The sequence below is a fragment of the Astatotilapia calliptera genome, chromosome 17 (assembly GCF_900246225.1).
Source record: "Astatotilapia calliptera chromosome 17, fAstCal1.2, whole genome shotgun sequence".
Taxonomy (NCBI): Eukaryota; Metazoa; Chordata; class Actinopteri; order Cichliformes; family Cichlidae; genus Astatotilapia; species Astatotilapia calliptera.
Genome location: NC_039318.1, coordinates 14,302,346 through 14,446,524, shown reverse-complemented (window position 1 = coordinate 14,446,524; position 144,179 = coordinate 14,302,346). Strand labels below are relative to the sequence as shown.

General features: G+C 40.4%; 4 protein-coding genes and 1 long non-coding RNA gene across 14 annotated transcripts; 2 read left to right on the top strand and 3 right to left on the bottom strand.

The window, feature by feature from the left end:
- Positions 1-2,715: 2,715 nt before the first annotated feature.
- On the top strand, positions 2,716-13,916 carry LOC113009178 (beta-mannosyltransferase 2). Of its 3 annotated transcripts, XR_003270124.1 has the most exons (7): positions 2,716-3,025; positions 3,169-3,224; positions 4,532-4,642; positions 4,766-4,834; positions 12,596-12,691; positions 12,914-13,015; positions 13,243-13,308. XR_003270124.1 is itself a non-coding variant. In XM_026147353.1 (6 exons), exons 2-6 carry the CDS (start codon positions 3,183-3,185, stop codon positions 13,330-13,332), a joined length of 408 nt encoding a protein of 135 aa, XP_026003138.1. In that variant the 5' UTR covers positions 2,718-3,025; positions 3,169-3,182; the 3' UTR covers positions 13,333-13,916. The 3 variants fall into 3 exon arrangements, 2 of the variants coding, with proteins under 2 accessions (XP_026003138.1, XP_026003139.1); XM_026147353.1 differs by lacking the exon at positions 12,914-13,015 and having other exon boundaries at positions 2,718-3,025; positions 13,243-13,916; XM_026147354.1 differs by lacking the exon at positions 12,914-13,015 and having other exon boundaries at positions 2,718-3,025; positions 3,163-3,224; positions 13,243-13,916.
- A 17,093-nt stretch (positions 13,917-31,009) lies between these two features.
- On the bottom strand, positions 31,010-103,043 carry ano2b (anoctamin 2b). 7 transcript variants are annotated; one of them, XM_026146593.1, is made up of 27 exons: positions 102,899-103,043; positions 92,170-92,366; positions 90,550-90,591; positions 86,627-87,028; positions 75,607-75,705; positions 75,106-75,257; positions 74,671-74,725; positions 74,526-74,577; positions 71,064-71,119; positions 68,952-68,999; positions 68,130-68,194; positions 66,445-66,579; positions 65,638-65,798; positions 63,176-63,258; positions 62,783-62,872; positions 61,365-61,448; positions 56,000-56,074; positions 55,300-55,501; positions 53,950-54,061; positions 53,761-53,818; positions 53,539-53,639; positions 51,902-52,044; positions 45,070-45,222; positions 44,437-44,489; positions 42,508-42,686; positions 34,655-34,760; positions 31,010-32,020 (listed from the first exon to the last, which is right to left on the bottom strand). In XM_026146593.1, exons 1-27 carry the CDS (start codon positions 102,933-102,935, stop codon positions 31,640-31,642), a joined length of 3,321 nt encoding a protein of 1,106 aa, XP_026002378.1. In that variant the 5' UTR covers positions 102,936-103,043; the 3' UTR covers positions 31,010-31,639. The 7 variants fall into 7 exon arrangements, with proteins under 7 accessions (XP_026002378.1, XP_026002380.1, XP_026002379.1 ...); XM_026146595.1 differs by lacking the exon at positions 61,365-61,448; XM_026146594.1 differs by lacking the exon at positions 90,550-90,591.
- On the bottom strand, positions 56,081-59,745 carry LOC113008806 (uncharacterized). The gene is made up of 3 exons (XR_003270066.1): positions 58,471-59,745; positions 57,988-58,099; positions 56,081-57,656 (listed from the first exon to the last, which is right to left on the bottom strand). It is a non-coding gene; the product is annotated as an uncharacterized LOC113008806 (long non-coding RNA).
- Positions 103,044-112,492: 9,449 nt separating the features above from the next.
- pik3cg (phosphatidylinositol-4,5-bisphosphate 3-kinase, catalytic subunit gamma) lies at positions 112,493-133,529 on the bottom strand. Its single transcript, XM_026147351.1, has 24 exons — positions 133,362-133,529; positions 132,044-132,263; positions 131,787-131,958; positions 131,405-131,667; positions 128,081-128,167; positions 127,888-127,988; positions 127,590-127,759; positions 127,317-127,504; positions 125,237-125,344; positions 125,032-125,116; positions 124,518-124,947; positions 124,311-124,409; positions 124,094-124,229; positions 121,462-121,527; positions 121,188-121,331; positions 120,310-120,391; positions 116,197-116,300; positions 115,899-116,045; positions 115,725-115,815; positions 115,460-115,590; positions 113,446-113,557; positions 113,154-113,311; positions 112,947-113,028; positions 112,493-112,728 (listed from the first exon to the last, which is right to left on the bottom strand). Exons 2-24 carry the CDS (start codon positions 132,254-132,256, stop codon positions 112,529-112,531), a joined length of 3,369 nt encoding a protein of 1,122 aa, XP_026003136.1. The 5' UTR covers positions 132,257-132,263; positions 133,362-133,529; the 3' UTR covers positions 112,493-112,528.
- A 1,428-nt stretch (positions 133,530-134,957) lies between these two features.
- LOC113009474 (HMG box-containing protein 1-like) lies at positions 134,958-142,361 on the top strand. 2 transcript variants are annotated; one of them, XM_026147785.1, is made up of 13 exons: positions 134,958-135,075; positions 135,996-136,097; positions 136,437-136,526; positions 136,615-136,819; positions 138,827-138,953; positions 139,140-139,251; positions 139,339-139,448; positions 139,560-139,716; positions 139,797-139,941; positions 140,155-140,273; positions 140,387-140,570; positions 140,657-140,798; positions 140,876-142,361. In XM_026147785.1, the coding sequence occupies exons 1-13, from the start codon at positions 134,958-134,960 to the stop codon at positions 140,891-140,893; spliced, it is 1,629 nt and encodes a 542-aa protein (XP_026003570.1). In that variant the 3' UTR covers positions 140,894-142,361. The 2 variants fall into 2 exon arrangements, with proteins under 2 accessions (XP_026003570.1, XP_026003571.1); XM_026147786.1 differs by lacking the exon at positions 134,958-135,075 and adding an exon at positions 135,083-135,201.
- The last annotated feature ends 1,818 nt before the right edge of the window (positions 142,362-144,179 follow it).

Sequence of the window (144,179 nt, the reverse complement as noted above, 5' to 3'; positions counted from 1 at the left end):
CAGGCCATTTACCAAATATAAAAATAATTTCATGAAAGCGAGTATACATTTTGAACATATTTCATTTCATTAAGAACATTGTCTGTGTTCACATTAGCGAACTCATCGGTTGGAATTAAAAACATGCCCTCGTCAGGCATTTGCCAGACAACTGCCTCATTTTTCTTGAAACGACATTCTCAGACATTTTGGGAGCCTCCAGGGAGAAGCTGTAGGATGTGACAGAGTAGAAAGACATCTGGGCTACCTTGGTTAGCCTGATGCCACTGGTCAAAAAAGGATGGGAACTAGAATCAGAGGCCCAGTGGGAGTTTAGCATTCTTCCTTAAATGATATACACACCCAGCCTGTGCAAATGGTAAGTAAGTACACTTTGTAACCCACTCTGTTCTGTAACCTATAGTTATTAAGTGAGGAAAATCCTAAAACAGAAGTTTGGTTCTGTGTGTTTTTCCCCACATGCCCATAAAAGACAACGTGAAGACTTGTTCTAATAAAAATGGATTACAGTGGCATGAAAGAGTCCAAGAGGGCAATAATGACACTGACTGAATCCATGTATGGAGAAGCATCTGTTGTGAGTCTGGGATGAGATGGAGCACAAACAAAATACTCAAAAATCATTGCAAATAGTGATTGTGTGAAAGACATTTGCATAACCACCTCTGATACTTTAAGTTGGATCACATTTCCTTATGCTGTATTTCAGTGGAGAAAGTTGATGAATATCCAGAGGTTTTGTATTCTTACGTGATTGGTGTTTGATTTCAAGATGTTTCTTGTTTCTAAGCCGTACCATGATATTATTGTCATTATAGTTATTTCTTACTCATTCCATCCAATATTATGATCAGGACTAATGCAGTTAGCATGTAACTGTTAGGCTGTTACAGTGCTGAAGGATCATCGCCTTTCAATTATCGTTGATTATAACCAAATGTTTTAAACAGGACAAAGCATGCATGGCTTTCATTTAGACTGTGCGGGTTTCAGACTCGCATGCAGGCATACTACAATAAAAAGAGGTCTTTTACTATGTGATTTTTCTCTGTGACTTTGTTCCTGGGGTCACCAACTTGTTTAAAGCTTTTTTTTATAGCTACAGTTATATTTGTAAAACAGCAATTAGGGGGAGGACAGAGGACATAAACTATGGCAGAACGAGCATTAGAGAGAATGACCATCAGCCTTACCAGTGGAGGTAAAGAGAAAGCTCAAAGACGAGCAGTGAAAAAGCAACAAGCAAAAGGAGCATGAGAAAGAGTCTGTTCATGTGGTCCACAGAAATAAATTTTTGTTTTTAAACCTATAGTCCATTGGTGTGAGTTACATAGTAACCCCCCAATTTGGTGGTCAATTTATCCTGCACTTACCAATATCTACCTCTGACATGTCAGTTCCACCGTCGCCTTGCATCGTTACCTGCAATTCCAACCCCTCCGCCACCTCGTCATCCACCTTTGGCTGGATTTTATTCAGCAACCCCCAATTCCATACCATATACCAAAGAGTGATGAACTCTGATGCATAGACACCAGACTATAACTGTATTCTGCTGCTGTACAAATAATTTCAAAGTTGAGTTGTCTGAGGGAAATTCAAATATTTGACATTATTAAAGAAAACTAAAAAGAGGTTTAATGAACTATTACCAGGAAGTTTTTGTAGTTCTTTATTATTCGTATATCACTGTTTTGTTATCTGTGGAAAGTTCCTGGCAAATAAAGTTCAAAGTTCATATAGCAGTACAGACTGTACATAAAAGACGGTTTCTGGACTTTATAGTTTTAAGCATTAACACCATGTTTATTTTTGTTGTTGTTATTGCGTTTGATTTTATTAAGTAACAGAATAATAAAATATCAGAACTTTACTTGTTAAAACTGAAGCACAAACTTGTTGAATGATTTGTGTCAGATTTTTCATGAGAACATTTTAATGCCAGAATGACTTTGGAGGTAGCCTCAAGTGGTCGTTTTAGGAGATGCAGTTTTTGGTGCATCAGTATCGGCTTCATTCTTCAGTCCAGGAAACTACTGCGATCTGTTTCATGCAAAATATCTGCACTGAAATTCATGCCTTTATCGTGTTTTATAGACAGAATCCAATGTCTCATTGAATCTGAATGAGAAATTGGAAAGGAAGTGATCCCTGCTGTGAAAAGTTTCACTCAGCTTTGACTTCTCTTGGTCACATCTCCTGATCTGAATTGATACAGCAACAATGTAACAACACTGTGGTAGAACGTGTTCAGTGGAAACACTCAGAGCCTCAGTGCTGCATATCCATCACAGGAGCAGCTAATGTGGCTGTCAGGCTCCTTTTTAGCAGCCTGCTGAAAATACTAGTAATTAAAATAACAGAGTATCATGAACTTTACTCATCCCAGATGGGGGAGGGTAACACAGCAGCAGAATGCCAACTGCAAAGACAAATGAAGCTGTATATTTACAATGCTGACAATTATTTTTGACCCATGTGGGCATATTAAAATGGTACTTTTCTATACCTGAGGATACAAAGATTCATATTTTTTATTAAATAGTTAAATTAAATGATGTAAGCTGTTGGTTTGTTTCGATTAGCATACAGACTAAAATGTGCCTGTACCTTTTTAAAAAAAAACAAAAAAACAAGGGTAATTTTTTTTTTTACTTAATTCTTACTGTGTGTCATCGTGGTTAAGATACAGTGACCCACGAACTTTAATTTTTAAAAAGCGTCACCTATTTATTATGCTCTTCTTGGCTTCCTGACTTTTTATTAGCAGGATAGTGGCAATTCTATCACTGCACTGTGGAAATGACCAGCATTTAAGTGTTGCACTGTTACTGTACAAAAACGTCCATGACTCCGATCGTCAGCTTTCTGTTGGGACTCTGAGCTGAGTAAGGACACATCTGTGGGTATTCTAAAAGATTGAGCAGAAGAGGAGGCAATTAGAGCGGGGTGAGAAAGATCTCAAAACACACTGAACCCGAAAGAGTGTGTAAAAAGAGAGGACACAGTTCTTCTTGACCTACAGGTGAGTTGAGCTAATTTCTGATTAGCTATTTAACTCTAAATGCTACAAAGTTTTCACAGATTTTGAAAGAAAATTAAATGTGTGACATAAAAGCATCACTGAGACTTAATAAAATGTGAACATCTGTGTGTCATGAGCCGCAGATCTGTTGTTTAAGATGACGCACGAGAAGAGGTTTCAAGGCATTCCCATGTCAAAGGTAAGTTACATGCTGCTGGGATTGAAGACTCATGGGTGTAGGGTTGAAAGTTTCTTCATATATTTATTCTTCACCAACTAGATAGATAATTATCCTCAGATAACATAAAGTAGAACAATTCTGAGAAAAGCCAAGAAAAGAAACACAGTAAATCAAATAAACAGTTTCCATTTCCTCGGTGCATTTGTTCCACATGTGTATTTGTCATTTGGGTTGAGATCTTGTGAGGCAGCTGAGGTCATAGCAGATGTCATTTAGTGTCATTTTTATATTCATGAGACCTTTTGGTGATCCCAGTAAAAGGGTGACCTAGTTATGAAGCAGCACTTATCTCTTGTCCCGCTGTCCTACATATTGACAATGTCCTACATTTGACTGTTTCAAGTTTATATAAGTGAACATTTGTAAAACCTGGATTCAACCCAGTGAATATGAAGGAAGCAGGGAAGGCAGGCATCATGGTAAAGTGCAGGTTTATATGTCTTTTGCTGTCAATAAGCCCAAGGGGGAAACAGTCACCAGTCACGACAAAGTTACAAGCTATTCAGACCTTCCAGAAAATGTAGTGGTGTAAAAAAGTTAAAGTAAAAAAATAATCTCAGACAAGAAAAACAACATGTCATAATTAACATGTTAGAAAAACCAATGAATGGCTGCATCCCGACTCAGGCAGCAGGCTAGCAAAGTGAGGCAGTGGTTAACGCTGTGGCATTACAGCAAGAAGGTTCCTGGATTGAAACACTGATGGCAATTCTGTGTGTGTAGTTTGCATGTTCTCCCTGTGCCTAAATTTCCTCTGAATGCTATGGCTTCTTCCCAAAGGCAAGTAAGTTAACCCTTATGTACTGAAATCTGATGACTTCTTAAAGTGAATTAAAATACACAAAAATAAATGAATTTTAAAACTTTTCTAAAAATTTTATACATTTATTTTTGTATTTGGTAATTTTACCCAAATCAAATACCTACTTGCCAGTTCTCTAGACAAAAAACATTTAGCATTGTTAGCGTGCATCACTGGACATTAGCATCTAGTCATGGGTGTTGCACTTACAGTAACATATGTGGCATAAAACTATGAACAGAAGCTTTATGTGAATCATAAAGTGTGGTGTGTGTAAGAATGAATGCCACATAGAAATGTAACTTCAATGAGTCTCTAGTAAGAAATAAATACTGAATACTGAAATACTGAAAATATCCAGACACCACCAAGGGACTACTTTTTCACCACTTCACCATATTGCCTGTGTTCCAGCATTGACGCTGTTTCATGACACTCACAAAAGCCACTTTTCTGGTTCTAGTCAATGAGAGGTTTGTGTAAAGAGGAGGACTATGCATTTCTGAGAACATCGGAAAGGACAGAAGGAGCGGCGGCTTTAGGGAACGACTGGAGAGACAGGAAAGAAGAGAGGGTATGGCAAGTGCGACCGAATCAAATATCACACCCCAAATGTGCACAAATTTCATGTATATCCATGTGTTTGTGTGTGTGTGTGCTGTGTGTGTGTGCATGTATGTGTGTCTGTGTGATTTAGGTCCGCAGGCGATTAGAGCAGGAGCAGCAGGAAAAAAAACGACTCAGAGAAATAGAGGAGAGCAAGAAGGTGAGCAGACGCGTGCACACACATACACACATGACTGGATGGTTCACACTCTACAAGTCCATACATCTGCAAAACAAACATAGTCTTCACTTCCAACCTTTGGCACAGCATGAAGGGTTGCGCTAACTGACAGCAGCTTAGGCTCAACAGCTTGTACTTGTTTCTTCTTAGAAACCACATGCCTGTTACACACACATACACACACACACAGGTTGGACACAGGAGCCAAGCAATAGTAACTGAATGTGACCGGTGCTGTGATAGATCAAGCTGGCCATCAGCGCTATTTATTGGAAACCAGGCACTGTTTTAGCCTTTCAGAGTTTAATAATTGAATGTTCTTGACTGGGAGGATGCTTTCCATATCACTTTTTAAACAGCTTTTTCAAGGGTTTTGTGTGAAAATGATCTTCCTTATTAAGTTATTAGCAAATACCAAATGTGAAGTCAGTGTTTTTTGTTTGTTTTTTTATTTCCTTCACTTGTGAGGCACACACACTGTGAAGGTGACTCATTTATTCACATTTTAAGACGGCAAGCTTAGGTTTTCGTGAGACCAGGTTGTAGTAATCAGTCTGATGGAAACAGAGAGCTGAACTATCAAGTAGACGGGCCGTGGTGTGACGCCAAATCAATGAGCATTAATCTACCGTTGAGGTTCACTTTGTTGCTCAGGGCAAAATCAGATCGACTTCCTGGAATTAACAGTCTAGGCAACACAATTCTGGCCCTCTGTCAAGACTGCCAGGGTTTATCAGTCGCTTTGGGAGAGCATGTAGACACACACGCAGTAGAAGAATGAAATAGACATTTGGCAGTATGAAACAAAAGAAAGTGGTTTTGCATTGATAGTACGGATTTATTCAAAACACAACACAACACATAAACAGTTGCCAAAACAGATGGACACTCTCATGGACTTGGAATGCAGCATACACTAAACAGCTGTGGACGCTTTGAGCAGTTGCCCAATTTTTGACAAGAGCGTGTTAAGGTCAACAGGGGACGAGGGCTTGCTGTTGCTGTCAGTGTTTCTGCTTCTCTGCAGAAAAAATAAAAAGACAGGAAGCTGATGACAACATTTACCCTGATAGAGTAGACAGTCACTCTCACAGCAGTATGGAATGTACTTTCTGCTGAACCCTAACTTAACCCAGAGCCACACATCAAAAGTACACACAAATGTGCATGGACTCAGTGACTTATGTCCTCTGACATGTGCACAGAGAACACAGAGAAACATACAGCCAATGCAGAAAAGCAACCTGAACCCAAACAGACCTCCAGTCTTCATTAAACAAGGGTTAATCTGTATAAAATGTCACACGTGCTCACCACTGGAATGTGTCAGTCGAGCCATATGAATACCAGAAAACCGTTGTAATGTTGACAAGTCAACATGGAGATTTAAGTGAGTGCATTACAATGAATTCAACCAAAATAACCAAACGAAAAACTTAATAGATGGGTGTCTTTTGTGGAAAAAATGGGGCACGCTCAGGAGCTCAGTGAATTCCGAATGAATTGGTACTGTGATAGGATGCCACCTGTGCAAAAAGTCCAGTTGTATATTCCTCACAATTGCACTTGTCGTGAGGAATTAATTCAGCTGCATCCAGGACTTACTGATTTTTATAGCCTGGTCTCGGACAACTGAAAGTCCTTGAAAAAGGACTTGAATCACCAAGCAAAATGCAAAGTGTCAGATGTAGTGGTGTAAAGCATTTCTCTGGAGTGATGAATCATGCTTTCCTGGGAATCCAAAGAACGAGTCTGGGTTTGGTGCTTGTAGGGAAAACGGTACTTTTACTGACTGCATTGTGCCAAGTGTAATGTTTAGTGAAGGAGGGATTATGATGTAAGGTTATCTTCAGGAGCTGGGCTCTGCCCCTTAGTTCTTTAGCATACCAAGACATTTTAGACAGTTCCAGACTCACAACTTTGTGGAAGCAGTTTTGTTGATGGCCCCTTACTGTTCCAACATGACTGTGCACTGGTGCACAAAGCAAACTCCATGGATGATTATACCTTTGGTGAAGAAGAACTTGACTGGCCTGCACAAAGTCCTGACCTCAACCAGACAGAAGACCTTTGGGATGAAATAGAGCAGAGACTGCAGACCAGGTCTGACCTCTGAAATGGGATTCTGGAAGAGTGGTCAAAAATTCCCATAAACACAGTCCTAAACCTTGTGGAAAGCCTTTCCAGAAGAGTTGAAGCTGTTATAGCTGCAAAGTGTGGGCCAACATGGTATTAAACCCTATGCATTAAAAATGGGATGACACTCAAGTTCAAATTCAATTCAATAAACTTTATTGATCCTGAAGGTTGGCCCCAAAGGAAATTGGTGAATGCGTGTGAAGGCAGACAAGTGCATACTTGTCTGCCTTCAATATTGTGCATTTCCAAATTAGTTCTCTGAAGTTGGGGCAAAAAGTTCTTGGTTTAGAGCCTGTTTTTGCTAAATTATGTACTATTATAGGCAAACTCACTGAATAGTGATTGCAAGAACAAGCAACATTTTTTAAGTCTTACATAAGCATCTGACATCACCTAAATCAAAGGCCTTTGGTTCAGAGACATGGAGGCAGTTACAGTGGTAGTACTGTACTACTGGCTACATTAGATTCTTTTGTGCTGCTCAACTTTGGCGCTGCATTAAAAGTCCTTAAAAAACACCACACACATACAAATTATGAATCTGTAGTGAAAATTCTGAAAACCTTAGCATAGTTCATTGCTGCATGCATATTGTTCATGTTACAGATCATACCGTACATTAACCAGACCTAGGAAAGCTGCTGTTTTCTTTGATGAGATGGGGCAAAATGGAGATCATCTACATCTTGTCCTTCACATTAAATAGGACAGGTACCATCCTGATTGCTACCAGGTGACACTTCATAAGCCAGAATCCTTAATGGTTAGGAGGCATTCTGCTGTCCGACAAACCGAACAAGCAACTGAAATCTCACAGAAAAAACATTTCGTTTTATAAACTACAACAGGCTAACTTACTTATTTTATAGTTCTATATAACATTATTATCACATTGACCTTCAGAACCATCTATTGAGGAATGTGCATTTTTCCTCTTCCCCCATTCCTTTGACAACCTGAAAAAAGTCATAGGGTGCAGCATAAAAACAGGTCAGCTACAGCATCCTTTTATATCTCTAATTCTAACGCACGACGCAGAGCTGATCTTCAAAGACATGGCAACATGTGTCTGGCATCTTTCCTTCTTGAAGCAAACTGGATAGACAGACTTCTGACTTCTTCAGAGTTTCCTAGTTTTTAGATTGAAAAGCTAAAATATTAATTAGCAATAGGACGCATTGAAAACTCCTGGAACCAATGGAATTTGCTGAGAGCCTTTGTCAAAAGTGATGTTTTGTTCATTGCCAAAGTTGTCAACCTGAAGTTTATCTGAACACAAAGCTTACCCCTTACAATATAAAGTGCCTTGAGGCGACTGTTGTGATTTTGCGCTGTATAAATAAAACTGAATTCAATTGAAAAGAGGAGATTTTCGTGTGGTGAGGGTCTCACTCTCAGTACTTAGTAATTAACTAATGATAGCTGTATGCAGTCTATTAGCTCATATTTACTGTTAACTCCCCCTATATGTGTTGAAAGCTATTCCTTTGGGTTTTTTATACAAATAATGTCTGCATGTTAGTTCTGTTAGTGATGGAGTTCACCTTTCTTCACCTTTCAGTTCCCGCAGCATCCTGTGGGAGTACGTTTTTATTTAGTTTCTTTAATGGCTTATAGCATCTCCAGTCTTCTGCGAGATGACAGACCAACGTTAACCAAGTGTGACCTTCCTCCAAATATTTGTTCTTTTATAGTTGACGTCCAAACTTTGGCGTGTTTCACACATGTAGTGCAGATTAAAATGCTTATATAACTTTCCTGTGAAATACAATAATTATGACCTTCTGTCATCTAGTGTCATCTGCACAAGGGGGGTGGGGGGGGCATGTAAACTGCTAAAAACAGAAAGAGAGAGAACGCACATTTGTTTACATATTTCTGTAACTTTTTCCAAATTATTAGTGATTACTAACAAAAGCTGCTGTGACTCAGTCTTGAGTGAACATTACACAGAAAACAGACAGGACTGTGCAGCGATCAAAACTTGATTCCAGCCTTTGAATTGCAGTTAGCAACTTTAAATTTCATACTATGTACATCTTTGTACTATGTGTTCATTAGCTGCACTTTGACTGCTTTCAGGACACATTTAACTAGAGCCAAGATGAAGGTTAATTAGGAACTGCGACCTCAATTGACAAAATGTCAAATTTAGTTACATTTTGTAAAACAAAATGTAACTAAATTTAAAAACAATTTTTTTTAAAAAGAATGAAATGATTTGAAAATCTAGATCCATTTCTTTATTCTCAGTACAAAAGAAAAAATATTACATGTTTAAACTAAGAAAATATTAAATTTTTGAATAAAAATATTAGCAAATTTTGAATCTGATCGCAATAATACATATCAAAAAAGCTGGGGGAAATAAAAGTTAATTGGCAACAGGTCAGTAACATGACTCAGTATAAAAAAAGAGTCTTTTTGAGAGGCAGGGTTTCTCAGAGGTAAAGATGGGCGATTTTGAGAATAATGTTCCCCAAAATAAAATTTTCATCATCTCCAGTACTTGATGTCATTAAAAGATTTGGAGAATCTGGATAGCTATGACAGAAGGAGCAAGAGTAAATGGGCAAATTTAGAAGATGGTGGACCTGCTGTGATGGGGTTTGGAGACAGTGGCAGTGACAGTTGATTTTGGATGCTTGTGGTCTTCAAGCTCTCAGGCAGGACTGCATTTTTTCTGTCTTGGAAATCGCAGCATGGGCCCAGGATCACTTCCAGAAATCATTGTTTGTGAACACAGTTCTCTGCACCATCCACAAATGCAGGTTAAAGCTCATTTAAAATGGACAGAGGCAAAGTGGGAAAACTGTTCTGTAGTTAGATGGTTTGAAATTTGAAAGGAGTTTCATTTTAAAAAGCCTTCATCTCTGATTGTATGTGGGTATATTAGTACATACAGATCTGTCAGCTTGCACATTTGGAACAGCAACAGCAATATACAGTTTTTAGAACACATGCTCCCATCCTGTTGATGTTTTTTTTCTTTTCAGGGAAGGCCTTTCACATTTCAGCAAGAGAACACTAAACCACACACTGCAGCTATTAACACAGCACGGCTTTGAGGTAGAGTCCAGGCGCTGAACTGGCTTGTCTGCAGTCCGGACCTTTCACCAGCTTAAAACATCTGACTCATCATGGAGTAGAAAACACAGCAATGATGCACGGGGACCATTGAGCAACTATAGAATCCTACATCAGACAATAGTGGGACAACACTGTGCTCTCAAAAATACAGCAACTGGTCTCTGTAGTTTCCAAATGTTTTACAGCAGCGATCCCCAACCTTTTTTGCGCCACGGACCAGTTTATGCCCGACAATATTTTCACGGACCGGCCTTTAAGGTGTCGCGGATAAATACAACAAAATAAAACTAGTACCGGTACCGAAAAAAAGAAGATTTATTCATAACACACGTGAAAAGACCCAGGAAAACCGAGTAAACGATAAAAACGATAACAAAATAACGCTGAAAACCGATAAAAACCCTGAAAACCATACATTTCATACCTGAGCCTCAACTCTCGCGGCCCGGTACCAAACGACTCACGGACCAATACCGGTCTGAGGCCCGGGGGTTGGGGACCGCTGTTTTACAGACTGTTGTAAAAAGAAGAGGGATGCTGCATAATGATAAACATGACCTCGTCTAAGCTGTTCCAAACTGTGTTGTTGCCATCTAATTCAAAATGAGCTAATATTTTTCTTAAAATGGTACATTTTCTCACTCTCACGTTTAAACTTATATATGCAAATTCGTTTTAATTAAAGAAATTATCAGAAAGTTTACCAAACACTCCTTTTTCCCAAAATCTAAATTTTCTGGCAATTATTTCATAGTTCAGACTTTAAAAGGTTAATTCAACTAAAAACTAGTACTACTACTACTACTAGTACTAGTACTAAAAGTCACAGCCGGCAATTTATTGCTTAAACATGTATATTGTAATTTATTTCATTTTTTCAGGGTGAATGTATTTAGTAGAGGTCTGAAAAACTGTGTTTTTCCTGTTTTGTTATGTATGTATCAAATGCAATGTAGTTGTTGTTACAGGGTTAAACATCCAAAATCTAGACCTGCCTTTACATTTTCCAAAACCATCCATCCAGTGGAACAAATTGGAGTGTTTGCCAGGCTGATTCTGGCCCTTATGTTTAACACCCCTGCTCTGTTATAAAGTTTCACTTTAATTGGAATGAGACTTTAAAAGTTATTGAGACCATAAACTCAAAGTATGTAAGAGGTTGTAAAGCCTGTGAGCAGCAGGGCCATGGAAGTTTTACTTCACAGACCTGGAGGTTACATCCACGTGTCCGCCTGTAATTCTTCATATAAGCAAGTACATCCAGAGAGGAAATAAATCTAAGAAAAAACAGTTCAGAAGACAGAAAAACAGAAAAGATACACAATCATTCTCACTTAATCCTCCATAATATTTTGAGGCTCTGTAGGATTATTTTGATGGCTAAAGTTCCCCTGGTACAGTGATATAACAGGACATACATTCTGCTGGGCTTGCACCGCAGAGCCTTAAGTAGGCGTGCTTGTGTGTGTGTGATGAAAAGTTCTGGGTCTGCTGGCGGGTGTGTTCCTGACCTCGAATTTGAATCTCTTGTTGAATCTCTTGGATCCAATTTCCTGCAGTGTGTTTGTGTGTATTTTTAAGTAGAATTTACACACATGTGTGTGAGAGAGAAGGCCGATGCGAGTTGCGCTCAATGAACAGCGTCTGTCATTAATTAACGTTCCCGTCATGCTGTGTGTGGGTCTGGGGAGCCGTAATGTTTAGAGGAAGTTGATGTGAGCGAGGGAGCCATTTGCTCTAATGTCAGTCAGTTTCAAGAGGAAGACTCGCTGACACATATGGAGTGAAGGTGAAAGCAGTTACACAGTCAATGCGAACACACACACACACACACACACACACACACACACTTCCAGACAAACAACCAAGACATTCTTTCTTTAAAGGCCTTTGAATGATTATGGAGAGGGATATGGGGTAGCACTCTTGGTGCAAATTTGCTCAGACGGGCGATCACTGACAAGTTGACAAATTGAGTTGATTATTTTCCGTCTCAACTCCACTGACAAGTTTGTGGGAGCAATTTGCCAAGTTTTGATGATTGTGGAGTGTCATTGTGAGGATCAGTCAGAGGGGCTTTGGGTTGGGTTTGGGTTAACCGTCAGCAGACGTGTTACTGTTGTAATTATGAAAACTACGGATGTAGTTAAACTCATTTTTCATGGCTGATTAAGACAAATGGAGTATAAAAAGGCAGTGCCAGCTGCTGGACTACTCTACATGGAATATTGCTTGTAAGCAGGGTACAGTTCAGATTCTTTACACTGACAGAATGGAGAGTTACACTTAAGATCAAAGCAGCCTGTATGTGGCCCACAGTGTAAAATGAGTTTGACAATTTGTTACCATGCAGTATTATTCCATGTACTTGGTTTCCCCAGTAAGAACCACTTCCTGTTCTTAACATCTGATTTCAAAAGGAATGAAGGGATTTCACAAAACCAGCAGCTAAGACAAATGTGTCCATCTTTTATATATAGTCTATCTTAAAACTGCATTTTGGTCTTTCAGGAGAAAGAGCAGCTGTGGCGCACTCATGTAGCAGAGCTGACCTCCAGCCAGGAGAAGACTCTGCAAGACAGACTGGCAAGGCTGCGCAGATTCAGGGTGAGGATGACAGGCAAACACATCCAGATCTCATTACCAACTGTTGATGTGAAAATCATGCACCTGCTGTTGTTTGATGTGGTTGCTGTGCTGAAATTCACATTAACCATACGAGATTCAACACCACAAAGCGACAGCCTAAGCAGCCGCAAAGCTTCTAGAGTTTCACTGCTCCAGCAACACAGAAAAGCTTTTTTTTTTCTTTCTTTTTTTTTTATAAAGGACATGGAGTTTATGAGACACTGAGCGGTCATGGACGAAGTCATCAAGTTACAGAGCAGTTACAATTTAGGGTCATTGATCAGGTGCTGGATAAAGAGACTAGTGAGTAGCTTTGAAGCGATATTCATGACTTTGTCATTATGTCATTCATTCTGGTGCCAAAAGATCATTGATCTGTCTTTCAGTCAAATATCACTATCAGGGGGTTTTTTTTCCTATGCTGGTCAGGTTTATGCCATTGCTGTCTACACACATATTGTGCACCTAGCAATCATCAAATGTGTAAGTGTTTAATGTTCAAACACTCTGAGTCTTTTTTTTTCATGCAGGAGTTCCAGAAGAAGGTGATGGAAGAGGAGTCTGGAGAGGAGGGTGCACCAAGCAGCCAGGCAGTCAATCAACTCCTCACAAGGATGTAGATGCATTAAAGGATAATCAAGAAGAAGGCTGACCGCTGCTTTAGTGGCCAGAACATAGCATTCTAATGCAAATATAAATTTAACAGTCACATACTGAATGAACTACTTTAATCTTTTAAAGTTAGTTATTGTATCTGACAGTGCTTCTTGGGGATTATACCAGAGATTGCTGTTCTTTTCCTCAAGTGTTTCAAAAATCTTGATACACTGTAACAAAGAACTGGTTACATTGTGATCTTGCCTAAATGAAGCATGCATTCTCCTTGCTGTTGCAAATCAGCTGGCTGTTTGTCTGGTGTGACTTTTTTGGGGGGGGGAGGGGGGCGGACTAACAGTCAAAATGTCTCTAGAATTCGTCACAGTGCAGCTCCCTCCAGGATATCCAAGAAATAGATTGTCAGCATCGAGTTTTGTTTCTCTTTAGAAAGTTCAAACCAGCCATCAGGCAACCAGACATGATGGAAATGTTAAACGTCTTATTTTAATACAGTAGACACGACCGAAGGCTGATTAAGGAAGGGCGAGTTTGGGAGCCTGTGCAGCAACTTGTGCTCACATAATATTTGACTGTTCCCAATACATTTTCATCCCACTGTATCGCTTCTGTTTCTTTTCTTTTCTTTTGTTAAATTCTTATATTAAACCGCAGTTGTCCAAAGGACTACTGAGGCTGCCTCATGTGTTATCAGGAGAACATAGCCTAGTTTGAATTAAAGGGAAGGAAAAAGCCCAAAAGAACATTCAGAAAGACAGGCCCCTGAAAACTACTGTGAACCTGAAAGTAAATTCATTTTTTCGTATGTCTTCTGGTCCACAGGTCAGCTTCTTAAGTGAGGTATTATACCCATACTTAAATCTTCAGCATGTTAAAATGCACACTTTGGTGCATTTTTCAAAATGTTTCAGTGTATGTTGGCTCTGATAGTGGTCTCTGGATTTATGCTTCCAGCAATACAATGTAACTAATATGGTGTGTGCATTCAGGACAGTCAAGAAAGCCTGGCTAAATAGAGGGATTAAATGGAAAAGATAGAAAATAGTCCTTTATATATATTCAAAGTCTACTGCAGTTTTAGGGTCACCGAGGAAACAAATAACAGGGCTAGCATAGTCAGAGTTGTTATCCCCAAGTATGTATATCAGTCTGTACTGCTAAGCACATTACTTAGAACTTTGACAGTGGAGGCAGGTGCTCGCACGCCATGTCCCAGTGGTGGTTAGCGTTAGGCTAAAATTTGTGTGAGCAATTTGTTACTGTGGGAAATATTTTAATTGCATTCTTGCTTCATCTGCAGTGTTAATTTTGACTGAAATTTTAATTTAGTTTTAATAATAGGCTTTTGACTAAAAAGAAAATTCTAGGGAGAGGAGCTACGCTAAGAGAGCACTTAACCAACCAGTGTTAAGTGTAAAGAGGGCATAGCCATCAATTGAGTACACTGTCATGAAATGTTCACTGTAAACATCCATTTTGCATGTCTTTGCTTTAATGTCCCAGCAAAGGCCAAACAAGATTAAGGTAATATGAGTTGGATTGCTGTAAGCACTCGTCATTTCCAAATGTCTTTTCTGGAGTTTTTTGGGGGGGTTTTGGAAGTAAAAAGAAACGATGAAGAAAAAACTCAGGAAAGACTTGCAACAACTTACACACACACACACCTTCCTGTCACACTTCAAAGTTTATGTATTGACACAGATGGAAAGACAATTTGGTGAGTCTCAGCTGTGATCCCTCTAAATATAAATGTGTGTGGGAGTTAAAAGTTCCTGCTTTGTGCATTCACATCCTCACATGCAAGCATGTGCATTTTGCACATGCGCGATAAAGTACTTTTACTTATTTGTCTGCACATGTGTGTGGACATTTTATATAGTGCATTAACCCACCACCATTGTGTGTGTGTGAATTTAAGGTGTGGCCTGGGTCCTATAGGACCCTTTCATCAGTGCACCGAAGGGGGAAAAAAGGACAAAACATGTCGAAAGAGATGAAGTGAGCAAAGGTGAGATGAGGAGGAACAGGAGTTTCCAGTGTGTAAGAGCAGATCAGGAGAAGAAAAGAGGAGAATATGTCCTACAATGCAAAGTATAGTATTGCCTGAGGACACAGACATACAGGAACATGAACCGTTTCCCTCCCTCCCACAGTGTCTCTTCAATAGTATACCACAGTGTGAGCCTTTTCTGTGTTTATAATTATTTATTATATTTTATATGATATATTTATTTATTAAAACTGTGGACAGGTTTCCCACATTAAAGAGGCTTTATTATTCTAATTGCTTGTTTTATTGTCCAATTAAAACACACAATGTTCTAACGAACAAAAAGCCCCCACTATATGCAGAGCAAATGCTCTGTGGAGTTAACTATTCATTTTTGCATTTTCAACTGTTACACCCAAAGCAACATAGAGTGCACAAGAGAGGTGTAGAAAAGAGTGCAGACAGGTTGGAGTGGATGGAGATTACAGAAGGATAGCAGCAAAACTGAAAGGGAAGGTTTACGAGACTGTAGTGCTGTGAGATGATGGACGATGTGGTAGAGCTTGATGTTGAACAGTTGGAGATGATAAGATTTTTGTTATTTTAAAGGAAGAGCTCTGGTTTAGCAGTTTGGAGACAAAGTGGGAGAGACAAGGGATGGTGTGGACATGTGCAGAGGAGGGATAGTGGATATACTGTACAGAGGATGTTGAATAAAGAACAGGCAGGCAGGAGGAAAGAGGAAGACCTCAGAGGATGTTCAGGGATATAACAAAGGAGGACATGCAGAGGGTTGGTGTGACAGAGGAGGATGGTAAGGCCAGGATGAGATAAAGGCATTTGATTTGCTGTGATGAACAATAAAGGGAGCAGAAGAAGTCTGTGATACAGCACAATCAGAATCTGCTCCCTTGAAAAATTATGGGAGTTTTAGTATTAGCTGATTTATCAGCATGTGTCAGTTTTCCAGATAATTTGAAATCTACTAGCTGCTACATATAAAATCAGAACAGAAAAACAGTAAATTTTTTAGTGTATTTTGGGAGGGCTTTTATTGTTTATTGATAGTGAAGAGAAGACTGGAAAGCCAAGGAGAGAAAACAGGTTAAGAGACAGTGTCTCAAATGTTTCTGCAAACCAGTGAAACAGTCTTCTGTAACCCAAGAAGCGACCTGCAGGGCTGAAAAATGAAGCCAACATGCAAAGGCCAAAAACTGCAGTTCCCAGCGTGGCCACTTGAGGCTGATTTCAAAAGTGAATTGCAAAATTTCGTTATAAAACCCCACATGTTAAAATTCAACCTAAAAGGATGTTCACAGCCAGCTCAAAAAAAACAAACCAACATCCATCCTCTTCCACTTATCCTTATCAGATCACCAGCCTGCTACAGGGCTAACACTGAGGGACGACCATTCACACCCAGTAGCGGTTTTTGATAAGGGCGACACGGGCGGTTGCCCGGGGCGGCATCGTGGTGGGGGGCGGCATCATGGGCATCTGCAAAAAAAAAAAAAAAAAAAATTGCTCGTATTCATGCTGCCCTGACGTCATGCCAGCGCATACTGGGAATGGCATAGGCACCGATCGGTTTTCTATCGCCCATTTGCTGGGAGTAAGGGTGACCTCCGTTTGCGAGGTTCGCCTGCTGCTTGCGGCACAGGAAGGAGAGGGCGGGGCGGCGGGGGAGTCTCTGGCTGGCTGGAGCGGCATCTAATCCGGTCGTTAGGTCTGACGTCACTAGCCATGTCTGGGCCTAAACTCCGCTGCAGGTCCATATATCAAACGATCACTATGGCATTACTGAGAGTTGAAAAACTGTCTAAAGTCTTTCATCTTTAATAAAATGATCAGCGTTCTGCTCTACCAGGTGTAACAATTGAGTTTAACATCCAGTATATAGCATGTCCTGACTGCGGGGTTTTGGAAACAAATTAAAACGTACAGCTCTGTTATCATTTCCATGAATAATAATAATAATAATGGATTTATATAGCGCTTTTCAAGGCACCCAAAGCGCTTTACAATACCACTATTCATTCACTCTCACATTCATACACTGGTGGAGGCAGCTACAGTTGTAGCCACAGCTGCCCTGGGGCAGACTGACAGAAGCGAGGCTGCCATATCGCGCCATCGGCCCCTCTGGCCAACACCGGTAAGCAAGTAGGGTAAAGTGTCTTGCCCAAGGAAACAACGACCAGGACAGAGAGCCCAGGGATCGAACCGGCGACCTTCCGGTTACAGATGCGATTCCCAACCCCCTGAGCCATGGTCGTAAATGAAGACAGAAAACTAAACAGCAGTGACGTTTGTAGGGTTACTGAAGTTTGGCTAACTGGTATATAATGATGTGCTACGTGACTGCTAGCGACACAGCTATGTTAGCATAATAAAAACAAGCTAACTTTTTTTCCACTCGATAAAAGTTAACATGAGTGTTCTCGGTGGTCAGGAACAAATGCAATCGCATGGCAGGATGCTGTAAAAGGACCAAACTTCAGCCAGGAGAGCAACTGAGATAATCCATCCACAATACGAGGTTAGTCATTCATATACTGCTGCATGGGCTGGGCTGTAGTTAAATCCTAAGGTTTTAAAAACTGAGCTTAAATAAATGATTAGCGGTAATAAAAGCAGAGGGAGGTCAACAGTGATCACTGACTGTTTTCACTGAGCTTTTTGAGATTAAATAGAAGAAAATACAAAACATTAAACATGTTAACAACACAAAAGCCATATTAAACGCAGACTACTTTAGGCCCGAAAGTAGGATTCGTCACGTCATCACTTAACGACCGGATAACCAACTCACAAAATAAAAACAAAACAACAAACACGAAAACACCAGACATTATAATACAGACTTATAATTTGCACCGATGTTTTTTCAAAATTCAATACGCGAAAAGTGAGCGCGAGAGCCCTCGGTGCGCCTGCTTGCTGCCGAAGTCAAAGTAAAACTTTATTGTCATCTCTGCTACATACAGTCCAGTATATAGAGAGAGGAGACGACGAGGCTCCAGTTACAGCAGTGCAGTTAAACAAACAAACAATAAATATAAGAAGAGTAAGAAAATAAACATACACTTTAGGACCAGGGGTAAAGGGATCAATAACAATTTAAAATTTATAATTTACAGTTTGATGATTTAAAGTCTCACACACAACCCGTCGAAAGGTGAGGGGGGCCGGCTGCTGCCAAATAGCACATTTCATTCATAATGATGTAAATCCAAGCCCATTATTTATTCATGATCTGAATCCTGGGTTACGTGTAATCCCAGAAATAAACCCTAGACAAAGTGAATCTGTGAACTAAGGTGTAGGTCTTTTAGGTTATGTTGTGGTGATTCTCGGGTTGGGGGATGGGTGTTCATACTGGAGTGCAAAATTATAACCACTGGAAGATGGACAAGAAAAGTTCAAATCCATCAGGTGCTCAGTTTAGAAGAAGAAGAGAAGAGAGGAGAAACGAGCAAAAGATGCAGGTAAGCAGATGTGTCATTGGATAATGGCAGGTCATCCTGAAACAATCAGAATCAGAATACTTTATTAATCCCTAAGGAAATTATGTGGGTTACAGTTGCTCCAAGAAGAAATGGTAAAAATAGTAACAGTAACAGGCTAAACTCCGAACAATACATTATTTTACAGATTTTAATATTAATTAGTCATTGTCAGTTGTTGATTTGTCCTGTTCTCATACTATGCATACTCTCTCTCTTCGTGTGTGTGTGTGTGTGTGTGTGTATGTTTCTGTGGTGAAGTTCAGTGTGGTTCCGACAACAGTTTTATGTTAATGTACAATCCTTAATATGTTTTGTGGACAATTCAGAAACGGCAAGTAACTTAACCCACTAACTCCATAGCTCTGGGCCGTGTAAGGAAGCTGGGCTACCTGGAGAGTAACACGTGCAGGACCTTCTTACTGTAAGGCAACAGTGCTAACCACCACACCACCATACTGGCGTGAAAAAAAAAAGTTTTTGTTACCATTCAGGTTTCCCTTTTCATTTCATTTCACTGGATGAATTAAAAAAACAAACAAACATACATTTGGATCCTATTAAGGCATAAATTTAGGATGATGCCACTTTAATTGACCAGTGTTCTAAAACAGCTCAACAACAACAACTCCTACCCTGAGGCTAAGTTGAAAAATGAGAAAATTCCTTGTCTTAGGAATCGAAATTCTTTTTGGAAAACATGGACCCCACATCCTTTGAACTAAAGACAGGTTAAGAGGTTATCAGCTCTCACTTCAAAAGCCTGCATCTCTGATTGTATAGAGGTGCATGAGTCCACAAGAATACAACATTCCTCTCCCAAATATCCAGCAAAATGGACTTCTCAGTTCTCAAATATCCTTCTGGAGAATTGCAAAATCACATTAGCATGTAGGACCTTTTTTATTGTCTGTGTAGGGTCAGTTATCCAGGTCACGGTAGTCTTGAGTGCTTAAGAAAAGAAAGCAATTGGACTTCTTTAAATTTTCTGAAGACATTTTTACCTTTCATCCAAGAGGCCTCTTTGGTTCTAAAAGCAAATGGTGGAGAGTCCCAGGTATTTAACCCCTAGTGGGGGTTGTCTTGATGCATACTCAATCATCCAGGTAGGAAATTCCCAGAAAGTTTATTCTGTTCTCTTAGTGGGTGTTGTCCCCTTTAGACGTGGTCCTCGGGGTAGTTGGACTAGCATTGATCATGTCGTCACATAGGCCAAGGTGCACTTTAGACTCAGCAACACTCTTAAACAAAAACTGGTTCAACTCAAGGACAAGCTCCCAAACACAAGTTACACAGCACAGTGTTTGATATGTTCAGACCTCGAACCTTGTAGAACATAAACCTTCACTTGAAGAAGAAAAGCACACTCTTTCAATGATTCCAATGTTCACATTCTAGACTGAGGTGGTTTAAAGGGGAGGTAAAAGAGGACATCGTTCACTGTGAACGACCATGGCAACACCAGCTGTCCACCACCTACAGTGGAGTCTTGAGATGCATTACCAGGTGCTTCAACCCCCACTCACTGCCTCGGGTGCCTTCCACCGGTCACATGATGGGGTGGGACAAGGTCTCACAGTGGTTTCACCCTTAACCCCAATGGTGATTCTAACAATCCCCCCAGCCCACCCAATGTTTTCACACTTTGGCTCAATAGTAGGTCAATGACCCTCAGGGGGAAAACACACACACAGGGATAAAACTGTGAGTCTCCACCTTTTGTATTTAGAGCTCAAGAAGCCTCTCAGATGACAGGTGAAACATCTTCACATGCCTAAAAAAAAAATCTAGCTGCCTTCTTTACAAGCTCTTAAGACAGCCTTTCCCGTTACGCTAATATTAATGCAGAGAACAGTAGTGGTTGAAAACTAACCTGTAGTGTTGTGTTGTCTTGCACTTCTTTTGCATAGTCCACAAAAAAGTTTGTAAAACTCCTTGGAAATATTGATTTCTATCACTAAAAGTGTGTGCGACACAGCATTGTCCACGACAGCTGGAACAGGCTCCAGAGGCCTGTTTAAATGAACCTTTTTTTTTTAAAGGATTGGCTATAAGTCTTGCAATTATTCAGTGTAAGATTTGTGTGACCAACATAAGTCTGACAGCGAAACTCTGTTACATGCCACAGTTTGCAGAACATGTTATTACACCCAAAACAAGACAAGTTAACTGCACCTAGCTGATGCATCATGGGAGGAAATACAGTTTTGTCATCTAAAGAGACACACCTAGAGACAAAAGGAGCACTTTTCAGAAAAGTAAACGGTATTATGACTATGAAGGTTTTTTTTTTCCTCCTACAAATAGAATTCATGATAGAAATGTAATAAAGGAGGATGAGCTAGTTAAACATTTAGTTCTCAAACTGTGTGTGCAGAGAACCATAAGCAGAAGCGTGAACACTATTGGAGACTTGAGACAAATCTGGGCAGGTCAGGAATTAGCCTGAGGCAGGTGACTGACACACACACACACACACACACTTTTATGAAACACAATTGATGAAACGCACACCATGTGCATGTCATCTAGAGTCATCTACTTTTAGTGCCTGGTGGATCACTTTTAATCAGAATCAGAATACTTTATTGATCCCTAGGGGAAATTCTTTTTCGTTACAGTGCTCCGTTATAAATAACCATTAACAAAGACAGAAGAAAACAGAGCTAAACTAAGAGAAAAAGCAGGAGCAACTGTAACAGGCTGCACGCTGGTTGGCGCATGCGCACAAAAAAAGCTTTAGGTGAGAACTGTCTAATTTCACATGTTTCACATTGCGAAGGTCTGATATGCATCATTAATTTATGGTGTTTGCAGACTAACGACGCAATCGCCACAAGAGCAACTAAATGTCACATGCTTAGAATATAAATCAATTTGTAGTATGAATTAAATATTATCGCAGCAAATGCTTAGCAGACAAGCCAGACATCCTTTATTAAACAAAGGAGGATTTACGTTTTTATTTCTCTCTGACTCTTTGTCTGCTGATCTTTCTTTTCTTTGTAGAGCTTAACAGACCAAAACATTTGGTAACCTTCTCTTATATTTACACTTTCACTTTAAGGTTTTCATTATGTTCATGCAATATTCTGCAATCAAATAGCCTCAAACCAGACTTGCATTTATTCAGCTCTGTGTCTTTGCATATCCTTACCTCATTTACACCCTTCGATCATGAAGACAGAGAGAGTGCAACAGGTTCGTATGATTTTGTGGTCAGCTATCAGCTTATGCTCAGACTGTGTGTCATGCTATAACTAAGTCAATAAATCCAAATATTTATGTGCCTCTGGTCCCCAAGAGCAGGGTTTTTTCGTTTGTTTTGGGTTTTTTTTTTCTTTTTTTCAAATGACCCAGCTACAGGCTTTAATATACGTTGCCTGTTAAGCCTGTGGCCAATGTAATCCTCCCTGAAAGCACACATATACTCAGGAGATCAGACCGTCAAACCAGACTGACAAATACATAAGGTTAAAAATCCGTTGCATATCCGGCTTTAGCTGAGTTAACAGGAAATTTGAACATTTCCGGTGTCATTACATCATCATTAGCCTGCAACTGTGATTTTCTCTCTTTTAGAGAGCAGATAACCAAATTTTGGATCGCTCAGCCCACTTACAAAAGTCAGGCAAAAGTTTGCTTGACAGACCAGAAAACACATTTTTAGCAACAACTAAACCTTACCCTAGCCCATGTGAGGAATGTGAATCCCATAATGCCACACTCAGGATGTCGGTTTGTAGGAATGTGTTTGCCACCACCCACAACTCGGCAGCTGGTGTTGATTTTAATCTCAGTGTCACGATCATGTAAGCGGATTGTGATTAGACACAGTTGTGACCGATTCTATAGATTTTGGCCATGACTACAGAAGTGTGCGCACGTCCTTCAGCCTAGTTTTACACAAATATTTGAACAACCACCTGTTTTTGCTACATTCTGCGTCTGGCCCACAGAAAGCCACAAGGTTATTTGCTATCTCCTTTTTCTCTCTCTCTAAATTAACTTAAGCTACTTTCACAGATGAATAAGCAACCCACTGCACTCAGCAGGAGATAGTCCACACTAGATTCTGTTCTCACCATTGGAAATACCGTCTTTGGCTTAGGCAAAGAGAGCTGTCTGGGTAGAGCGGGAAGCCAACAGGACAGCCATTGCCTCAGTGAATTCATGGACAATCACCCAGTGGTGTTTTGTCAGGACAAGGCCTTGTCAAATCTAAAAATAGATATAAATGAACATACCAAAGTAAAACAATGTCTCTCAACTTTCATCTTGGACGTTGCTGTCATAAAGCTTCTCACCTTTTTCCATCAATCCATATGTTACTGCCATCTTGTGAGACAGTCAGCTACTGCCACTGAAAGTTGGGCTTGTTAGGTGCTCATAGGAAACTGTAGCTGTCTGTCTCTTTCCTTGTATGGGTGTGGCCATCCCTTGTTGAAATGAGTGGAACTGGGCAAGCTGACCATATCTAGTCTAATGAAACAGGCAAGATGAAGGCTCACAGCACTTTCAGGTTAGCATCTACGCGATTGTCTCAATCTAATATGTTTAACCAGCTACTTTGCCAGCACTCTACATTCATTTTTCATTGGTATGGACCAATAACCATATTACACCCTGCTCGAGCTTTTTAATTCAGCTGATTTTCTTTTTGATAACAAATTTTAATATTACTTTATTTTCAAATAAAGAAGCAGACCTGTGTTTGAGCTTTTAGTTTTTTGGCTTGAGCATGAATTGAGGCTGCTGTTCGGGGAATGCCTCAGGGGACTGGCTGCAGCTCTCGAGCCAGGCAGATCCCCATGTAGTAATGCAAAGTAAATGAATTGGAAATTGCAGGGAGGGTGGGGCATGTAAACAAGAACGTAAACAAGAACACCAGACTGGAACAGGTGTCTATGGAGATGTGGTCCTACTCCTGAAATTCAAATACATCATCTATAATTCAAATTCAACCTTAAATATTGGCAGCAGTAATATAAATCCTCCACTTGTTGTTGTCAACTAATAGTAAATAATATTTGGAGTATAGTAGCTATTTATTTAAATATAGCAGTAATAAAATTTTCCAATTGTTCAACCAGGAGGGAGTGCAGAAACACGTCCATGTAGATTGCAGACAGCAAGTCTGTTTTTAACTGATCCAGTTTATCTTCAATTCCTAAATAGTGGAAGCAGATGTTTTTGTTTGTGTGTGCATCACCCGGTGTACGTCCTTACCTTTCTGTAAAATTGACCACATACCGTTACTTCCCTCTGGCTTTGTACTAGGGAGGTCACAGACTGAAGATTTTTTAAATCAGACATTTGTATTAATACCTGCTGATGTTCAAAGCATCCCAGAAAGGAGTGGAGTCTCTCACAACAACCCAGTATTTAAGCAGACACCGATTTCTGTGTCTAACTGCCTTTTTCCTCTTTCCTGTACAGCATAATGTAGTTCCCATAAAAATAGACCTATTTTGAACAACATGGAGTGGAAAGCCAATGCTGGGACTGAACACACTGGAAGACATCCAAGCACTGTCTTAATTGGGAGCAATCACAGTCATGTCCAGTGTATTTCTGGGGTAAGTCCATACATGGAGAATACTGAATCTGGAAACTAAATGTGAACAGGAAAAAAACACGTACACAATGAATCCAATAAAGAAACAAAGAAATGTCATTTCTTTGTGCTCATGAAGCACAAAGACAACCTGGGAACTTGCAGGAGATGCTGACTGCCTATACTAAGCTGAAATGGCTAATTAGAAACATTTGGTAATCAAATGGGAAGAGGAAGTAAAACTGAAAAAAAAAACAAAAAAAACCAGAAAGATTCTTTAACCTAAACATAACCAAAACTGTGCTAGTTAGCGTTGCTAATTGTCTTTCTGCTTAGCAAGCAAAGCAAAATTAACTGCACGCTTACACAAGAAGATATGGCCGTTTTTGCTTGTAGATTTATAAAACAGAATGCCGCTGGAAGCCAGCATTTTAGGTGTACACCTAACCACACAATAGCTGAAAATAAACATAAAAACCTCGTGTTTTAAAGTAATGGTCCAACGAGGGAGTTGAACCCGGCTCCAAAGTAAGAGTCTTATATTCAATAAGTAACTACCGCTTTAAGCCAGACTGTTTTTGTCAGTTTCTAAGCACAAGGGAAACTATGTTCCCACAAGAACACAGCTACCAATTAACCATCCAGTGGCATTGTTTCTTTGTTGTAGCTATGTAATTTTAACACATCACTTACCACCACATGATTAATTATTAAGAGGTCATGAATAATTCACATATTTCTGTGAGTTGTTGCTCCCTTCTGTTTCAACCAGCTGACAAATGGTGAACGAAGGTTGACTTAGTTTAGCTCTTGTGTGTCCTGTGGACTGGTCGCACAGCACATGGTAGGGCACACATTTTGGCTTTAGGGACAAGTTGGCAGAGAAAAGAGGTTGCTAGACTTGTGCTCATGCATGTTCATTTCCAGCATCAGTCATCTGATGTAACGACAAGCTCATTTTCTGTGGTGAAGTTTAGCTTTCCTTAGGCATCCAACAACAACATAGCTATTTGGCCTCACACTATAAAAAAAGGAAAACTATGTTTTCATAGTGTTTCATTGCAACACACTTGAAAGCGCAATGCCACAAACAGTAGTACATATTACTTGGTGTTGATGTCTGATTTCTGTGCCTTGTGTTGCAATCATGTTTGCAGGGTTGGGCCAGATTATTATATAGTCAGTTACTCAATGCAAATAACAACATATTGTAATTAATAAGTCAGTTAAACATGTGTATTATTGTATCTGATCAGTATTCTGACAACACTTAAAATATCTTACACAAAAGAGACAACTTTTTTTTCAAAGCTTCTTCAGTAAACAAATTGATTTTCCAAATTAAGCATTAGCTGATGGTCAAATTTAACATTGCTTGCAAAAACAGTACTGTAGTACATTACTACTTTACTGTAGTACATTCTGTGTGCTCTTACCTTGCACTAGCATCAGACTGAAAATTTTTATTTTAAAGAAGTATTCAAATCATAATCCTTATTGATGAGGCCATAATCTAACATATTTACACATTTTGTTAAATATCATCTACAGGTGTAGTTTCTTATTTTTAGAGTGACTACTACGAATGTTGTTGGCGACTAATTTGTAGTTGATTAATCATGAGAAAAATTAAATCCAGTTAATGATATTTGTAATAAACATTGGCAATACAAATACTAGGGGTGTATATACAAGATATATGGGACTGTCAAAGTCTTGGTTAATAAGCTTTAAATGACACTGAAATGCATGGAACCTTGCACCGTATACATGTGTGGCTAACATTAGTAGTGCTAGCACCAGTAGCCTTCCATCTCTGCAGGCTGGCATCTACACACCTGAGAACAGCCTGCATATAACCTTTCATTTTCTGCATCCGAGTACTGTCTGTCAACATTGGTTCACACAGCTGTCATCTGATTACTTTCCACTTTGTTTGTTGTGACAACAGCCCATCACACAGGGAGAGGCAAAACCCATTAGCCTCGGATAGTGTCACTCTAACATTGCGAACCATCTTTGTACATAAATTCTTAAAAATATAAGAACAATATATTTACCTTGCATTGCAATACCATTTGCATTTCACCTAACCAATGGAGTAGAGCTGTTGTATGATACAGTATCATGCACTGCTTGTTGTGACTATGGTAAGAGTCTGTGCACCGTCAGCTGCAGCTGCGCGGTTAGGCACCCGTTCGTGTCACACCATTTAGAAAGAAAAACAGAGATTGACTGCCTCTCCCAAAGAGCACTGCCAAGACAAATCTATGACTAAAATTTCAGACTTTGGATGACACAACTAGCAATGATTGTTTTTTGTTTGCTATGATTAGGATTTTTTGATTTAAATGGATGAAACTGTGTGGACATGGAATGACTGTTGTGATGGCTGTTGAAGACAACGCATCTTTCACAGATGCATCACAAGTTGAAATGACTCACTATGCAACAGCGCTATAGAATGAGCAGCTGTTGCAGATAAAGTATGAACAGTAACCTCATGTCCAGTGATAGAAGGAAGAGCAGCAGCAACTTGCTCACACTTGCAGCTGGATACTGTCAGGGAGTAAAAATATTACAAAGTGTCACATCATCTCTTTTCTCTTACAGTTATGTTGTAGAAAGTATCTTGGCTGTCCATTCAGATATTCAATTATCAGTTAGCAACATAAACTTTAAGTCACACAAACTAATACGAATCCACATCTTCATGAGGACATCTTATATCAACTTAAGTTGATATCAACTGCTATCAACTAAAGCTGGCAAAAAAGTTGTCAAAATTCCCTTGTAAAAAATATTTGAATGTAGAAAAACATGTGGGTAGAAATCAGTACTAATTTCATGCATGATGTAAATTTTTTAGATATACCTATGAGGTTTATTTCACCTCTTTTTGGATATAATGTATGAATTTTGATCGCAAAGACTGTGTTTTACAGGTTTTGGTTGGCTGCTATATTAAACTGAATTACAAAACAGTACTGTTTAGTAGCATCTGAGCTTTAACCAGATAAACAGTACTGTTTATCTGGTTAAAGCTCAGATGCTACTAATGTGCAGTATTTATTTTTGCATCTACTCAACCATTAATTCATATTTTGATTCAGCAAAGCAGTGACTTCACTCAGTAAGATTTAACGTATTACATCACTGGAAAATTCTCTGCAGCAATTTGCATTTGCAGAAAATCACCATAAACCAATGGTCAAAATACAAGATAGACTTTTAAAGCTGTATCGGGGCCTCTTTTGTCCACCAGGTGGCAGGAATAATCAGAAACAACCCTAAAACAACAGTTGCTACAACTTTTGTATCAAGGTGTTCATGGACATATACAGGGTAGTATAAGCAATCCAAAAAAGGTGTGTTTCATAAATTTAATGTAGAAATACAACCTTTGCTGGAGTCCAAAGAGACGTCAGATTTTATGACAGTGTTTGGCAGGATGAGACGTACTTTGAAGCAAACCATCTTTTATTTCACTGGACATAGGCACGAAGAGACTCCCTTATGAGGATTATTCTCTTCATCGGTTGCAGTTTTGATGCATCAGATTTTTACTGGTCAATAAAATCCAGTGTCTGTTCATGTGGATTTACCAGCAGACATTACTGATAATGCCATGCTCTAACAGCCTCATATATTCGTCATGTTGTATTTTTCTTTTGACCAAGTAATCCCACTAAGACTACCTGGTCCAAAAAAAGACCAATAAATAAACAGAACTATGGGATAAAAGTACACATCACACAATGTGAAGAACCAATCCATCTAACAATTCTGTATTTAGGATTTTGTACACCATCTTAAACTAGGACCAACATTTTTTGAACAACAGAAAGTCGTTTAACAAATAGATCTTAATTACAACTTCCTAAAGTCGATACAAATAAAGTTAACAGTCTGTCACTGAGTATTAGATGGGCAGATGATGTGACAAATGCAAAGTAAAGAGCAGTTACAAGGCCTCTGAAACAGCACTGAAGGTTTACAGCATGTCGGCATATTAACATTATTACAAGAACTAGATATTGAGTGTCAAGAAAGTACCCTTTCATTCCAGTGAAGATTCACTGTCCCATCACACATCCTTGAAAAGTATACAATATGCAGTTGGCCAGCAATACACATTAGCAGCAGGAGTGATTCTTCCACACTGTTAAATCTGTGAAGATTAAAATTAACAACACTTTCCCTCCGTATTTTTTTCCAAGAGGGCATGAATTGAAGCAGTTTTGGTTAATTGAGCAGTCTAATATCTTGTGACACCTACAAATAGTTTATAGTAGCTTGCGGGTCTACTCCTACTGCAAATACCATGTCTATTTCATGTTATGAAACACAGACTGATCACAATTACTGTGACAAAATAGATATTTAACATACCTCATGACAGACCTTCTGTAATGTAGGATGAACACAGCACCAAGTGTACAGGAGCTGAATTTCATAGGTGTTGAAATAAGTTACCAAGCTAAGCTAATAAGCTTCATCAATTCAAGAATTTAAAAAGAAGATGCAGTCTTGCGGGGATTCATCAATACTGAAAGTATTCAGACTACAGTACATGATGCATTCACCCTTTAAAAAAAGAAAATTAAAAAAAACAAACAAACAAAAAACCCCACTAACCATAGCCTTTACATTTTTCATCTATAGAGCACATGACTTTTGTAGGTCTGTCACGTAACCAGTCTCTCTCACTGACACTTGCTTTTATTGGATAACAGCTGGCTTCTCATCCATTAGGGTCCTAAAAGCTAAACATGAAGAAACCAAATAAAAACTAATCTCAGCTGCATTCTTTGCACATTCAAATTGTTTGCTGACAACAGTATTAACTGTTGGAATATCAGATAGCAATAATGCTGATATGGATGTGTGATGTTTAAAAATGTTGTGTTCAGTGTAGCTTTGTCCTTTTATTTTTAACACCTCTTTGCAAATTCAACCTTCTCAGATTTGGTTATGAGTGAGCGCTACTTCATGATGGGAACTTATTTACTCCAGTATGATATGCACATCACATTAACATTGTCTGAATAAAAGAAAGTAGCTTAATAGCTTAAGGTCTTGCAAGACACTGGATGTTATAAAGGGACAAATTTTCTAAAATCACAAATTCTACACCATCAACAAGCGGGCTTGTTTGGAGACCATCTGTTAAATTAACATTTGTAGGCTACATAGCTATGGACTGTTTCAGTAGGTACATCGATGAACATTGACTTCCAAGAGACGATCAATGACTGCAAAGGAACTGCCTACTGAGAAGCTGTTTTATGCCATTGCATGTACATTAGCTACAATATGATCACAGCTTATATTTCTTAGAATTTAATTTTTGAATAACATGCAAAAGCTCTTTTAATCTGTATGTCATTTAACTATACACCAACAGACCTGGGGTCTTTACTACAAAGCAAGTTTGATGTACCTAGGATGTCAGGATATTTTAACCCAGGGTTCATCAATCTGGCTAAGAGCACATTCACATGAAAGGGTTTGTGCTGGCATCATCTGACCAATCACAAACATGGAAAATTCTACTGCAGTAGAGCATCTGGAAGACATAACTATCATATTAGAATAATACAATAGTGAGAGGATGACTGTGAGAGGGGGAAAGCGCTGTATAAATGTGTCTCTTCTTGAATTGCTTTGGTCAGTAAAATCTGTGAATACCTTTCATGTTAATCAAATTGGGCATATTTAAAGTCAATAAGGAAAGCTAGCAGAAATGCTGATTGTATGGGCTAAGTTAACAAGCTTACCAATATCACCGCTCTATTGGTCTGAAAGTAAAATTTCAGTTTTCATTATTTCAGTTGCAGTCATGTTGCTATTTGAATGAGTAAATAGAATAAATATAAAAACAGAATTCAAGGGTACGCGCCAATTTGATATTAGGTCTACAAAGACAAATGGGCGCCCCGTTTTCAAAGGAGTAACTTTTGTAAAACAGTTCCCTGCCAAAGTCAGGTATTATTTTCCAGAGAACTGATTTGTCAGCAGGCAGTGATTTCTTACGTGTTCATATTTAATATAGAGTATAATCTGCGCCGCAGCAAATTAGGTCTGCTGCATAAATTACAAAATAAGTTCCCATTGCATGTAACTCATTGAGAATGGAACTGCCTTCATAATACGGGAACCTTAGGGTTAACATTTTACATATTGGCTAGCTAACAAGCTAATAAAAAAAACAAAACGTGATTTAACCGCAATCAAAGAAATCTGTGTGTGTGTGAAGATGCAGATTTCCACTAAATGGGCATGTTGAGTCCATGTTAAGGTCTTCTGTTTAAGCAGAACGGGCTCAGATTGATTACTTACCTGAAGGAATGTCAAGGTACACTGTCAGGTGTTTCATAATAAAGGACAGCTAATGCCTTTTGTTTCGCTGTCAATAAGACACAGTGTGATCATTTTCACCTGACTCAGTCTATAAAAGAGATGGCTTTTCCTTTGCATTCACAAGTTATTAAAGTCATTCAACAGTCAGCTGAAAGTTGTCACGACAGCTTCAACTGAAATGAGTGCCATAAACATGGTTTGTCACATTAGCATTTTTCCATCATTTCAAACTCAGGGTAAGGTAAAGAGAAACAATGACCAGCAGCTCAATCTTTAGTGGCAATTTTAGTGAATTCTGAAAAAAGGGGTTCAAAGTGTATTCCTGAATTCTAAAGAGAAGAGTACAGAAAATGTGGTATTTTTCAACTGCTACAAATTCTGTAAACAAAAATACATGAATAGCATAAGCACATAAAGCAGGAAACTATTGACAGCCCTAATGAGGAGCCACAATGTCTGTCAGTTTAATCATGTTGGTTAAATGCTTATTAAGACTACCCATTAGTTCATAGTCCTCTCTTCATCTCCAGTCTCTTCCAGGTTCCTGCAACATTTAGTTGTTTAACCTAACATGATGATTATTGCTTCTCTACGCTATGAAGCTAGTATGCCTCACTATTTTGACCAAAAAGTAAAAACGACAACTCTGTCAGGTAAACAGTCAGTGAGAGTAGGAACAACACATACATACACACACACGCTCACACCCATTTAGTCAATCAATGTGAACATTGCAGAGTCAACCACTCACATATCAGTGAATTTAAAATTTATGTTCAAAAGGTAAGCCACACATACCGGGACACAAAAGACACAGAAAAGACATACATGGACCGAGTCACCCAAGTGACAATCCATAGAACCAGCTGAAGCACCCCCGTAACGTGTGTTTCATCTCACACCGCTGTGTGTTTTGAATTCTCGTTTTCCTTCATGGGCGAAGAGGCAATATTCCTGTTGAACTGGCTGAAACTGGCTGCCCTGCATCTTGCCCTTGGCCCTCCTCCTCCTCGGTCCTCTCCAGCTGTGGGCCCCGATGGCAAAGTACTGTAGCGACCCGGGATCGGCAGATCCTGCCCTGGGGGGAGCGTGTTGCCGCTGGGGTGGAGGGTGGCATCCTTGGCAAACAGCCGCTGGATGAGTTGTAATTTCTCCTTCTCCTCCTGTAAAAAGACATCGACCAGGAGCTTCTTTTCCCTTTTGAGCTGCTCCACGATGGTTTTGGGAACATCAGGAATCACCCAGGCAACCACGAGGCTGAGGAACATCACCAGGTTCTTGAAGAATAGGAGAAAAGTGGGAATATAAGTGATAGAAAGACTGATGCATGTGGAAACAAGTGCAATTGATGATAACTGTGACAGTGACATACTGTATATCAACCATATCAATGTCACTGAGCCATTATGTCAAAAATATATACGCGGCTAGCGTAACACGCCAAAGTTGAAATAATGGATCCTGGCACTATTACAATTGTCCACTGGGTTATACCTGAGAACCAGCTGATCAGTGATGATCCCTGATAGCAATTTGGACCAGTTTAATGCAGAAGCTGATGTTTGCCTTTGTGCAACTTTGAGGTCTTTGCTCAAATCAAAGACAAACCAGTTCAAGTGATGAGAACGAGAAGGTACAGTCTGTAAATTTTTCACCGCAACACGTCAGTAGATTGAAGATTGCATTCATCTGTAGTGAGCAGAGATGGGCAGTAATGCATTACTGTAATCCGATTACTTTTTTCAAGTAACGAGTAAAGTAAGGGATTACTATTGCAAAAAAAGGTAATTAGATTACCGTTACTTTCCGGTAAGCACACTGCGTTACTAAAACTGTAATTTTTTTTGTGAGTGTCTCATGACAATGATGTAAGCGAGTGCGACGTTCGTGGCATATATCGAGTGCGGGAGAGAGTATGCCCGTGCAGCTTTTAAAGTGTGGAAGTACTGACCTTACTTTGAGCTTAAAAACTTAAGCTCAAAGTAAAAATGTGACAAAAAAGTGACAAAAACATTAGCGTCCACTGTTCACTGCGTGGGAAGAAAACTTCTTTTTACAGCAAAAAACCCCCTAAACTTCCAAGCAAGTACCGAGTACGCACCGAGTATGCTACGACGTAATGGGAAATTCACAGACAAACTTCCACTGACCGCTGCGGCACACCTGCACCAGGGCAAACCTCTGCCTGCCCCACTCCTGCTATACAGGTGAAAATAGAGCAACAGGACCGCTGAGTCTTTGATTTTATTTATTTTCTGCTGTGTTTTACTTGCATCTATTGAAAAACTGAGTGTAAACACAAAAAAATATTTTATTTTATGTGCAGGAATGTGCAGAAAATAGGTTTAGATGTTAAACAAATTTCTTCCAGTCAGAGAATGTTGCATATAATTTAATGTTTTCTTGATGCATAAAGTCAAGTCATAAAGATTAAAACTAATAAAAACAAATTTTAAAAAGAGACTTTTTCCATTTGATTACATTTTATATGATGGATTAGGCAGAAAGTAGAGCTGGGCTGAAAGATCTATTGCTTTATCACCTATTCAGGTTGTAAATCATGTTTTTAAAAGTAACTAAGTAACTAATTACTTTTGAAAATAAGTAATCAGTAAAGTAATGGGATTACTTTTGGGGAAGTAATTAGTAATTAGTTACTGATTAACTTGACCAACACTGGTAGTGTGTGTACTCTGCGTATCTGTAACCGGAAGGTCGCCGGTTCGATCCCCGGGCTCTCTGTCCTGGTCGTTGTGTCCTTGGGCAAGACACTTTACCCTACCGCCTCCTGGTGTTGGCCAGAGGGGCCGATGGCGCGATATGGCAGCCTCGCTTCTGTCAGTCTGCCCCAGGGCAGCTGTGGCTACAACCGTAGCTTGCCTCCACCAGTGTGTGAATGTGAGAGTGAATGAATAGTGGCATTGTAAAGCGCTTTGGGTGCCTTGAAAAGCGCTATATAAATGCAATCCATTATTATTATTATTATTATTACTACTCAGATACCAAAGTGACTCCGGACTTTTTCCCCTATCTGCGCAGGCCGTCACTCTATTGTTAACCGGAGCTGTCAGTGCTGGGTGAAACATTCTGAAGAGTCCAACATGGACCAATGAGTGAGAGAAGCTCACTTCTGACCGATGACAGCAATACTGAAGTGAGTTGTTGAGGATTTCCCAAACTTTTCAGTCTGTGAGCACTGCTGTTTTTTCTGTTGTTATGCTCAAGGGTCGTAAAAATTACAATTTCCCTCTGACAAACAGTTTGATTACATTCTGATGCCGTATGAGAGTTTATTCAGGACAACAATTTTACATCTATTTCAGATAGTTTTACTAATGCAACTATTTATGGGAGTAGGATTTTTAGTGGAAATTGCAGCAATCACAGATAAAGGACATAAGTGGGTAAAACTAAAAATGATTTCTCACTGTTCCATTCACATCACAAAAAAACTATTGAACCAAAAGTTTAAGAGCAACTGTATAGTACCTGAATTCTGGTCATGATTATTTCTTAACAGAAATAAAGAATGAAACTTTAACAACTTGTCCAAGGACATTTGAGAAACATGAAGCATCTGGTTGTTTTCCTGACCATAATGAGAGCAGAGTGTGATCCACTCAGTTTGGAATGACTGGCCAAAAAATCCCACCCACCCCACCCACACACCCACACACACACACACACACACACACACACACACACACACACACACACACACACACACACACACACACACACACACACACACACACACACACACACACACACACACACACACACACACACACACACACACACACACACACACACACACACACACACGTTTCTTTTATATGCATCACTGCAAATGCAGACAGGATTTAAAAAAAAGAAAAAAACAGAAACTGAGTAATACACTGAAATTGCACCTGGAACAGAATGACGAAGGCGAGCCTTGCAGCCAGGACACACCAGTACTGTTTAGAGAACTGGTACGCGTCTGGAGACCATGGGGGTTCCCTGTAGTCTTTATACCTAGAACAAAAAAAAATAAAATAAAATAAAACACCCATGGAGACAAGAATATCTACGAGTCCAGAGTTTGAGAATATGAGGCAAACATAAGATTAAACTGATTTACAGCATCTTTATCTAGCTGAGACCTTGCCTAATCAAAACATATAGCTCCTTGGCTCAGTCGAGAAACTTAAAGTGCAATAAACTTTATCAGGATTCCTTTCATTTGTTGTCCTTGTAGTAAACACTCTTTATTGTACCTTCAAAATAAACATGGGGAAACTCAAACCACATGTTGTACAAACTGTCTACATGCTCCAAATAAGGACAGAGGCAGAATAAGATAACAAGGACTAAGAATAACAGCCAAGTGCACAACAAAAAGGTAGACAGAGTAGAGCCATTTTACCACCACTTCACACTTTGACATTATACCTGGAAACTTCACTTAACCATAACTACTACTATCCTCACCCAAACCCTTACCAATCATACTAAAAAGCACAAACTGAGATTATGGGGATTTGTCGTTCCCCAAATCTTGAGTAATTAGATTGCGGTCCCCACAGGATCAGCAATACCAGATGTGATACAGAAATTGTGTCAGTCTGTTTTAATCATCACAGAAAGATGTCGTCCAAATTCAGTTCAAGGGTAAAAGGAGGTGAGGAGTGAACACGTGAAATTAAAATAAATAAATAAATAAATAAATAAAGCACAGTTGGTTCATTATTCATTATTCATTCATTATATCTTTAACTTTAAAAAAAAAAAAAAAAAAAAAAAAAGCGGTTTGTTAACACTGGAGAAAAAATGTGAGTTATTTGCTGCTGGAAGAAAGACATGAATAATATAGTTGGTACAGCTGGTGCATTCAGGTACCAGAGCTGCTGCTGCTTCTGTATCTGTTGGCTAAAATGCAACCAGAGAGGATTAGAATACAAATGTCAAGTTGCAACTGGACTGTTTGAGATTCAGCAGTATTATGAAATCAAAGAGACCCTGCTGAGTGAGTGTTGGAGAAAACCTCAGTGGTTTGTTGGCAATTTTCCACCCACTCTCTCTTAAAATAAAATAAGTGAAACGGACAAAAAAAAAAAATTCCCAAGAAAATAAAAGCATTTGTGGACAGGCATCTGATTTGAGCTACTGCATACATAAACTAACAGTCTAGATGATCCAACTTCAGCACAGCCAAGATTATTTAGATTTCCAAGTTCCTTAAATTCACTCGCTCCTTAATGAAGGTTGCACCCTCTTTACATCCTACTTTAGGATTTAAAAAAAAAGCATTTTCAAAAGAAAGGCAATGAGCAATAACTGTGGGTTAAAATACCTCCATCTAAACACATTTAGTAAAATTGTGGGTATTGAAACTCCAAATAACAATACTACTATGCATGTTATGGAACTGGCTGAGAGACATTTGCAACCTGCAGCATTATGAGATGTTATGAAATATCACTAAAATGCCAGTAAAAGCATTGAACAGCCTTAACCTGTAAACATCTGAAACGTTGAAGCTCACCAGAGTTCAGCAGCAGGTTACTAATCTGACCATCAACCAACCTTCTACAAATATGTAGAGAATGACACTTGGCTTTATGTTACACTGCTTTTGGCCTCCGTTTTCACAGCTATTGTAAAAGAGGCTGCATTTTCCTGTGGGATGCAAAGTACAACATAGAGCATTCCTTTGAAGCCAAGAACTAGGAGACAGTCCCTCTTATTGTTAACCTCAAGCACATCTTTAGGCAGAAAACGCGTCGTCTGAAACCACTAAATGTACAGAAGAGTGTGGAGACAAAGACTGGCTTTATGTGGAGCTGTAGCTATAGACAGTAGACATCTATTCAACATTAGGTTGAATCAGTGCACATTTAAGACATGGAGACACTCAAAATCAGGTTAAAAAGCAACATTTACTCCGTACTTAAAAATGTACTTTAGTGGAGACTTAAAATGTTATGAAAAGCACAACCAAAGAACAATTTTCAATCAAGTACTCAAACTTTAACTGCTTGCACTATGCTTGGATCAAGTGTGGTGCAAAGGTCCTCTCTCACTTCTGCAGCAATTTATGGAAACATGATTACAGAGATTCTGGGACTCTCCACCATTTGACCCTTAGAACTGAAGAAGCTTCTCGGATGAGAGGTGAAACGTCTTCAAGCAACTTAAAGAAGTCCAGACGCTTTTCTTTCCAAGCTCTTTAGACTACAATGACCTGGATGACTGAGAGCCTTCACAGAAATTACAGAGATTGTAATATTCTTTTGAGCATGAAAGTCAGAAAGTCAGTCATTTCTTTCCTGCATTTATAACTCGATCAGTTCTGGAAGATCCCCAACAACACTGGCTCAAATAAACCCGCAAATCATGACAGAGCTTGAACCTGAAAACTATATTCCTTATATTTTACATAGATGTATTTAAAACTGCACACCCCAAGAAGCAAAACAAAAGCATAACAGAAAAGAAATGCAGGAAGCTCGAATTGCAGGGCAGTTTAACACGTCACGCAAACAGGATGTCTCACATCAAAGTTTTACATTAAAATGACTGCACAACAAAAGTCAATTCCACACACTGTCATGAAAAAATTCCTCTGAAGTCAAAATAAATTAAAGGGACTGAATGAGCTGCCTCACTAAGCACTTGACTAACAGTATAGAAATAACAGAGAGGGAGGGGAGGGCCAGTGTGTGTGTGTTAGCATGGTCTTATGATGCCTGACTCCTTCTCCTTATACAGTCATGAGTGAGGAATGCTGTCCGTGAGAGTCAGTCTTCTTTCCCTTTCTTTTTCCTTTGATCTAGTCATCTGTCTCTCAGTCTCTCAGTAATATTTTTGCAACATTTTGTTTTAGGTCATCTTGAAATATAAAAAAAAAATGAAATAAAAATAAAATAAGACCAGTCTCTGTCAGTTTAATTCACTTAACACTTCTTAGGTGGAATCACAAATACAGTTGTGCTATCAAAGATGATTTTTCTCTCTGTTCTTGTGTGTGTGCACGCATGTGTTTTCTCAAAGCTCCATGTTTGGTTAAAATAGTGGAGCTCTGCAGCACTGAAGCATTTAACTCAATATTCTTTCAGAAGACCTCTCAATAAGATTAGGGTTACTATGTGAGACGAGCGTGTTCGTCTGGGTCATTCCCATCTATAAATAAATAAATAAATAAATAAATAAATAAATACATACATACATACATACACAGTAAACCTGTGTTACGCAACATGGTAGCTGTTAGCTATCATCCTGTTTGTTGTACGAACATATGAGCTTCATATTGGATCCATTTGGTAGGTTTGGCATCACCCCACATTTGCCCCAAACCTCTTTAACCCTTGTGCAGTCTCTAGATCGCTCTAGGCAGGAAAATGGAGCCGGATGCAATCTTTTGGAGGGCAGACTTTGGGGGCACAAAATTTTATGTTGTTTTTCCAATGAGGTCACGTTTCATTTCAAACTAAAAACATGGAGGATTATTTAATGCTGGCAAATGGCAGTATATACTGTATTAAACTTTACACTATATGTGGATCAATGCAATCAGCGTACAGTAATATAAGTCAGTCCCCATCTCTTTATATTTCACTAGGAAAATGTGATTCAGTTAAATGTGCAAACATACATGGAAATACAAAACATAAGGCAAAACCACAGTTGTACAATTCAAAAAAAAAATAATAATAAAAAATGTAAAGTCAATATTTTATATGACCACTTTCGGTGTTGCCGTGATGTAGCCAAATCAGTCTGGTATTACGTCACAAAGAACATAATAAACTGACAGAAAACCAAATCAAATGTTCTTCAACACAGCCTGAACTCTTTAAGAAACTTTTCATGTCATTCTTTTCCTGTAATTTCTTCAAGTAGTCTTCAGGAAGGGCATCTGGCAAAATAAAACTCCCAAATCATACATAGAGCTGTAGTAACTCCTTATACATAAGGGAGTAGCTAAAAGTAGCAGTCTGTTGGTAGCGGTCTTTAAGAGGCTTCTTGAATGACATTCCAAAGCTTTTTGGATTTCGACTGACTTTTGTTCTGTTCTGTCAAAATTATCCCACACTGCTTCAGTAATGTTGTAGGTCTGGGCTCTGGGGAGGCCAATCCATGACAGTGTTCCACTATGTTTTACAGATTACTGTACACACTCACTACTGTACCTTTCTCCTGACCTGTTCCCTATAAGTTTCAAGGTTTTTTTTTTTACTGTGCTATGTTTGTCACAACCCTATTACCCATACTCTCCAACCTGAAAAAGTAAGTTTTTAAATTATTGTTTCATAAATTCTTGACTTAACAGACATTAGTTTAAGCAGCTTTAGAATTCTTGTTCAACATTTCACTTGTGACATTTTTGTTTTTGCTGTAATTCCAGTTTATTTTCAAATATTTGCTCAAATACAGTATTAATATACTGTAATGGCAAACTAATACAGAGGCAATATATTAAAGTTTCAGTCAGGTTTCAGAGCTCATCAGAGCACAGAAACAGCTTTAGTGAAGGTTACAAATGATCTTCTTATGGCCTCTGACAGTGGACTCGTCTCTGTGCTTGTCCTGCTAGACCTCAGTGCAGCGTTCGATACAGTTGACCATAATATTCTATTAGAGCGATTAAAGCATGCTGTAGGTATTACAGGTAATGCGCTGCAGTGGTTTGTATCATATCTATCTAAAATTAGAAATATCCTGTCTCAGAGTGACGCTGAAAAACTAGTTCATGCATTTATTACTTCCAGGCTGGACCACTGCAATTCATTATTATCACGATGTCCTAATAACTCCTTAAAACTCCCATGATGCATTGAGTTTTTCCTTTCCAGTCACCTTTCTCACTCACTATGTGTTAATAGACCTCTCTGCATTGAATCATATCTGTTATTAATCTCTGTCTCTCTTCCACAGCATTTCTTTTATCCTGTCTTCCTTCTCTCACCCCAACCGGTCGCAGCAGATGGCCCCGCCCCTCCCTGAGCCTGGTTCTGCCGGAGGTTTCTTCCTGTTAAAAGGGAGTTTTTCCTTCCCACTGTCGCCAAAGTGCTTGCTCATAGGGGGTCATATGATTGTTGGGATTTCTCTGTATCTATTATTGTACGATCTACTGTACAATATAAAGCATCTTGAGGCGACTGCTGTTGTGATTTGGCGCTATATAAATAAAATTGAATTGAATTGAATTACTAAACCAAGCACTGAAAATAAAGAATATTTTCTCCTAATGCTGAGAGGAAACCTCTCCTTACAAATTATTTGATAATCCATTGCATAACCGCTTAACCCTCAATTGACTTCCTGCTGATAAGCCTGTTAGCAAAGCCAACTTCCTGTCAGCTCAGGAGTGAGTACTGTCTTGATATAAAGCAGGTATATACCTAAGTGGCAATTTTAACAGTTTTCCTCTAAGATTATGATTTTCAATACATTTCCATCTATAATGGTAGGTTCCTTGTTTTCTGTAAATCACTCGAAATCTACACTTTCAAGCTAAATATAATTTTATTATAACCAACTTATATCAGTAGATGTCAGACACATGGAGGTCAAAGGTCAAAGATGTGATATAAGAGGAGGTACAGCCACTCCAAATCTGTTTTAAAACTGATTTTTTTGTTTTGTTTTAAAAGTGAGCTTTTACTCTACACCAGGGGCTACTCAACATCCCACACTTCAAATTTCATCTCCTTAAATAAACAGTTTTGAAATAGCTACACACTAAAAAGATATAATAATATAAAAATTATTTGTTTAAAGTTTTAACCAGATACACTGTTACTGCTATTTTCATATAAATTTACACAAAACAGCTAACATCAGCATCACAACATCATCAAAAATGGAAAATAGAAAAGGAAAATGTCCTTTTCTTGACATAGTCTTAAAATGTTTAACTCTTTGTTTCACATTCAGAATTTTGATGACACCGACAACACTGTAGGACAAAAAGGACTGCGGAGATGTACAGTCATGCTCTGCTCACTGATGCAGAATCTTCAACTTCCTCACACTGCTGTTTTTAAAATTTTATTAAAAATGTAAAACCTTGGTGGGTAGCTTCTGTCACACCATCCATCTATTTATCCACCCATCCATATGCAGCACCACCCCCCTGCCTTCATTCATTCATTTCCTCACTGGTATTTCTATATCTTTCCATTTCAACAGTTTCCTTACTGTCTTAAAAAGCATTCCTTTGTATTGTTATCTGATCATCAGTTCAATGATATCTCCCCTCATCTCTGCATCCTCTGAATGGATGGATAGTTATTATCCATCCATTCATCTTGACTATTGCATGCATTCATCCATATGTCCAGAACCCCAAATTAACTGGGCCAGAAAGAAGAAGGAGAAAAAAAAAAAGGCAACCATTGTCTGGAGAATCTGAAATTCAGAGCTGAATCATTTGCCCTGAGCCCAGAGGCACTGCCCACATCAGCAGCACTGTCTAGATACAGTCTATACATGACTACACAGCTCTGCTCACTGCAGACACACAAAATCTTCCTGGAACATCCTGCAGCCAATTTCACGCCTATGAAACGTTCAAGGCGAACACTATCTGGTCATTCTTGCGATGTGACATATCAGCCTACAGTGGTACAAAGACTGCATTCTCGCATAGTAATTCTTTGCCATCTTATGTAACAGCAGGTCGGCCTCAGTTGTCTGTGGGCGCTGGCATCCATGACCTTTTCCTCTGCAAAGCTTTATATTGATATTATGAAAGAGATGCTTACCAGTGGAATGAGTGAAAATGCATAAAAGATACAATTGTGCATTTTGCAATAATGCCTTTCCAATCCATTCTTGTTGTTTCCACATTCAAAGTGGCATTACAGTTTGCATGAGGGTGCGATGGTGCGTCTTAATCAAGAACTTAGTTCCTCGCCGTTTAATTGAGTGTTTCACATTTGTAGCTAGCACAAAATATTAATACATCAATATTTGGTATGATAGTGATGACTACAAAAGGTTTTTGGTTCATTCAACTGCAGCCCTTAGCCCTGTAGCACAACCCAACTCAAGAAAAATCAAGTGGAAAAAAAAAAATCAATAAATCAGCTGTCCCTCCCTCAGATTGGAGTTTAATATTAGATGCAGAACAGGCCTTCAGGTTGAGCATTAAAAAGTGTTTGTTGTACCCAAAACAAAACACTCTTAAGCAATCCAAACTTGTAATGATTTTCAAAATTAGCAACGTTTAACTAAATTTATCACAGAAACATTTTTGAGACCAGTGATAAACGTTCAAAGCACTAAATAAAGTTCCTAAACTCAAATACAAGTTCAGATATAAAGAGAAGATTTCAACTCCATGAAACAAACATTCTTTAGTCAAGATTAAAGGGCCATTAACCTTAATTTATACATAATAATCTGAGTGAATCCTTGTTAATAGAGACACTGTTTGCATGTTTCTGCAAAGGCCAAAATTATAAGTTATGACAAAACACAGAAATGCTGTTTTATCCTTCCCCAAATTAAATTCCTCAGATGTAAAAATAGATGAATTGGCCTGAATGTTTTCTTGAATGCTCACCAAATACTTCACTGGCAGTTGAGGGAACAAAAGCAATAAGGCCAAACGCACAGCGTTTGTCCATGTATGACAAGTGAATAAACAAGTTGAATAGGTATTCCCATGTTGACTGGCTATTTGCTGAATACAGAAGTGCTCGTCCCACAGAAATGTGAGCAAAACGTAATTGCTACAAATATACTTCGTGAGCATGGGTGTGTGTTTTACCGGCATAAAGTTATGTTTCCAAGCTCAGAGTTCTGTGGTGCTGTGCCAGGTTTTAAATCGGACACGTTGAAGTAGGACAGCGTGTGGTCAATGAAGCCGTGCATGGTGCCCGTCGGACTGTACATGTACTCGTAAACGAGCCTAGGGATGAAGTCGGACGTAAAGGAGATCACAAAGGCCTATAGACAGAAAGACAAAGAGATCAAAACAGAAAGAGTGAAACAGTCTGTCAGGACCAGTGATATAGAAAAGTATAAAAACTGAATCATGTTTTATGCTGTTCACATTTCTTCCTTCACTTTTTATATATGCAAACAATTTGATTTTTAAGGAAACATTCTCACAGTTAAGAATGTAGCTTATTAAGCTACTGTAAGACCAGAATCAAATCAGAATACGATCAGCTATTACTCAAAGCCAAACTATCTGTAGCTGTAAAGGACAGAAAACCTCAGACTGATGCTTGTTCTTTTCAGTGAGAGGAGGGACAGGGGTTACAAAGAGCAAAAATCTGGTAAACTGTGCATTTGTTTAATATACATTTGAGTTTAAGGAACATTAAAGTCAGTAGAACTGATAGATACACATCTGTTATTGTTGTGAAGCTCCTGGTCAATCAATCAATCTTTATTTATAAAGCACTTTTCATACAGCAATGTAGCACAAAGTGCTTTACATGGTTAAAAGCAGCCCACCCCACCCTGCCCTCCAACTCACTCCCCACACGCTCATTAATATAAACAATCATGGATACATACCCCCCCCCCCACACACACACACACACACACACACACACACTTAAAAAGTAAAATTGGGCTGGACAGACATGAGCCAGGTGAGGAAACGCTATCACAGGGAGCCGTCTGCACCGGGAGCCGGTCACGGACTGCAGCCTCCAGGCTGGGCACACAGCAGGAGAGAGGCAAAGAAGCCCCCCAGCCAGGCTGAGAAGACCCACAGAGCCCCAGCAGCCACGGTCCACAGTGTGTGTCCAATCCCTCAGATCTAGATTACATTAAAAACTCCTGCTGCTTGTTTTTGGATCTGCCACAAATCTGTTTAGTATTAAAAGTAAACTAGATGGGCTTTAGCTCACTGGCCAGAGACAAATGCAAAGCAGAACCTTCCTGACCCCCCTTCCCCCTCCCCTCCACAAACATTGCATATTTATGTATTTCAGATACAACTCTGGGATCTCATGAGGTTATGAAATTGACAAAAGGTCTAATCAGCAGATCCAAAAGAGTATTTCACACATTATCCATGCCTGCGTGTAAAATTTGCCCCAAAATTGCAAATATCTTTTTTTATTAAAAATCTATAATAAACAATTATTTAACTACTTATTAACTAATCAGTCAAGAAATATGGCCGCCCATCCAGAGACTAGTTCTGTTGAAGGTTTCTTCCTTTTAAAAGGAGGATTTCCTCACCAGGTGCTGCTCAAAGGAGATCTGTTTGGACCCGTTTGCACTTTACACTTGTTCTCTGTTCTTTCATTTGATAATTTCTAAGGCACTTTGAATTTCACCTATCTTATAGCAGCACAGAGATCTGTGTTAGAGAAGTCTGGAAATGCACCATTATGCCAACTTTGTTAGTGCATTCCTGTCTCCGGTCTCTAAAAACAGGTAACATTTAATCTTATAAAGACATGAAGAAGTGGAAGATCCATGCAGTATATGCAACATATATACTATACAACCATTTTCCCCAAGATAAACTGAGCTGTAGAGGACTTTAAATTGATTACCAATTGCACCAACAGTGATAAATGTTTAAGTGTTCGGGTGTTTTGTGAAGTAATTAAAACACATATATTACTACAATATTTGTAGAATAATTATCTTCAGGTTTTTATTTTGCATGCATCTGCCTCATTTACTAATTTAGAAACCTGGAAGAGTGGAACACTGTGTTTATACTTACATTTATAATGACTGAGAACTTGCCCATTCCACTTAGTACATTGTACCAAATGCCTGTAAGGTGAGAAGCAAAAAAGACAGAAGGATAAGTTGAAGGGAATAAACAGGAAAAACAGGAAAGTCTGTATTAAGTACAGTAATAAAACTGTATAGGGACTGAGACAGTCAGTTAAACTTTACCTATAAAGTATTTAAAGGATATATTTATAACTGAGTGTGATGCAAATGTTAGCTAATTTTTAAGTGATCTGCATATAGACCAGAGCTTAGCTACACATAGACAAATAATCCATCTGATGATTATGAATTTACTTATTTTAATAATCCAAAGTGAATTATTTCGCTGGCAAACCATCATTCTGGTGATATCAGTTACCTAGAAAAATGTTATTGAATCGGTTGCCTTACAGTGTGGCTTTTGGGCTTATTAAACCTCTTTAAAAGTATCTGGGTACAGTGAAAAATGCTTGGAAATCAAGCTGAGAGGTTTCAGTCTGTGTATTAGTGAGATTAGCCAAACTGCCTGAAGCCACTGCTAACTCAAAGAATCAAATCAGACTGGTTTAAGATGAGTTGTAGTATCTTGTTGATGCTTAGAATGGCGATTCATAAACTGAGTGTCAGATTAGCTTACCAATGTCTTTAGCTCGTGCAGCGACTGGCCTACGCAGCTCTGTAACAAACTTCTTGGCATCCAATCTGATCTCAATGATATTGTTCAGCAGGGCAAAGAGAGGAGCCAGCGGGAAAGAAGCCACGAACAGAGAGACGAAACCAAACTGGATGACTGCAGAAAGAGAAACAGTTATTACATCTATCGGATGTATAATATAGGACATTAAAAAGTTTTTTGGTAATTTGTCTACATGTATTCAGATAAATAAGTTCTATATTTAAACCAATATTTACAATTACCAATTAAAAAAAAAACACTGCTTACATGTTAATTGTTGATATATCCCATACTTCCTACTGTAATTTTGCTGATGATATTAATGGCCATTCTACATGTAGATGATGTGATGATCTAAGTATAAAGATGAACAATACATCTGCTCCCAAAGCCTCATGCAAAACAAAAACGGGACTCATGAAAGTTTCATTTCATGAATTTACATTACTTAATTTATGATGTCTCAAGGGCACAAAGAACATTGAACCATTGAAAAGTAAAACAAATCAGATGTTTACAACGTTCAAGTTTATGTCACATGCTAACATAAGCCCCAGTGTTTGGCACATTTTGCTTTGGAGAGAAAAGTTGTTTAACTGAAAATCTCTGGATCTGCCTCAAAACTGTTTTCAAGTTAACCCTTGTGAAGCTGCAGTTACGTCGACAGGTTTTTGGACGATGATGCTTGTTTTTGGCAGTTTTGTCCCTGTACACCACCACAGAGTTTTAAATCAAATGATCAGGATGTAATTCAAGTGCAGACTTTCAGCTTTAATTCAAAGGGTTCAACAAAAGCATTAGACTAACTGTTTACGTCAGCTTTTATGCAAAGTCTCCCATTTTCATAGGCTTAAAAGAAATCACACAATTGACAGACAAGGAGTTTTTATCTTTCAATCAAGTTTCCACAATCTGGTAGCTTCATAAAAAGAATGAATGCACTGGGGCAGCTCAGCAAGCCACAGAAGATGACTGCAGTGCAAAATGACAGAATTATTTCCTTGATTAGGAAAAAACACTTCACAACATCAACAAACCAACATTTTCAAAGAAGTGACAATGGCAAAGTCTACAATTGCCAGTATGAATGAAAATACAGAACAATGTGACCAGTGGTTTGCGCCACTGATGATGTTAAGAGAAGAGCACAAAGAAGCAGAGAATCGGCTCTGAAGTGCATAACATCATCTGTCAAACATGGAGGAGGCAGTGTTATGGGATGGGCACGTATGGCAACCACTGGAACCACATCAATAGTGTTAAATAATGATGTGACTGCTGATAGAAGTAACAGGATAAATTATGAAGAGCACAGAGTTGCACTCTCTGCTTAGATTCACAAAAATGCTGCAAAACGGATCAGATAGTGCTTCCCAGTGCACATGGATAATGATCCAAAGCATACTGCAAAAGAAACCCAGGAGTTTGTCAAGGCAAAGACACGGGATATTCTTCAATGGTCAAGTCAGTCACCTGATCTCAACCCAAGACAGCAATCTTCGGTGACTGAAGGTAAAACTGAAGGCGGAGAGACCCACAAACAAGCAGCAACTGAAAGCAGCTGCAGTAAAGGCCTGAAAGAGCATCTCAAATTTAAACTATTACATTTGGTGATGCTGATGGCTTCAGGCGGTAACTACCTTCAAAAAATTTGCATCTAAGTATTCAATCACATATTGATTGTTTAAAATCCACTATAGGCAAGCTACCAAAGAAGCGCCACTGCTCAAATACTTTGGGTTCCAATTGTATTTCTGCTCTTCCACATCTCACGCAATATGAGAAGGAAATCAAACCCACAACACAGGAAGCACATTTTTTCAGTAGCCACTAATACACCCTCGGATTGACATTTGTGAACAGTCATTTGTCTGGTCAAGAGTCACACTGTCTGTCTGGGCTTTTTGGTGGTTCAGAAGATGCCTTTTATGGTTAAACCCTCTGCTGCAGCAGCCAAGCTGAGACATTTTTATGATTAAGCAGTGTTTAATGGGGGTGTGCATCTACACTGTGTGCTGTGTGACTGAGATATTTAATCAGGTGGATTTAATCTGAATTTGTCAAACATCATAATCAATATATCCGTGTAGGTTTTGTATAACCATAGATGTTAGTTAAAAACAATAGGTTTAGATGGATGAATACATTCTTTTTAACCACACAGAGTGGAAGCAGTAATCTAGAAAGTAGTATAAAGTCTGGATTTTTGGCTGAGGACCATAAAGGCAGTTAGGCAGTCTATTTGGACACTGGGTAGAACTGGACTAGTATTTGTTAGAGCAAATGTGCTGTGACATCAACTGAAATCTTGCTGTGATACAAATTTTTCTCCACTTAGTATTGTAAAAGCTTTCATATGATATTAGCATCAATAACCTCAAGGTGGGCTTACAGTCTGATTGGTTTGACAAAGCAAAATGGGGCTGGGTTTGGAGAAATAAATTGTCTAACAAGTCGTCTCATGATCAGTTCACCCGCTTGTGAAGAATGCTGAAAGGAAACCTGAGAAACACAAGGCAGTATTCCTGACTGCGGCCAGTGCAGGACTTCTGTCAGAGCATTGGAACTTTAGCAGTGTGGGAACGGGGATTTCCAGCGAGCGGAAGACTGACGGCTTCACCTCAAGACACTACACTGAGACAATGAGTGGAAAGGAAGAAAATACGGCCGAGGCACAGCGAGCGCTAAAGGGCAAGCTTAGAATAACCCAACATCTACCTGAGCCGAGGTTAACGAGTTCGACCCAGTCACACAAAGAAAGACGCGCATACATTAAATTAAAAAATGAGTTAACACAAATCCAGACTATCCATTCACACACACTCGCTACAGTGCGTGTGTCAGACATTTCTGACATTCCTCTGTGTGCCCTACAGCTACAGCCCAGTCTTCTTGTTCCGCCCGTCCTCACTCTATTCATGTCACATGAAATAACTAAAACACAGCAGAAACATAAAAATCACCAGGTTTTCATCCAGTTTGACCTGGATTACTTTACAGCAGTATAAAACTACCATCATTTTGATGTTCTTAATAGAAACCAAGTGTAAGGTTCCCACAAACATCAAATTCTGCCAAGAAAACTTCACTTTGAAAACACTGTTACACAAGTTCTATATGGCACTGATATCCAAGGAAAACACGGCCCATTTTATGGGTTCACGAAGATCAACACCAATTTTTTTTTACAGGTCAAGCTTGTTGATGCATGTTTGTGAAACTGCTGCAGCGCTTAGACTTCTATCAGCAGTGGGGAAATGATCAGACACCTCAAGCCGTGCAGCATGGAGGCCAGCGCTGCATGTCTCCTTCAAACAGTGCACGTCTTTCATTTGTTTGTTGATTGTATCTCAGTTTCTTGTTTTCTTTTATTCTCTGTACAAAATTAGGGTTCAAATGTATGTTCATTTATCTATTCAGTAAAACCTTTTGAAAGAGGCAGTTTCACAAGCTCACTCTGAATTAGATTGACTCAAAAAAATGTAATCAACCAATCAAAGAAAAATGTTGGGGCTTAAATGAAATTTAGTCAAAATATCACTAGCTTCATTGTTTGCAAAACAGGCATGATGCATGGAATTTACTCTCCCCTGTCATAGGTTATCCTCACTGTATTGGCTGTTGTGTTTTAGCTGTGCCTTTTGATGAGAGATACAAAATGCTTTGTTTTGTTTCTAATGAGCTTCAAAAATTTTTTAAATCTGCTTCTTAAGTTTGAAGTAAGTAACAGTTTCTGGGTCCAAATGCTCCTCTATCCATCCATCCATCTTCTTCCTCTCATCCAACTCGCCCTATAGCAGGCTGGGTATTGAAGATATGCGTAGCTTATTTGAGAGTTTAGAAATGTGTTAGGTAGGATGTAGAATTATTGTAGAGACACTGACACTGCCCTGGATGCAATAAAGGCCTGAGTGTGTCATGAATTTAGGAGTAGATTTCTAGGAGGCCCACCCACTTTGAACTGTGAAAGTAAGACAAAGAGAAGTTAATGTTGAGTGGAAATTGCCCAGGGGAGACCTGGGTGGGGGTCTCAGTGTTTGTAATATGTTAACTCTGTTTTCTCTGTTGTGTAGAGGAATTTGGTGTAGCTCAGGTGAGGAGATTACTTTTATGACCGGCAGGAAGTCACAAACAGAGACACACACACAGTGCTTTGACTGTTATGATGCACCCACACCTACATGCACACTCACTCACGTGCACTCACATAGACATACGAGTACGCGCACGCACACACAGGCACTCACGCGCTCGTGCATACACACACAGACAGAGTTTGCAGTACACCATGGGGGTATTATGATAGGGTCGCTTCTATAAAGCTGACTGTAACAAACAAAGGAGTGGAAGATCTGCAGAGGGACACCGGCCTTGCACGTCTTCCCTTCTAGAAGATGCATGCTTAAATGAAGATGAATAAAGATGAATAAAGGTTTTGTGAAAATGACTACTGAGTTCCGGTGCAGTCTCTGGATGCCCGAGGAATAAAAAGAACCGGGGTGAAACTGATTTCGTAACAGTATGCTAGACAAATTGTCAGCCTGTTGCAGGGCTAACACAGAGAGACACACAACCATTCACACTCACATTCACGCCTATGAACAATTTAGAATCACCAGTTAACCTATCCCTAATAACCGCATGTCTTTGGGCTGCAGGAGGAAGCCGGAGTACCCGAAAAGAAGCCACGCTGACACGGATTGAACAAGAAAACCCCACACAGAAAGGCCCTAATCACAGCGCCACCAGGTACCAAAAACCTGTCAGTACCACAGAGTGAAAAACATGGTCAAAATGATTTAAAATCCAATAAAACAAGAAGTCTGTTCTCTCAGGGTTCACAGTAAAGCATAGCATTCAGCCGTATTGTGAAAAACAACATTTACAAGGTTTCACTGAGTTCAAAGCTGCCAGTCAGCAACCTCACTGATATCTAACATGTCACCCAGTGCGAGCTGGAGGCCATCACCTGATGAAGCCAGCAGAACTACATCATCTGCAAAAAGACAGGGATGAGATTCTGAGATCATCTAAGTGGAAGCCTTTTGCCACTTGGCTACGCCTAAAAATTATGAACAGAATCGGTGACAAAGGGCAGCTCTGGCAGAGCCCATCACCCACCGGAAACGAGTCCGACTTATTGCCAGCGGACTAAACTCCTGCAACAGCTGTATCACGCTTCCCGAAGCACCTCCCACAGGACACCCCAGGGACAAGGTCGAATGCCATGTCCAAGTCCAGAAAACACATAAACTTGTTGGCCAAACTCTCATGCGCCCTCAAGTATCCTCGATACTGTATCTGAGGAGTATGGCATCTTACCTGTCTAAGATGCCATACAAAGAACTGAGAAGTTGTTGCTTATCCAAGGTGATTTTAAACACTCAACACTGATGGCAAGCCTATACATTTAAAATGGCGTAAATAGCATGGAGTGGTGTCAGGCAATGATAAGTTGGGCAGCTCCAGCTTACAGTGGTTTATTGGAATCCTTGCCATCCATCCATCCATCCATCCATCCATCCATCCATCTTCATCCGCTTTATCCGGGGCCGGGTCGCGGGGGCAGCAGCCTAAGCAAAGAGGCCCAGACCTCCCTCTCCCCAGCCACCTCCTCCAGCTTATCCGGGGGAACACCAAGGCGTTCCCAGGCCAGCCGAGAGATATAATCTCTCCAGCGTGTCCTGGGTCTGCCCCGGGGCCTCCTCCCGGTGGGACATGCCTGGAACACCTCACCCAGGAGGCGCCCAGGGGGCATCCTTGTCAGATGCCCGAACCACCTCAGCTGGCTCCTTTCGATGTGGAGCAGCAGCTGCTCTACTCTGAGCCCCTCTCGGATGGCCGAACTTCTCACCCGATCTCTAAGGGAGAGGCCAGCCACCCTTCGGAGGAAGCTCATTTCTGCCGCTTGTATCCGCGATCTCGTTCTTTCGGTCACTACCCACAGCTCGTGGCCATAGGTGAGGGTAGGGACGTAGATCGACCGGTAAATTGAGAGCTTCGCTTTTACACTCAGCTCCCTCTTCACCACGACGGACTGGTGCAGCGTCCGCATTACTGCAGCTGCAGCCCCAATCAGTCTGTCGATCTCCGGCTCCCTTCTCCCATCACTCGCGAACAAGACCCCGAGATACTTGAACTCCTCCACTTGGGGCAGGAACTCATCCCCGACCCGGAGTGGGCACTCCACCCTTTTCCGGCTGAGAACCATGGCCTCAGATTTGGAGGTGCTGATCCTCATTCCCGCTGCTTCACACTCGGCTGCGAACCGTTCCAGTGCGAGCTGGAGGCCCTCACCCGATGAAGCCAACAGAACCACATCATCTGCAAAAATCAGAGATGAGATTCTGAGGCCACCAAAGCGAAAGCCCTCCGTCACTTGGCTGCGCCTAGAAATCCTGTCCATAAAAATTATGAACAGAACCGGAGACAAAGGGCAGCCCTGGCGGAGCCCATCACCCACCAGGAACGAGTCCAGGAATTCCCACCAGGAGTTCCTGGTGGGTGGGAATCCTTGCCATTATTATAAATAAATATTCTAAATACTATTGTTCTTATTTTAAAAACTAATGCCTCCTGTTTTTAATATTTTCTGTCTTTCGTCTCTGCTTGCCTTCCTGTAAATGTCCCTGCATTCCACTGTAGTAAACAGAGTTCATCAACTCACAGCACTGCACAGTTTTGCAGTGACATCTGTTGGAAAGCAGCATAATGTAAACGTCTTATGTGTCTTATATAAGTTTTCAGGCTACAGACTGTGAGGCCATTTTTCTCTGTGTGTATGCATACTCACTCATCTCCATGTATTCTGGAGTGAGGCCTTCAAAGGGAGCCAGGGCATAGTCCAGGTTCCACTGCTGAGGTGGCTTCTCTTCCTCCCTCGCCTTTGGTGTCGTTTCTTTTTCCTTTAATGTACGGACCAATTTCTTCAATTTCCTGTTAAAATGAAGGAAGATGAAAGTGCAAAGACAATAAAAGACTTTACCTTTACTGCAACTGTACTATGTGTAAGGCTCCAACTGACTGCTGGGTTATAGCTGTGATTAATCCCTACTGCAAAAATCCATTCTAAAGTTGTCAGAGGCAGGGCATGAATACCTTCCACTCACAATTCCTGCTTTCTTGTTTACTTTAAGTAAAAGATATCAAAGCTGGAAACTAAAATAGGTGGCACCGATGCAGTTGAATGAGTGCAATGACTCCAACAAAACGATCGCATTTGGAGTTTCTAGCACAGCACAGAGTCGTTAAAACTCTCTAGACCTTAGCTGGAACAATAAAAGATTTGCAGACTGCTTGTGAAACATAATAGCAAAATAAGTATTTACAGAGGTGCTGAAATGCTGATGTTTGTTGAAAACCCAGTGAACTGACAGCCAGGGGCTGAATGTTTTAGGGTTTTTATGTAAGCGAAAAAGGGAACAGCCAACAGAGAACTGAAGAGACAGTGAAGGAAAGTGAGAGCATGGGTGTTTCTCTAAGAATGCACTCTTACATGAGTAATACAACCATAAATATGCATGTGTGTTTGCAGTTTGGTGAAGGGATATACAATACAACCTAAATATTTTTTATGTTTTGTTTGCATAAACACACATGGAGCAACAGGGCACATGTGATGAGTTACACACCTGCACACAACAATTCTACCAGGTGTGAAACTTTTAAGGAGATGAATGTGTAACAGTGGAAAGGATGGCATGCAGATATGATTGCATGTGCTGCAACTTGCAGGTCCATCAAGATGACTAACAGAGCTTTTGATGAAGCTCACCTAATGAGTGAGTAAAGCAACAATAAAAGTGTAGCCTGAAGCTAGAAAGGGTGTCTGGTTGACATCTGTTATAAACGTAGATGACCTTTGAGCTTTCAGATTTGCATGTTAATGCTAAGCTATTGCACAAAACCACTGTCCAGACACGGAAGGAATGTTACTAGAACAAGAAAGGGCAGAGCAGATGCTGCAAGAAATTGTCAGCAAGTGTGTGTGTGTGTGTGTGTGTGTGTGTGTGTGTGTGTGTGTGTGTGTGTGTGTGTGTGTACACACGTTTAGACATCTTTGTGGGAATAGAAAATTGGCATGCTACTATACTTGTGGGGACCAACAGTCACAAAACACTCGTCCCCATGTGTTTGAAGGCATTGTTGAGGCTCAAAATGTGGTGTTGGTGTCAGGTTTATAATTGGGTTACGGTTAAGTATAAAGAGCATGGTTTTTCTGTAGCCATTAATTATAGGTTCAGTGCACTGGCATAGGTTTAGGGTAAGGTATTCATTTTTGATTTTCAGGGTTAGAGTAAGCGGCTGGGGAAAGCATTATGTCAATGTCCAAATGATATCAAACACTAGCAATCAAACACATACAAGGGACAATCTTATTGCCTGACTGCTTCTTTTCATTTTTATCTTCATACAAATCGATGGACTTACGGGATGCCAATCTCAAAGATGTTGTTCTGGATTAGTTGCTTCCCCAACATGATGATGCTGAGCTGAATACACAACTCAATGAGGCACCCTCCTGGAGCACACTGGGGGATACATATCATTTTTTTTTTTTTTTTTTTTTACACATTACACTGTAACTTTTGAATCCAATTTCGCTAATCCAAATGAAAAACAAACTTATGTTTAAAGGTAAAAATCACACACCTCCTCCATCCGAAAATCATTAAACACATACACATAATTTCCCGGGCGTCCAGCAAACCTGCAAAAACGTACAAAAAAAAACATTAGGTCCCAGTAGTGACACTAAAAAGAAGTGGGTGTCATTTTATAGGTGACATTTCAGATGTGGTGTTCATGGTACAATGGTGAACACAAACACAGAGGGCTTACCGTCCCTTGAAGAAAGCCACGTAAAAGATGGGAGCATATGCGTTCATAAACTTGAGTAAGAAGGCTTTCAGGATGAGCCGTTCTTCAAAGTTGGTTTCTGTTTTAGGAATCTCTGAAAAATAGTTGATGTGAAACAGTGAGAAAGAGTTAGCACGGTATTTCATGAGTGCTACAGAAAAAGAGACATGCTAATAGAAATGAAATGGGGCCTATGTAAAAGAAACATCAAGCAAACACATGCACAGCTCTATTAGGCTTGTATTTCTAAGGTGTCCACATTATTTTTTCTACAGTGTGACTCTAGACTGTTATGACTGCACAAGAATGGCGTCTGTTCAGCAGAAAGTGACAACTCTGCAAGTGAAGAGAGTTTAACATGATCACTGTGCTGGAAGTAGGTTAAAATACTGGAACTTTTCACATTGCACATCATCTCTCTCACACACACTCACAAGCGCACAACACACACACACACACTCTCTCTCTCTTCCCTCACATTTTTCCATCTAATTTTTTTCTATTTCAGAGGTTTTGAATATGAATATAAATGTAGGAAAACCCTCCTGGGATGACTGATGGGATGGCTGGAGCATGAAAACATCAAAGTTTTATCAAGCTGTCCACCATGAGGCAGAAGGACTCTTTCTCAGATACAGAAGATGAAGATGATTACATGTTTTATCAAGAGACCTAGGCATTATTTTACTCCTAGCATTTGTAAATGTGTCATTCTGGATATTTGAAACAACTCCCTGATTTCCAGAAATCAGGGTTAGATTAGATTCAAGGAGTAAATTACTAGCAGGATATAATTACCTTAGCTTAGAAACAAAACCAGGGCAATCTACTGGCCTAGCCTTAACGTAGGAAATATCAGTCTGTTGCAACTGTCATGCCAGTACATGTTCCCAAATAGACTGTAGTTAACAGGATGTATGAAGAGCTTGTATAATAAATAAATCGATCGATCGATCGATCGATCGATCGATCTATCGATAGATAGATATTTTTTTTAAACTATAAAAAAAAAAAACCATACTTATAGCAATTCAAAAAATACATTTCTAAAGTTAATCAGACTTTGATGACTTTGAGACTTGATATCATGCATGGTGACCAGCATGGTGACTGTTAAGCTAAGCTAACATCTTGTGCAGTTACAGCTTCATTATTAAAGATATTCAAATGTTAATGATCTTTTTACTTAACTCTTGGCAGGAAAGAAAACCAATCAAGGTTTTTAGCAGTGTTCACCAGTGGATCCAGTTTTCCCCCCATTCTCTCTGGTACTTGAAACCAAAGTTACTTTACTAGAATAGAGTAAAAGGACATCTGTGTGTGTGTCTGTACCTAGCTCAGTTAACCACACTGCCACAGCACCGTAGATTTCATCCAGAATCAAGATAACCACGAGGTTGATGATGACCGCAGTGGCAGTGACTGTCACCCGAACATTGTGCCTGATCTCCGGGTCAGGGCTCATCGCCATGATCGCAGAGATTGTGATGCGGTAAATGATGACGCCGAAAACTGCAGAAAATGTCAGCGCAAACTGGAAGCAAAAACACAAGCAAAGGAAGGGTAGTTATTACTCAAATCGTTATAGAGCAATGGCTAGACTTATTATGCTCTCACACTTCAATTCTGAGAAAATGACACGGCTAGGCTAGATCAGATGTAACCAAACCTTATTTTAAAATCATACATATCTCAGAGAGGGGGATAGTAATGTTGAGAAACTCGTGCTTAAAGTGGTAACTTTCGGGATGAATAAAGTATTCTGATTCTGATTCTGATTTAGAAGGAAAAAATGTGCGCTTTGGTAAGTTTGAGCTAAAAGTATTTCTTTACTGCTAAATCCAACTGGAAAGAAAGATCTAATTGTATTCTGTTATCCGCTGTTGCTTGATGAGGTCAATCCAACCTTATAAAGTCAAATGGATCTTAAGAAAAAAAAAAAAAAGGAAAAAGGAATCCCTTTTATTCCCAGCTCTGCACATACATTTTTCTCATCCTACACTGGCCCTAAAACACATTTTTAAATACTCACCATGAAGAGGATAGAGGACACGTTTATCAAGTATCCGGGAAGGCGATCTTTCCAGGTCAGCTTCTCTATAGGAGACTGACAGAAAAAACAGAGGAGGAGAAAAGAGGGAAAATTCCAAATCAGTCATACAGGAATCTGTGGATCTTTAAGTTTGTTTTTAAATCTGTTATCCAGAACAGAGAGCCTACAGAGACGTCTTAAAAAGAGAGAAAAACAAAGCCCCTTCCTCCTTTCAAATGGTTTGTAAAAACTGAGTTTAGAGCGAAACAAGCAGCCAGTGAATTTCACACGACCACGGGGAACATTACCACATCTCAGCACAGACATAAGGGAGCATAAAAATGTGTTTTACTGTACGCAGCCTAAATTCAAACACTTGCTTGAGGACATCGTTTTATTCCAGAGAATCTCTAACATCCAGATGACTCCCAGCTGATTCATCCATTCTCCCAGGCATTAACCACATTAACTGGCTTCTACTTTGGAGCGATTTCAGGTCTAAGAAAACACAAGTATCTGCTTTCTTGCCAAGATTCAGATAGGAAGATTGATTTCTACAACCTCGAAAACCAGGTTACAGCCAGGAGACAGTAGCAATGCATAATTTAAAATGCTAGGAGATGACAGAAGGATCTGGTTTTGCCCAGCTACTAAACCCTGTGCAAACAAAAGTCTCGCCCAGAATGTCAGAAATTTTAATAATGGAATGTAACCTGTACAGTTACAGTTTACAGTGGAACAAAACCGCTGTCAAACTGTTTCAAATCTTCCACCCCCAGGTGGTGCTTATAGGCATATGGAAATAATGCATACATGAACATCTTCACACAGTGATAGGAAGTCAGTTTGCACACACAGACCTGAGTGGATCAAAACCCTGTATACTCTGAAGAGGGATTATGCAGCCTGGCAGTGCAATGGCACCATCTAGTGAATATGATGGCATTGTACACCCTGCAATACAAGCTTTTTAAAAACAGAAACAGGCAAATATACATATGAACCGTCACGAATAAGCTTATACAGTGGGTTGAAAGGGGAGTGTTAGACATTTAATCTGAGATTTAGAGTAAGACACCACGTCTAGGAGTAGCATCAGTTTAAAATATGGGGACGCAATAGAATTGTAGAATTAAAATGACGTACACATTTCTGCATGCAAGGACACATTTTGACATTTTGACATTTATTAGAACTACATTAATACTGGTCTAATTGCTTCAACCACTCAAGAGTTCTGCCCTTTAGTCATCTGAGGACCTCTTGGTTTTTCACTAAATAGTAAATGCACATTTAGACAGCCTTAACCATTAAAGCATGTTTCTTGCATACATCATTAGGTAGTCCTTTGGTTGCTCCAACATTTGCACTGCAGATCTGAGGTGTGTATGCTACATTCAAGTTGTGTTTTTATAAAATTAATAATGTGTTTTTCAAGCCCACTACAAACTTTAAGAGACAAATTAATTATGAGGTGTTAGCCAAGTAAATTATTGGATTACAAACAAATCTCTTAAATGTGAAGTTTTTTATTGTCACTTCAGTTCTACAACATTGTTCACTTTGCAGCTTTTGGCAAGTATTCCCAGAGAGACAGTGAGTCCAGAAGCCTTTCACTTGGGGTCAGGTTGTAGGTTGTTCGCTGATGATTGAAGACCTATAACAAAAAAAAAAAAAAAAGACAAGTCATTTTAAAAACCCAATTCTAATAAAGTTTTAGTTAAAATTGAGAATTTGCTAAGTAATAAGTAAGATTAAAAGTTAAAACAGAGACTGTGACTTTTTATAGCTCTCTGGCATTCTGGATTAGACTCCACCTGACTGGTTCTCCATTGCTGTGTTTCAAAAGTTCAGCTAGTAATTTGTTTTAAAAAATGACCAACAAAAGGACAATTCATGGCAGAAATCCAAGAAACCATTAACACCAAAAATATTTAAAAGAAACAATCTTTCAGCAAAAACCAAAAATAATCAAAATAAAGCCATACCATCTTCTCTTAAGGTTCTCACTTCTCCACCCCCTTTTCCAGACTCTTAGCCTGGTTCAAGTGCTGAAGGAAAATTTGATCACACCAGGACTCGTGACAAATTTCCAATCTGCTAGAGACAGAAGAGCAAAACAAGATTTAAATGAAATGTAAAATAAGGCTGCATTAAACTGCAACAAGTTATCATCAGTAGTTTCTACTTTTCACAGACACTACCACTTCTATTATTAAATAGTACTATGTATGCAAAACTATTACTGCTACCAAGTATAAATTCTTCATATTAACCTTTTTTAAAAGACTATTACTAGAATAATAAAACGTGTTAGCACTTGAATGTGACGTGGGCACTATGTGCATACTTGTCAGTTTAGATCAGATTAGATTAAGTGTGTAAATCAACTTGTGCGTTCTACTTTGGTAACCAGCAGCAGATGTCTACACTGTGTTCAGACAACAAACCAACTCATTTAATTAACTTACCGGATGGTTTTGGCAAGCTTCTTGAAAACGACCTCGTTGAGTCTTCTAAACTTGGGAACGCTGGAAAGTGTGTTTGTTTGCACTCAGAGTGCGGTGTTGAGAAATGACAAACAGGTTTCATCCTGATTACAACTGACGAAATACATTTGATTTAAAAATACACAATTTCGCTAACATTTTTCTTTCTCATTATTCTGTTGGAACAAAGTCGTTAGCCTTTCAAACGGAGGGCCTTTTGTCTTAACTGAACATGCACATATTAAATATAAAAACTTTAATGGAAATGAAAGTGTTACATGGAACACAATGTGCTTTTCTGCTCAAGTCCATTATTCAGATTTATGCAGTCTCTCACTTATAACGTCTATGCAGTGAGCAGTGTATAAAAGAACCAGAAACGAAATCAGCAACTTGTTTTTAATCTGTACATTTATCATCATTTTGAGAATCGCGCCTTTTGGACATGAGCCTTCATTTCAAACATAAATGCTTTTCTTTGCTTTGCTTTGCTTAAATGTTAAGAATGATGTTATACATATAGTACCATTTCACCATTTTCAGGCACATCTAATGCAATGTAAGTGTCTAAGACAGAGCTGGCTTCCCTTTAGGATTCTGGGCTTTAAAACATGTGACCCTCTCTCTTTTTTTAGTTTGTCTTGTATTATTAGCACTAACATGCCCTGTAGTTCAAAAACTGATTTGAAACATTGTGACAGTGATTTGTCCGTCACTGAAGATTAGCCACTGATGTAGTTACGGCACTTTTACTGTCAGTTTGCAAATGTAAGCATGCAGCCTGAGCTCTGTACTTAAAGTAGCCAAAATGAATGCTCAACTTGATTTACCCAACATTTATAAGTGCTTAGTATGCCGAAGGCATATTGCTTTAAAATAACAGGACCAACGTAGAAGACTCAAAAACCAAAGACCCATTTTACTCACGTATATGTTCATATAATCTTTTGATTTGATCCTACAGCACATTCAGGTAACAATGGTTCAAGTGTGTGAGAGGGAGTTGTGTGTCGCCATAGTGACGGTCACTAATCTTACCCCTGGCTTCCTGCCCAGCATGCATCACTCCCACTCAGCCCGCCCTCCCTCAGTTTCTTTCCATCCCTCTACTTCTCCAAGTCGGCTTATTTGTGTTGTGCATCTTTTTGTCATATAAATTTGTGTTTTAAGTCTCACACTCTGTCATTTCTGCATTCACAGAATTCCATCCGCGTCTTGATGTCAGTGGCTTCCATCTCCTCCTTCAGCCAGCTTATTATCCCAGCAGGGTACCTGATCAGAGCTAGGTGTTGATAGCCTAGACTTTGTTTTTGCCATTCAGCTGACTCCCCAGGACTTGCCTGAACCTCTGCAGGTACTTGGTGTTTGCAGCTTTCATAGTGGCCTCTTCATGGTTCCCATTTGCCTGTGGGATCCCCAGGTACTTGTAGCTGTTTGTTTGTTTGTTTTTTTGACAGTAGACCTAACCACAATTAACTTGTCATACAAGAAAAGGTGTAACAAACAGTATGTCTCCGTTGAGTCCATTAATGTCATGTGGTACACCTGCGATGAGGAAAAAGCCCACAGAGATAAAGGTTGCAAAGAAGGATTAGCAGCTCACCCAATTCATAAGGGGGTCCTGTTAACTGTCTAGCAACAAGGTTTGTAGAAAAGAAATCCTTTAGATCCAACAAATCATTTTACCTTTGCTGTGTTATAAAGAATGTTCCTTTTTTAAAGACTATATTGGAAGGATTTCTTAACATTAATTAGCTTAACTACCTGGGAAAACAGTACTACAGTGCTTTGGTTGAGAACTATTTTCAGACCTGGATTAATACTTCTTTGATTAGTGTGTAAAGTGTGTGTTTAGCCTGTTTAATGACAAGGCAGTTTGAGAAAGGAAAGACATGCACGAACTCATCCAGGGTGGAATAGAACCAGGCCGCACATGGGTCACCTACCAGCACCCAAGTTGAGCCAGATTTCATTCCATTCTGAGAAAAAAGCAAAAATCATACACTACTATCTGAATTTTTCCCAGAGCACATGTTCTACAGGGTGACGTGGGCAGTGGAATGCAGGGTAATTTTGTGTGTCATGCCCTTCACTTGTACCATCATTCCCACCAAGCTGCAAAGCGCAATTTTTTCCCTCCCTACTTTCTGTGTTTCTGTTTTCTGCCTGCTTGATTGCAGGATGTGATGAGCGGGGGAAGTCAGACTGCCAGCTGCTTGTCATCATCCTGCTCTGCAATAAATACCTAGATCCAACACTTTGACTGTGAAAACATTGTATACACAACTGCCAGATCATGCAGTCTCTGTTAGTTTATTGCCCACTCATGTATTCGCATTTACCAACACCTGTTCTTCTCTGTCTGCAGCATTCATCTGCCTAAGCCCCTTCTTATCTTTCTCAGTTCTGAGCTCTCTGTTCTCTGAACTTCTCATACAGCAGTCCTTAGCTGCATTGGTGCCCTGGCCCTGCCTATTGCTTCAACCTCATCGTGACCTCCATTCAAACCCAACTCTCTCCCACCAACAATGAATATTTTTTTTTTTTTTTTTTTAAATACGCAATCTTCCTGTTCCTGCTCATATCTGTGCTCTGCTTTCGGGTTCATCAACTAGCCCAACTATATGGGCAATTTTAACTCCTGCTGTGGTCATCACATACCTGGATTGATATATTTAAAAGGGGTATGCTAGAAAACATACAAAGAAATACCTGTGAAGTGGAAACGGTAGCACCCTGAGGATGGGACAGGAAGAGAAGAACAGACAGCAGCCTGCAGGAGGGGAAAGAAAGGATAGGGAAAGCAAGGTGGGAGCAGGAGGGAAAAGAAAAGGACAGGTGGTAGAAGAGGACAGGGGAAGGAGAGGAGGGGTTACCGGTATTCCTGCAGACATGGCTGACAGTAGTTTTTGTCTCCATCTGTCCTTCCCTGTCACTGTCCCGTCCTCCTGCTTTGCTGGCTGAAAGACAGGGGGGACAAGTTACAGACACACAGACAGACAGACAAATACACAGACAGACACAGACAGACAGACACACCCACTATCACTCAAAAGCTTGGAGGATGTTTTTCTCTTTGCACATAAAGCATATTTGTTTATATAAAATATAACATATTTATTTAAGTCACATCGATTTACAACAATTCTATTAATTATGAATCACACCTCCTTTTTAATGGACCATCTGTGTGGCACACTTTCAGCAACAAGCATTCCTGTACTCCACATTATATTACCTAATACAAGTTTGTTAAAAGTCAAAAAATAAAAAATAAAAAAACAAAAAAAACATGAAGGACCGAAAGACTCTGATAAAGTCAGGGTTGGGTACCAAACTCTGTACTTTTTAGGGTACTGACTGAATTATCTACTGAAAACCAACTCACACTAAATCATTCGGTGCCAAATTTTAGGTAAGCGTAAGAAAGAGCATGACTATTACTAACTATCACTCAAGTTAACCAAAAGATCTCTCAGGTGTGGTTACGCTTTCAAAAAATAAAAATAAAAATTGCGCAACGATTGCTCTCTGTAACATTTGCAGAGGAAAATGAAGGGGAAAAAAAATGGCAACACATCAAATCTGAGGAAACACCTGGTCAAACACAAAGTGCATTGGCTCTGAAGAGTGTCCCATATTTGATTGGCTGAAAGCCACCGAAGGACCTGCAGCTAACTTTCGCAAGTCTTTCGCCAACGTATAAGAAGTTGAACCCATTGATGGTGAGGAATCTTTAAGTGGCACACTAACAGCTCTATCAATTTCTTCATTGTGGTTATGGGTCAGGAGATAGAGTGGTTCATCCACTAATCAGAAGGTTGGGTGGGTTCCTGGCTGCTCCAGCCTGCATGCCAAAGTATCTGTGGGCAAGATACTAAATCCTGAGTTGCAACTACAGTATATATGATCAGCTCCCAGGAAGATCTTTTAAATTTTTCTATTTTTCTTCCCTAATCAATTTTGGGATGGTGTAATGATGATCCTGTGTCATGTGAACCAGTTCCCTGCTTCCCTCTGGCAGCAGCAGGCAGCCATCTGTTACCACTGCAAAAGTATGTGGGCCAACAGGACTCAGTGTGATTGACCTGGTTTACACAGAGAATCTAGATCACTCCCAGTCATGAGATAATCTTGGACATGTTGAAAACCAGCTGGGTGAAAGGAAATATATTTCCTTCATATTTGTATTATGTATACAGATCACTGAATTTAAAAAACATGACTTGTTACCATAACACGTTCCTATAGTAAGCACTTTAATAGTATAGCTTTGTTTTCTTTGCCTTCCTACCTCATTCTTTTTCTTCTTCTTTTTCTTATTGTTCTGCTTCTTCTGTCTTTTCTGCAGGAGGACGGTCTCATATCTTGGCCTGGGGTGTTCCTGAAAGAAAACAGGAGTGAGAAGGAGTTAGGTTCTGGACATTCTATCTGACTCTCATGTGGGCATCTATGTGTATGCCACATGTACATTCCAGGCTAGTGTGGGATTAGCATTAGATGATAATGCATTTAGTGCCAATGTTAAGTGTCACTGCAGGAGGAGGTAGTGTGGCCACACACAGATTGTAGGAGTGAAACTGGTTAAGAAAAAAGAAAAAACCTCTGCCAATCTGAATGTTCAGAAATTTTTCTGCTAATTTTGTAGGTTTGATGCGTTTATGTTTGCACTTTAAAAAGCATTTACCTCATCCTCCTCAATGCCTGTCAAGTCCCAGCTGAAGCTCAGACTGATCTGACGTCGCTTCCACTGTTCCAGAAATAGCACCGCTGCACAATCACACAAACGAGGAACTTTAATAAAGGTTACAGTTTCGTAAATCTCCAATTGCAAGTTTCCAACTGCATCATATGACTTAAAAGTTGACCCTAAGTTTTTATTTTAGAGTTGACTAAACTACTTCTTTTTCAATTGATTCAACGACATAGAGGGCAAGCAAGAAAGCAAGAGAGAAATAATGCATTTGTCCCCTAATTGCTCTTTGACAGTGACTTGGTGTAATTTAAATTTACAGCTGCCCAACCTGAGCTGTTCCTGTGACTTATTTGTAACATATATACTCATTTCTAATCGTGTCCATTCTGGTCATTGCCAATGAAGGATTTAACATCTTCCACCTCCCATCTTGCCTTTGTACCAGTCTCCAAACCAGACATCATAGTAACTCTCACTACTGTCCTGCAAACCTTTGCTTTCACACTTGCTGCTATCAACAAAATCACCTATTCACCTCTCTCATGTGCTGTATGTTGCTTTGGATAGCTGCCAACAGATGTTTAACTCATCTATCTTCAAAACATCTGCTGAGTGCAGCTTCACTCTTACACCCGTCACCCTCTCTTTCACACAAACTTATTCTGTCTTGTTTCCAGGGACTTGTCCTTTTCTCTCCACTGTATACCTCCACCTCTCCTGGCTCTCTTCCACCTGCTTCCTACTCTCACTACAGATCTTAATGTCATCTGTGAAAATGATACCCCACAGAGACTCCTGCCTGACCTCATTAATCAGCCTGTCCATTACTAGTGCAAACAAGAAGCCGATCCCTGATTAATCCCACTCAAAGCTCAGACATATGTCAATCCTACCACATACCTCACAGCTGTCTTACCATCTTCATACATGTCATCTACCAGCACTCTCACTCTATCACTCCTTCCTCATACAGTACAACAGTTCCGCACTTGGCACCCTCTCATATGCTTTATCTAGACCATCAAAGACACAGTGCAGCTCCTTCTGACAGTCTATACTTTTCCATCAACACCCAAACATCATGCTGAGAAAGAACTACAGATGTGAAGCCACACTGCTGCTCATTGATTGTCACCTCTCTTCTTAACCTAGCTTCAGCAACTCTTTCCCACAGCTTCATGGTGTGGCTCGTTAACTTTATCCCTCTGTATCTACTATGGCAGCGGTCCCCAACCCCCGGGCCACGGACCAGTACTGGTCCGTGAGTCGTTTGGTATCTGGCTGCGAGAGTTGAGGCTCGGGTGTGAAATTTATGGTTCTCAGGGTTTTTATCGTTTTTTTTTTATTGTTTTTATCGTTAACTCAGTTTCCCTGGGTCTTTTCCCATGTGTTATGCATAAATCTTTTTTTTGGTACAGTTACCGGTTTTATTTTGTTGTATTTATCTGCAACACCTTAGAGGCCAGTCTGTGAAAATATTGTTGGGCATTAAACCAGTGCATGGCGCAAGAAACGTTGGGGATTGCTGTACTATAGCTCTGCACATCAGCCATTTCTTCTCCATTCCTCAGTCATGCTCTCACTCTCCAAGATTGTGTCTGGTTAAAAATCCCACTGCCCTCTCTCCTACACATCTTTATACCACCACAGGTATGCCACCTGAACCATCCACCTTTCTAATCTTCATCCTCTTCATAGCCGTCCTCACTTCCTCCTTACTAATCTTCTGCACTTCTTAATACACCATTTATCCTCCTCTGTCATGTTCTTTACATTCATGAGCTCCCCAAAGTACTCCTTCCATCTTCTCAGCATACTCTATTCAGTCATTAGTAGAATTCCATCTCTATCCTTAACCACTCTAACCTGCTGCTCCTTCCTTAGTGTTCAGTCTCATGTAATTTTATACAGATTCTCTCAGGACATAAAATTCAGGTCATAAGATACAGTCCCAATCAAAAGTTTAGGACCACATGCCTTTAAAAGGCCAAATCTGTGCAAAAATGTGGATTGTGCGCTGCTAGAGACCCTGCTTATGCAGTTCAGCAACCCGACCCCGTTCAAAAAGGGAACATTTTGCCTTTGCCATCAGAACACCATGACAGTATGACTACCGGACAGAAAATGACAATGAATCCACATTTTGCACAGATTTGGCCTTTTAAAGGCATGTGGTCCTAAACCTTTGATCAGCTGTAAAACAGTCTGTTTCAGTTTAAGCATTGTTTTCAATAAATTTCATGCTCAAAAAAAATGTTTTGTCTCACTCCCATTTCTTCTTGTTGCATGTTGAAGCTCTACTTAGAACCTTGTTAAGATCCAACCATGCCAAATATGTTATTTGCCATTTTTCAAGTGGTCTTAAACTTTTGATCAGGACTGTATCTCTGAGCATTTTCATAACCAGCCCACCTGTCATCTCGGTATGCATATGCAAAAACACATAACCTTACCCCATAGAGACATGAAGATGGCAAAGAAGACAGTGGCAGGGTTATCAAAGAGGTGTGAAGCTTTGGCGGTTCCACAGGCAGTGCTGAGATGCCAGAAGTCACATGCTCGGTCACACAGAGGACACATGGTGAAATTGAGACGCTGGTCACACATCTCCAGACTGAAGAAGAGGGGGAAAAAATATCAAATCTAGAGTGCCCACCATTATATAACATGTGGTGTAGTGTTAATGTTTATGACTATAAGATTAACTGAGGCTCTATATTTCTGTCTGTGGATTCACTCTCAGCTAAAAAGGCGCATGGATCTTTGGGTCTGTTACATTTAACCACAATAAATGAATGGAACTTTTAACACATAACCACAACACAAGCTTTTCTACTTTGACCCTATTCATACTTGGTGTAGGCTGAATTATCAGCCTTCCACTTCATCACACACACACACACACACACACACACACACACACACACACACACACCACACCACACGCACACGCACACACGCACACGCACACACGCACACAGAGCCAGCTGAGCCTTTTGTGCGCCACCCACACAACCCTGACTAAAGCCAGATACAGCAGGTATCTGGGCAATCCCTGTCTAGTAAATGTGTGTATGGGCATATGTGCATGCAATGGCAGGAACAAATCCTTATTTTCTGCATTATGCTAGAATCCGTATTTTAGGGAACATCTCATTCCATAACCACTTTTTACAGTGTGGGATTGTACAATGATTTTCTCTCTCAAATGAAACTGCAACAGTAAAACTAGAGATTTTTGCAGTGGATTTCTAATGTACCTTGGTATATTAGTGTCCATTGTCGCCACTCCATAGCCAAACACAATGATACCCACTATGGAAGCTGGTACAAGCAGCTGGGTGTACACGCCGAGCCATGCAAAGTAAAGGCCGATCTTCTCACCAAAGTACTTCCTGTGGGTAAGGAATAATGCAGTTCATGGTTAGGGCACAGCAGACGGAATTAGTATGTAAAACAGGTGTAAGGATCCTGATGCTGTGTTTGACCCCAAAATAGATTAAGAGGGCTAATGCTCTTATTATTTAGGGTGTTTCCTACCTCTGCAAAGCCTTTAATAGTTGCTTCTTAAAGACTGGTGTACAAATTCTGCCTGAGCAAGATCTAAAGACTCCAACATGGACTTAATTAACCTTAACAATGGATAAATCTGTGCTACTTACTGCAGAGTAATCAAAATAGTATAATTAGTTACACTATTTAGTTATACTATTTAGAAGTACAAATCAACAGAATATATAGTAAATAGCAGCATCAAGTTTTTATGATTGTCAGAGGTTTATTACCACAAAGCAAATGTGTCCACATGTAATGAGATAAGCAACATTCTTCATTCTGTGTAATTTTGCTGAGTCAATAATTGTGTCAGTACATAGTATTTTAGCCCTCAGCCTACTCTATTGGGTGTTCTATTGGATTTAGGTCAGGCGAGTACGGGGGTCATTGAATGGTATCAGTTTCTTCATATTCAAGCAACTGCCTGCATTCTCTCACCATATGAAGCCGAGCACTAGGTGAAACCCGTCAGTGTAGGGTCTGACGGCAGGCCGAAGGATTTCATCCCCATATCTACTGGCAGTCAGGGTGCCAACACCCAGCATGTCGAGGTCTGTGGATATTCCTCCATGGATATATGCCTCCCCAGACCATCACCGACCCACCACCAAACAGGGCATACTAAATGAGCTTGCATGCAGCATTACATTCTCCACAGCTTCTACAAACCCACGACTGTCACAGGTGCTCGGGGTGAACCTGCTCTCATTTATGAAAAGCACAGGGTGCAAGTAGTGGACCTGCTATGACTGGTGTTCTATGGTAAATGTCAAATGGGCTCCACAGTGCCAGGTAGTGAGCACAAGGGACATCGGGCCTTCAGGCCACCTGTATGAAGTCTGCTGGAGGTCATTTTGTAGCTCTGGTAGTGCTCATCCTGTTCCTCCTTGAGCACATACCAGTCCTGCTAATGGGTACAGCCCTGTCCAGCTCTCCTAGAGTAACTTCTGTGCTCCTAAAATCTCCTCTATGTTCCTGAGTCTGTCAATATTGGGTCAGGCTGAGATATAAAATTTGCAGTTGAAACAAATATAAATTCTTGATTTGTCAGTCTTACAAGGTGGTTTGGCTAGTAAGGAATCATTCATGACCAGTATACACATGGTGACTAGTAACACCAAAGAACAAATGGGCATGTGAATATCTTAAGAACCATTTCACTAGCTGGCCGACATTCTTATTTTAGGTTTGACAGCATTTTTTAGTGGATAAAGGTGAATGGCATAAACATGAATTGAGCTGCTGTTTGGGGAAGGGCTCTGAGGGGACTGGCGGCGGCTCCCGTGCCTGGCAGGTCCCCATGTACATCTTTCACTAATCATGTATGGCAGAGTCATATTAAATTAAAAGAAAAACGGAGGTCTTCGTGTTGATGCTGTGGTTACTTTACCTGACTAGATCAATGGGTTGGTACTTGTAAAAGGCTGAGTATCTAGCCCACTCTTCATGCAGAACCTGACAGACAAGACAAAGCAATAGAGAGAAAGGGAGAGGGAGAGAGAGAGGGGGAGAGAGAGAGAGAGAGAGAGAGAGAGAGAGAGAGAGAGAGAGAGAGAGAGAGAGAGAGAGAGAGAGAGAGAGAGAGAGAGAGAGAGAGAGAGAGTCAGAGTCTCAGTGTGGGCGTATTTTGTCATGTTGTAAGTTGAAAATGATTCTCAGAGGTAGAGCTCATCTGTAGGCAGTAACATTCTGATTGGCCGAATTAAACCTCAGTGGATGAAGCCAACAAGCTGCAGTATAAGTAACATTATCCTGCAGCCAAGTGAAATGCAGTAAGAGAGGAGGAAAACCGCATTATGAAGCCTGGTGCTCCTCGTGCTTAAAAGATAAAAATCTAACAAGGTATGTGGTTGAACTAGAACATGTTACAAAAACTGGAGTAAACACAAGGATAAAGACTAATCCTCTCAATTTTCACATTTCAATTTTCTATTAATATTTTGCTTTGAAATTTGAGTCGGATCCTGTTTTTTTGCACTTTGAGAGTTTTGTAAACACGTTAGACAGATGTTGGAAGAAAATCAAATTAAATATGAGATGAGGATGGCAAACTAAAGCTCAGTTGTTCAGAAAAGTGGAGGTCCCTTTTTGAGTTGCTGGGAGTTAACATGTTTTGGACAGCTGACTTGACTGAGACTGAGTTTTCATAGCTGTACCACATCACTTAAAGGAACAAAGGGGGTGACAGGAATGAAAGGCTGAGTCAACGCACCTGTCTGTCGTTCCTCTCCTCCAGGTGTCCGATGACCTTGTAGTCACCCTGAGCAGTGAGAAGAGAGGATGAAAAGCATGAGTGCACACAGGCGCACGACAACAGGCAGCACAGTGCACTTGTGGAAAACATGTAGAAATACAGTATTTGAAGTTGTTAAGAGCAGATAATGTGGTAAGAGGAGGTTGTCTGAAGTGTTAATATCAATCAAGTTAGATGTCAGAGTTATTGTCAGTTTTATAGCTGGTTAAACCACGGGGCCATGCCAGTGTACATCTTTAATTTAGAGCCAAAGACTTTTCAGAAACTGAAATTATCATTTTAGGTCAGAGAAGGCATGATAGACTCCAATTTGTTCATTTAAATGGATTTTTCTACACACTAAGGTTAAATATGGAGATCCACAGGGTTCTATGCTGGACCAATTCTATTACACATGCTTCCCTTAGGCAGCATAATTAGACATACATTTTCATTTCTATGCAGATGAAACTCAGGGGATCTATGAAAGTAAATGATACACACCAATTAGCTAAGCTGCAGGAATGTCTTAAAGAAAAAGACTGGATAACCTCTAATTTACTGCTTCTAAAATCAGATCAAACTGGGGTTATTCGACTCACTCCTAAGGATCTTAGAAATCTGATGGCTGCTTGGCCTCATTACCTTGGCTTCCAGTATCACCGTAAGGAATCTATTATATTAAACAAATATTTAGGACTTCTTTCTTCTATCTGTGCAATCTCTTAAAAAATAGAAATATCCTGTCTAAGAGTGATGCTGAAAAACTATTCCATGCATTTATTTGTTCTAGGAAAAATGATCCAAAGTGCTGCAGCAAGAGTACTGACAGGGACTACAAACAGCTTTTTTCCACCATACTGGTTCCTCTTCAATCACTGTTAAAGCTGGGATTATATTTAAAATCCTTGTCCTCACAAACAAGGTCTTAAATAATCAGGCCCCAGTAGAGCACTTAGCTCTCAGATTTCCTTCTGGTTCCTAAGATATTTAAAAAGTGGAATGACAGGCAGAGTCTTCAGCATTCAGGCCCCTCTTCTGTGGAACCAGCTCCCAGCTTGAACTTAAAAGCAGAGAGAGTGTCTTCTAAGTTCAGGCTTAAAACTTTCCCTCTTGTTAAAGCTTAGCTGGGGCTGGATCAGGTGATCCTGAATTTAGTGTAACTAAACACTACAATAGACACGGCTTGCTGGGGCTTTCCATGATTCACTTAGCATTTCTTTCTCACTCACTTGTTTTTGCCTCAGCATTTAATTATCAGATATTCGATTCTGGCTCTCTTCCTCAGTACATGTTTTGTCCAATTTCCTTCCACTCACCCTCAACCTGTCACAGCAGATAGCTGCCCCTCCCTTAGCCTGGTTCTGCTGAAGGTTTCTTCCTGTTAAAGGGGAGTTCTTCCTTCCCACTTCTTGATGCATGTTCAATCATCCAGGTAAGTAAATCTCCAAAAGTTGATTCTGTTCATCCGGACGTAGCGTTTTGTGGAAGAAACGTTTCGTGACTCATCCAAGTGACTTCTTCAGTCTGCAGTCAGCTGACTGCAGACTGAAGAAGTCACTTGGATGAGTCACGAAACGTTTCTTCCACAAAACGCTACGTCCAGATGAACAGAATCAACTTTTGGAGACTTCCTTCCCACCGTCGCAAAGTGCTAGCTTAAAGGGGGTCATATGTTTTTGGGCTTTTTTCTCTGTCATTGTAGGGTCTTTACAATACAAAGTGCTTTGAAGCGACTGTTGTTGTCATTTGGTGCTGTATAAATAAAACTGAATTGAATTATCACTCACAAAATATAATTAGATAATCAAAAATTAACACAGAACAGTAATTCTTCCTTATATTTCAATTTTCAATTTCAATTTTATTTATATAGCGCCAAATCACAACATAAGTCGCCTCAAGGCCCAATTATGTATTATATGTACCCGTTAATTTCAAAACTTGAGAAATTCCTGCACTAGTCAGTATTTTGCTACGTCATTTGTCAGAGTGTAAGATTTCTACTCCAAGAATGTTTCCACTCACTGAAAATTGAAATCTAGTAAAACACATTAAAACCATCAGCGTCTCAGGGGACTTTGCACTTACATCGTGAAGAGGGAAGGCAGCGTCATACACGCCTTTAGCTATCAATGTGCTGATGCCTGAAAGAGAGAGAGCAGAGACGTGAGACAACCCCAAGAGAGTTTGAGTGTCATTTATGAGGGGTTTCCTTTTCCTGCTAAGCATCGTGAACTGCATCCTCTGAAAAGACGGCAGTTTTTACTTGCATTGAAAGGCAAGTGAGGTTTCAACCAGAAACTCAAACAGCTGGCTGGGCTTTTAAAAAAATAAGTGTTTGAGGCACTTACAAAGAGGTGTGTAAGCACATTTTTTACTGAAAAAGAATTAAGGATTGAGGTTAAAATAACTGTTCCAGGCTAAGAGGAAATTCATTTTTAGACAATGAAAAAGAGCACCACCTTTTATTTATCCAATATCCAGCACTACTTACTTGTGATTCGATTTTTTTAAGGATGTGATTTGTTGTCCCAAAAGGATAATAATAAAAAAGAAAAATGGTTCTTTCCCCACACGTATTGTATAGCCTGTACCATTTTAAAAAGTCTGGTTTTCAGTGTCAGACAGACTGGTTCTGTCTTTTGCCCTTGAAAGTTTTCACACGTTAAATCGTGGCCTGCCCGTTACCTGTCAATGTCAGGGGTGGACGCTGATGCATGACATGACGCGGCATACACAACTACCTCTTCCATCAAACTAACTAATCAATTATCAGTGCCTCAAAGGGGACACGGACCTATGCAGCGATTAGCTGTGCTATTAATGAACATCACGACCAACACACATACACCTACGCATGAATGCTCACTCAACCAGCCAGAAACAACCACAACTCCCAGTGGCCCCTGCTTCAATCTCAGCCTGACCCGGGAAGTATGACCCACTTGTAGAAGAGATGGAGTAAAGCAACAGAGACAGAGAGGGAGAGTGTGTGTGTGGGGATTGTGTGAGCCTGGGTGGGCGGGGGGGAGGGGAAGAGAGAAAATAGAGATTAAAAAGATGCAACTCTATTTTTCTCGTCCCTTCTTGCCCTACAGCTTCATTAGTACCCGCTGGCTGAGACCTTCTGCTGTGATAGGCAAGCCAACCAGACATATGGTGGACATTAGAAATGAAACTGGGATCAGCATATCTATATGGGACCGATGGGCATTATAAGTGTGACAGGCAGATGCAACCATAATCTGCGTCTAATTAAATGCTACAGTTATATAAACAGGAAAGAGCTGCACTAACAAAGAATCAGGGGATACCTGATACCATGCAGTTCTTTCATGTCTCATACGGACAAACAGTGGTGGATATATTTTAATGGAAATTCCAATGAAAGTACAATGAAGCCTTTAAGACAGCCGTCATCTGCGTGCCTTGCATGTTTATTTTCTAGATTACCTCAACAAATTATGGGTCACGCACAATTGCACAAACAAAGAGTGCGGCTGAACATATTGACTTAGCTGCTGAATGTCCCTATGGGTGTCTATGGTTAAAGGAATTGTTATTGAGCAGCCTTTCTAGGAACGGCCTGGTGGGAATAGGTTGTTGGGAAAATGATCTCTGTGTCATCCAACTATGCAGCACAGCACTCATTGTTTAGACAACCACTTGAACGTCACTTTATCTCTCTAGTGCACAAACAGCTTGCATGGCTCTGCGACCTTCTAGTACCTTCTTCTTCCTAAACTAAGAATTATTGCTGTATAACATTTAACTACAAATCTATAGTTTTACCTTTCACAACAGAGAACAAGACAATATGAGATGCTCGGGTGTTATTTAGTTTATCATCATTGACTCAAATAAATGTTGCCTGATTGCTACACCCTGTTTGAAGGGTGCTATAAAACGGGTGTAGTCAATGTGCTGTTATACCAAAGGTGTAACCAAAATGCTCAGTATTGTATACGTATTGTATACAGATCTAAGTAGCTTGGAAAGAAAAGCCAGTGGATTTCTTTAGGTTTCTTGAAGATGTTTCACCTTCATCAGAGAAGCTTCTTCATTTCTAAAACCAAATGGTGGAGTATTTAATCCCTAGTGGGATTAACCCTTAAGAGGGCCGTTGACCCGCTATTGATTATGTGCCTCATCACATGAGCCAAGGTGTGAAAAGGGTGTGGGTCATTATCAGCAGAGTTTTCAGGTGAAACTATTGTGAGACCTTGGCTCACCCGATCATGTGACCTATTGAGATCAAGTCACAGAAGATGTGAGTGGGCGTTGAGGTGTCTGGGGAGGGATCTCAAAACTGGCTTGTAAGTTGGTGTTGTAAGCCACCCCAAAGTGGACAATGACAAGACAATGTTGTTTCATTTGTCATTCTGCTTCTTCCTAGTTGGTGTCTGACCTTTATCCTGTGCATCTTTACAGATTCGATGAATTGGGATAACCACCTGTTTAAAGAGCTTTCTTTACATGTGTGCGTTCCTTTTCTTTCCTTTCTGGCTTACAGGGAATGTTTTCAGCCCGGTGTTCTAGGGTTCTGATTACTCCAATGTTGTGTTCCAGAGGGTGGCGGTGGAGTCAAAGAGTGGGTACTGGTCTGTGTGTGGGCTTCTGGTAAACTTCCAATGTTGAGGTTTCCATTCTCTTCAATGTGCACAGCACAGTCCAGAAATGGCAAACTATTATCCTTCTTGTCTTCCCTGGTGAACTTTATGTTTCTGTTTCTATCCACTGAATTGAGGTGAACAGTGTAGGCTTCTACTTCTTGGGTTTTGATTTTGACCCAGGTGTCATCCACATATCTGCAGCAGTAGAAGCCTATAGAAAGTCCAGTCACGTTTCTTCCGAGTGCCTCGATTCGATTACCATGAGATTGAGATTACCATGATCTGGATGACTGAGAACCTACACATCCATATTGAATGCAAACATATTTTGAAGCAGGGTTTTATTGTCATAGGCTCTGGTGTAGACCAGTGGTTTAGAGGTTTTTATGGCACACTAAAGAGCAAAGCAAAATTTCCAGCAACACCTGTTTTTATATCTGCAGAAGAGAGTGTTTATGTCATCTGGAACACCAGATCCTTTTGCACTTAAAAATAAATAAATAAATAAATAAATAAATAAATAAATAAATAAATAATGCTTGACACTATGCTAGCAAATGATAAATTCACATAAACTTTCCTCAAGACATACCAGTGTGTCTCTGTTAAGAAGCACTGGTGTAGAAATAATCTAAAATGAGTTAGTTCTGGGAGTAACCAATGGCGGACCAAATTTCAGGAGGCTGGGAAGGATATGATTGGAGGAGTGTTGCTGCTTTCCAGCACAGGTGAATGAGATCAATTATACTGAAAACTATTTTAGACTAGCAACATGACACTTAAAAAAAATGAGTGAATAACTTAGTGACTTCTATTAGACACTGATGCCTTCAGCAAACCACTTGAGATCTGCTATTGGAGTCTATTGGAATACACATTTAAACACTGATAAAGCAGAGGCACAGCAAACTTCTAATGAAATGCTTTGTACCCTCACCTATGGTTTGACAGGTTCGTGCACACACCGTCCGTCTCAGGATCTCATAAACCTGTGGAACATTTCAGCTTGTTAGACTGGAAAAATTGACTAATCTTGAAAAAAATATGATACAGGAGGTAGTGATGTAAACATAGAGACTTACTATTCTGCCCCTTGTAGAATTGTCAAAGAAAGTGTCTTTAGATGTGATGTTGTACCTGAAGGAAACACAACCAATGAACACTATGGTACACTATGGCAGGGCTGCTAAGGTTTTTGCAAAACATAGTCTTTTCAACTTTAAACACAAAATGCACCTGCAACAACACCAAACAGGTGGCTGTGTGTTACAAGTTTGTGGTTTAAAAAAACAAAACAAAAAAACAAGTGTAGTGACTTTTCGACAATAAATGATTTGACATCATTTGTTGTTTAGGTTAATAGAAGGTTGTGACTATAGCATCCATAGTCAGATCCAACTAAGGACCAGCCCTAGTACCAGACAGTTGGTTTTCTTATCATTACTTAGTCTTATTTTATACTGAAACCATAAAATAAGGCTCTATAGAAAATAAATCTGTGTTCATATTTATCTCACAAGTGTAGCTTGTCCCTGGAGAAGCAGTGTGAAAGAAATTTGGTGCGTCCATGATCTTGATGTGGTACTTTAGGCTGGAAAGGCTTGGTCAGCGTTCTCCACACTGTGCTCATACTGGAGCCGAAACCAGTTTCCTCTTTGATTTCATAACTCTGGGGTAACCAAAACATACAGAGTTAACCATGTTACTACCTGTAAGATACACACATCCAAAGAACTTAACACTGTCTGAGAATTAAAGACCTAACACTGAGTGGTACTGCAGTAATAACCCCACGTGTAAATATAATTATGGGTATGACTGTCTCTGTACTTTTAACTGAATTTTAAAAAAACTGGCATACCAAAGTCTTAGACTTAATTTCTTAAAATGTTACAACCCTTAAGTTTATTGTAATAGCCATTATATAGAAAAAAAAAATAACTACAGAGACACAATATCAACTTCAGCTGTTTGCTAACCCAACAAGAAACTGCTGCAGTGAGGTACTCTGATCTTACCGTCTTGGTGGGGACTCTAATCTTGAGAAACTCGGCCTCTCGACATAATACTGGCCATGGTGCGTGGACTCTGGTAAAGCTGGGGCCATGGCTCTTTAACTGAAAAAAACAAAAACATTCAGTTGTGTTTATGTAAGCAATTTGGGAAATTAAACATGCTAATCAGATCCAAACACAGTTTTGATTAGCCATGATTCAGTGTTTACAAGCACTTACCATGACTGAGCTTGTTTTCTACCAATAATGCTTTATTGCCCTCAACTTTTTATGCTCGGGGAAATGTATCAGCAGACTGCTTGGCTGACAGTACCTGCTGTTTAAAAATGGCTTACCAGACCATCTGCCAATACTGCTTTGCAATCCAATACAGCAGACTTTGTTTTAGCAGGAGAGACCTAAATACATTCTGCTCCTCACTTGATATTTTCGCTTCTCAGTGCTTTTTCCCTTCAGGCCTTACAGTTGACATCTGCAAGGGCCAACTCAACATTTTGCATTCAACACGGAGTTTTCTTTGAAATCCAAGCCAGATGCAACCAATCCTTGCCATCATTCTGACCTACGGAAAAGCTTTGGCTAGCCTGTTTAGCCAGCAGCATTCCTCTGATATCTATTAAAGATAGATGTGTCCTGTGCTCCTACAGCAAAGCCTGGAGCCGTTTGCAGTTTGGTGCAGAATGTTCCTAACACATTGGAGGTTTGTTTTTTGTGATTTTACCTCCAACTTCAAATGTAACATATTAATTGTATGTAAGATGAAATTCTGACTCATCTAGCTGCTAATGAATCATGTTCCAGTGCCCACACGGTAATTAGTATATTAATATTAATATGCATTAGCAAAATTTGATAATTGGTTGCTTCAAATAGCACCAAGAGATACATGATTGAATTCCTGAATACGAGCGCGATGACAAAACTTCTTCTGGATTCCTGTGGCTGAATATAAATAGAAAGTATAAGTGAAGCAACACATTTCCAAGAAATTTGTTCCAAAAGTAAATTTAAAAAAAATTGTTTGCAGCAGGCCTGATGGACCTGGTTTTTAGTGTGAGTGAGAGAGTAAATGAAATGAAAGCGGAGCCAGTGGGGGATGACAGCCAGGTAACCTTACCCTCCTTAGACCCCCCCATTAGGTTCTGCAAGAGGGGGGGGAAGTGAAAAGAGAAAGGTGGTATGGCAAATGACAGAAACCTGAAACTATTCCCTTTCTCCTCTCGACTCCTACTCTCCTGAGATCTTTCACTCCCCCTCACCACCCTCCCCTCCTCACATATATTACTGTAGCTTGTGCTGCCCGCTAGACACTGTTTCACTGACTGATTGACTGCTTCACTGTCAGTCTTACTGCTCTTATTTCATTATCATCTCTCTCCCTCTGTCACATCCACACAGACTTTAGTCCCACACATTGCATACAGCTGAATGCGAAGGCACCTGAGATTCACCTCGCTTTAATAAGATGTATTTGTTATAAATAATCCATGTGCGGGCACACACACACATACAAAATAAATGTACTTTTACCATTTACAGATGACCAAAATAGAAGAAAAATAACTAAAAGAAACACAAGTAAATTATCTCACTAAAGTACGAGGAGACTCAGTTGAATGTGAAATTGAAGTGCTTTCACCTTGTTGCTGTCCTGTTACACACTGATCTGTCACATCACAGTATGTTTATGTGTCATGGCAAAAAGCTTACATTCCTGAGGACTTGAGAGGTTGTTTATGCTTATCAGACTATAAAAGGGTTACATAATTCATCCCAAACAGACAGATAATGTAAAAATCAAGGAAATCAAAGACCACTACCACTCTCCTCACGGGTGGTCGATCAGCAAAGATCATTCCACGAGTAAGAGGTGTTAAAGTCCAGAGCAACGTCTAATCAAGCAAAAGCCTGCAACTAAAACTGGTCTACTGTTTTAGGTTTATGAGTCCATCACCGGGAGATCACTGAATGTGTGGTGTGCATGGCAGGATTAAAACAAAAAAGGACATTGCTGCCCATCTGCAGTTTGCTAAAGATCACATGGATGAGCCAGATGGCTGCTTAAACAATGACTGTTATTGGGACGAATGAGACCAAAATAGAAGTTTTTGTTTTAATGAGAAGTTTTATGTTCAGATGAAGGGAGCTACTCCACTGCAGGACAACTGTGTTATCACACCTGTGAAACATGGTCTCATGGTTTTCACCTCTTTTGTATAACAGTTGTATGTTGAAATAAATATTTGAAATATTAGCATTTAGCAATTCCCAGAAATCTTTAGTCGAGGGGGAAACAGCAACTAAAAATATTTGACACCAGACACAGTTTTTCCTTCTAGCAGATATTAGATCCTTTTCCTCAAAAACAAAATCACAAAGTCATATCATACTTTTTTTGGAGAGGAGATTTTCTTTGTCTCCTTTCTTTAAATCAGATACTCTGCATGATGTGTGTAGACCACATTTGTGCAACACTGAAAATACTATAGACCTCAGAGTTTCAAGAAACCCCTGAACATTAGGTGAATATCCTAAGAGACATGTTATACAATCTGCAGTGCCTGGCCTATATTTGTGGGCATTTCTTGATTTATATTTCAGTTCCTTTTCAATCTCCTTTGATACTCCCACAATTCATCTAATCATTTCAGGAAAGTTTTCTTTTCTTGTCTAAATCAAAATTTAGATTCATGACAATATTCATAGTACTAAAAGTAAAAAAAAAATGTAAACACTTCTGGCGTAATCAACTGTAATCCTTGTCATAAGTACCATTGATAGAACCGTTGAACTCTACTGCCTGTGTTATTGTTAGATAAAGTTTACAAAATTAGACTACACGTATCCAGAGACTACATTTCCCCCGAGGTCCCTCTGCACCCCCAAGGGTTTACCCTCACCCCTTTCCCCATCTGCCATCATCAAAAAAGCAGACACTTCAGTCAATTTAGGACAAAACAATCCAGCAGGTTTCACTCCACACTGACCTGGTTTTTCTGTGTTTGTCAAGCAGCAAACTGATGGCTGAAAATTTTGCAACCTTACAACTGACCATCTGCCACAAAACTGAGAAATAAGCAATGAATTGCCGATGTACTCCATCTCGACTTGCTCCTTTGAAATTTTTTTGTAGCCCCTCTCACCAGTATTCTGTTTCACCTGCTTAATCAACATTTATCATCTGTCTCCCAATCCTTTCCTCCCTCTTCCTCCTCCTCAACCTCTCCTCCCATTGCTATCGCTCCATCAAAAAGCAGATGATATAAATACCTTTTAGCCTGGAGAAGGTTAATTAGTAGAGCGATTTCCAATTAGCTCTTTATCTCTGTTGGGGGCGTAACTAGGCCGCAGCCGGGGGCGTCTTTGGGTAGGAGGGTGGTGGGTTATGAGAGGGTGATCAGGTGGGTGATGGGATGGCTGGGAAGAAAAGTATAGCAGGAAGTGGAGAGAAATCAAGAGAGATGAGGGGGGACTGGTTGAGTGAGATAAACAAAGAAAATACAAAAAACAAACTGAACCATGGGAAACATGGGCATAGGCAAAATTCCAAGATTGGAATTTGGAGGCAATGCTGGAGGTGGCAGAGTTAAAGATGTTAACATTTTCATCAGGAGTGACAGTATGGACAAGATAGAATGAGTACTTCAAAGGGAGCACTCAGGTTGAGTGTTTGAGAGAAAATGTTAGAGAGGCAAAGCTGAGATGGTTGGACAGGTGTAGAGGAGGGATATAGTGGATACACTGAACAAAGGATGTTGAATATGGAGCTGCCAGAGAGGAGGAAAAGAGTAAGACTTCAGAGGAGGTTAATGGATGTCATGAAGCAGGACATGCAGAGGGTTGGTGTGACAGAGGAGGATAGTAGAGGGTGAGACGTGGGCAAATGATCTGCTGTGGTCCCCTACAGGGAGCAGCCAACAGAAGGTAAAGAAAGTGTTTACAGAGCTCAAGTCAGATTTCTATAGGACCAGAAGTCCTTTTACAAGCACAGCTATCGCTATGTGGTGGCCTTAAGATAGATGCAGGTTTGAGGCACTTTTATTTTCCAATCCACAAGGTACATCTATCTTTTACAGCATCTATAGCTAGGTGTTAGGATGACATCAGTAACTTTCTACAGATCTCTAGGTGGTCGGATCATACCTGTAGGTAGCTAGATTTTTTCTTTGTTGTTAAAATCAATTAGCAAAAAACTCACCTGTGTTAGCACTGTGATGGACTGGACACCTGTTCAGGGTGTACCTTGCCAATCATGAAGCCCCCAGCAAGAAGTCATTCCAGCCATCAAGAATGAATAAACTAAATGCAGGAGGTGCATAGCATTCAAACTAAATGCAATGCAGCTGACACACAACTAGGGTTGCTACCTTTTTAACTATCAAGTAAGCAACAGTCTGGTGTGCCAGAAGCACAATGCACAGACAGGTGTGTATAGTGAAAATATGTATGTTCATTTTCTTACAGTAAAAATCCAGTAAAATGTTAGTATTAAGTTTAATCAATACCTCATCTAAAACAATAAAGAAAAATAAATTAAGTGATGACAGAAATCCTATGGGCATTTCCTTTGAAAAATAAGCAAAAGAGAAAAAATATTCAAATACAGGCTTCAATTACCCAGGTTAATATGCTGCGTAGACCAAACAGCACCGTCTTTTTACGAGTCACGACTCCAGGACACAATCACTCGTCTGATATAACTGTGGTCAAATTAGATATTTATAAGAGTGCAAATCTGTTGGTCAGAAAGTGACATTTCAAGTAATGGTCAATATATGGGACATTTAAGTTGGAATAAGGGACAAACAAATTTTGCTCATTATACAGGATGTCCCGGCTTAAACGGGACATTTAGCAGCCCTACACACAACTCAATTCCCATTAACCGTAGCTGATGCTGACAACACTAAATAACACGGAGAAATTTCGAGAGGTGAGTAAAGCTCCCATTTTGAAAACAGTTAAGTATTAAAAACTTTTCATTAACATTAACCTGGCCGTCATACACTTTCATGTTACCCATATAACTATTAGCAGTTAAGTGTTAGCCACATTAGCGGTCTATTATCATGACGGTTTTGGTTAGCTGCTAAAGCTAACAATAACATAACTGTTAAAGTCTAGGCTAATCTGTAACAGTCATTAGTGTGGCCCATCTGCAACATTAACAGAGTAGATTTAACAGTTATTTTGGTTCAGAAAATGCTAGACTGATTCAGATTCTGTTCAGTAGACTGGATATACTGGATTTCGTAATGTGCAGTGTGTTTTTCATGGCAATTCAACAAGTAAAATATATATATATATATATATATATATATATATATATATATATATATATATATATATATATATATATATATAATAAAATAAAATTTCATTTTGCACTAGGAACAGAGTAGGTGGTTTTCATACACCTTAGCCTACTTCTGAAACACACAGGTCTAGACTAGCAAGGTGTTCTACACACACAAGTGTTGTTGGATTTTTGACCTTTACACTGAAAACAACAAAAAAATTAATTTATAAAACAAAGCCAAAAAAAAAAAAAAAACCCATTGCTGGTGTATTAGATGGAGAGCGCAGTCAAAATGCAGGTAACATACACTTGATACTGTGTATGCATATACTCAGTTACAGACAGGTGATGGACTGAAGCTGCAATTACTTTGCTGACAAAAATGTCTACGTGGGAAGAACAGGACAAAAATATTAGCAGAGCACCAGTTTCGGCGCTACATTTTTATCTACATAGTGCTGCTTTCTGGCAGCACTTACTGCCAAATACACAGTCACTGTATCGGTGTAGAATGGAAGAAAAATAGTTTCATGTATAAAAATACTGTATGGTTTGCAGTTTGCATGTTTAGCACAAGTATAGAGCTGTTATTCATTTGGTTAATTAAAACTAAGGCAAGATGCCGGATGAATCCTAGCATGGAGTCCACAGCAACACAAATATGTTTTAGAAGACGAGTGGAACATACTTATTTTTTCTGATTATTAATGTTCCCATGCCTTCATCTAAAAATACTAACATAACATTTAAGTGTTTAAAATGTTTCTAAAAACCCCATGGACTGAAATCTTGACAAGTCCCAGCTCTACTTCTTCAATTAAAATCTCGCTCTGATTTAATTAAGCATGTTCTCTAAGAGGATGTCCCTAAGAGATCAAAGGTCAGCGCAATAATCCTGAGACACAATCAACAAGTTTGACATTTGAGTCACTCTTCTTTACCAGCATCAAGTTAATCTGAAGTCAAACAGGTTGGGCACAATAAGGATCATCTTTTTTATTATATAAAAAGTATACTTTGCTACTGGTGATGCTCAATGTATATATCTTTAAAACAGAACAGCAAAAACTATTCCTTCTACCTCACTCAAGAATAGCTGTAGCTCAGGTAGATAGGCCATCTACTAATCTCAGAGTTGCTGGTTCAATCCCTGATTGCTCCAGTCTGTGTGCCAAAGTACCCTTGCGTAAGATACTAAGCCGTGAGTTGCTCCTGATGCGTTAATCAGACTGTGAATGCGTTCAAATGTTAGATAGAAAGCTTTTAGATGTAAATAAAGTAACATTTTAAAACGCATCAGATTCTCACTGGGGGAAAAAAAGACTAATGTTACCAACTTCAAAATGCTAAAACATTTCAAGCAAAATGACATTTGACATTTATCATTACCCATGTCGAGTGAGACACTTACACTGACCCTAATCTCTCAAAAATAAAAGTGTCTTCCAAAGCCTTTGGAAAACATTTAACTACCAACATACGCCAGCAGGCCATCCGTTAATTACCTGCTTTATTTTAAGTTAGAGGTGCAGTTTGTACTTCTGTTGTATGCACTTGATTAACTATGATTAATGTTGAACAGCTTCACCCGATTATGTGCACACAGAGTACAGTGGAAAATTGATTTTTGGTACATGACTTATTATATCTGTAAGGCTGCTTCTCACCCATTGCGGCCTATACAATGATGGAAGGAGAGCAGTTATGTTTGTCAGAGTGCTTCCCACTTTGTTCAAATTAAGGATATTGGGATGTTTGTTTCTCTCGGTGGCAGATTTTAGCCCTAGATCTGTGAGACGAGATAAAAAGCTATCAGTCAGTCAGTTAATCTCATCCAGGCTTAGGCTCCATTGCCACACTGTCAACAATCTGATTAATACTAGCCTGCAGACTCCACACACTGCCAACTGGCTGCCAGCCAACACACACGCGCGCACACACACAGCAAAATGGGTATCATACACACGACAAGCCCTGCACTGGTAAGTTAGACACTACAGTACACTATTTCTTAAACATTTTAGAGTACATGAGACTTTTATGCTGTTTTTGCCTTGTGCTGTGTAAAAAAAAAAAAAAAAATCTATTTTGTTTTTTTACTTTACGAGCGAAACAAGTAAGCATCGCTTAAATTTAACAATTTAATCCTCTTGTTGAAGCCAAAGTGCAGCAGAAGCTCATTAACTGACAAACGGAAGTTTAACAAAAACTGCATTTGTACAACTTTGTGGCAGTAAGCCTGGAGCATCATTACCACAAGCAGGCAGAGCACATAGGCCGTGTGTTGTGCCAAGTGCCACGCATAAGCATGCATGCACGCGCACACACACACACACACGCACAAACAACAAAAGCAGGACAGAGCCACACAAGCTAGCGCCAGTAACACACAATGACAGCGAAAGTGATTTGTGCGTGTCAAAACAAAATTAGCCGTTTTAGGCCAAATTAGGAAATCGATGCAGAGGTCAGAGCAGCAGCTGTGTCAGCTAAAGTGACCAGAATTAAAGGCTTTTAGCACCGATGAAACATCAAGGCCACTGTGGATGCTGACTCAAAACAAACAGGATCTGCACTAACTGGACATTTTATTAGGTACACCCTGCTTTTACCCAGCTTGGGCACCCTTTTGCCATCAGAACTTTCTTTGTTTTTCATGGTTCAACAAGGTGTTTTAAGGCAGCACGGTGGCACGGTGGTTAGCACTGTTGCCGCACAGCATGAAGGTCCTGAGTTCAATTCCAACATCAGGCCGGGGTCTTTCTGTGTGGAGTTTGCATGTTCTCCCCGTGTTTGCGTGGGTTCCCTCCGGGTACTCCGGCTTCCTCCCACCGTCCAAAGACATGCAGCTTGTGGGGATAGGTTAATTGGAAAATCCAAATTGCCATTAGGTGTGAATGTGCGAGTGAATGTGTGCGCGAATGGTTGTCCGTCCCTGTGTGTTGGCCCTGCGACAGACTGGCGACCTGTCCAGGGTGTACCCCGCCTCTCGCCCTATGACAGCTGGGATAGGCTCCAGTGCCCCCCGCGACCCTGAAAAGGATAAGCGGAAGCGAATGGATGGATGGATGGATGGACAGTTGTTGCAGATTTGTCCGCTGCATATCCATAATCTATGATCCACCATTTCCTAAAGGTGCTCTGCGGGATTGAGAGCTGTGACTCTGGAAGCCATTTAAGTACAATGTTCAAGAAACTAGTTTGAGATCATTTGAGCTTTGATGCTCAGTTGGTACTAAGGTCTGCCAAGAAACTACACCCCCATATCAAAACACCACCACCATTAGCCTAAACAGTTCATACAAGCCAGGATGGATCCATGCCTCATTTTATTTGTGCCAAATTCAGATCAAAATGTCACAGCAGTAATTGAAACTCATCACACCAGGTTGTATAACAGGTACCGTTTCCTGGTCTTAGACAGCAGAAGTGGCAGCCAATGCAGTTTTCTGCTCCTTCAGCCCATCAGTTTCCAAAGTTTGACATGTTGTGCATTCACAGATTATGCATACCTGGGTTTTAGCAAGAGGTCCACCAACGCAAACAACAATTTCCAACAACCATGCCATGCTCAAAGTCACTTCTTCCCCATGCTCAATTTGGGCTACCTGCCTCAGTGCATCAAGTTGCTGATATGTTAAATTACAATAAATAAACATTTAAATTTAGACTGCCAGTAACCAGAAAACAGCAGCAAAGGTAAGTCACAAGGTAAGACTTTGCAAAAGTCTTGCGGCAAAAGGTGCGTCGCAAAACATCTGACGTGATGAAATCACTTGTGGTAAATAGACATAGCCCAGTGTACGGGAACGCTGTAGAATGTGCACACACCAAATTCAACTTGTTGAGCTGCTAATTTGGCTATATTCCACCCCATGCTCAACAGTGAGCAATCTCTGTGTTTTTAGTAGACACAGTAGACACAGATCCATCTATAATGGTAGAAAACACTGACAGTTAAAGGTTTCCTTTCTGCAGGCATTTACGGATGAAGGCAGAAGGCTGAATGACTCAGGCTTGACTTTTTTCTCCCATCACTCAGGTTTGCAGGTTTGGTGCAGCTTGCACCAAGTTATGCATCAGTGGGTTGCCCTTGGATACAAGCCATTTCTGACACAGAAAGCCGCCATTCTCTAAAACCACAACGTTACTGAAGTTTCTGTGAAACTGCTTTAAGTTCTAGAGGTTTTTGTTTGTTTTTATTGGTGAACTTCAGTGATGAATTTTGTCCACGTTTCCCACAATGCTGACATTTATTCTGACTTTCCATTTTGTAAAGCATCTCTATTTTGATGTGTGTTTATTCAAGTGGCAAATTCCTTGTACCCTTTTTTTTTTTTTTTTACCCTCCCCACACCTCAGGAGCCCATAGAGCAGGGGTGGGCAATCTCAGTCCACGAGGGCCGGTGTCCCTGCAGGTTTTAGATGTGTCCTCGAACCAACACAGCTGATTTAAATGGCTAAATTAGCTCCTCAACATGTCCTGAAGTTCTCCAGAGCCCTGGTAACGAACTAATCATGTGATTCAGGTGTGTTGACCCAAGGTGAGATCTAAAACCTGCAGGGACACCGGCCCTCGTGGACTGAGATTGCCAACCCCTGAGTCATGGGGGTGTCTAAACCAGTACCTATGGAAATATTTGTCGGTTGCAGCTGTGGCTACAACCGTAGCTTGCCTCCACCAGTGTGTGAATGTGAGAGTGAATGAATAGTGGCATTGTAAAGCGCTTTGGGTGCCTTGAAAAGCGCTATATAAATCCAATCCATTATTATTATTATGTAGAGGAATAAAGTTTCATAATTTCACATAAGTAGACAGAAACTGGCGATATCGTAATATGGTTTAGGCTAAAATATAATCACCAACTTAAAGCCCCTAAAGACAAACCCACTTTGCAGCTGCCCTAAATTGGGATGACTCATGTAGGTTTTCTGTTGTTTTGTCCCACAGCAGCAGGATGATTAAAGAAGGTTGAACACTTTGGTACAATCAGCAGAAACCTCAAGACAAGCTCAACTGCTGTTGTTACACAGTCTCTCCCACCTCCTTCTACTATCTGAGCCAGGCTCCTATGTAGGCACTCACCTTAAATAGCTCAAGATAGTGTTACGTCAGATCCTGTGTAGAGGTTCAACTTCAAAAAGCCTGTGAAGTCAGTGAAGCTATAGAATTTAGCCTGTGTTCAAAAACACAGAGTCTAGTGTGTCAAATTATAATCCCATTTATTTCTCAAGGATTTGGGATAAAAATAAATAAATAAATAATAATAAAATAAAATAAAAAACAAAGCTTTTGTTTTTTCCAAGCCTTAATGAAAACTAATGGTTTTTAAATATACCTGAACTCTGCGCACTATTCACCTCAGCATTGGCTGACCTAGCTCTGCGATTTTACGTGTTCTACCACTTAGTGGCTTAGTTGCTGTTGTTCCCAATTGCTTCCTTCCACTTTGTTAAAATACCACTTTCAGTTCCACTTTCGCTTATCCTCATCAGAGTCACAGGGGGGCTGGGGCCTATTCCAACTACCATAGGACGAGAGGTGGGGTACCCCCTGGACAGGTCGCCAACTGACACCATTTAGAATGACCATTTAACCTGATCCCACTAACTACATGTCTTTGGAAAGTGTCTGTTAAAGCCTACCTGTCAGCTGCATTAAATTTAGCCAGTGTTGTGCAAATGAGAATAAAAGAAGCTTAGCATGACCATACACACACTCACCTCTCTGTCTCTCTCAATCTCCAAACCAGCCTCTAGTAGGTTAGCCTCAAACTCCTGCCTGATTAGACGCATCTCATGGTCACCGGGCTCCATTGGCTCGCCATCTCCTGCTCCTCCAAGCTCCATGAACACCTCGCTGGCGCCCGCACCCTCCCCTCCTGGAATGCCGCCGCCTCCACCACCACCACTTCCACCTGGTGCCACATCTGAGGCCGCCATTGAAGGAAAGTTGCCATTAGAAACAATAGATAACCGGTCTTGTGAAACGGAGGCACTAGCAGGAGATCGTATCGAGGTGTGCCTTCGCTGATGAAAGACCAGAACATAGTCGACTTTCCGTCGGCCGTCACTGAAGTAAAGGCCTTCTCCGATGGCATGAGGACCTGAAGTTGATCCCATGACCTGTAAAATATAAATATCAAGCAAACATCAATACTGGTGCACTATATATTAAAAAACCTAAAAGATTTAGAATAATTATTGTAGCGTATCCCAGTCAAATACAAACTGGTTATAGAGAGCATACAACACCTTTAAGCAGCAGTGGAGTTATGTAATAAGTGTTTGAATGAACTTAAACATTACTGCAGTGTCAGTGCACACAACCACAAGTGGCTTTTGGCAGGTTCTCAAAAACACTGAAGTGAGAACCTTCAGCAGCAGAGTGGGCAGTCAGCTCACCTTTGGCTGTTTTATTCTTTATTTAGACAGAGGGAAAGCAGAGAGCGAGACTAAACATGGAGGACACAAGAGGCAAAGCTCTATACTCTGAGCATGATGGGAGATTTCTTACCATCAATGTATGTTGTTGTATTACTCTGTTACACTTTAACCTAAACACACACTGTGCTTCGGTTGAATACACATCAGGTTTTTTCACATAACGCCAAATCACAGCGAGTGCCATCTTTATACTGTAAAGTAAAGACCAGAGTATTCTGGAGAAAACCCCAACAGTCAAACAATCCCTCATGAGCAAACACTTGGTGAGAATAGAAGGAAAAACTACTTTTAACAGGAAGAAACCTCCAGTAGATTCAGGCTCAGGGAGGGGGTAACCATCTGCCATGACCAGAAACAGGACAAAACAGAGACCAAGGGAGAGAGAAGATGTACATGAACGATCACAAAGTGCTTACATTTTAAACTATTTGAGCATGAAATAGACTAGTACACTAAAAAAAGAAAAGAAAGAAAAAACATGCTAAGTTTAACAGCTTGGTTTTTAGAAATATCTGATATGATATAGCTAGAAAAAGCTAGCATCACTATTGAAAGTAAATTTTGTTGAATTTGCCAATACTTAATATCACTAAAGCTGATTGAAAACTACATTACAAGAGCAACTTTGAGACAACAGTGTAGGCCTTATCCTTTTTTTCCATAGTGAGAGAAAAGAAAGAGTGAACTTCACTCAGAAATGGAGAAAGATAAAAAAGACAGGACAGGAGAGGAAGAAGAGAAGTTAGATTTAAAGGTAAGAACTGCTCAGTTGTGTTTGATCAATGGAAATGTAAAGCTTGCATGCAAGTCCTCATGTTTTTGTGGTATTATGGGGGGTTTTCATATTGTGAAACATGCAGCAAATCAAAATGAGGCATGGTTTAAAGGGCACCAGAGATTAATTTAGTTAAATGATGATGATGCTTAGATTCATTAGCTGAATTCCACCTTTCATGCCAACTGTATGCCCTAGAGTATAAAGACAGCATAAACAGCATACTGTCAGTGTAGAGGATGGAGATTAATCAGGACAACTCATGAAACACCTGCTGACATCGTATTAAATTCAGTGTATATCCACAAAGATCAGTAAACCTCAGAGCTGCAGTATCCCCAATCAACTGATCACAGCAGGTACATTAAGAAAATCTACTTGACCCCTCGATAAAAATTATTGTGAGTTGTGATTCTTGTTCCGATGTTGGGCCATTTCAGCTGATTTTAGGGTTCCCCCACCTGCTGAATCCCACTTTAACCTGTACCCTACTCATTTTCTTGTTTAGAGGGAAAGTCACCCTCTACAATGCAGGCAACAGAAAATGGAGCTATTTTTTTCTCCTTCCTTTTCTCTGCTCATGTTCTGCTTACCTGTCTCAAGTTGAGTACCTTTATTAGAATTACAATTTAGACAGAAATCATATTTGTATTCCTGTCTACTAATATTATTTTTATGTGACATTAATATAGCACAAAATTCAGTTTGCTTTGCATAAAAATAGATACTAGAGTTAAATAGGTAGTAGAAACATCCTCCAAAGAGCTACTTTTTAAACTTTTCTAGAGTACATTTCAGAACCTGCTCATTTTCCACTTTTACTTGAGTAAATAAAATGAACCAGCTCTTGAAGTTTTACTGGTGCATTTTTTTTTAAACACTAGTATCTGTAATTCATCCTAAGTAGAGGATGTCATGATTACCAGTTCAGTAATGTGTACTCTATATCACTTTAATGATGCAGCTGATGGTTTTAATTTCCTATATGTTGTTGAGTAGCATGATTTAAAACAATGTGATTAGAAGCTAAATAAAAAATAATAATATTTTAATGCAATATATAGTAGAATAGAGGCAAAGAAACAAGCATGACAGAAATTGTTCCTTTTTGGGAGAAGCAGTGCCACCCCATGCCCTTCTTCTGGACACACCCCTGGCAAACACATTGCAGTAAATGACTGAAGCAACTAAAAAAAAAAAAAAAAAAGACCAAAACAATAATTAATAATAATAATAATTCCCTTAGCTACCTTTAACTTGCCAATTGTTAACCAAACAGACAGCACACCAAACAGCTAGGCCTTTTTTAGACATTTGAATTCCTGTCTAGTACGGTAGAACAAACCGAATGAGTGCAAATTCAGGAAGGTGTGCATTACCGACTTATTTCATGGCTCAGGCAAGTCAAAACAAGTTTAGATGTTCCTGAAGCATGTATTGCCAAGTCTCACCAGATTAGCTTATCGGTGTAGTTTATTCAAGGTGTTTCTTTCTATCAAGCTAATTAGCTGCACCTGCTGGATGAAAGACCCTATTTCACCTTTGAGCCGTGTCTTCACTTTCAGATTCCACTTAGTTTACAACACTCCATGTGAACTTTAAAAGTCGCTGCTGAGCGGACTCCCAAGAAAAGCTGAGTTAGTATAGCGCCGACCGACTTGGGTCTAATCAACAGACACCTGTGTAACGGTGTAAATTACTCCAGCGCATTGTTCCTAATGTCTCGGGTGTTCTTGTGCTTCAGCTACAGTTGCTATTACAAAAACTGTTTGCTGCATGTGTACAAAGTCTATAGACTATTACTCAAATTACTTACGAAAGCTCTAATTATTTTGACTGCATAACCGCACAACAATACATATTGTCTGCACTACTCTGCAGGACACAAACGCTGCTACAGTCACGCTCCTGGAGCTTCACTATAGTGCTTGTGTTTGCTCACACATAACAGAGCGAGAGAGACAGGTGTGCAGGGATTTTTAGTTGCTTTAGTTTAACCAGTACCAAGAATCCCCCGGTAGTTGTTGTTCTGTTAAGAGCTTAATGAAAACTCCTGGGAAGACCTTCCCTGGAGGTTGCCAAACCTTTTACTGAGCCTCACCTGTCTGCTCATCATAAAGTGGTATATGATAGCCAATTATGATGTTCTCACGTATAATCGAAAGCGTCGTCTTACGTTTCTTGTAGCCCCATGGACAAATTAACTAATTATAGGTTCCAAGTAAATATAGTAGATGGAGAAACACTTCAAATCAAAAATTAAAGCCGAGCTTTCGGCAATGTCACCAAATGTAAAACGAATATGAAAACTACCATAGAGAGTCGTAAATATGTCACGAACACTGAGGTGTAGTAAAAACTAACTCCAGACCACGACCAGAAGACCAAGAGAAGCGGCGTGCGGGGAGGCTGTCGTTGTACTTACTGGGATCTTGTCTTCACTCGGGGAGACCTGCATGCTGTTGCGCTTTAAAGACACACAGAGGAGTAGTGGGAGAAGAAGAAGAGCAGGAGTGAAAGTTGGCGGTTTAGGCAGAAAAATACCTCCGGATTCATCATCCCTCCCATCCCTCCCATCAGATTCATGAAGTCACTCCAGTTAGTCGACAGTCCAGGTGGAGCGACGGATCGAGTGTCTCAGGTTTCATTATTTTCTTTGTCTGTCAGATGTATGAGGCAGTTCGTATGCAATCGGCAGCCTGATCACATGCTGGTGATACCCATCTATCCAACTGTGTGATCTGGAGGCTGGCTGCGCGCTGCCTGCGCTTTTGGCACGGAGCGTCCCACGCTGTAAAAAATGCCCATCTCCAATATGTTGTTTTCGTCTTGCTGCTCATAGCGACATGTATACTCAAAAAAAGAAGAAAAAAAACACCCTCAGTTAATTTGAGTTTTTTAATTTGAATATTTTTTTCCTTTTTTGAGTATACATGTCGCTATATTCAAAGATTAATTTATTTACATACTTAATCTTTAACCTGAATGTAAAATTACATTTTACATTGTACCTATTGTACCTAACAAAATTACGTGGACATTTTACATTATTAGTTAAAATCAGCATTTTGGGTAGATTTTTCTTTTTCTTTTTTTTTTTTTTTAGTGTATATGACATTCAACCACCTGAAAAAAAGACCAAGTTTATTTACAGTAAAATATAGGACTCCCCAGTGTTTGTTACTTTTCATTTTTAGTTTTGGGTAAGATGGTTAGGATGGACACTTTTTGCAGCGTGGAGAGAGGGAGCAGCATTGGCTGTTTCCACACTTCGGTGATGTAACTTGCAGGGAGACCTGTGTTTTCACATCATTAAAGCAACAAAATGTTTTTGAAACAGTGCTTTTGTGCCCCAGCAGCATATCTGTGCTTTTCACAGCATGCCCGTTTTTCCAATTTAAATTTTGAACGATTTTTCTTTCTTTTTGTGCGCTTGTACTTGTGTGATGGAGGGACTAACGTACAAGTGTAAGGAAACGGTATGCAAAGAAAAGAAAGAGAAGTGAGCACATTTTGTGTTGCATCAGTATATACATGTTCTGTTAACTGTGTTTTGATGCATTATAAAGGGTGTATTGTAGAACCCCCCCCCCCCCCCCCCACCCGCACACACACACACACACACTCACACACACACACAGATTGAGCTCAAGTCTTTTCCTTACTCTTACAATCATTTTAAACTTCTTCTCAAAGTCAGTCCGAGGTGATTCTAGGCTGTTCAAATATCTCAGATGCGACTTTTATTTTGAAAGAGTACAGGAACAAACATCATTAAACCTCAGAGACTGGCCTCCTTCATCATTATCACAGTCTTATCTAGGGTCATTTTAATGAGACATGATAAATCATACAATGATGCAATGCAATGAAACACATGAGCTCACAGGAAATATTACGTGATTGGCTTAGTTGAGGAAGTTGGTAACGAAAGAATGAAAGGGGGAAAAAAACATTAGACTGGTTCCCCAAAAAATATTATAGCTTTTTAAGCATGTTATTATAGTTCCCCACACATGCACATTTTCTCTGGTCCTGTAGTTACCTGTAGCAGACTTTGTGATTCCTCAGCCCATGGTTCTTCTCTATAAGGTCCAGGCTCCAGGGTGCTGTAGGACATGGGTTCCAGTCCAATCCCGGACATGTCCTTGTTCAGGTAGCACAGCGCATCACTATGGATTGAGGAAGATTCGCTGAGTACTGTGGCCACTCGCTTGAAGCCTGCACCATTAGGCCATGACTCTGCAAGACATTTATTTTGGAAATTAAACACAGCTGCAGATTATTCAACTGTTTGTGAACTGATATTGTTCACATATCAGTTTTATTTAATACAATTACTGAAGAAACAACAATGAGCTAGCTGTAATTTATGTATATGTAGAAAAATCTGTCTATTATGAAACACAAGTCTCATGTGTGTGATTTCATGTAAAGTCACACTCACTGTGTGACTTGAGTAACCAGGTGCAGTGAGTTTCTGAAGTTACTGGCTTCCAGGTCTCAGGAAATTGCTGTTTCCCCATCAAGACATAGTTCAACACATAATCTCTCCGTAAAACCCCAAACTGACCACAATTAAGATTAAACATGTTAACCGGCAAACTTCCTAAGAACTTAACAACAAATTTAGTTACATTTGAAGCAAACTAGACCAATTCTAGCTGTCTTAGGGTGAGAGGCAGGGTACAACCTGGACAGGTCGCCAGTCAGGCTGTGCGACCATTGTCCAATTGTTTCTGTCTGACTTATGTTTTAATGCTAAGCTGCAGACTATTGTGGAACACACCTGCTGGTCTGTTCACTTAGCCAGGATCTGTGGATAGCAGATAATGGCTATCCAGTTCAAAACTAATCGTTTGTACAGTTTTTAAAGTTAGTGTCTACCATCACATGACAGCAGATGTGTTTGAAATGAAATCGCTCTTTTACTCTCCACCTGGACTGTTTACCTGCATGTAACCAAAGACTGCTCATACAAGCCCAGTCAATAAAACTGGGACGACAGGTGTACTACAAACAGAAACTAGAAAGGTTCCAGTGCCTGAAAGCTTTTCCTTGGTCTACATATTTTGTACATTTACATACAGATACAGTATTCACAGCACTTCTTTTCTTCAACATTTTGTCATGTTACAGCCTTATTCTTGTATAGATTTCATTCATTTTTCACCTCAAAATTCTACACAAAATCCCCCATAATGACAAAGAGAAACTCTTGAAAATGTATTAAAAAAGCAAATACAACAATATAACAGGTACACTCCAAACTGAGCATAGGTGCATCCTGTTTCCACTGATCATCTCTCTGATGTTTCTACAACTTGAGTCCACTTGTGTTAAGTTGATTGGACATGGCTTGGAAAGGGACACACCTGTCTATACAAGATTCAGTCATGTACAGTTCATGTCAAAGCACAAACCAAAAATCCAAGAAACTGCCTGTAGACCTCTAGACAGGATTGTATCGAGGCACAGATCAGGGCAAGGGTATAGAAAAATTCTCCTGTATTTAAGGTCCCAATGAGCACAGTCGGCTCCAACATCCATAAAGGGAAGAAGTGAGCGATCCAGAGTTCTAGTTTTACTCTGTGGAGAAAGGAGGATCTCTCAAAAGGACAATCATTTCTGCAGCACTCCACCAATCAGGCCCGTATGGTAGAGTGGCCAGAAGAAAGCCACGCCTTTGAAAAAGGTACATGACAGTATGCCTGGAGTTTGACAAAGCCCCCTGAAGGACTCTTAGACCATGGGAAACAGAATTCTCCGATCTGATAAAAAAAAAAAAAAGGAATACCAAGCCTCATGTCAGGAGGAAACCAGCACCACTCATCACCTAGCCGATACTATCCCTAGAGTGAAGCATGGTGGTGGCAGTTTAATGCTGTGGGGATGTTTTTCAGCAGCTGGGAGGCAGCTGGGAGGCTGGTTACGGTTGGGGAAAGATGGATGCAGCGATGTACAAAGACATCCTTGATGAAAACCTGCTCCTGAGCACTCTGGACAGCCAAGATAAAGGAGTGGCTTTAAAATCATTCTGTGAATGTCCTTGACCAGTCAAGCCAGAGCTGAGACTTGAACCTCTCTTGAGAAATGGCACCGACACTTCCTATCCTACCTGATGAGCTTGAAAGGTTCTGCAAAAAAAGAATGGGAGAGAATTCCCAAAAATAGGTGTGCCAAGCTTGTAGCATCCTAATGAAAAAGAGTCTGTAGTTACTATCAGAGGTGCTTCAACAAGGTGCTGAGCAAAGGATGTGAATACTTTCTGGATGCACTGTATCTGTTTAAAAAGTTTAAAACATTCGAAACATTTGCTTGGTGTATATTAAATACATAAATAATTCTAGTATTTTCTCCTGTGAAATTCTAGCATCCTGTCCAGGTTGTACCCTGTCTTCTCACCCTGTGACAGTCGGGATAGGCTCCAGCACTCCAGTGACACTGAATTGGGTAAGCAGAAGAGAATGGAAGGTATCATCTCTAACTCTCAGTAAGGTCATTTATATCCCAGAACTGTTTTGTTCCACCATTCTTCACTATCTTAAGCTTTTGTTTACTGCATTTCTTCTCCATAATGCAACATAATATATACTCAGCTTCAAAAAGTAAGGTGACCCACCAATAAACATGCTGCCATCTGTCCTTTTGAAAATGGGTATATACACTATTTTATCCCCAGGTCAGTGTGTCACACAGGTTTGGCAGTCTTGCGTTCAACATTTTCAGCCAGTTTTCTCTGTATTTGGAGCTGCAAATATGCAAAGTGGCCCGGTGGAGCTTTGTTTCCCACTGTGCAAATTGATGCATGTGTCAGTCAATCACAAAGTTTGTCTCAAAGCACTTTACAAAAGACAAGCCTACAAAGTGCCAACTTCTCAATTTGCCTCAGAGCACAAAGGACACTGTTAGAGTTTGTATTGTTGATTGTCATTTATGCTTAGAAATATTTAACCATAGATGCTTAGAGGTGTATAATCAATTGTGTAGTGATAAGTTGTGTGATCTTTAACAGGCTACAGAGGCTTGGTGTGCATTCCACACTAGAATGCACACCTACATCCTGGGAGCACGGGAAGAGGTCGCATCTTGTTTTAATTGTTTTATGGTAGGATTAACGTAGCTACGTCTGTTCTAGTCTAAGTGCTTTTCTGTTTAGATGAACTGCTGGACTTCCTCACCGGGGGGGGGGTCTAGTCTACCCTCTTCCTGACCAAGGATGTTTGACCCTTTGATCAGCAACACACACACACACACACACACACACACACACACACACACAGGCAAGGTACTCTTTGTTTGTATGTAGACGTCGGTATGTTAATGAACCTATGCATATTCATGTAACCTCAATAAAAGGACAGTGTATGGGAGGACGGACGAGAGCTACTGGGGTCAAGCGAAGGAACGGCGTTTGTCTGGTTCTCTCCCGTGCACGAGTACCATGAAGAAGTTTGCCTACTTGCGTCTTGCTTGCAGTGTAATTATATTGTCTTAACGTTCCAGCGAATAGGTTTATGCTACAAACCTAACAGACACATTGTAACACAAAGAAAAAAAAATACAAGAAACAAAAAAAATACTGTAAGCGTGTAGACTTCATTTTTATCCTGCATTAAGGGCACGAAGGAAGAAAAAAACAGCAGGTTACTTGTTGCATAGCACTGAGTGCTGATTTTCCAAATGGTACCTCGGAGGGAGTTTGAGAGCATTAGTGACAAAAACGATATTTGTCCGCTTTTATCAGTGTGACCACTGTGCTATCAGGAACTGAACAGATTGCCATTTTTTTGTAATAAGGTTACTCTCTGTGTGTGTGTATGGTTATTTTAGGGATACAGACAGCTGTAGCCATAGTAACGCACCAGGCCACGTGCTGTGCTCTCATTTCAGTACCACGGACAGCTCTTTCTCTTGGTCATCCAAATAGTTGCACCATGCTAAAAAATATGGTATGACAATGAGATCTATCCGTGAGGTCAAGAGGGGTAAAATGTTTTTAGGATTTCAAGCACACAATTTTATATATATATATAAAAAGTATTTAGTCAGCCACCGATTGTGCAAGTTCCCCCACCTAAAATGATGACAGAGGTCAGTAATTTGCACCAGAGGTACACTTCAACTGTGAGAGACAGAATGTGAAAAAAAAATCCATGAATCCACATGGTAGGATTTGTAAAGAATTTATTCGTAAATCAGGGTGGAAAATAAGTATTTGGTCAATAACAAAAATACAACTCAATACTTTGTAACATAACCTTTGTTGGCAATAACAGAGGTCAAACGTTTACTATAGGTCTTTACCAGGTTTGCACACACAGTAGCTGGTATTTTGGCCCATTCCTCCATGCAGATCTTCTCGAGAGCAGTGATGTTTTGGGGCTGTCGCCGAGCAACACGGACTTTCAACTCCCACCACAGATTTTCTATGGGGTTGAGGTCTGGAGACTGGCTAGGCCACTCCAGGACTTTCAAATGCTTCTTACGGAGCCACTCCTTTGTTGCCCGGGCGGTGTGTTTTGGATCATTGTCATGTTGGAAGACCCAGCCTCGTTTCATCTTCAAAGTTCTCACTGATGGAAGGAGGTTTTGGCTCAGAATCTCACGATACATGGCCCCATTCATTCTGTCCTTAACACGGATCAGTCGTCCTGTCCCCTTGGCAGAAAAACAGCCCCATAGCATGATGTTTCCACCCCCATGCTTCACAGTAGGTATGGTGTTCTTGGGATGCTCAGTATTCTTCTTCCTCCAAACACAACGAGTTGAGTTTATACCAAAAAGTTCTACTTTGGTTTCATCTGACCACATGACATTCTCCCAATCCTCTGCTGTATCATCCATGTGCTCTCTGGCAAACTTCAGACGGGCCTGGACATGCACTGGCTTCAGCAGCGGAACACGTCTGGCACTGCGGGATTTGATTTCCTGCCGTTGTAGTGTGTTACTGATGGTGACCTTTGTTACTTTGGTCCCAGCTCTCTGCAGGTCATTCACCAGGTCCCCCCGTGTGGTTCTGGGATCTTTGCTCACCGTTCTCATGATCATTTTGACCCCACGGGATGAAATCTTGCGTGGAGCCCCAGATCGAGGGAGATTATCAGTGGTCTTGTATGTCTTCCATTTTCTGATGATTGCTCCCACAGTTGATTTTTTCACACCAAGCTGCTTGCCTATTGTAGATTCACTCTTCCCAGTCTGGTGCAGGTCTACAATACTTTTCCTGGTGTCCTTCGAAAGCTCTTTGGTCTTGGCCATGGCGGAGTTTGGAGTCTGACTGTTTGAGGCTGTGGACAGGTGTCTTTTATACAGATGATGAGTTCACACAGGTGCCATTCATACAGGTAACGAGTGGGGGACAGAAAAGCTTCTTACAGAAGACGTTACAGGTCTGTGAGAGCCAGAGATTTTCCTTGTTTGAGGTGACCAAATACTTATTTTCCACCCTAATTTACGAATAAATTCTTTACAAATCCTACCATGTGAATTCATGGATTTTTTTTTCACATTCTGTCTCTCACAGTTGAAGTGTACCTCTGGTGCAAATTACTGACCTCTGTCATCATTTTAAGTGGGGGAACTTGCACAATCGGTGGCTGACTAAATACTTTTTTGCCCCACTGTATATAGCATCACAGTAGCCTGGAGGTGCAAGAGGCAGGCCTGTCACTGGAAGGTCGCCAATTTAAATCTGGTAGGAGGGGGAAATTATTGAGAATATCCCCATAAACTATATATTTATGTAAAGCCCTACTTAGTGTGTCTAAATTGTCAAATAAAACATGAACTTGAGATCATCTTAGCAAGTTCTCCAACTACACCCATCTTCAAATTTTACCTTTACTTTGATGAACACCACACGCCCCAAAAAAGTAAAAACGCTCAGAACAAATATGTACAGTCAAAATTAGATTAAATGAAAGTGTTTAAAAGAATACTCTTACTCAGGGAATAGCAGGAAGAAACATAAGGGCACAAGAAGAGACACAAAGCTCACAAGCTTCAAACACAGATGACCAAAAAAGTTGTAGTGCAGCAAAAATGAGTTAAGGGTAGTATAACATCTGTTTTCTTTGATTACACAAACATTATGTAGGAGTAGGTCACGGATAATAGGTGTTTATTTGTAAAGAATATTTTTAGGTTATTATATAATATCATACTACAGTATATTTCTAAATACTTTAACAAGGCAGTTCATTCTCTTTCTCTTAATAATTTCTCTTAACAATTAAAAGAAAGGCAGATGTGAAATGTAAAAGTGAGATCTGAGGTTAAATGTGAGATGATATTTGGATGCAAACTATAATGTGATAGTCAAAACCCCCACATAACTGCATCATTTCCTACATACAATACAATACGAACAAAGACAGTAGAATTTTCAGCATCGTTTTAAAGATAAATGGAAAATTTCTGAATTTTTAACCTTATTTGACTTTGAAGACGAGGTCAGAGGTCCAAAGTAGTGACATTTAGTGACATTTAGAATCACCCTATATCATTCCCTATATGCATATACACTGAACAAAAATATAAACGCAACACTTTTGTTTTTCTCCCATTCCCCATGTGATGGACGTAGAGACCTAAAATTCATTCCAGATACACAATATAACCATCCCTCCCAAACAGTGGTCACAAATCAGTCCAAATGTGTGGTAGTGGGCACATCTGCTATATTGAGATAATCCATCCCACCTCACAGGTGTGCCACATCAGGATGCTGATCTGACACCATGAGTAGTCCACAGGTGTACCTCAGACTGCCCACAACAAAAGGCCACCCTGGAAGTTTACAGTTTTTTGTTCTATTGGGGGTCTGGGGACCCAGAACCGGTCAGTATCTGGTGTGACCACCATTTGCCTCATGCAGTGCAACACATAGTCGCATGGAGTCTATCAGATTGTCAATTGTGGCCTGTGGAATGTTGGTCCACTCCACTTCAATGGCTGTGCGAGGTTGTTGGATATTCATGGGAACTGGTACACGCTGTCGTATACGCTGGTCAAGCACATCCCGAACATGCTCAATGGGTGACATGTCCGGTGAGTATGCTGGCCATGCAAGAACTGGGACATTCTCAGCTGCCATTTGCCCTGAACAATGTGAACCATGACTCATCCGTGAAGCGCACACCTCTCCAACGTGCCAGACGCCATCGAATGTGAGCATTTGCCCACACAAGTCTGTTACGGCGACGAGCTGGAGTCAGGTCAAGACCCCGATGAGGATGACGGGCATGCAGTTGAGCGTCCCTGAGACGGTTTCTGACAGTTTGTGCAGAAATTGTTTGGTTGTGCAAACCAATTGTTCCAGCAGCTGTCTGGGTGGCTGGTCTCAGACGATCTTGGAGGTGAACCTGCTGGATGTGGAGGTCCTGGGCTGGTGTGGTTACACGAGGTCTGCGGTTGTGAGGCCGGTTGGATGTGCTGCCATATTCTCTGAAACGCCTGTGGAGACGGCTTATGGTTGAGAAATGAACATTCAATGCACGGGCGACAGATCTGGTTGACATTCCTGCTGTCAGCATGCCAATTGCATGCTCCCTCATTGCTTGTGGCATCTGTGGCATTTTGCTGTGAGACAAAACTGCACATTCCAGGGTGGCCTTTTGTTGTGGGCAGTCTGAGGTACACCTGTGCACTACTCATGATGTCAGATCAGCATCCTGATGTGGCACACCTGTGAGGTGGGATGGATTATCTCAATATAGCAGATGTGCCCACTACCACACATTTGGACTGATTTGTGACCACTGTTTGGGAGGGATGGTTATATTGTGTATCTGGAATGAATTTTAGGTCTCTACGTCCATCCCATGGGAAATGGGAGCAAAAACAAAAGTGTTGCGTTTATATTTTTGTTGAGTGTATGTTGTCAGTATAAATAATAGCAGGTGGAAACATAGTTTTAATAGACAGCTCCATGAAGCATTCTTATCACTTTGACCTTCGGATCAATCTATTGACATTGAAGGAGAGGTCAGAGGTGAAATATGTTATTTGAAATCTTTAAATGGTATTTTCTATGTGTTGACAATACACACAATACTTGTAAAAATCTCTTTTTTTTTTTTGTCAATTTTCAACCAATAAATCATTGGGTTGACCTCGGAGATCTTGTTGGATGTAAGCCATCAGAATTCATTTAAATCTTTGTGAGCTGCCATGTTTACAGACAGTATGATATGCAAATGCTTAAAAAAACATGACCTCTTTGGCAGAGGTAATTAAAAAGAATGTGTACCAGCGATATAGTAGTAGTCCTGAGCCAGACCACGCCCATCTTCATACATGACCTTTAATAAACACCTGCAACAGTTTTACACAGCTGCAAAACTACTGTACTGACAGATTCAGTCCACAGAACATAAATATATCTTCACAGGACAGCCTGACAATATTATCATCTGATATTGGCCTAACACAGATATCAGCTTGTTCAACATTACACAACATAATGCAGAAAAACATGCCAGGGGTTATTCCGAAAGTGTCATCAAACAATGGTCATCACACAGTTTGAGCAGGAGAGCAGCTCCAACTCCTTGCTTGCAGCACTCTCTGCGGCACATCGCAGAGTAGCATCACAGCCGCGCAGGTGATGAGTCAAGTGCGGTCTTTACATTAAGTTGCGAACTAGCTTGTGACATAATGACCCCATCATTTTCTCTGCTCAGTATAACTCAGTGTGTGGACAAACAGTATCTGTGCATTTATACAACAAATATCTGCTAATAAGCTAATATTTTATCCCCCCAAAACCATAAAAGATGCCAAAATCATTCATTCGGGCTCTAATAAATACCATTCAATACACTCCAAACCACCTTTGTGGTTATCCCTGCTACCCGAGGTGTCCCCTATGGCCCTGATGCCATACACACCAACAGGCAGTCCAACTTAAAAGAACACAGCAGGTAATTAAATATATTTTTTGCAAATGACAAACTGTTCATGAAATGGTTTCTCGGGAGCAGCAGGGGGTCTTAGAGGGAGCATGCGGGGGTCCAAATCTGAAAAAGTGATAGCTTAATCTCTGTACTCTGAAAATTGATTGGAAAATATGTGAATACAAAACGTTTATTCTGTATTTTGTGTTCAGAGATTGCACTGCAAGGAGTGTCCCATGAGACATATTATTCTAAATTGGGACGCTGTATCTCTTTTGAGGTGCCTGACATAAAAAAGCTTCCTCACTTTCCTTGTTGCTTTATACCAGAAGCTCTTGCAGTTTCATCCAGCGTCTGTTTCTCAGAATGATTGTGTAAGATAAACTCTCTCTCTATTTTCACACTGATTTCTAATGGCAGAGACAAAGGGCACCTTTCAGAGAACAGCTAATGGGCAGCAGCACGGCACATAGACTTAATGCTGATGCTTTTAGTACATGCTGCCTCAGCTCTAGTTGCCTGATTGCACGGACACATCTGCCTGAACAGTGTCTTATTTGGTTTTATGTTATTAACTACTAATTAGAGGGAAAAATGATTGTGTTACAGCGCTGGAGACTTCCACCATTAGCTGAGCACTGAGCTGGGCTGAATTGCACAAGAATTTTTGTCACATATCAAAGTCCCCTTTGATGAAAAATGAATTTCACATTTCTTGATGGGTTTTGTATATCAGTCTTAGTTAATGGTTTGAAGACCAGTCATGGTCCAGCCTACATAATGGTAATGTTTAATCCACGAGAAGGCACTTTTCTGTGAAGTAAAAGGTATTTTGTGTCTAATATCATATAGAACTAGTTTTTTAATGTACCAATATGTTACCTGAATAACTTAATAATTAAACAAATTATTCAGTACAAGTCTTGCAAAATGTTGGCTAAAGGACTTTCTCTGTTATGGACAATATGGGTAAATGGCTTTCTCCCAGCAATTAGAGGCATCCAGGCTTTGAGGTAACAAAGCAGGCCAAAGCCACCATGCTTCACAGTTACCATAAGGTATTGCAGTTACCAACGGCAATACCTTATGTCACACCATGTCTTTCCCCCAAGAAAAACTACAGATTTCTGCTTGTGTCTTTCAGATTCATTCATGTGTCTGTATTTTTATGCACATATACTGTACACACTATTAAATGAAAAAGAAGGTAGCATGGGCAGTAGATCAAAGACAGTTATAAATTATCAGTCATTATTCTCTTATTGACTTTGGGAGAGAAAGCCTCCAGGTGGGGGTGGTGGGGCATAAAAGGACGGTTTCTTTTAACCTATGTCTTTCTGAGTTTCTGAGAATGTTGCCTTGCCAGTATCCTGCTGTTTAAACCCAAAAATAAAATTTCACCTTAGGCCCAGGAGGCTCCTCGCCTGACTAACAGTGAATCACAGCAGCAGTCAGCCATGTAAATAAATTGGGATTACTGCTCTGCCTGAGGCTTACCTCGAGAGAGCACATGTCTGAGAAACAGTCATCTCTCAAAACTGATTAATTCTGTTCAAATATGACAAAGGATTTCCTCTCTGAGACAAGCTGAGAACAGCAAGAGGCTCAAGAGGGGCCTGACTGCATATCTGTATTAAACTCACATGCAACCATATACCCTGCCTGCTGTAAAGAGCTGCCTGTTGATGGCTGCCCCACGTGGCCTGCTGACACAATCACACAAACACACACACTGGGGGAACAGGGAAGGTACAAAAGGTGGGTTACTCTACAGTGGTCCTGTCTTTTGTTAGGTGAAGATACAGGAGGGACAGGCCACACAGGCCACACAAAGGAAAGAGACAAGGCCTTTCTATCTGTGTCTGCAGCACTCACCTGCACAGGTAGAGGAGGGAGATCTGCGGAAGGCCATTTCACCAACTCTGTTACTGAAGCAGAGACTCGTTTCCCATAAGTTCCCAGTCAGCCAGTCAGTTAACCATGCTGTTTTGCAGAGAGCAGCAGGTAAGAGGAAGAACAGCAACACTCTGACTCAGTAGTACAATCCTAAGCTCTGATGAAGCTTAGCTCTGATGGGATAATGCTCCTCTCCAACTGGCTGGCAGGGCGACAGAAACTCTGTAGCTCAGCTTATTGTGTACACTTGCTTAATGCACTGTACACCAGGCTCATGGGTAAGAGACCAGCTGGCTGATTGGGTGTTTATAGCCCCGCATACTTGAGCGGAGATTATTGGGGCATCAAATGTGCAGTAATTACTGTGCCTTCTGTTTAGATTTAGCTGCAAACCTGTGGTGTCTTAAAGGACTTAAGACCTGAGAGAGGCATCCTGGGACAAATTAAAATTATACAAGGAGCAGAGAGCGCGATAGTGACAGTTCGCATTAGGAGCAGCACATACGGACTTTAGGTGCACCTTCAACAGGGCAATAACAAGTCCAGATATTACTAGCTAATTATAGAGCAAGAATAAAGAATATATGTTCAAGCAAGATTGTGAAAAACAGCCCTATACCTTTATATGTGCACTAGGTTGAAGTGTAAAAGAGTCCTTTGCGACATTTAATTCCCTTTTGTCATTTTAATCGTGACATGGAGATGAGTCAGGTGTTATCACTTGTGGTACTTGTTTATGAGTCGCAACAATTTTATAGAAGTGGCCTGATTTTGATCTTTTTAAAATTTTTGTACAGTTTTAATGAGGTTGAAAGTCAGTATGTTTAAATATTTGCAATGGCCACATTTACACATCTCTCTTAGGCCAGTTTTTTAGTCATTTCTTTGACTGGCTCCATAGTGTAGTGGTTTATAAATTCACCTAACAAACAGTAGTTCTCTAGTTTGATCCTGGGAGAAGGCACAACTATTTCTGGAGTTGTGTCAGGAAGGGCGAAAAAAAACCAGTGAAAGTAGAAGCCTTCAGATATGGCTCTCCATGTCCTTCTTGAAGGACATTCAAAGCTCTTCTTTGGATATTTGTTCCTTGGTATGTTAAGGTTCTGGGGAGGCCAATCCATGACTGATAGCATTGCATGTTGTGTTTTCTCTCTCCAGGTATGCTTCTACTCAATTTCCGGTGTGTGCACAGTGTGCAGTGTGATTTACAGATCTAAAATTTGATCTGCATTCACAGGTCCATCAAATTCAACACCATTGGCTCAAATGCTACTTGTGTTTCCCTAAGCTCAAGAGGACTGGTTGGCTGGTTGAGAGGGTCATGGCAAATGTGATTATATAAATATGATAAATATGATAAATGTTGGTTTGTAAAAAAAATTGTTATGCTACGTTAGGGCTTTTTGGTTGTTGTTTGTGTTAGTTTTCCCCTTTTTATGTGTCTCCTATATCAATATATACTCTTGTGTGTCGCTAGGGGACGTCAGTTATGTTATGTTAACATTAGCTGTGTTTTTCTTTGCTGGCCTGATTTTGAGTGGGTCCTTTTTAGTAGCTACTTTTTCCAATTTGGATTTTATGGCCATTTTTACAATTTCTTCATTCGATTAAAATCAAAATGACTAGCTACACCTTTGTCTTTGACTTTCAGCTTTTTCTCAGGTCTTCTCTGCATCTCTCATGTTGTGCGTCAGGTCTTATACTCACTGCTGTGGAGGTTTTTTTGGGGGGCGGGGGGCTGTCACTTCTTTTTTTGTCCTCCAGTTATCCAGTTTTCTCAGAAAAAAGAACATACTGCACACTGTGATGTGCAGAACCACCTTGTTAGTGCAAAAATAATTTTTATTCCTGTCAAACTATTTAGCTGTGATTCAGCTAAATAAATGGGACCAAAGTATCTGTTTTAATCACCACGGTTAAAATGGGATTTGCATATCAGTAAAAGCATATATTTCGACCTTACTGCTTCTCTATTTCTTCTCTTGGAAAGTAATTAATTAAATAAATGATCTAATTAGCTACAGGTTTGTGTGTTAAACTTCCTCCTGCTTGGCCTCTCTCCTCAGTGACTAATTGTTCTACCCGATGGTAACTGATGCTAAATACAGATAGAGTGCGAGAAGCAGCATCAGGTTGCACACACACATGCATGCACGCACTAACACACACTTTCATGCACCCTCGTATTCTGTCAGTAAAAGTATCTGATGTGGCACACTGACACACACGTGTGTGTACTCAGACACAACTCCACGTTCATTCTCCAGTTACAGAGGGTACAGATATGTTCAGGGCGTTAAATATTAAAGGCTGTAATTTTAACGGCTAGGTGTTGTAATCGTGGAAACCGGTAAAAGGTCATGTTCAGACTACAGACTGTGGTTATGTGGTTGACCATTTGGCGAAGCAATGTAAAGTATACAGGTACAGGGTGTGAAGCTAATATATGTAATATATAATATTTTGGCCTACTGTTCTTTACAACATTGCTTTAGTTCAGTTGTCATTTTGTTATAATATCTATAATATTTCAGTCAGGTTGAGGTCTGAACTTTGAGCTATTTCTTTTCTTTTTCGGCATTTCTGTTGCAGATTTTCTGCTGTGCTTGGGATCATTGTCCAAGGTTTATCAGCCTCACATTTGACTCAAGAATTCTTTGTTATCCAAAGAAGTTAACTGTCGACTCAGTGACTGTAAAGTACCCAGCTCCTGTGGCCACAAATCAAGCCCAAATCATGACCTCTTCACCACCACGCTTGACATTTTTAATCAAGTATTTGTGCTGTTAGGCTGTATTTTGGTTTTGCCAAACGTGGCACTGTGCATTATGGCCAACCAATCTCCAATCTGTTCAAATGACATTGCTCCAGAGTTCTTGTGGTTTGTTAAGATACAACTTCTCTTTTTCCAGAGAAAAGAGGCTTTCTTAGTCTTTCTTTGATTGTCATGATCTTTAACATGCTGAGGCCTGAAGAGTCTGAAATGTAGCTCTTGAATTTTTTGCAGTTTCTCTTAAGGGGAATTTCCTGGGATCTCCTCTCCTGGTAAGATTGTGGTATTGTGTTAGCACACACCAGAATGGTCCAGATCAGCAAACTGCTATTTAAACCTTGCCCCTATTTAAGCGATTTCTTGATTCGGTTGGTCTGGAAGATTCTTCTGCCAGTATCCCCAAGAAATACATGTGTAAAATGCAGTAATATTACAAATGGTTTGGTAATTATTTTGTTTACCTATCATGAAATTTCATTTCACATCTAATTTTTCAAAAATGTACACTACAGTGGCAAAAAAGATCAAAAGTAAGCGCATGAATGGAGACATCTTCGACAGCTAACATGTACTCTTCACACTCACACTGCGAATTCAGAGAGAAAGCATCAAATCTATATTTATGCCCTTCAAGCCACTTCAAAACACCCACCACAAACAGAGTGAATCACACCCACACATCATAGGCATATACATGCACATACGGTTTAACAGCATTTACATTAACATAGTTGTGCATACACAGATATGTGCACATGTGCATGCACAAGTCACACACACACAATTATTTTAGTGCCTTTGCAGTCTTTAACCTTTGGTTCTACACAGCCCTACACACACTAATTATTTCTAATTAACCTCAAACCAGGTCCTAACCCTAATATAACCAGGTCATACCCTCACCCGATGCTCCTAAACTCCCACTGTTCCTCACAAAGATTATACAGGATCACACACATTCATGCACACAGTACGTGATGGCACGCAAGCATGTGCACGCACACACGCATACAGACAATGGAGTGATTTCCCCCGTTGTCTGATCTGGTTCATGTCTTCCTGGAGAGGAACAAGAGATAATAAAGAAAGAGAGGGAATCGATTCTAGATGCTCCAGTTCACTCCAGTTTCTTCCAGTTCCCTCCCACACCAACCTCACAGCCCTGTCACAGCCGAGGGAGTTATTTTGTAAAAGCTACAGTGCACATTTACCCTGGAAAAAAAGCTACTGAAAATCATTTAGTTGCTGTTTCAGAAGCAGAAATATGCCCTGTTGAAATACTTCTGACTGTTCTACAACTCGCAGCATTTATGTGAGGCAAAGCCTCTGTGATGTGATCACCATAATAGTGTGCTCATCAGTAAATTTGACTCGCTCTCGGTTTGTTAGAAAGCACGATACTGTATATTTAAAGCACGCTGATTTGCAGTGGATGGATTCAATGGATTCAAGCTTAAGCAGCAGAGTCACTGCATTGTTTCACTGTTCAGATCAAGCACTCAGGCCTATGCTGTTATCCTGGTGGATGCCAAACATGCATTTCCTCACTTGTTGAGAATATGACAAAGGATGACTCATCTAACCATACTGCTTCTTTCACCTCTCTGTGGATCTGTACCTATCGTTTTTACACCACTATACTCTCAAAAGTGCATTCGCTGTTGTTACGAGGGGTTTATATATCCATCTATATTATCCCTCTATATTTAACATAATATAGAGAATTTTTGCTGACTTGGATCTGGTTCTGTGGTAACTTTATGACTCTCTCATCAAATTAAATGGTTTTCTGTTTTTTTCCCCTACATATTTACTATGAAACTAAAATTTGCTGCACTGATTTCTTTATCATAGAAAAAAATACACACATTTAGGTTTTGTTACCATTTCTGGTGAAACACTACAGTGTTTGTGAGTCCTGTCATCAGTGCTTCAACTATGAGGACCATCTTTGGACACAAGCCAGCAGACCACAGATGGGTTATATGTTTTTAATCAGAGTTACTAAAAACAAATGTAATCAATGTTTCACAAAACATAGGAAAGCTTAAGTTCCAGCTGTTTGCAGCAGTCCTGTGAGTTTGTTAAATACCTGCAACTTTGTTGGTTTACCTACAGCAAGAGAATCAAAGTGAGGGTTCCCAGAATTATTATTTATTCAGAATTATTCAGAATTCTGTTTAGCCAACAGACAAACAGGTGAGCTGCATACACAGTCGAATTTGGACTTTTTAAGTCATTTGTTACATAACAGCCATCCAGTTAAATAAAAAGATGTTTTTCTCTTGCAATTTTGATAGAAAATCAGGACCAACTGGGCTACAGCTCTTAAATACTACAGCTCAAGACTGAATGTTAATTATTTAAATGTACCGGCAATCTGAACATTTAAGTAGGATTATACTGGCACACTCTGAAGGTTTCTTGAAATGTGCAAACATGAATGGAAACAGTATATAAGGTAAAAAAAAAAAAAAAAAAGCAGCCTTCAGGAATAAATGGTAAATGGCCTGTATTTGTATAGCGCTTTTACTACTCCCTAGTAGTAGTAAAAGGACCCAAAAGCGCGTTACACATTCAGTCATCCACCCATTCACACACTGGTGATGGCAGCTACATTGTAGCCACAGCTGCCCTGGGGCGCACTGACAGAGGCAAGGCTGCCAGACACTGACACCACCGGGCCCTCTGACCACCACCAGTAGGCAACAGGTGAAGTGTCTTGCCCAAGGACACAACGACCGAGACTGTCAAGTTGGGGCTCGAACCGGCAACCATCTGATTACAAGGTGAACTCCCAACTCTTCAGCCACGATCGCCCAGAATACTTCTCAAAGCTTCTTGAAGGTTGTTCAATGCTCTTCTTTGGATGTTAGGTGCATTTTGATCTGTTCTCTGTCAAGATGATCGCATACTGCTTCAATAATCTTGAGGTCCAGGCTTGAGGGAGGAAATCCATGACAGTGTTTCACTGTGTGAATTTTTGTACAAGTATGCTGTTACTGCATTTGCAGTTTGGGATCACTGTCATGCTGATAAATGAACCCATTGCCAGTCAGATACTTTCCCAGTGGTAATGCATGGTGGACCAAACTCTGATGGTACTTTTCTGGGTCCATCAAGATTTTCATCAAGATTGGCTGCAATGCAACCCCAAACCATGACAGACCCTCCACCATGCTTTACAGATGGCTCTGGACACTCACTGTTATACCTCCCTCCTTGACCTCCTCCATACTTATAGACAACGATTTGGAGCACAACTTTCAAATTCATCACTTCGTAAGACCTGTTGTCACAGATTTTCAGTCCAGTTCTTGGATATGTCTTTGGTCAACATTGGTTGTTGATCATTGGTCATGACAATTAGCATATTAATGACCAAAAAACTGACCTCACAGCCCATTGTTCCTTCAGTGGTGCTAGTTTCTGTCATTATGCAAATGTACTGTTTATAAGGTTGGGGAAACCTGCAGTCAGCTGAAGAAGTCACTTGGATGAGTGACAAAACGTTTCTCCCACTGAAAACACTACGTCCAGATGAACAGAATCAATATAAGTATAATTTGACATACCTCAGACTTTTCTTCCCTTTTTCCTCTGCTTAAGAACTGTTTACTGACAGCCACAATTTCTGATGAGGCTTCAATAAACAGTAAATAGATCAATTGAAGGGTCAGATGCATCTCTTAGGTCCTGTATCAGGTCTTTGCTGGATTTTGTTTTCCTGTTTCTTAAGGAGATGACTTTCATATATTGTCCATCTGCTGTAAATAGTTTGCAGGCCCACCACTTCTTCTACAAAGAAATGAGGGCTGGCTCAATACTTATGCACAGCACTGTGTAAAATATATTTTTGTTGTCCAAAAGAGAAGGATGGAGGAGACGTTGCACATAAAAGCATTGACGATTTAGGTCTATCTGCAAGAATGCATAAGAAAAAAAATACTCTATTCAGTGAGCACCATTATTGTCTTGCTTCGATACAGTTCGTAGGCACACTAAAAACCTTACAAATTACATTACATAGAAAAAAGTCAAAAGGAGGAGGCTCTTCTGTCTAATCCATTTAGAACCTCAACACTGTACATCACAAGGCATAAGCGTACTGCCATAAAGACTGAAAGAGATGTGTTCTTCGTGCAGTGCGCTTACTCCCACGACTCTGCTGAAATTTTGTTGGGGAAGACAAAGGAGATAAGATGAGGAGGAACAGAATACATGGGATAACTATCAGGAAGGAAAAGGGGAGCTGAACAGGGAAAAATACAGGGAAAAAAGAGGAGCAGAGGAAAGGATGAGACTGGTTTCTATTTTGTCAAGCTTTGGGACGTGTAAATATAGAGACAAGCTTGTGGTCTTGCGCCATCTTGTGGTAAAAGTGGACTTCCATCATTGAAGTACACTCACCAGACACTTTATTAGGCACATCTTGCTCATACTAAGTTGGACCGCCAGAACTGCTGCAATTCTTCATGGCATGGATTCAACAAGGTGCTGGAAATACTTCACAGAGATTTTTATCCATGGGCATGATGGAAGCTATTTGAATTCAGTAAACGTCTTGACATAATCCAGAAACCAGTTTGAGAGTTTTGACATGGTGTGTTATCCTACTCAAAGCAGCCATCAATAGATAGCATTGTTTAAAAGCCTGCCCGAGTGTACCTTAGTCGGTATTAAGGGGCCCAAAGTTTGCTAAAAATATATCCCCTACACCATTACTCTATTACCACTACCAGCCTGAATCGTTGACACAAGGCAACACAGATCCATGCACTGATGTATATTGCCAAATTCTCACCCTTTCATCCAAATGTTGAGGCACCAATTGAAACTCAGACCAGGCAACATTTCCCTGTCTTCTTTTCTCCAATTTTGGTGAAACTGTACAAACTCTAGACTCTGTTTCCTGTTCTTAGCTGATAGGAGTAGCACCTGGTAGGTTCCCCTGCTGCTGTAATCCATCTCCATCAAGGTTTGACATGACATGTTGTGCATTCAGAGATGCTCTTTAGCACACTTCTTGGCTGTAGTGAGTATTACTGTGAAAGGACATGACTTACATTGAACAGCACAAACACGTTTCAGTCCTTTTATTGTCCGGAATCAACGTCTACAGGCAATTACACGCACAAAAAGGCTTGATTATAAAACGTTCTTTCTGCTACAAAAAAAAAGAAGAAGAAGAAAGTTTTCCATCTTTCCAATAATGTTTTAATGCAAACTTTAAAAAAACACTGATTGTCAAACTACTGCATTTAACTTTCTTTTAGCTTTTATCTCCAACATAGATACATGGATACTACTGATATGGAAAGACAACACAATCCCACTTCCTGTTTATTTCAGAAAAACTGTGGAAAGACAAAAGTACATATTCATACAGTAAGCTGCAACTTATCTCTGTACATGGCTGTTATTTTAAACTTTAAGACAGCAAACAGCCATAAAACAGACTGAAACATGTTTTTAAGTCATTACATAATTAGAAGTTGGAAATTCCAGTTTTAAAGACATCGAACAGTTTTTCCTTAATGGGCAGCGCAAATAAAAACCACTTTCACGTATAAATAATAAGCCTCTCATCAAGCACAAAGTTGGATGTGTTATATTATTTGCAATCTCTGAAAAGGAGAATCTAACCATTTCAATAAACTCTTGCATACTAGTCAAATATATATATTAAACATTTAATTACCTGGACACTGAAACACTACTAAAATACTCTGACCACATTTAAAACATTTTTTAAGGATGAACGTAAACATTGCAAAGATCCGTTTTTTACTGTTTGCTTCTGTTTTAAAAGCTTTCTTTTTAACTACTGCATTAAGTGGTGTCACTAAAGCAGACAGATTCAGTGCTTTTAAGTCTTAGGTCACTCCTATTTTGCATCTAAAAATGACACATTTGATGTTTGACATGGTCCATTGTGCAGTGAAAACAGTCATACCTGTATTTGGTTTATCTCTCCCCTTGGTCTGAATCATAGCATATAACCTTTAGCGCAAAGCTTTGCAGGAATGGCTCAGCAGATAAAATTTAAGTTAGTGACGTTTTATAGACAGTGACATCCCATTATTTAGCGAAATATCTCATTTCAGATGGTCTCAGCTCATTCACACAGGCCTAGAGACTGATCAGGCCATCTCCCCCGGCAACCTCTAGTTGCTAGGCAAAACTGTGTATTTGGCAACCACTTGGCAAGTGGTTCCTGGAAGTTGGGGAAGGTTGCCAGGTGACATCAGCGCTGCACCACAAATCGTCCTTGTGATTGTTTTGGTCACTATTAGATTGCCACAGTCTCCCATAGCTTGCATGGAAGACAGCAATTTGTTTGCAAGCAGCCTTGACTTGAAAAAGCGCACCACAAACAGGAAACAGAGAAGGTTCACCTTCAAAGTAAAAGTTCTGCCTTACCACTGGAACCAACACATTTCAAAAGGCCCAACTTTTACTTTGAGGGCAAATGTGTTCCGTTTCTGGTTTGTGTTGCACTTTTAACAGTTTCACTACAGCTGGGTGAGCAGTTTTCAAGTGTTTGCAGACAAGTTAACATCTTCCTTGAAAAAGCAACCAGAAAGAGGTTTTTGTTGCAGAACCGTATATCTCTTTAAACCACTCTCAAAAACTTGTTGAGAACACGGTTTTCCCTCGTGACCAGTGGCTGTCTAATGGTCACCGACCAGTCTCTAGATGCCTAAAACACCACTTTCAAAAATACATTGTGTGCAAACATTTTAAATCCTTCTAGATTGTCTTCAGATTTTAAAGTCAATGACTCTTCAGTCATTGACTTTTTTTTTTTTTCATGGAATACATCTTAGTAAGTCCTAAGTGGACCGTTTCTCCACACCCTGCTTGATTCCCAGGACCAGATGAACAAACCAGTTAATCTGAACCATCCAGCCTTTCTCCCTGCAGATCTCTATCTGGTCCAGCAGGTGGCGCTGTGCCTCATCTTCACTGCGGCCAACAGTCAGGGCCTCGCGGATGTACTCAATGTCCTCCTTACTAGTCAGCTGAGGCATCCCTGTTAATGAACCAAAAATAAGTGTCAAAGCATGAGCATGTCTTAGTTTCACTTCACTTTGGTATCAATATCTAAAAAGATTGAAAATCTGTTTAAAACTACTTGTCACCGGTGAGCCAGTCATACTCAAATTGGGTACAACTGGACCAACCTGTGAAAATGACACTATTATTATTGTTTTAATAACTGGGTGTTGTGGTATCAGGAGGAGATTGTACCAGTCATAAGCATCATGGAGAAAAGAATGATGAGCAGGTTGGTGTGATGCCGAAGGGCGAGGTAAGCCTTCACGCACACGTCCTGAAACACAGAGGATGTTCATATAGACAAATGTGACTAACTGGTGTTTGCATGAATCTGCATGAATTTAAGAATGGGACGTGTGTGTTCCTGCATCTATATTGTATTGACATGAAAAAAAGCACCTGGAACTTCTGGAAGTGGGGGCTACTTTTCTTTCCCGAAGTTCCCATAACATACAGGAAGTCTGGTGTGAGCACAAAGGGAACCCACTCCTTACTGATTCCCATGAAACTCTTGTAATTCCCCAGGATGTGACCAAAGTCGATGTGGAAGAGATTCCCTGCAGAAACACAAAGGAGGTCTGTTAGTGTGGTGCCACTCGAGTTTAATTTCTTTCTAAAAATATCCCATTTTTGTAATTATTTAATCTGTATTTTGTCTGACAGTGACGTGAAAACGCAGATGTAAGATTACCAGATTCAGTGATCATGATGTTGTCGTTATGGCGATCCCCAATACCCAGGACGTATGTAGCCACACAGTATCCACCACAGGAGTACAGGAACCTCTCCACAGCCTGCTGGAACTACAACACAGACAACAGAGTTTTTAATCATGTACTTGTGTACGACAACATCCGGGCTGTAACCCATCCAGCTTTGATAAGTGAGCTTCACACTAATAGTGTAGCTGTTAAAAACATGCACAAGGACATTCAGCTCCTCATGAAGACCCAAGTTTAATCATCACGACTAATGCAATGGCTAAAGCCCTTACACTGACCTAAGCCTAACTTTATCTTAACCCTTTAAACCAAGTCTTAAATCTCAAAGAGGTCTTTGAAAGGGGTGTGGAAAAAATGAAACACCATCACTCTTACAGCCTAAAAGTGTATCAAAGATAGACTATTACACACTATGTTTTCTAAATTCTGTGTCAAATTTATTAATTTTCATCTTCAGTTTTCTTGAACAAATGACTTGCGTCGCACAGTCTCTAGTTTGCATGAGCAGTTGTTATGAAAGCTCCAACACAGAATCTGCCCACTGGGAACATGCAGAGGCACAAACACACACACACTCACACACACACACACACACACACACACACACACACACACACACACACACACACACAGTGAGTGTATCTTCGCATCAGTCCTTGCTTCAGAAGTGTAGCTTTCTGACTGCTTGCATGTGATGCATTTTGGACACATCTGTAAATTGTAGCTTTAACAAATAACCTCAGTTACACTCTCGCCCAACAGACGCTGCACTATTAAAAGCCAAGTGAGCACACTCACTCACACACACAACAATACTGTTTTGGAAAGAGAACAGCCATAATTATACGGTGGCAGGTTAAATTGATGGTATGTGTGTGAGTCACTGCTGATAAACAAAAGCACCCAAGAAGCAGAAGAAGTCAATGCTAACTGAGCTAGATTAGGGAAGATTCGATTTGGGAAGACTTGTACTTACGTTATATTGACCCCTTTATTTGAAACTCTGGCCATATTTAATATGAGAATCAATTATTGTAACAGAGTTAATGCCAAAAGTGACAAAAGGAGTAACAGGTCCCCTTTAAGAAACTTTGACCTTGTAGTTACTGGAAACATAACTCGGTTTAAAAAAACCACGCAGAGGAAAAAGCGCAGACTGTGGGAGTGCAGGTGTCTGTGCTAAAAGTAGCGCACGTGGGTGCCATAGCGACAGGAAAAACTCTGACGGTTGCTTCCTTCCTCTCTCTTCCTCTCTTCAAAGTGTCATTTCCTCTGATCTAATAAAGTCTGCAAAACTGGTCTTATCAACACAGTTACTTAATGCATGCATTGCGTGCAAGGCTTGTAACTAAAGCTTTGCTGATCAGCGACATGTAATCAAGTATAATGATGAATTGGAGCGGAGGTATCAAATATGGGGGACAGGGACCAGAATCAGCCTGACAAAGACTTCAATCCGGTCAGCTGGATTGCTTTGCGAAAATGGAAGTAGGGCATAAAAAAAGTCCACCAATGGATTTAAAAAAACTAGATGACAGCTTTGTAATGCCATTTGTTTTATTTGAGACTTCTACATCATCCGTGTGATTTTTTAAGCAATAAATTGTTTAAAAAAAAAAAATCCCAGCTGCACATCACTGAGCAGTGATGACCAGGAACGCGAGCAGCATGAAAAATCATCAAAGATGGAAAATACAGCATGAAAAACACAGTGACAGCAGTGGAAACTTCATTGTTTAGCACTTGGTTTACCTTCAGCTCTTTGCATGTTAGGACTTCGCTCTTCACCGCAGCTGATTGACCACAGGACAAACAAGTGCAGCCCGCAGACCGGTTGTACTGCATATTTTTGACACTGACCCCATCTGACAACAAACACTCTCTGTAGGTAGTCAGGCTGTCCACGACTGCCCGCAGACTGTCTTCGTGCTACCCCCGCTCAAGCGTAAAACCATCATAAGCTGTCAGTGATACAGTACGTACCTTGTCCTCACTGACACACTTGTCCCGGAGCCACTGGTAGAGGATTTCATCTTTAAATGCGCCGGTGCTTCCCACAACACTCTGCTGGATGTTGGCGATGGTGGTGGCGTCCTTAACAATCTCAATCATGCCTACAGTGATGCAATAAAGACAGCGATGACACGCTATTTTGGATTTGTCAGGCTCACATGATCAGCCTTGGTTGTTATAAATGAGGGACACAGGATCTAATATGTTTTCTGTATCTCTGCAGGGAATAACCGACCTATCTTATTTCCAGTGGAGATGCAGCCGTACGGTAAAAGACAGAGATCCAGCGATTCAGTCTCCCAGATCGACTCCATGATCAGCAGAATCTGCAAAGAAGACAGATGGAGTGCTACAGAACTTTTCTTCTCATAACTCTCTCAGTCCTGTCTAAGGCTGAGCTGCTACACACCTGCAGGATGAGCATATCCTGTCTGAGATCATCACCGTCTTTGAAGATGATGCCTATGGGGTCTTTGGAGAGAGTGGTGGAGTCGGCCCGTTTGAACTGCAGCCACAGCGGCTTCTTCTTAGACGCCATCACTTTGCACTGCTCAATCTACATAAAGATAAATTGTTTTCATCAAAAATTCAGTCATTTATAGATACAATTCTGACGTCTCTGCCCAGAAATAAGCACTCATGAGAGCTGAAAGTTGTTCTAATTTCAGTGTTTATTGCAGGGTCGTGTTGATGTGTTTGCTCCTCACCAGCAGGGCTCCAGCTCTTAGTCCTGGATCATAAGGAACTCTGAAGCTCTCTGGCAGACCAGAGGACTGCAGATTCTCCAACTTCTGACGCAACTGAAACACCACTGAAAAACACACACTTCTTTCTTTACACGTCTTTTCAAGTCTTAGTGCAAATTAGAAGGTTTAGAATAGTCAGAGTAATATCGACACATCAAAAAATAAAAAATAAATACACATCTGACCATACAGTACATACATGCAACCATGTATTCATACAACAGACATGCTTTACACATGCTTAGATACAAATGCTGGTGTTAACCACAGAAAGTACAACCCAGAATAAACTAGTGAAGAATGTTTAGCAAAGAAAGGTAACCGTAGACATTTAAAGCAAAGGTTTGGGGTGCAAACCTCAAAAGTGTGATATTCTGTTGATAACAGAATAAATAAAACCAGTGTGGAAGAAAAAGTCAGCAGGTTCACTGTATAAGCAGGACCAAAGCCTTGGAGGGTTTGTATTTAAAACTGAAACCATCTATCCATCTTCTTCCACATATCCACTTTGGGGTTTGCAAGGGCACTGGAGCCTATTCCAGCTGTCATAAGACAAAAACTGAGCTTACACCCTGGGCTAACACAGAGAGACAACCATTTTTTATTATTATTAATCCTTTATTTATCCAGGTAAAAAATCTCATTGAGATTAAAAATCTCATTTCCAAGAGAGACCTGGCATCATAGCAACAAAAGTCACATACCACATAGGTATCTAACATTTAAAACAAATACAATATCCCATACAAACATGTGTAAAATATACAATAACAGATCAAATTAAGAGTACATTAAAAATAATCACACTGAGTAAAAGAGCTGTTCTCTCGTTCCTTTAAGACAGACTTAAACTCTCCCAAGGTAACCAATTCTGATAACTTCAGTTCCTTCTGCAGATTATTCCAGGAAGCAGGGGCAGCGTATTTAAAAGCCCTTTTCCCCAATTCTGTTCTGATTTTTGGGACAATCAATTGTATGATTTTGTTCGAACGAAGGTTGTATTGGTTGTGGTTTTTACACATATAAACACATAAATAAGATGGAACCAGCCCAAGGAGAGATTTATAGATAAAAATCAACCAATGGGAGAGTCTGCGAATATGCAAAGATGGACATTTAGCAGCAGCATACAAAGAACAATGATGTACACGATTTCCATAGCCAGTAATAAAACGTAAAGCACAATGGTCCACAGTATCCAACCTCTTTAGGTAGTGGGCAGGTGCATTCATAAAAAGCAGGTCACCATAATCCAATAAAGGTAAAAAGGTTGCACGAATCAAATGTTTTCTCACTTGGAGGGAGAAACAGGATTGGTTTCTAAAAAGTAACCTAGTTTTAATTTTAACTTCGACACAAGCCTTTGAATGTGAGTCTTAAATGACAAATTCTGATCTATAATGATCCCTAGATACTTGTAAGATGTGACCATTTCAATTTCAGATCCTTGAATTGTTTTAATCTTAGGAGACGTAGCTAACAACTCTTTGCCATTTGAGAATAACATGAACTTGGATTTCTCTGGATTTAACACCAACTTAAGTTGAGTTAAATGGGACTGAACGACATCAAAGGCAGACTGCAGAAATTGCAGAGTTTGTGCTACTGAAGGGGATGAACAATAAATGATTGTATCATCTGCATAAAGATGAAATGCTGCGTTTGACAAATTATCACAAAGGTTGTTTATGTAAAGAGAAAATAGCAATGGTCCTAATATGGAACCCTGTGGAACTCCTTTGGATACTGGGAGAAAAGAGGAAGAAGACCCAGCAGCACGGACACACTGTTTTCTTGCTGACAAGTAATTTGAAAACCAACTTACAGCATTTACAGATAGACCAATATTGTTTAGACTATTTAATAAAATAGCATGGTAAACTGTATCAAAAGCCTTTGACAAATCAAGAAAAAGAGCAGCACAGTATTTTTTGCAGTCCATTGAATCAACAATGTCATTAACCACTTTAATAGCAGCAGTTATTGTGCTGTGTTGTTTTCTGAATCCTGACTGATGTTGGGAAAGAACTGAATTTTTGTCCAAAAAGTCTTTCAGTTGTTCACTAATGAACTTTTCTAGAACTTTTGCTAGAACACACAATTTAGATATGGGCCTGTAATTATTAACATCTGAAGGATCACCTCCTTTCAGCAAAGGGAGAACATAGGCAGATTTCCATATTACAGGGATCTCACTGTTCGAGAGGCTAAGATTAAAAATGTAAGTTATTGGTTCTGCTATAAAATCTGCAGCCAACTTAAGAAAATAGGGATCAAGTTGATCTGGTCCTGCAGATTTATTTAGATCCAACAGATTTAAAGCCCTGTGGACCTCAAAAACATTTAGTGGAGAAAAACTGAAGGGTTGGACCAAAGATTCAGTTTGAGCGGTTGCAGAGAGAGCCTCCTGTTGATTAAGCTGTTTTAAATCTGGATATAAAGATTCAAATAGAGATCCTGAAGAAACAATATGCTCATTAAAGCAGTTTAGAATGTCGCATTTCTCTGTTAAAGTGCAGGAGTCTTTTACAACAAAAGTTGGCATCTCATTTGTAGTTATGTCTCCATAAGAAGATTTTATTATTTTCCAGAATTTCTTAGGATCGTTCAGATGTTTAGTAGTTTTTGAAAGATAGAATTCTGATTTGGCCTTTTAAATTAAGGAAGTTGAACGGTTTCTGAGCTGTCTAAAAATCAGCCAATCCGCTTCGGATTTAGTTTTTCTGGCCTTAGCCCAGGCAGCATCCCTTTTTTTGAGTAGACTAGAGAGCTGAAGAGAAAACCAAGGGTTGTTTCTGCATTTTACTCTAAATTTGCGGATAGGGGCATGTTTATTTATAATTTTGATAAAAGTATCATAAAAATAATTCCATGCCAGCTCAAGATCAGTTATCAGGTAAATTCTACTCCAGTTATAGTCCCATAAATCATGAAAGAAAGCTTGCTCACAGAAATGCTTAAAATCTCGTTTAAAAGCTATCTGTGGCCTTGATTTTGGGAGCTTCGATTGCCTGACTACAGCTACCACACAGTGGTCACTGATATCATTTGCGAAAACCCCAGTGTGAGAATATTTATACGGCATATTAGTTAAAAATAAATCAATAAGTGATGACTTTTCTGGGCATTTAAGATTTGGACAAGTTGTGCTGTAAATTAGTTGTGTGAGATTATATGAATCACACATGGATTTAAAACTGTCTGAGGCAGAGGACAACCAGTCCCAGTTGAAATCTCCGGCCAGCACAATTTCATTAAAATTTAAAGTAGATTTTTTACTAAGTGAAACTAAAGCCTCACTACTAGCTGAGGGGGGTCTATAACAGCCCACAATGGTAATAAAATATAGCCCTTGAAAAGTTGGAGTTTGAGGGCAAGAAGTTCAAACTGCTTACAAACAGATACCGATGAATCGACAGTAACATGGAATTTGCTTTTTACATAAATTGCAACACCGCCACCCTTTCTGGGGCGGTCGCAACGGAAAAGATTATAGCCCGTGATTGCAATGTCTTTGTCAGTAATTGATTTAGTAAGCCAGGTTTCTGATAATATAAGAATATCAGTATCTAACTCTTTCATCCAAAATTTCACAAACTCAAGTTTGGGAAGAAGACTTCTGACATTTAAATGAGTGATACCAAGACCTGTTCGAGTTTTGAAATCACAAGGAGTACTTAAGCATTTGCAGTCTGGACCGGGATTAGGTTGCACATTTCCAGATAAAAGAAGCAGAAGAACAATAAAACATTTTCTTTTCACAGATTTTTTTTGTAGGATTACAGACTGATTTCTCTTAGTGCCCGATCTCTTCACGCCTAAACGCAGTTTACTGTCGCCAGTTAACCTAACAGGCATGTCTTTGGACTGTAGGGGGAAACCAGAGTGCTCTGAGCACGTGCAAACTCCACACAGAAAGGCCGGCAGGTTTGAACTACCAGCTCTCTTACTGTGAGGTGACAGGGGCATCCACAAAGGAGTACCACTAAATTACTTTAAAAAAAATAAGCAAATAATGCACGTTCATGCTACACGATATAGGCTCATATCAGTGCTTCTGTTTCTGCTCCTCACCTTGTGGCGTAACATCATACTTGTCTGCAGACATGGTCTTGATCTCACGGGTGACTTTCTGCAGAGCCTCTGTCATATCCACCTGCAAGCATCAGGACTTTCTGTCAAAGATGTGTTCAAACCCAACCCCCCAAACACCTTCTTCTTCAACACAGCCTGAACCTTTCTAGGCAGCTTTCTCGTCATTTCATTAAGAAGTCTTCGGCAAAGCTCTTCTTTGGTCAGCTGCTTTTTGTTCCATTCTCTGTAAAGATTATCCCAAATTTGGACTCTGTAAGACATGCTGCCACCAGTGTTGATTTTGCTGACCAACAATTTTTTGTCACAATTTTCATCAATGACTTCTTTTCCTCTGATGAAAAGAAAAATGATATCTAAATAAAAGTGAATGCACGAGGACAGAAACCAGCGAATAAAAACGAGATGAAATAATTCTGAACGGAAAATTCCAATCAGAACTATTAAGTTGTCTAGAAAGGCGGGACAAGTTTGGAAGTGATCCAATCAGAAGTAATCACCACGTGCAGTGAGGTTAGACATGCTCATTTGATGTGCCCCCAGGATCAGTACAGCTGGTTCACACTGTGTCTCATGAAAACGTCACAAAATCTCAACGCTTGGGAGGAAGAGATGAGCAGACATATGGAAACATTTCACATGTGACATCAAGGAAAATTAAAAAGCTTTGAAAACCGTGTTAAGTCTACTCTAATTATGACTAAAACTACATTTAAATTTGCTGTCAAAGTTATTGATGGTTGCCCCTAATTTTCCCTTCTTTAAGAATGGCGTCTTCACAGCCTGCCCTTCAGACCATGCGTATCACATTTTCACAGTACTATACAATTGTGGAAACATCTATAAATAGGGCGTGTCACCTGCTTCCGGAAGTCCTGCAGCATATTTTCACCACAGCCTCTGAGGTAGGCCTCCAGGAGGACAGCGTACCTCTGCTGGTAGTGCTTGGACTGAGCGATTTCACTCCGCAGGAACCAGAAGAGAAAATGACCGATACGCTTACTCTGCAAAAGAAAAACAAAAGGTGTTGTTTAACTTGACATTTTTTTGACTGCAGTTATTGTGCTAGTAAAACACACACACACACACACAGAGCTGAAATGACATAACACAGGCAGACACATGTCTGCTTACCCTCAGAGCTCTCTTCAGCAGGAACCTGACTAGAGCGCTGTCATGGTAGGGCTCAAACTTGACTGCCTGCAGGACACACAAACACATAAACAAAGCAGCTAACATGATTTCTGATGATAGCACAATGTGTGTCTACAACAAGCCTGTGTGACCTCTGGTGTTGTGCAATGCACAAAAAGGAAAATGAAACATTCTTCCTACTCCAAAGCACGTGGTGGTGGGCTTTCTAACAACATCACGCTCTCTTCTCTTTGTACATGTTGCCGTTGGGATTAATTTTTAGAAAATACAACATCTCCTTTCACTGTTATGCTGACGATATCCAGATTTATTCACCTTTGAAATCCGACGTGTCCGCTTCTTTGCAACCTCTGTTCAACTGTTTGCATGAAGTTAAAATTTGGTTATCACATAATTTTCTTACATTGAACGAGAATAAGACCGAAATCTTTGGTAGTCTTTGGTAGTCACACTCCGCTAGACCAGTTAGCTGATGCCCTTGGCCCTCTCGCTAGCATCTCTCGCTCGCTGTAAGAAACCTTGGAGTGTTCCTGGATGGCTCTTTTAAACTTGAGAAACACGTCTCCACTGTGGTAAAAAACAGCTTTTGCCAGTTGCGTCAGATATCCAAAGCAAAGCCGTTCCTTCCTTTAAAGGACCTTGAAAAGCTTATCCACGCATTTATCACATCCAGATTGGACTACTGTAACTCCCTCTACTCGGGCCTCCAACACTCTTCTCTTTACCGGCTTCAGTTACCGGCGCGTCTTTTAACAGGTACGAGAATATATGAACGCATAATTTTAGCCAAATTACATTGGCTCCCTGTTAAATATCGCATAGATTTTAAAATTCTTTTATTCACTTTTAAAATTCTGAATAATTTAGCGCCCAGCTATCTTTCTGAACTACTCCACTTATACAATCCCAACAGAGCACTTAGATCATCCAATCACAGGCTCCTAGCACAACCTAGGTCTCGAATGAAGTCGAGAGGTGACCGGGCCTTTGTAACCGTGGCACCTAGACGTCTTAAAACTTATCTTTTTACTTTGGCTTTTGATTCTAACTAGTTGGCTGTTGTGTTGTTACCTATTTTTTGTTGTCCTGTTTTATTGTTTGTTTTAATTGTCTCATGCTTTTACTGACTGTGAAGCACTATGGTCAACACTGTTGTTTTAATATGTGCTATATAAATAAATTTTGATTTGATTTGATCATCTGCCAGGTGAAGTTAGCAGGCTGTGTGCACACATTTATACCAGAAGAACTGCCTTTTAACAGAGGCTACAGTGTGTTGGGAAGCAGCATGGACTGGCAGTAAAGCAAGTGCAATGAAAACACAGAAGTAACTGTGCTCCAACATAACTGCTATTTAAATGTTTAGAAAAAGAGGCAGCGAGTGGTTTAAAAAGGACTGAATCCCTTTTTTTTAGCATATTGTGAAGCATCATGGAAACAGTGTATGTAATGTGTATTCTTTCACGTTCACCCTACAAAGACTTTGACACATGCATGTTCTGGAGAATTTTGATGGTATAATATATTCCACAGATCAGTGAGATGTCATAACTGCATTTAGGAAGATGTCTTTCTCCTAAAAGGCTCTTTTGTTGGCCACGGCTGACGACTGATACAGTATCGCTCATGCAAAGCTGACTGCAGAGTCAACTAAACTCACAGCATGAAACAGTGAATCAGACAGAGTGAGAGTGTAAATGCAAAAGAGGCTTGGTCCTCTCGAGCTAATATTTATCCGACCAGTCAAATGTTAGTGGTTACACATTTGAAATCAACAATAAACAACTGTAACAGCAGCAGAGTGTGTGCTCATCAGCACCGCATCATAAACTCACAACAACACAAAACTTGGCAGCAGCAATGTAAAGCAGGCAGTGTGTGTTTTTGTTCACCAAACAAACTGCCAGCGCAGGATTAAAGTGTAGCATGTCTGCGCTAGGCTATGCTAACCAGCGTCACATAGATACCAGAGCCTGAATCTGACACAGGAAACGAATGTCCAACTCTAAAGTGCAAACAGTCTCACATTATCGACACATCAACACAGAAACTGTAAAAGATCAACTTTAGCATTCAGCAACATTTTAAAAAATGCATTAGATTGATTGTTTTGTAAGCAAATGTGGTTTCAGCTGCCAAAAGAATACAGCAGGATACAAAATGTACCATCTGTTTCCTGGTTGTAGATGGAGGAAAGAAAAGTTCTGTGCAAGTACAGCGAGTACATGTTAGGTATGCAAATGTTAGCGGCAGATAACAGCTGATTTTAATGCTGGCCCACGTCAGTCGATGACTCAGCAGATACTTTTACAGCCTTCTTCGATTACAATTGGAGACTCTCACATAGGGCGCCACTTTATTAGGTACACCTCACTAGTGTCAAACTGGACCCATTTTTGGCTTCAGGAGTGCCCTGATGCTTCATGGCACAGATTCCTCTGTGCTGAGACCTTACACCCTCCCTCCATCTTTAGCTCTGAATGCACATGTATAGAAAGGTAGGAAGGTCCTAGAAAAGAGCTGATGGCTAATTCTGTGACTGAAGTGGTTCTTACTCAGATTAACCAAATATTATTTATATTAAAATAAAAGGAAAAAAGACAGGGTGTACCTGTACAAGCTGGAGAAGATATCGGAGCACATCATCATCCTCCAGCGTCTCCAGCTTCCTGACAGCCATTGAGCGAACCTGTGCATCTGAGTAGTGGCAGTCAAGCAGCTGCATGGCCAGGCCAACATCCAGACCACTGCAAAGCAATGTTATGGTGAAAGGTGATACGACATTGATCCTAAACACAGTACAGTGGCAGTTTGAAACGCTCTTGTACCTGGTGTCCCATGCGCTGCTGCGCTCCAGCAGTCGATGCGTCGCCAAAACATCTTCCTGTTTCCCCCATCTGACTGAGCCCAGCAGCTTTGGGTAGGCTCTAAGGGCAAGGCATTTGTTATAAAATTATATTTTCAGTACTTTGGGGCAAAACATTACTTTATTGTCGTTTTAATTTAAAAGGACAAATAAAGAAATAAATCAGTACCTGGGGTCACGCATACATTCGTGTCTAAAGTGCCACAGCAGCTCTTTGTCCTCAGGGCTGAGGGGATGTAGGGGATCGGTACCTACAATGGCCTCAAACTGCTTTTTCAAGTGGTTTGGCATCTCTCTCTGACCCCGCTCCCCTCCCTCTGCGTCCTCACCCCCAACAGCCCAGTCCCGGCCCACATCCCGGCTCTTGGGTAGTACCACAGGGTAGCAGTATTTGTCCAGCAAAATGGCAATGGCCATGGAAGAGGCCTTGTCTGGGTTCGTGGCTGAGGTGAGCTTGTCCGCGTTGATGCTACTGCTGCTTTCCTCGCTCTTTTCTGGCATTTTCCACATGTGGAGGATAAACTCCCCCTGGCGGAGCAAGGAGCGGTGATCGATCAGGAGCAGGTTCACGTAGTACAGGAGACGACTCTTGGTCTTTCCTGAAAGCCGGGTGAACACACAGAATAAAGCATTGCTCTGTAGATTTTCAACATGCGAAAGAACAGAAAGGGAGAGGACTTTACCATCAAGACAGCTGCTTCCCGCTGTACTCTCTTGATAAGAGCTTCCTTTGGAATTTGGGATCTGGGGTTGCTTCCCACAGATCACCTGGGTGGGAAACGTAGAACCATTATGTAACAAAAGTACAATAGTTACAGCTTAATGATTATTTATTCTACCAACAAACAGAGAATGATAACAGCACCAGAAAGAAATTTCTCAGATTACCTGGAGGTTAAGGCATGCCCCCTTAGGCAGATCCTTGATCTTAATGTTAAACTCCAGCCAGCAGTTCCACAGCACTTCTTCACTGAAGGTTTTAGAGGTGGTTCTCTCCTTAAAAATGTAAAAAAAAATAAATAAATAAAACACTGCTTTTATCACCCTCCAGCCTTTTTCAAACCCATCTATTTCATATATTTTCATGCTGCTTATACATTTGTGGGCAGAAGTCATCATGGGCATGAATGTGAGGGTAATTTGGAGCTTCCAATGCTTTCTTTGAACTGTTCTTTTTCTAAGGTGGCATACATCTTTAGTTCAAAAACAAGAAGTGAGTGCACAAATTTGAAATTCCTTTAGATATTTTTTAATCCACTATTTAAGTATACATAAAGGGTCTAAAATATACATGCTGCTGCCACTAATATTGGGTTAAATGTCCCTTAGCAAGTTGCACCTGAACCAGGTGCTATTAGTAGCCAACAATAAATCTCGCTGTATATTTGCCTATTCTTCTTGGCAGAATTGGTAGTTCATTTAAATTGGTTGGTTTCCTGGCACAGACCCAGCATTTAAGCATAATCCACGGGCGATCGTGGCTCAAGAGTTGGGAGTTCGCCTTGTAATTGGAAGGTTGCCGGTTCGAGCCCCGGCTTGGACAGTCTCGGTCGTTGTGTCCTTGGGCAAGACACTTCACCCGTTGCCTACTGGTGGTGGTCAGAGGGCCCGGTGGCGCCAGTGTCCGGCAGCCTCGCCTCTGTCAGTGCGCCCCAGGGTGGCTGTGGCTACAATGTAGCTTGCCGTGAATGGGTGGATGACTGGATATGTAAAGCGCTTTGGGGTCCTTAGGGACTAGTAAAGCGCTATATAAATACAGGCCATTTACCATTTAATTTTGAAGAGGCTGAGGTCAGAGCTCTGCCAAAGCTGTTCAGGAAGCATAATGGGCCATTATGTTTAAACTGCAGATTCCAGGATCAGCAGTTTAAACAACTGTTAATGTAAGTACATGTTAGTTGGATGTCTTACCGTTTTACCAAGGTCTAGAAGAAGACCCAAACAGTCACCCTCAGAGGGTAGAAAACTGGTTTGAATGCTCAGAAACAACCAAGGCTCAAGCTTGCCATGGAATGGAAAAGTGCTGGAACACCAATGTCACTGTCCACAGTTAAGTGAGTTTTCCATTTCCACGGACTGAAAGGCTTGTATAGTTATATTTAACTCATTCACTCAGTGAAGCAGTGGGCAGCAATTCAGCACCCGGGGAGCTCAGTGGTACCTCAGTGCAGCCGTTGTATTTTCAAATTCAACACAAAACTGTTTTATGTAGTTTGTAACACAAACTATCTGCTAGCTAAATATGCAGTTGCTGTATTTTTTTTCTCTGGGTGAGAAAAAAACATTAAAGTGTGACAGATGAAAGACAGGACAGAGGAAGTGAACGTTAGCAATGCTCATGCTACCAGTAGTGAGAGTGCACTGAAGCACCCAATCTTAGGTATACCCTACCTGGCTAGTCTCATTTTAACCTCTGTTTATATGCTAATTATTGGAAGAAGCATACACATAAACACAACAGTCACCTGAAGGTGCCTAATATTGTAAGTTAGAGACCCTATGAGGACGCACTTGGCGACATTGGGAAGGAAAAACTCCCTTTCAACAGGAAGAAACCTTCAGCAGAAGCGGAGGCTATCTCCCGCTGCCAGTTTGGGTAAGTCAAGACATGACCTGGATGCTTGAGAATCTGCATGGACCAAAACTGGATCACAGTCAGTTAAGGAAGTTAACCTCATAATAAAGTGCTATACAAATACAGGCCATAATAGTATTTGTCAGATAAATGCACTAAAAATGCTTCCAAAGCCACAACAAAATGATCAAAAGGTTAAGTTAATATGACTTGGTTCAGCTTTGATGAAGACCAGTAGGAAGCCAGTGGTCTAAGTTTAAGTTTAATGCAATTTAAAGATAAAATAAAGGGTAAACAAAGTGTAATTTAATCTAGAGACTGCAGAGGGATCAACTTGGTTTTATGGCTGGGCTTAAATTGTCGTTTGAAAAAGTGTAGTTTTGTCTCAATTACCTGAGCTAAAAGCTGCTGCCCGTGAAAGATGCTGGCCTCGATGTAGACAATAAACTCCGGGACTTTGGGGAGAGATGGGATGTCAATACCCAGCACCTTCACTCTGAACTTCCTGTTACAGTCCCACATGGAGATGGTGAACACCCGTTCATGGTCCTTCTCATCAATGGTCAGCTGCTCATGGGTGCCTGAGAGGGAAAAATCAAAAGACTAGGGTTACAAGGTTGGCCATGTGGAAAGAAAATGACTGAACAGCTTAGTTTAACTGTTTACCTGCAACTCCAGTGCAGTCATCAACTTGGGCCCAGTCTTCCTTCTGGACCAGATCCAGATCGGGATCAGGAGGCATCTCCAGAACCAGGTGGATTTCCTCGCCATTCTTCAGGCACTGACGGATCCAGTTAAAGTTCTCCAGAGGCTTTTCTCCGTACAGGTACTCCTCCCTGTGGGACAGCGGCATGCTTACTCTCTAATGTAACGAATAAAATAGTAATGCTGCTCTGTTTCTCTCAACTTGGTTCTCAGTTTAAGCCATCAGCGGCTTTCAAGCCCAACTCGATGGCACGGTTACCTGCCACACACCCGCAGCACAAAGTCAGTCTCACACACATTGTCGGGGATGCCCAGCAAAGCTCTTTTATTTGATGTCTTGGCAAAAAAGCTCGCCAACACCTAAACAAGATGGCAAACTTTCAGGAAACTGTACAGGAAATAGGCAGAGGAAACAGTAAAGATATAAGTGGAATTCATCACTGCACATCTACCAGTGTTGGTGTGTCATCAATGGAGACTTTGATGGTCTGGCTGGCTGTCCCTATGTGGATTACCACCAGAATGTGGCCATTATTGATCTGAGAGGAGGAGCAGAACACAAAAAACAACTTGAAAGTCTAAATAAACACACACTAAGACATTTACTCCAACATTTGACGAACAAATTGTTGACAAATGGTCAGTCATTTACGTTTTGATGCATTCTCAATCATCCAGGTAAGTAAATCTCCAAAAGTTGATTCTATTCATCTGGACGTAGCGTTTTCAGCGGGAGAACCGTTTTGTCACTCATCCAAGTGACTTCCTCAGTCTGAGCTGACTGCAGGTTTCCCCAATCTTATAAACAGTACATTTGCATAATGACAGAAACCAGCCCACTGAAGGAACAATGGGCTGGGAGGTCAGTTCCTTCATCATGATTATGCAAAAACGGCCAGAAGACAGAAGGATGCGACACCGAGGACAAGTGGGTGAAGAATTTGTCTGGCAGACAGCTCACCCAAACAGAGAAAAACATCCTTGCTAAAGGGTTGAATTTTGCTGTCACGCCAAGACAAATCCCGCTAGTGGAACTGATCACAGCCACAGAAACAACAATATTGCAGAAGTGGAAGCAGAGCAACTACGGACAAAGGTTTCGGCCTGTCGCAGCAATGCAAAGCTCCCAGCATCCAACATCACCATGGAGGAGAGGAAGGCACTCACAACAACAATGACAACAACATTATCATCCTTCTGGCAGACAGGAGTAGGTGCACAGTTTTGCTAAACCAGAAAGACTATCGTGAGAAAATTTTGTCACTACTCAATGATGAAAATACTTATGAGCCCCTGAAACAAGACCCAGGCAGTGGCTACAGGAAGAGGGTGATAGACTGTCAGAAGCAGTTAGAACGAGACAATGCTATTGACCAGACCTCATACCACAGGCTGTACCCAGGGGAGTCTACACCAAGTCTGTATGGTTTACCAAAGATACATAAACAGGGTGCACCTTTAAGACCGATTGTCTGTATGATCAACTCGGTCACCAATAACATCTTTAAGTTTCTGGCTTCGATCCTCAACCCGCTGGTAAGCAGCTCTGAACACCACGACCAGAACACCTTGGATTTTGTTGAGAAGGTGAGAGATGTTACGATGGAGGCAGTTGAAACCATGGTCTCGTACGACGTTACATCTCTCTTCACTTGAACTCCAGTCATGGAAGCGTTGGAGGTAGTTCGTAAGCGATTACAGGATGATCCCAACCTCAGCAACAGGACCACTCTCAGCATCGACCAAGTGTGTTTGCTTTTGGAACTGTGCCTTCATTTCACCTATTTGACATACAAGGGTCAGTTCTACAGGCAGAAACATGGGTGTGCCATGGGTTCCCCAGTTTCACCCATCCTGGAAAATTTGTACATGGAAGAAGTGGAAAAGAGGGCTTTGCTATCCTACTCTGGAACACCACCAAGTCATTGGTTCAGGTATGTGGATGACACCTGGGTGCAAATCAAATCTCAGGACGTACCACAATTCATGGATCACATTAACTCTGTGGACCGACACATCAAATTCACCAGGGAGGATATGAAAAGTGTCAGGTTAGCCTTCTGTGAGATTTCCATCAGTAATGGGGGACATCTAAAAGCTGACGTGTACCGTAAACCTACAATACGGATCAGTATTTAAGGTTTGACTCTCATCATCCACTGGAGCACAAACTGGGTGTCATCAGGACGCTACAACACAGAGCCAACACCATCCCCACAGACACAGTGACCAGAGAAGAAGAAAAACATCACATCAGGAAGGCCCCGAGTACATGTGGTTATCCCAGCTGGACTTTTGTCAAAGCTGGGAAGGCGCCAAAAGAAAGCTCCAGCTGATCCAGGAGAGAAGGACAACGGTAGACTAAGCGAAAACCTGTAGTTATCCCGTACGTGTCAGGAGTATTGGAACAGTTGAGACGCATTTTTTCTAAACACCGCATCTCATTGGGGCATACATCGGGGAAACCAAACAACCTCTGGCAAAGCGAACAGCACAACACAGAAGAGCTACCTCGTCAGGCCAGGACTCTGCAGTCTATGGACACCTACAGGCCAGTGGACACTCTTTCAATGATAAGGATGTACACATCCTGGACAGGAAGGAATGCTGGTTTGGAGTCAAGGAGGCCATTTAGGTGAAAAGAGAAAAAGACCATCTCTGAATCGAGGAGGGGGCCTAAGTACCCTTAGGACCCTCCTCTTTCGCCATCTTACAATGCTGTGATTGCAGCCATTCCCCAACTCTCTGTGAATGGTACTCATGGCCATTGATCAGTGGTCTTTGATCAATGGTCATGAGAATTTGCATAATCATGATGAAGGAACTGACCTCCCAGCCCATTGTTCCTTCAGTGGTGCTAGTTTCTGTCATTATGCAAATGTACTGTCTATAAAACTGGAACTGAAGAAGTCACTTGGATAAGTGACGAAACGTTTCTCCCACTGAAAACGCTACATCCAGATGAACAGAATCAACTTTTGGAGGGTCAGTCATTTAGTGGAACATAATTTCTAATTAAGACTAAACTGAGAAATTCATCAAACAGTTGAAAGTTCAAGTTCAGCCTGTTGATCTGCAGTTTTCTTGATGCACTATTTTCCTCATCTCATTCAAAGGCAAAACTCGCTGCTCTCATTCTCTGCCCTGTTCTCCAAGCAAATCACTCCACAGTCAGTTTTTTTGAAAGAACTTTGAATGAAGAGCCTGGGGTTTCACACTGGTAGTAATACGCTCCAGGATCCAATCACCTGTCATTACAATCATACAACTAGGAGGCAAATAGGTGTATACAAGGCTAGAGGAGGTGGTTTCTGTAGCAACAGACATCCCCGTCTATCCTGTAAGCTCAAGCTGGTGAAGAAAGTGGCTATTTAGTGAACTTACTACTCCAAGTCACACTTTTATGTGTGACTAAAGCTGTATCAGTCATCAGCGCAAGCACAGACTTTATAACTCAAGAAGAAGAGAGAACAGGCAGATGAAGTGTGGAGCTAATACTTTTTTTAGGTTTCAAAATGAATTATTATGACTGAAGCAGAAGCTGTAGCAAAGGTTGGTCCATTTTTTTTAAATAACCTAGCCCGTTTTTCTTTTCTACTTTATAATTATAGGAAAACATCTACATCATTTTACAGAGGTTTTCATTTAAGTCTGCAGGGCTTGGAGTTCTGGGTCAAACCTTGCATATACATATAAGTCATTTTGAACTGCAGTAATTAAAGCTAACAGTGCTAACTGTGTTATACTATTATAAACACACACACACATACACACACCTTGGAGAGCAGGTGCTCGGGCAGAGGCTTGCGTGTCACCCAGGGGTCCATGGAGTAGAGCTTTGGGTCGCGTTCCGACAGCTCTATGCGTCGTGGGGTCAGCAGCTTCCTGCGTGTGAACTCCAGCTCGTCGTCGTGGACGTTGCTGACGTCGGTTACGTCGTAGCCAATCAGGTAGTTCAGGTAGCGCTGGTACTCCACAGACTCCTGTGAGGGCTGTGGGCGGGGCACTAGCTGAATCCGCCCCACATCCTTCTTCAGAGCTTTTGAAACAAACAAACAAACAAAAAACAATTTAACATGATTTAACAAAACATGATTTTTACATCACAGCTAAAGACCAGCTCAGACTCTGATTGCAGGTAGAAGTGGGTCGTGGTACCTCTCCAGTAGCGAATGCAGTCTAGCGTCTGGAAGACCTGGTGCTTGTCATAGATCTCGCAAACGTTGCCCTTCTTCTGGTACAACAGGATGCAATGGTCAGGAGAGAAGCGCTGGTAGAACTCAGGGCACAGGTTCGAAGTCACTGCCTTCATCCATACCTGGGCTTTCACCTGCAAACGAGGCGCAGTGAGGATTTTTAACATCTACAGCAGACGGTACGCGGGTCTGAGAAGAAAAGGAGTGAACGAGCCGGACCTGTTCGACAGTCCAGTTCCCAGCCACGTCCAGCTGCAGAGTGTCGGGGCCACTTCCACCCCGCGCAGCTGTGGGCAGCACAAACTCGACAGAGATCTGATCCATGGAGGTGGAGCAGGACGAGGTTATGGCTTTCTTTCTCCTCCTCCTTCGGCTCTCTTCTCGTGGTACTTGACACTCTTCGTCGCTCACCTGGATCTGCTGCCTGTCCATCGCCTAGCTTGAGGAGGATGAGTATATGGAAATAGGAAAAAAAATCCAACGCGCTGGTGTCATTAATTTGTGACGAGCCCTTCCCTTCAATAAACTCTGAAATTGGAAACATGCTGTGTTTCCTGCTGATGCTGGAAACTGAGACAGGCCATGATTGGCTGGTGAAAATATAAAATACCAAAGCATCTTCGAAGATAGACGACTCAGAGCCATCCCGGTATCAAGCATCGTCCAGCAACGCCTCCTCGTGTCAGCAAAATGTTGTGTCAGCAAATTTACCCAGATTAAGAAAGACTTCAGATTTCTTTTTTTAAACTTATTTTCCATTTATTCACATCATAAATTCAGTTTACTTCTCTTTTTTTAAGATCCAGTTTTAGATTGGCATACTTCCTAAAAGTTGGTATCAGAAAAATTCAGTCAGTCAGTGCAGAGGCAGATGCAGCAATCAGCCCACAGACCTTCAATGTTTTACTGACACCCCCCCCCCCCCTCTCTCTCTCTCTCTCACACACACACACACACACACACACACACACACACACACACACAGCTCTCTATAATTAGACCTATACAAGAATAATACACTTTGCAATCTAAATGTTACCTCTAACTACACTTCAGAATCAGACACAGAAAATAAACACACTGAGGGCGACTGCATGTACTGGCACTGCTTTTGGGAAAGTAAAGATTTACCAAGACGGTATTACTCATATACCTCACTAATAACTAAATACTTTTTCATCTTTTCTTTCAAATCATCTTCACTGGCTGACGTGTTCAGGATTAAATGGCCGGGGTTTCCCTTCTGCTTCTGTCACATCAGCAGAGGAAGCTTTGAAAAGCAGGAAGCAAAACTCAAAACAACATGGATGTGATTACAAGTGGCTTTAGTGACAGTCTGCTGTTTTGACGACTGTGTCATAAACATTTAAAAACACTTGAAAAGTGACCGTGGGGCATCTACTGGTGGGGATAGTTCAGCCTGTATTTAACATGACCACAGCCGAGCAGGGTTAGCCTGTGGGTGTAACGGTACAGCTGCCGCAATAATCGAAAGGAGAGGCGGTAATTCTGTAAAATAAAATTTATAAAAACTCACCAATGAACGAAGATGGCAACGAAATCCGGAGCTTTGGACAAACGTTTCGGCATTTATGCGGAAAGAAGAGACCACGGAATAGAGTAAATGATACTTTCAAGCTAATGTGCACAGTTTGTGGTTAAGGAAACGCGGCGCTTCTACTCAGAAACTTTGTCAAACTCTCTGGCCAACTTTTGCCCAGTCAGAGTCACACCGACACTTCCGGCTTCTCTCCAAAATAAAATACCATTACGCGACACCATGCTCTCATAGACCAGTGCAGAAAGTTATTATGTATAATATTTACAGTCAGTGACATGGCCCCACCAAGCTGAACACGCTTTCTGCAAAATACGTAAAAGCAAAAAAGGGTAAAGCATTTAAATATTAAGGGCAAACTAAAGTGAAGGGATGTTTAGAGGGAGCATGTAAGAGCTATAAAAGCAATATTATTATGTATATTTATTATTTTTATTATTATACATAATTGCATAGTTCCCTAATTAAGTTAGTGCTTTCTGGCATCAGCATCATGCCTGATCCGATGCCGTAGAACTGCCGTTGTTCACTGCCCTCTGGCGGCTACAGTAGGAAACTACATTACTACCAATACATGCGCTCGTGAGAGGTTTAAGTAATACATTTGTGAAGGAATAAGGGCAAAAATAACAAGATCCGAATTTTACGAATAAAATATGTTGAGCTACCCACTGTCGTTGTTGCTCCATTTATGTTGGTGTTTTATTAATTTATTGTGAAATAGTTGCTGGAAATGTGCATATGTAACTAGATCTAACTTAATCTATCGGGCTTGCTATAAGTCTCCGTAACCATAACCACTAGAGGGTAGTGACTGACAAAATTGCATATCAAATACCTAGTGCCAGCTGCAGTCACGCAATACTTTTTTTAAAAAATAAATACATTTGTTTAAACATGTACTTTCCACGTGTTTTACTAACGACGTGGTCGCCTCACTGTTTTTGCTGAGTTCTGCATGTAGTGCTCTCAAAGTTATGCTCCTAAAGCTCAACTGGTTTGATGAGTTTAATGTTTCTGGGTCTTGCTCAAACTAGTACGCTGATGTGTATTCACTCATTTCACATAATGATAACATTGGTTGCCCATATTTGATTTGTAAAAACAGTCGCCAAAACGGAGAATATCACACAGCAAATTCTGAAATCCATATGTTCGGCTTTACATAGACATCTATAATTACAGTAAAGACCTATTTAATCGCTTCACACAGAAGTTGCAAACTTTGGTGAAAAAACAAACAAATAAAAAACGGGTGTGTGGGACAGAAACCCTAACCAGGCAACATGGCGCCCCCCCAGTGTTTTTGTTGCGCTGGATCTGAGAACTGAGCTGAAGGCTGTTTGACCGCCGATGTTCGTAGTTATTTTACAAAAAGACGCTTGAGTCAAGCATACGACTCCTGTTTCATTTTAGAGTGCTATTGTAAAATTGCGCTAATGGAAATGACTTTCTATTTAGCTTCACATGTAATAAAAGAAAAGAAAATAAATAAAAATGAAAAGTAGACACACACGATACATTTTTAACAAACTTTTTTTTTTGCGGGGATCACAATGTACAAAACCAGCTGGAATGGAATTGACCAATGAGCGCAAGAGAAGTTGCGGATTGACGTCGATTGTGACCAATAGCACAGCTTGTGAAACTGTGTTTATACCTACCCACTTTTCCGTACAGGGAGACTGTTTTGGTGAGTTAAGGAAAGTTCATTGAAATAGTTTATAGGTTTAAAAGCGTTGAAATGAAAAAGCGACTCCACAACTTGATTTGTTTCTCATTGAACTAGGCGTCGGAGCAACAGCGTGAAGCTGACACCGTGCGTTTTTTGTCGTAAAATACATTTGCGCCGCTCGCCCCGTAAAGCTTCATTGTTGACGTTTGTTGTTTTGTTGTAATGTCTTTTGCGCAACCGTGTAGCTCGTCCATTTTCATCCATTTAATGGCATTTTCACCCCGAACATGTTTTGAGAATGTATTCGGTGCGTTTTAATAAAACCCGAGATGTTTTTGGCCACTTTCTTGTCGAAGTACAAACACAATTTTATCGACAGCTAGTTTCGATACAAAATGCTCGAGTGACGCGTTTCAAAACGGGCAGTCCGTGACGTAACGCTGTTGCGTTAGCTTTGGGTGATTTCATTTCTTTGCTTTTTATTCGTTTTGACGACTTTCTTCAACTCTTATTATCGCTCCCTTTCTCCGTATTGAATGAATGGGCTTTTTGTGCGCATGCGTCCAGGAACGAAGTTTATAAACAAGACGTCACATGATTATGAAATTATAAAATAGATAAAAGTTCTCTTTGGGGTCTGCGGTAGTTCTCGTCTTTAGTCCCTCTGGTAGTGAAGTGGAACGGGTCTAATGTGTCTATAGTAAACCTGTTTATGAGAGGGGAATAGCAGCCAGGCTACTGTCCCCTATGCCACCGCAACCATTTATAGCCTATACATTACAGCTCAGTTAGGGATTATGTTTCTGTGTGTGTGTGTGCGTGCCTGCGGCTGACCCATGGGGATTGGGAACATGGCTAATGCTGATTCAAGTGTATAGATTAGCCTTAATTCTGGGTCATGTATCTGAGACTCATGTAAATCACTCTGTATGTTTTAGTGCCTGACATCATGGTGTGGGAGGTGGTGACTCCAACTGTGCTGTCAGGTCACTCTAAATGTCACCAAGTGCCGGAGCCCGAGCCTCAGGCTGAGGACACAGGTAACCACTGATTACAGCAGTTTGTTAAACATGCTTCTGTGCTATGATGAAGCCGTCAGAAAGCCTCACCAAAAAAAAAGAAGGTCAAGATCTAAATGTCTCTTACCCTGGTTCTGCTGGAGGTTTCTTCCTGTTAAAAGGCAGTTTGTCTTTCCCACTGTCACCAAGTGCTTGGTTTTTTATATTATTACAGGATCTTTACCTTGTGATATAAAATAGCTTGAGGGGATTGTTATTGTGATTTGGTGCTGTATATGTATAATGAAGTTGGACTAAACTAAATTATTTAAAGCCCCGTCAAACCGTTAAAGCATGTGGTGACTCTGCTGTAACCTTCAGAAATGATGATGGATGCAGATGGAGACCAATCGCATGATTCGCTGCGCTGTGACGAACACTTCCCCACCAGTGACAGTTACATGGAATATGGTATATAAGACACGAGGAAGCAGCTTGCAGGCTTCAGCTCTTATCAAAAGGAATTTAACTGTTTCTAATGTCTGTTTACTTCTCCTAGATGACCTCCCAGATCTACAGGAGGTTCGAGAGGAGACGGAATCAACATCACCACCTGTGTACCAGGTGGAGTTGGGTGTGTCACACCAGGAACGAAACACACAGACACACAGACCAGAGCCTCCGGACACACGCTGGCTGACACAGCTAGCACACATTGCCACTGGACCTCAGAGTCCACTGCTACAGGAGCCTCCTGACAGCAGGTAGGTGCATGCCTCTTAAACAAAGCTTGAATACTTTACTGAAGGTACAAATAACTGGAAGTGTGTATAGTCTTAATTTGTCTTGTAAACAAAGTGAAGTGACTCACAGCACCGTGACATTTAGTGACCCGAGATCAATTTTTCTCAACTTTCAAACACATTAGAGGGTTACCTGTGATACATCTGTGCTGAATCTACGTAGAGTCTATGTTCTTTCCAGGTTATGGTGTAAGTTATGGGATAGTGTTTCAGAAGGGTTCATGGTTATGATGCACCTATAGTGTATATTTAACACATAAATATAAGTCCCTCTGTAGATGACAATATTAGACATTTCTGGTCTCCCTCACATCATACAGGGCCAATAGTAGAAAAAATGTCTGAAACCAAGTGTAGAGTTGTCTCAAGTGTGAGCTTTTCACTCACAGACATTACTTGCACATTTGCTGACATAACTATTTGAAACCCGGAGCTATATTAATATGACAACCCACCACTGTAACAATATATTATCCCCTTTAAAGGTAAAGTATGTAAAATATGACCACTAGATGTCAGTATATTGCACATTGCAGTCAGATGAGTTTTGTTATCCTAACTACAGTGGCCCCTGTGTGGCAATCAACTCTGGCTGCCGTTCATCAGTAGTGAGTGTAGGTCAGTCTGCTGTTTACCTCAGCTAGTGTCCACATCTGTGTACTCTGCAGGAGGCTGTAAAACCTTGAGGAAAGAGTCTGATGCGAGTCAGTGAGTCTGAGAAGCTCAATTCTGTCCGATAATAGCTGTACAGAGCCTCAAATAATGTGGGAATGTAATTTTAAAAAAGTTTATCAGAGGGAAAGATGTCAGGTCACTTGAGCCTAACATTACATGGAATAATGTTACCACATAACCAGCTGTGGTTGTTGTCTTGCCGGCTCATTGTTAGTTGTATGGAAACAAGAAGGTCACATATCTAACACACACAAAAATGTTTATTAAAATGTTAGAGCCTTGACATGACCACCTCAAGCCGCTTCTTCTGATGAGGTGGAAATAAGGGAGGAAAGAGAATAATGTACAATTGTTAAAATATCATATATATAGTTTGAAAGAGAAACTTGTGATCTTTAAATTAAAAGTAACTTATAAGGCATGCAACATATGTGGCCGTTCTCTAGCATACATAAAACAGTAAGGCAGAAGCACGATGTCTTTCTCCACCACTGTATGGCAGGGCAACAAGTGCTGTGTTCTCCTTTGTATTTGTAATGTATTAAGTTTATGAGAAGACATCGGTTTTTTTAAGATATGATTACACATTAATCAGTGTATATTTATGAATACAACATTTTTTTTCTATGAAATAACTTCAACAGTTTACAGACTGTACCTTAAACATAGATGTATATACTTCATTACAACGAAAAAGTGTGTCAGAAACAGGCTTTATTCTCTTTTGGTTGTTTTCTCCTCCAAATTTAAACAAATCACATTTCAAAAATCTCTTTTCCACACGTGAAAAGTACTGAAGCAGCAAGTGAAGCAACAGAGAATGGTTTATTGTTTTTAACCAGAGAACATGGAAACAAAACTAGCGCCATCTCCTGGGGAAATCTGGTACTGCACATGTATTAGTGAAACATTTAAAATATAATTGGACTTACTTTTTTCATTGTTATAACCTCATCAAACACTTATCTTAGTTTTTTTCTATAGTTTCTTGTTTGGTCACATGACTTTTCCCAAAACGAGGCAGTCTTTCTAAGACACTTCAGCTTCAAAGAGGGGATGTTATATAGTCTATGCCTAATATTTCTACTTGTGCACACGAGTTGCTGACATTAAACATACCAAAAATTACAGCTCGTGTTGACAAGTAGAAAAACTTTAGCACCACATCTGAGTGACAACAGCGAGCTTCAGAACATCATCTTTATTACACAATTCTTTGTGTCCTTGAGCCCTCTTTTAGCAACACGTAAGTGGACATTCTGAGCATTTACAGTCACACCTCTCTTTTTGCAGTTCTTCTTCAGTCTGCATCCCGAGCAGCAGCAGTGATCTACATTCCTACGCTCGGCCTCCTCCTCCTCTCCCCAGCAGCCCCCTGTCGTCCCTCAGAGGTCACGGCAGGGAGCGTCAGCGCTGCAGGGTAGAGCCTTCTTATTTCCTGTGCTTCAATACCACCCACAGTCAATTATGAAAACTCACTTACACCACTGCTTTTATAATTGTATACGTTTAATACAGTAGTGGTTTTTTTGGTGAAACCTCCAGAGCTTTTCTGGCTTCTTACAGCATGCATTGATCCTGATGATGCTTCTGTATCTTTCCACAGACAAGCAGTGAATGTGGCTCTGCAGTGTCCACCAGATCTTCTCTGTCTGATGATGAAGACATGGGCTGGAGTTTTTCCTGCCCACCCACTGCCTGGCACTGTTTTTTCAAGGGTACGTACAACACTTACACACTCAGTCAAGATGGACTGATTGTGTTCTTTCATTTCACAGTAGCTCACTGCTCCTCTCTGTCACCAGGAACTCGTCTGCATTTCCACAGCAGCTCAAATATAGAGTGGCGAGAAGCTGAGGACTTGGAGTCTGCTGAGGAAGACTCTGCTGATGAGGAGCAGTCTAGATTTCTGAAGGTACGTTAAGCAAGCAGCAGACTGCTGGGAGAAAATGCATAAAAAAAACAAGCAGGGATCCACCAAAAGACATCACACAGTGAGGTAAAAATACCACTTGTTCTTCTGCAGAGTTATGGCTCTGAGGGTCTGCAGCTGGTGGAGCATGCAGAGATTGTGTTGTCTGGTCAGGCTGTTCTACAACTGACCTTTGACCCCGGCACATTTGGATATATCCCCCTGACTGCCCGCTGCCAACTGGATCACCCCTTCTATGTCAAAAACAAAGGTACAAGTGTGGTCAAGGTTTAAAGAGACTAAACAGCATCAATGACTCTGCAGACATTTCATCCTCCTTTCTGTCGTCAGGCTGGTCATCCTTTTACCCCAGCTTGACTGTGGTGCATTATGGGATACCATGTTATGAAATGGAAGTGGGAGATGTTTGCCTGCCTCCAGGACACAGAGACGCCAAGCACACAGAGGATTCTCCAGTCTTTGACACATTTAAAAGGTAAAGCAGATGTTTGCAGTGTCATGCTTAAATACAGTGTTATGCGAAAATGACTCAGTACTAAGGGAAAGGTCTTAAAACAGTAATCAAATGCCCATATAGAGGCTGTGGTTTGGGGTGAAAAAAAGAGGGAAAATAGTCTTGTTTGAACCAGCTAAGCCTAAAATAAACACCACTTAGTTTCAAATCAACCTCTGTTTGTCTCATACTTAGTTATGATTTCACTCCTCTGGACTCCTCGGCGGTTTACGTATTGAGCAGTATGGCGAGAAGGCGGCGTGCTTCCCAGTCCAGTGGGGGAGCTGTTTCTCCAGACAGAGACGTGCTTCAAGGTCCTGCACTTCAAATCTCCTGAATTATTACTTACTCACTGATACCGTTCAGTTTGCAAGATGCAAAAATCCCTGAAAAAAAAATTCATGTGAACCCTGTTTTGAACCCACAGATGTGCACAGTCCCAGTCATTCCCACGCCACTAAGCAAAAGCCCCCCAAAAACCAGCTGCTCAGTACACAAGGAGGCAGCAGCGCCACACCCACTAAGTGCAAGCGGCCAATGAATGCATTCATGCTGTTTGCCAAGAAGTTCAGAGTGGAATACACGCAAATGTACCCGGGCAAAGACAACAGGTGGGTGCATGCCATGGTTGTTAGCGTGGGTGTTGTGTAGGAGTAATCAGGTGTGTGTGTTAGTAAATGTGTGCGTCTGCCATCAGAGCCATCAGCGTCCTCCTCGGTGAGCGGTGGAAGAAAATGCGAAGTGAGGAGCGTCGCGTGTTCACCCTGCAGGCCAAAGCACTCGCAGACGAGCAGAAAAGACTCAACCCAGACTGCTGGAAACGGAAACGAACCAACTCTGTGAGTACACACATGCGCCTGCACAGCTTCACCCACTGTTTTGTATTTCTGCTTCATCCTGCCTCTTTGTCTTGCAGGGCTGTCAAGGAAATTAAGGCTACAGAAAAGAAAAGAGGACAACTGACAGAGCCTGTTGTGTACACACACACACACACACGCACTCACATACGCACATTAAAAAAAAGAGCTATGCATAACCGAATATTACGCTTTAGTTCTATATTTGTTTTGTCTTGATCTCCTAAATCCCTGAATCCTGTTATAGTAATGCAAAAAAACAAAAACAAACAAACAGCTGCCCCTGGTGAACACCTTGGGCTGCTCTCAACAAACATCACTTTCCTTTTTCTTGCCTTTCAAAGGTGCTACTTATAAAATCTTGAAGTGCTATAAATCATTATTTCTTAATAGGAATTAGCAGAGGTGTCAAACATCGCCTTTTTTTTGAAATGCTGCGGGACACCCGTAGTGTCTCCTGCCGGGGACCGGATATTTTTCCAAAGAGATGAACGGATTTTAGCTCCAATGAGCAAAGTTCGTCTCTACACGTGATTCTTACATCAATGTGATAATATCCACAAAAAAAGAAGAGATTCTGATGATCTTCAGTTTCTCACACTATGCTTGAAACAGGTGGAAGTTGTGGTGCTTTTAGCCAAAGTAGAGAATGTAGCTATTTTTCCAAAATTCTATATTGTACAATAAGAAATATACAATTTATTTTATTGTCTGTATTACTTGTATTTGGACTCAGTGTTATTGCACAAGACTACATATGTTAACTTTGCTTTCATTTATCACGTAGCATTTAATAATGAAACACCACAAACTCTTAAACAGGGGCCTGGGTTTTATTCACCTCCCCACAAATTAAATGTGGCCTTTTTTAGCAGCAATAATAATAATTTGCTGTATTTTAGTGAGTCTCCAGTAGTGCTTCAGTTTTTCTCAGTAAGGGTTCCTCGTGGAGTTGTTATGTAAACAAATGTGTTTACATTTGGCGTTAGTGACCTAAACCTGCCGTGTCATTTGGAGGACTGTGCATCACGTCACCCTTGTGATCGCGTGACAAACCAAGAGACTGCATAATATCATTTGAATTCATCAAGTTGAAGTGATGAAGGGAAAAATAACCATTAAATGTCAACCCAAGTTAAAGCTCTTTCATCTTTGAGGTTAACAATTCTAGTGGCCAACAATGGAGGTAAAGAAAACCATTGAAATGTGGTGGTGCAGTAACTCTAGGTCATCTAAAGAGGGTCATCTGTGCGCTGGTCCACCAACAACCAGAAACAAGTTGCTTTACATGAAGACGAGGCTTAAAACTCTACAGGGTTAAACCTTCCCTGAACTCCTTGAATCCCTCACTTGCCCAAAGCTTTTATTTTGAAATAAGAAATGTATTTAAGGAAGTAGAACCACACTCTAATTGTACTTTGAATTAAATGACAATTACTTGGACAGTAAATAATCCCACTGCTTAAAGTTTAACTTTACCTGTGACTACTGGTGGCTTGACTTCGTGTAAAATAAATAAATAAAATAATAAAAATAAATTAGTAATACAAATATACATATATATACATATACATATACATATATATATATATATATATATATATATATATATATATATATATATATATATACACATATATATATATACACATATATACACATTATGACGTGCCCATTGATTAACCGCTACTGTGAACATTCGGTGAAGCTAAATGCCAAGAAATCATCATGAGCAGTCGATGTGATCAGAAACAGGGAAATGTACGATGATGAGGTTTTGTGGTGTATTTTATTCAGGATGTTTTGTTTTTGGCAAAAATAAACAACTTTGTGAATGTGTTTACATGCACATTGTAAAGAGTAAAGAAGGAAGGACATTTTACATTTACATTGTAAATGTAAAATTGTTTACACTGTAAAATTTAGAATCTCAAAGATGAAAATGGGAAAGGAAATAAAGCAGCCCTGAGGCCTCACTGATAGTAGGGAATGCTTGCCAAAGGCACTAAGAAGAATTCTGGTATACAGTCATAAGCATTAAAAAAAAACTAACAGTACTGTTCCTCTTACTAAATAACTGAAAGTGAAACGCGTCTCAGTTCGGAAAACCTTCTGCCTGAAAAGCGCGACCCGGGGCTGAATCGTCATACCTTAATAAAAAAACAGGAGATATTCCCCGTGTGCATGTAAACACACCCACTGCTAGAAATGTTTGGAATTCAACAGGTGTATGGGAACTCAGCTGTGTGAGGATTTAGAGATGTCACACAATTATTATGAGAGAGTGGGTTTGTGTAGATTTGCTATCCAGGCAGAGTGCAGGAAGGGTGGGCACTCTTAACTCCCACTGCACAACGAGGTTTATTCTTAATGCACTATATACACTTTATCTACTATTTTTTTGTGACTGCTACAGTATAATGTGTAAAGATAAACATTAATATGATCATATAGAAATCTATATTTTTGGTTTTGACTTATCTTTGGTAACTTTTCGTGGTTGTGCTTTGGATTATTTGACTTTTTGTCTTTGCCATCATGTCATGTACAGGTCCATCAGGGGAGACAATGCAATACAGTGTATTATAGTCAAAATAAAAGTGTGATAAACATGTAATGCTCCATGTCTTTACTTCTCTTTGAGTCCAATAATGATAATTTGAAAAGACGAGAAGATGTCTACAATAAAGGTTTGAACAAATCTTTAATCTTGTTGCATTATACATACAGCACCAGTTCATAGCTGGAGATAAAGGTGTAGACATTAAGCTGCTACTGTAATTATAGAGATAAAAAGAGATGCCATTTCATTAAAACTATAAACATGATCAATTTTTCCAGGCTAAAATTATCAAATAGAATCCACACAGTTATATATATGTATGTGTGTGCGTGTGTGTGTGGAAAGGACTAGAAAATCACTTTTTGTAGTAAAATAGAAAATATGTAGAGGTACAGTATAAACATACAGTAATTTGGCCTTTAAAGTATTCTGGGATCTTTACACATAAAGACTTTTTATTCCAGTTAGGACTGCTCTGAGCGTGTTCAGCTGCGGTCTCTGTGATTTACACCAGAAAGAGATTCACAGGTTGGCTAAATGTGTCTGATGCAATAGAAAATACTTGGACCCTTTTAGAAAAATGGAAACAGTCACAGCAAGCGCTACCAAGAATTTCATTGCCAGCCTGTGCCGCTGAGTATTAACAGAACGTTAAGCCTCCCAAAATATCAAGAATATGGGCAGTTTCTATTAATTCCTCCCTTGTCTCGTTTCACAGCAGTAAATTTTTACAACGTGATGGCAAAAAAAGAAAAAAAAAATCTTATCTCTGCCTACATCTATAAGAAAATAAGAAATGT

Bases quoted from the DNA above. Each gene is read 5' to 3' on its own strand.
- LOC113009178 (XM_026147353.1), top strand. From the start codon at position 3,183: ATGACGCACGAGAAGAGGTTTCAAGGCATTCCCATGTCAAAG. The intron at 4,643-4,765 runs GTATGGCAAGTG...TGTGTGATTTAG, and splicing joins GAGACAGGAAAGAAGAGAGG to GTCCGCAGGCGATTAGAGCA. The intron at 4,835-12,595 runs GTGAGCAGACGC...TTGGTCTTTCAG, and splicing joins AAATAGAGGAGAGCAAGAAG to GAGAAAGAGCAGCTGTGGCG.
- pik3cg (XM_026147351.1), bottom strand. From the start codon at position 132,256: ATGGACAGGCAGCAGATCCAGGTGAGCGACGAAGAGTGTCAAGTACCA. The intron at 127,760-127,887 runs GTAACCGTGCCA...GCTGTCCCACAG, and splicing joins GTGCTGCGGGTGTGTGGCAG to GGAGGAGTACCTGTACGGAG. The intron at 121,332-121,461 runs GTAAGCAGACAT...TTTCTTTTGCAG, and splicing joins TGCTGAAGAGAGCTCTGAGG to AGTAAGCGTATCGGTCATTT.
- LOC113009474 (XM_026147785.1), top strand. From the start codon at position 134,958: ATGGAATTGACCAATGAGCGCAAGAGAAGTTGCGGATTGACGTCGATT. The intron at 138,954-139,139 runs GTAGAGCCTTCT...ATCTTTCCACAG, and splicing joins GGGAGCGTCAGCGCTGCAGG to ACAAGCAGTGAATGTGGCTC. The intron at 140,274-140,386 runs GTCCTGCACTTC...TTGAACCCACAG, and splicing joins AGACAGAGACGTGCTTCAAG to ATGTGCACAGTCCCAGTCAT.
- ano2b (XM_026146593.1), bottom strand. From the start codon at position 102,935: ATGGCCTTCCGCAGATCTCCCTCCTCTACCTGTGCAG. The intron at 74,578-74,670 runs GTAAGTCTCTAT...AATGTTCCACAG, and splicing joins ATTCTACAAGGGGCAGAATA to GTTTATGAGATCCTGAGACG. The intron at 68,195-68,951 runs GTGCGTTGACTC...CTTGTCTGTCAG, and splicing joins AGGAGAGGAACGACAGACAG to GTTCTGCATGAAGAGTGGGC.